Source organism: Scyliorhinus canicula, chromosome 2, assembly GCF_902713615.1.
Source record: "Scyliorhinus canicula chromosome 2, sScyCan1.1, whole genome shotgun sequence".
Lineage (NCBI taxonomy): Eukaryota > Metazoa > Chordata > Chondrichthyes > Carcharhiniformes > Scyliorhinidae > Scyliorhinus > Scyliorhinus canicula.
In genome coordinates, this window is record NC_052147.1 from 61,570,013 (window position 1) to 61,714,191 (window position 144,179).

The 144,179-nt window shown below is 43.3% G+C and overlaps 2 protein-coding genes and 1 non-coding gene across 3 annotated transcripts; 1 reads left to right on the forward strand and 2 right to left on the reverse strand.

The window, feature by feature from the left end:
• Positions 1-2,478: 2,478 nt before the first annotated feature.
• exoc5 (exocyst complex component 5) lies at positions 2,479-84,347 on the reverse strand. The gene is made up of 18 exons (XM_038779758.1): positions 84,148-84,347; positions 68,467-68,561; positions 52,631-52,778; positions 43,486-43,680; positions 41,239-41,303; positions 40,333-40,361; positions 39,862-39,971; positions 38,086-38,130; positions 37,776-37,916; positions 33,942-34,024; positions 30,563-30,772; positions 22,837-22,984; positions 22,525-22,633; positions 16,944-17,064; positions 15,274-15,360; positions 12,941-13,049; positions 8,548-8,763; positions 2,479-4,063 (listed from the first exon to the last, which is right to left on the reverse strand). The coding sequence occupies exons 1-18, from the start codon at positions 84,172-84,174 to the stop codon at positions 3,875-3,877; spliced, it is 2,127 nt and encodes a 708-aa protein (XP_038635686.1). The 5' UTR covers positions 84,175-84,347; the 3' UTR covers positions 2,479-3,874.
• A 68-nt stretch (positions 84,348-84,415) lies between these two features.
• On the forward strand, positions 84,416-119,195 carry ap5m1 (adaptor related protein complex 5 subunit mu 1). Its single transcript, XM_038779771.1, has 8 exons — positions 84,416-84,577; positions 89,315-89,978; positions 93,408-93,635; positions 98,187-98,326; positions 104,322-104,407; positions 106,286-106,401; positions 107,883-107,979; positions 118,884-119,195. Exons 1-8 carry the CDS (start codon positions 84,513-84,515, stop codon positions 118,964-118,966), a joined length of 1,479 nt encoding a protein of 492 aa, XP_038635699.1. The 5' UTR covers positions 84,416-84,512; the 3' UTR covers positions 118,967-119,195.
• Positions 119,196-134,329: 15,134 nt separating this feature from the next.
• Positions 134,330-134,400, reverse strand: trnag-gcc. Its single transcript has one exon. It is a non-coding gene; the product is annotated as a tRNA-Gly (tRNA).
• Between the last annotated feature and the right edge of the window lie 9,779 nt (positions 134,401-144,179).

A 144,179-nucleotide genomic window follows, 5' to 3' on the forward strand; every position in this document is an offset into this window, starting at 1 on the left:
AAAGGTTGGCCGGTTGGTAAAAATGGGTCATTGTAAAAAGTTTGAAAAACATTGCTCTATACCTCCATTCCCCAAGATGGACTGAGGGTATACTCTCCTGCCTCGAAGAGACCGGAACAATCCCCATCCAACACCACTCTCCTCCATCTGGCTGAACTTGCCATCTCACTGAACCATTGCTCCTTTAACTTGTCTCACTACCGCCAAATGAAAGGCATGGCTAGGAGTACCCACATGGGTTCCAGTTTTGCCTTTTTCTTTATAGGGCATGTGGAACATTGCCTGTTCCAGCCTCACCCTACAATTCCTTTATCAGCACATCACCAACTGTTTTGGTGCCATTTCATGTTCCTGTCTGGGCCTGGAAAATGTTATTAATTTGCTTCCAATTTCCATCCATCTATCACCTTCACATTGTCCATCTCTACACTTCCCTTCCAGGTGGCATGGTGGTCAGCACTGCTACCTCACAGTGCCAGAGACCCGGGTGCGATTCCGACCTCAGGCGACTGTGTGGAGTTTGCACATTCTTCCCGTGTCTACGTGAGTTTCCTTTGGGTTTCCTCCCACAGTCGAAAGATGTGCAGGTTATGTGGATTGGCGGTGCTAAACTGTCCCTAGTTGGGTTTGTGGGGATATGGTGGGGAATTGCGTCTAGGTTTGGTGCGCTTTCAGAGGGTTGGTGCAGACTCGATGGGCCGTATGGCCTCCTTCTGCACTTCAGTGATTCTATTCTATGACCGTACTATCTCAATTTATGGGGATACTCTGCCCACTAATATCCATTACAGACCCACCCATTCCCACAACTATCTAAACTACAGCTCCTCACACCCCGCATCCGGTAAGGACTTCATCCCATTCTCCCAATTCCTTCGCCTCAGGTGGCATCTGTCCCGATGATGCCACAGCATTCCCATGCATTCGCAGGTGTAACACCTGGCTCTTTATCTCCTTGCTGCTCGCCATCCAAACCCTAAATACTATTTTTAAGTGATGCAACACTTTAAGTGTACCTCCCTCAAACTGGTCTATTGCTGCTCCCAATGCGGTCTATTCTACATTCGAGAAGTAGACTGAATAACTGCTTTGCAGAACACCTTTAGTCCGTCCACAAGCAGGACCCAGACCTTCCTGTCGCTTGCCATTTCAACTCACCGTCCTGCTCTTATGTCCACATAGCCGCCCTTGGCCTGCTGCAATGTTCCAGTGAAGCTCAGCGCAAACTGGAGGAACAGCAGTTCATCTTCCAAATAGGCATGTTACAGCCTTCCAGACTTAACTCTCCTCCACCTTCACCCCATTTTTATTAAAATTTTCACTTGGACCACCTATTCCGTTCCTAGTTGCCCTTTAACACACTGTTTACCTTTGTTCCGCCATTAACACATTCTAATTTCCTTATGTGCCACTATCAGCCCTTTTATTAGCCTTAATCATCCCCATTCCTTCTGTCTTTCTGTCCACGACATCGTTGTTACTCTCCACCTATCGCTGGCCCTGTTCCCAGCCCCAGTATAAATCTGACCTTCTTTCCAAATCTCTCCAGCTTTGACAAAGAGTCATCCAGACTCAAAACATTAGCTCCCTTTTCTCTCCACAGATGCTGTCCGAGCCGCTGAGATTGTCCAGTATTTTCATTCCTAGTGCCTTACTGTACCACCTAAAGCACTAAAAGAAAATATATATTTTTACTGACAGAAACTGCTAGGTTGGTAAAAATTAAGTGAGGCAAAAGCCATTTGTTGCAAAATCTGAAAGCAACCACTTGAACTACTTACCAGTAATTCACACACTGGAACTAAATTAAAATGAGAATTGTAGAGGGGCGGGGGGGGGGGGGGGGGGGGGGGGGGGGGGGTCAGACCAAAATTTGAAATGATTTGTGGCTCTTACCATCTTCAGGGAAGGCAAGGAAATGCACATGAAGCATACTAGTATGATGAGAGACAGGACAGGAAAGGGACAGATGCTATTACAAATGCTGTCTTATATCTTTGTTATTTATTACTAAATTCATACTAGTATGCTTCATGTGTTTACAACCTTGTCTATACATTGAGGATCATATCATCAAGGTTTTATCGGATGCCGTCATACCTCATTGCCATAAGTTCTCTGACCTTTGGTGCACACAGCTTTAGATTGGAGTTATTTTCAGATTCAACTTGTATTCAAATTTTTAAACAGAAAGCTGCAATTCCATTGCCGGTCATTCCTGTTAATTCAAAGTCCTTTTGTTTGAAAACATTGAATTAGTTATTCTAATTCAACAATTTTAATAGAATGTATCATTTTAATTTAGATTCAACAATTTTGAATTAAGAGCATACTGTACTGCTAGAACTACTACGTGCCCAAAAAGTCAAGGATTGTAATGTGGATAAATTTTCAGCCTGCATTGCAAGGTACCTGTTGCTAAATGGCCTGGAAAGGAAGTCTAATATGGAGGAAATCAAACATACCAAACTCAATAAAGCAATTTCAAAAGTGTTTTATCTTCAGAAAACTCAAGACAGTAATGAACCTCACGTGGGTTTACATTTCCTTCTTCTCACTGAGTTTTCCTGGCCTTGAACAAGAATAATTTAAGTTGGATAACTTCTCTTTCACCATAAACAGATACAGCATTTGGGGTTATTCACAACAATAGAAATAAAGATAAATACTTCATTACTTTGTGTATGGGGGTATTTGCAGTTTAATGATGAGGAAGCAATGTTTACAATTTTGCCATCAGTGGAAGGATTCTGCAGTTTTCCACCACTAATCATTTTCAACCCTTTACTTTTTATATTGAAGAAATACTCCACAACATGCATGCATAGAAAAAAATTACAGCTAATACAACCTTTTGGAAATGATGCAAAATCAAATTCTAGAATGTCAAAAAGGAATGGTACAAAATGTAAAAAAAAATTGACCAATTCTTTATGGTACTTCCAGTCACGTTGATGAAGCAAGATTTGTTCAGAGAACATTTAAATGATCTACAAAATAAATGGAATTTTGTTGCAATTACTGATATTTATGGCAAAGGTGGTTAAAACACGCTTACTTTAAGAAACAGAAAAAGCATTCCCCCATAACTTATAACTTTCCCAATGCTCAATTCTTCTTTCTCCTTTAGTACTTTTATTACCACAGCAGGGAACAGTAACATCAACACCAGAGATGGCAAAGGTAATATGTATTTAATAGAGCACTACCTGCAGTAGCTCATTAATACTAAAGCTAAGTTAACTTACATAGGAATGGATACATTGCAACCTCCTCAACCCTCACCCATTTCCAGACCAATAAAATAACCCATGAAGCAGTAACTATGTTCGATATGCCGAGGCACCTTCTGCAGCTGTTTAATCAAGGACCTGTTTAAACAAATATACTCCTATTAATATAGTGTTACATCTGTGTACAGCAAGAGGAAGTCCATTATACCTGGATAAAACACTGTACGTTTTCTTCAAACAAGTGTTTATAGAACTGAGCTTTAAACTTATTATTCAGTGCTTCAACAACCTCCCTGATTGTATTGAATTATGAATGTAAATTTTGTAACATATGCAAAACTTGAGTTAAGTTAGTAGCTTCTGATAGGTTCGGCTCCAGATAATTTGTTAGAGCATACATTGTGCAAAAATATTACTGTGTTTAGCTTGGATTAACTCGGCCTCTGATTTAATGAAACACAGTTCAATAATGGCTGCCTTTTAATGAAGTCACAAATATTCCAAATATATTTGTAAATGGCTATGTAACAGGAGTTGGAATGTCCTGTACTTAAAGCTTCCAAAGTTCCAAACAGCCTAAGCTCGAAAAGTCCAGCACATCAAGCTCTGACACTATATTCTGATTTCAAAAATCAAGGATTTCAGCTGAAGTGACGACCAAGGCGCGCTGATCTGTAGTCAGACCGTAACTGCACAAAGGCATGAAGGATGTTCTTGTCAAGATTAGTCAGATGCTCTCCAGAACAGACCTGCTTAAGGTTGTCAGGTGCTACTACCAAGAGATTACAGAGTGCATGTAGCGTGTCAAAAAGTTGCAACACCAAGGGAATCTGTAACGAAAGAGAAAAAACATGCAATTAAATGAGGTGGAAGTCTAGAGAGAGCAAATCCCAACTTTTGGGGAGAAACTTTCATCATCTGAAGGACTCAGAAAACATATACCAAACAGAGGAACACTAGTTTGGGCAAAAAACTTTGTTCCCATCTCCCAAAGAAAATCCACTGCCTGGAATCATTTTCTGGGAAATATAAACTAGTCTAGATTTGGTGATGGTTAAGTATGACTGAGCAGTGCTGACAGAAGAGCGCAATATATGATGGGGCGCTCTACATGATTTAAGTACAAATCACTGTAGCAGTGAACCTCTTGCGGAGATGTCATAAGTTGGAGGATGGATTTGTTTAAGGGCAAAATGTTACAAGTAACATGCCATGTACAATTCTGCTAATGAACATGACATTCTTCAGATTATTGCTCGGATAGATATGGGTCAAACGGAGGAAACACTCATTTTTATGAAGCTAATAACATCAAAGTTCACTTCTTTGATCAGGAAATTTGGTGCAGAAAAGCCCTGGCTACCTATAATAATAATCTTTATTATTGTCACAAGCAGGCTTACATTAACACTGCAATGAAGTTACTGTGAAAAGCCCCTAGTCGCCACAGTCGGGTGCCTGTTCGGGTACACTGAGGGAGAATTCTTTTTAAAGAATGTTCAATTTGCAGAACAGCAAGTCTTTCGGGATTTGTGGGAAGGAACTGGAGCACGCGGAGGAAACCCATGCAGACAAGGGGAGAACGTGCAGACTCTGCACATATAGTGACCCAAGCCGGGAATCAAACCTGGGACCCTGATGCCGTGAAGCAACAGTGCTAGCCACTGTGCTACCATGCTGCAGAAATTGTGATGTCTGGTCTGTTAATGTACCCCATTTTGGAAGCTGATTTGTTAAAAACATGCAAATGAAAATGGTCACAAAAAAAAATTCAACAGTCAAAAGTTTTCAATATGCAATAAATAATAAAATAGAAACTGATATGAAATAAAATGCTCTTTTTAAAGGCAAAAACAAAGACTTCTACAAATTGGGTGTGGAGGAACAGACTAATCGGAGTGCTCAAAGATAGGTTTTTCAGCTTTACCGCCCATCATTATCTCTGGCAATGCTTCAATTTTTAAAATGTCATCCTGTTTTTAAATCCCTCCGTGGCCTTGTCGCTCTCCTTCCCTAATATTTTCCAGTCCTACAACACTCCAATGACTCCAATTCTGGCTTCTTGCGCATCCCCTATATTAACTGCTCCACCATTGGCAGTCATACTTAAGAGATGTTTAAGCCTCAAACTCTGGAATTCTCTCTCTAAACCTCTCCTCTTTTCAGATGCTCCATAAAACTTCATCTGTTTCAATATCTCCTTATAAGGCTCTGTGTCAAATTATGTTTGACCTTGTGAAGCACTGGGACGTTTTACTCAGTTTAAGGCACAATATAAATGCAAATTGCTGTTGGAAGTTCCATAAAAACGTTGTACCATAAATGTTAACTTGTTGATTCTCACCATAGATGTTGACTGACTTAGTGAAAATGGCCAACATTTTTTGCTTTATTTTTGTTTTATTTGAGCAAGAAAATTCAAGCTTGGAACAGGGAAAACATTTTCTTTTTGTTCTTATTCACGGATGCGAGCATTACTGGCTAGGCAAATATTTTTACTGCCCGTCCTCAATTGCCCTCGAGATGCTGAACCACCTTCTTGAACTGCTGCAGTCTATGTGATGTAGGTACAACCACACTGCTATTAGGGAGAGAGTTCCAGTATTTTGGTCCAGTCACAATGAAGGAACGGCGATATAGTTCCAAGTCAGGATGGAGTGTGGCTTGGAGGGGAACTTGTGGGTGGTGGTTGTCCCATGCATCTGCTGCCCTTACCCTTCTAGGTGGCAGAGGTCATGGGTTTGGAAAGTGCTGTTGGAAGGGGTCTTGCTGCATTGCATCACGTAGATAATACACACTGCTGCCACTGTACATAGATAGTGGAGGGAGTAGATTTTGAAAGTGGTAGATAGGATGCCAATCAAGCGGGTTGTTCTGCCCTGGTGAGTATTCCATCACACTCCTGACTAGTGCCTTGTAGATAGTACACAGGCTTTGGGGAGTCAGAATGTGAGTTACTCTCTGCAGAATACCCAACCTCTGACCTGCTCATGTAGCCACATGGTTGATCCAGTCAGTTTCTGGTCAATGGTAACTTCCAGGATGTTGATGGTGGGGGTTTCAGAAATGGCATTGAATTCCAAGAGAAGGTGTTCGGATTCTCTCTTGTTGGAAAATTGTCATTGCCCAGCACTTGTGTGGCACGAATGTTACTTGCCACTTATCAGCCCAAGTCTGAATGTTGTCTAGGTCTTGTTGCATTTGGGCACTGACTGCTTCAGTATTAGAGAATCATAAATGTTGCTGGACATTGTGCAATAATCTGAAAACACACACCTTTGATTTTATGTTGGAAGGAATATCATAATTGAAACAACTGAGGATGATTGGGCCTGGGACATTACCCTGAAGAACACCTGCAGCGATGACCCAGGACTGAGATGATGGATCTCCAAAAACCACAACCATCTTCCTTTGTGCTAGGTATGTCTCTAACCACTGAAGACATTTCCTAGTAATTTTCATTGGCTTAAGTTTTACTCAGGATCCTTGATGCCACATTTGGTCAAATGCTGCCTTGATGTCAAGGGCAGTCACTCTCACCTCACCACTTCAGTTCCGCTCTTATGACCAAGTTTGGACCACGGTCACAAGCCGAATGGCCCTGGCAGAACCCAAGCTGAGCATCAGTGAGTAGATTGGTGAGTAAGTGCCACTTTAAAGCACTATTGGCGCCACTTTTCATCACTTTGCTAAGACACTACATTCTATCCATTTTCTTATATGCTCAGAAACCCAGACAATAAATAAAGATCTGTGGAAGTAAATAGAGGCCTTTGAAATGTGAATGCCAAGACATTGCCTAAATTTCCCTATACAGACCATAAAACAAATGACCAGGTACTTGGAAAAAAAAATAACTTATAACGGTGACATCTAGAAACAAGGTCAGCATTTCTGCCATTTAATCAGCACTGAAACACTAAGCAATTTCTGACAAGAGTGGACGGGTCCACCTAGGTGTAGTTGAATGATGGCCATCACAGAGCTGTTGCATATGAGCTTCAGTGGATTTGGAAGGATGACACAAGGCAGATGTGCGTGACATACCACCACAGCAGTTCTCCTGGTAGGAGTAGCTACAAGCAGGACAGGACAGGTAAATTTGAATAAATTACATATCAGGCCAAAGTTTGTTCGGAAAATAAAAATCAGCCATTAGCTATTCAGCAAATGTATACTTCCATAGTTATATACAATGATTTACAATTACAAAAATATACTGTAATTATAAAATAAAGTATTTAAATTATTTTGATTCAATACTTCAAATGTCTATATATAATTATTTCTTGTTCTTAGTCCCTCGCATCAACCCGATATCCAAGACTATCTGGTGATACAAGCACAAAACTGCTTCATTAATTTACTGAAAACGGAGCAGCTCTTTCTGATCTTCAATTTTGAACGTGGATGTGCTGAAATGCCTGCATGCTTGCATTTAACTACTTTACATAAATGATTTCTGAAATGCAAACAAATAGGTGTTTGGATTAAAGGCTTTATCATAGAATTTACAGTGCAGAAGGAGGCCACTCGGCCCATCAAGTCTGCACCGGCCCCGGAAAGAGCACACCACTCAAGCCCACACCTCCACCCTATCCCCTTTATCCCCGTAACCAAGTAACCCCACCTAAATGTTTTGAACACGAAGAGCAATTTAGAATGGCCAATCAACCTAACCTGCACATCTTTGGACTGTGGGAGCAAACCGGAGCACCCGGAGGAAACCCATGCACACACGGGGAGAACGTGCAGACTCCGCACAGACAGACAGTGACCCAAGCCGGGAATTGAACCTGGGACCCCAGAGCTGTGAAGCAACTTTGCTAACCACTGTGCTACCGTGCTGCCAATGAAGAGCAACAAAAATCTTAGGTGCTAATGTATATACTCTTAATAACGTTGTGTTACTCCTGACAAAATTAAAAAGGACCCTTACAATTTAACACGATTCAGTAAAAGACAGCATCGACTGCCAAGTCACACAGTAATGGAAATTCCCCAAAAATGAATAGAACATATATCCATATAAATTAATATGGGGGGTATTCCAAAACTAAATAGTTAGTTCACCATTATTAGCAGCCACTTTTCGATTAAATTTGCATTTGTTGGAGGGCGGGAAGAGAAAATTGTCAAAGGTAAATAGGAAAAAATTAAGAGCTATTTTTAAAAACTTTGATATGTTACCTAATTATTTAATTTGAATTTGTATTCAAAGAGAAAAGAAATGATACGTAATTAGCAAAAAGATAGTGAGATGTACAAAGCCATTTCGAGACAATATGTTAATATTAAGTGTATACAACACCTTAAATTCTTTGGCACACTTCCGATATTCAGCTACATCACAGATAGCCAGCATGCCACCCATTGAACTGTAAGTATACTGCTGAAGGTGCTCATGAATTAGACGATGGAAGCGAACTCCAAATTCTGTTAGAACAGTATCCACATTCTTTCCATCCATCGAATTTCGATTTTTTTCGACTTGCTTTCCAACATAACCACAGACTTTGACACAGGCCTACCCAGAAAGAGGTCATAAAGTATAACATGAATGAAAATGGGACATAGCAATCTATGCTAAATGCAGTTGCTTCAAGATGTATGGCAATAAAACATTTAATGCTATTTTTTATCATTTTCAAGGTTGGTAAATATTAACAGATGAACTATTAACTTGTAATCTGTATTCCCATATTAAAAGCACTATTGAGCCAAACGAAGCTTTAATTTTTAAACCAAAATTTATGGACATCATACAGAATTTTTAATCATTCCACCTTCAGGGGATAAACACACCAATAATAGTGTACAAAACATTGATCCCAAATTAACAAAGACTCAGGGAGCTGTTTTACAATCAGACACCTGCTGGGATTTATTGCTTGATGTATTTCTAAAGCAGCTGCTCCTGTGTAAGCAACAAAATTATTGCAAACCCTGGCAAAACATTCTCACTTCTATCTTGGGATCACTGCATTAATAAAATACAGTCTTTGATATATATGCTGTTGTTATTTTACGTAGACCAAAACTATATATGTCAATCCATTACCCCCAGCTAGTTGCATCAGCCAATAATTTTACTTTATATGCATATAAAGTATGTATAATGGGTAATGTGTTTAACTAAGTCAATATAAGATTGTGCATTTTGCAAATTTCAAATATCCACAATTTGCAGATCAGACTGTGAACAAGTAATGACTCAAGATGAAGCCATTAAGTCTTTCCTCTCGGGGGAAAAAAGGAAGTAATGGCTCCATCAGCTTCGGGGAAGATAACATTTTGTGGCAACATGTGGTAAAAATCAAGTAGTTCAAATGAAGCATATTAGGGTGTGGCATTCAAAAATCTGGGGTTTTCTAGGCATGATTTGTCAATGTGACACATTCAGGAAAATCCCAAAAGAAATTAATGATATAGAAAATGCAGCTCTTCCCAACTTTTCACCCAGGAGATGTAATGCTATCTGCCTAGGTTGCATCCAGACTCCAATGGCAGAAATGAAAGCAATGTTGTACCCCTACAAGCCAACGACAGTTTGCAAAACGGAACTCCTCCAACCATCGGTTGCGTAGTGGTATTGTCACTGATCCAGAGACCCAGGACACTGCTCTGGGTTAGAATCCCACCACAGCAGTGGTGGAAATGGAATCCAGTAAATACCTGGAACTAAAAGTCTAATGATGATCATGAAACCATTGTCAATTGTTGTAAATATGCCACCTGGTTCATTAATGTCCTTTTGTGAAGGAACTCTGCAGTGCTCGTCTGCCCTACATGTAACTCCAGATCCACAGCAATGTCGTTGACTCTTAAATGCTCTCTGAAATGGCCTAGCAAGCCATTTAGTTGCTCAAATCACGACAAAGTCAATAAAAGAAGAAAGTGGACGGACCACCCGGCATCGACCTAGGCACTGGAAACAAAAATGGCAAACAAACCCCTGTCAACCCTGCTAATCCTTACTAACATATGGGGGCTTGTGCCAAAATTGGGAGAGTTGTCTGTCATGGCTTCAGATCAAACATGGGCAAGAAAACCTCCTGCTGACCGTCCATCCTCAGCTGATGAATCAGTACTCCTCCATATTGAACATCACTTGAAGGAAGCACTGAGATAGCAACGGCACAGAATATACTTTGGGTCGGGGACTTCAATATCCATATCGGTAGGAGCGACCATAGCAGTCCTTGTGGAGACAAAGCACATCTGTGCAAAAGACAAGGCTGAAGCATTCTCAATAATCTTCTGCCAAGAGGATGATCCATCTCGGTTCCAGCAGAGGTCGCCAGCAGATGCCAATCTTCAGTCAATTCGATTCACCCCATCAAGAAACAGATGAAAGCACCGGATACTGCAACGGCTATGGCCCCTGACAATATTCCAGCAATAGTACTGAAGATATGTGCTCCAGAACTTGCCGCGCCCTTAGTCAAGCTATTCCAGTACAGCTACAACATTGGCACCTACCCGGCAATGTGGAAAATGGCCCATGTATGTCCTGTCCATACAAAGCAGGACTAATTCAACCTTTCCAATTCCTACCCTATTAGTCTACTCTCAATCATCAGTAAAGTGGCAGAGGGGTCATCAACAGTGCTATAAATCACTATTTACTAGCAATAATCTGCTCACTGATGCTCAGTTTGGGTTCTGCCAGGGTCACTCCGTTCCTGACCTCATTACAGCCTTGGTTCAAACATGGCCAAAAGAGATGAATGCTGGAAGTGAGAAGAGAGTGACTGCACTTGACATCAAAGCAACATTTGATAGAGTATGGCATTAAAGGGCCCTAGTAAAACTGGAGTCAATGGGAATTGGGGGGAAAACTCTCCATTGGTTGGAGCCATACCGAGCACAAAGGAAAATATTTGTAGTGGTTGGACGGCCGTCATCTCAGTCCAGGGACATCAATGCAGGAGTCCCTCAGGGTAGTGTCCTAGGTCCAACAATCTTCAGCAGCTTCATCAATGACCTTCCTTCCAACATAAGGTCAGATAAGCGGATGTATATTAATGATTGCACAATGTTCAGCACCACTCATGACTCCTTAGACACTGAAATAGTCCACTTGCAAATGCAGCATGACCTGGAAATTATACAGGCTCGGGCTGACAAGTGGTAACATTTCCGCCACACAAGTTTGAGGCAATGACCATCTCCACTAACAGAGAATCAAATGACTGCCCATTGTTATTCACTGGTATTCTCATCAGTAAACCCCCACTATCAACATCCTGGGGATTACCATTGACCACAATGAACTGGACTAAATACTGTTTCTACAAGAGCAGATCAAAGGAATCCCGCATCGATTAACTCACCTCCTGACTCCTCAAAGCCTCGCCAACACCTACAAGGTACAAGTAAGGAGTGCAGCTCCAATAACACTCTAGAGGCTCAACACCTCCAGGACAAAGCAGTCTGCTTGATGTGCGCCCCTTCTACAAGCATTCACTCCACCATCGCGCACAGTAGCAGCAGTGTGTACCATCTACAAGATACACTGCAGGAACTCAGCAAAGTTCCTTAGGCAGCACCTTCCAAACCCACGGCCACTACCATCGGGAAGAACAAGGGCAGCAGATACATGGGAACACCACCAGCTGGAAGTTCCCCTCCAAGTCACTCAACATGCGGACTTGAAAATATATCGCAGTTCCTTCACTATCGCTGGATCAAATTCCTGGTGCTCCCTCCCTAATAGTACAGTAGGTGCACCTACACCACATAGACTGCAGCAGCTCAAGAAGGCAACTTACCACCACCTTCTCAAGGGAAATTAGGTATGGGCAACAAATGCTGGCCGCCAGCAAAGCCCACATCCAGTAAAAATTATTATTTTTCAAATCCTGTACTAGAGTCTGCAGTAGGCTTTTGAAAGCTCTGAAGAAAAAGTGAGCTAATTCTGCTATGTCCACTGCTCCAAGACATGAGCAGCAGAAATTGCGTAAATTATAGGAAAGCTCCACTCCTGAAATCTTGATATACATCAATAATCTTTCCAGACATTAATTATAGCATCATTAATATTGTCTCCTTAACACGACAATATTGATCCAACCTACTGAATGCCTTAATAAGACAATCAGGTTTTCAAACTCCACTGCAGAAATTGGGTACATAATTTAGATGTATTTCAGTTTAATACCATGGGAGAATTACACTGATCGTAGTTCCATCTTCTGGATGAGATACGAAAATGAAGCATGTTGACATAGCTGTTTCTGTGGTACACTTCAATGAGCAGATATTTTTTCAAGAGATGCAGCCATCATTCTGCCTCAATCATTAAAAAGCAGTTAACTTATTTGTTCTTTGTAGAATCTTCTACGAACTGACTGCCAAGCTTTCTTGCATAACAGTGATTGCACTTCAAAAAAAGTAATTTATTAGAAGCAAAATGTTTTGGAACATCTCAAGCCTTAGAAAGTCACTATATAATGCAAATTCTCTTTTTCACCATAAAACGCAAAGTCAAAAAAAGGGAGGTTAAAAAAAAATAACAGATTCAGACTGAAAGCAATAGCCATGGAGATAGTTGTTTGCAGATCAGTAATTCTTCACTCTAGGACTTCAGCACAAACATTTGGCACAAGAATGAAGAGTAACATACAACATTTATATGTACAATAACATTGAGATGATTTTCTGGGATATATTCTACACACTGTAGTGGTTTGTGTACATACGTTAGTATATTGAATTAGTACGTTGTTTTCATCCTCTGGTTTGAAGTCTGTCTTTTTCTGTTCAACACTCAGGATGTGCTTCATATGTCCAATCATGCAATTCAATGTCCTTCACAGAACAAAGTAGTTACTTTTATTGCGAAATACAGCAGTTACTTTATTCTAGGTCGGTACACGGCTAGGCAATTTTAAAAAGTGCAAAGAAGAAATACTATGACTAATGTTGTATAAATTTCAATATAAATTCTGTGTAAAAAGGGGTAACTTTTGAAATATGTATATCAATAGTATTTGCTAAACTTCAAAATGTTTACTTTTGACGTCAACAATAACAAAATATACAACCTTCGCAAAATTATTCCGGAGATCAGATGGATCCTGTGCTAGACTATCACAGTCTGGTCTTTACTGTTTTTATTAGTGATCTAGATGTAGGGAGGCTGCGCACAAGTTTTCTTTTTTTTTTTAAATTTAGATTACCCAATTATTTTTTCCAATTTAAGGGGCAATTTAGCGTGGCCAATCCACCTACTCTGCACATTTTTTGGGTTGTGGGGGCGAAACCCACGCAGACACGGGGAGAATGTGCAAACTCCACACGGACAGTGACCCAGAGCCGGGATTCGAACCTGGGACCTCAGCGCCGTGAGGCAGCTGTGCTAACCACTAGGCCACCGTGCTGCCCGCGCACAAGTTTTCTGATGAAACAAAGAATATGAATGTAGGGGTGGCTCAGTGGCGCATTGGTCAGCACCGCTGCCTTTGGCACTGAGGACCCGGGTTTGATCCCAGCCCCGGGTCACTGTCTGCATGGAGTTTGAACATTCTCTCCTTGTCTGCATGGATTTCACCGCCACAACCCAAAAAATGTGCAGATTAAGTGGATTGGCCACGCTAAATTGCCCCATAATTGGAAAGAAATAATTGGGTACTCTAAATTTTTAAAAAAGATTATGAAATGAATGTAGGAGTACGGATGATACCCAAGTGTTCAAGGTGGATATTGAGGGATTGGGCTTCTGACAGGCAAATTATGTTGGTCAAGTGCAGAAATTCTGTTGTCCTCACCTAGTCTGACCTACATGTGACTCCAGACCCAAAGCAATGTGATTGACTCAACTGCCTTCTGAAATGGCCCAGCAGGCCACTCAGTTCAAGGGCAATTAGAGATGAACAATAAATGCTGGCCTAGCCAAAGACGCCCACATCCCATGAACAAATAAAAATAGAACTAGTTGCATGAACTAGAGGGTATTTTTTCTATCCATCATACAAGAGAAACTTCACTTGCGAGGAAAGACAAGAGAAGCTAGGATTGTTCTAGGTGCAGGGAAAGTTAAGATTTAATAGGAATGCTCAATTTTAATGATGGGTTTTGATAAAATAAATGAGAAGTTGTTTACACTGGGAGGCGGATCAGTAAATAGAGGTCACAGATTTAAAATAACTGGAAAGGGCTCAGTGGGAAGAAAAAGTTTTTTTTTAAAAAAGGTCAGTAAAACTCGGTTAAAATCTGCAATGCACTGCCTGATAAGGTCACAAAAGCAGACTCAATATCAACTTGCAAAAGGAAATTGGATACATGCTTGCAGGGCCATCGAAAAAAAAAAAGCACAGGAATGGGACGAATTGGATAGCTGTTTCCACCACAGGCACAATGGGCTGAATGACGTTGGTGTCTTCAAAAGTTACGATTCTACAGCCCAAAATTTACAAAATAGAGCTCGTCACCGCATCTAATTTAGGTATTGCCAAGGATTCAAAAGTCCGACATCAAACCCCAACTGAAAAATATTTTGTTCCTATTCAAAAGGACATCTGCAAATACCAGCAAGAACCTGGTAAAAATAAAAGAAATGTTCAGTTCTCAGAATATGGCCCATAAATAGAACCAAATCCCTGGAACACATTTACTAGTTTACTGTTGTGTTTACCCCGTATAAATGTAAAATGCACTGTAATCAATCACATTAGTACTAGGGATTTTTCAGATAGTTAGATACTGTACAACCTTCAAAATCTTAAATTAAAACTAATTTAATTCTAAACAAAAAAGTACCCAAAATTTTCAATTACTGAAACTTTAGAATCTCCCATTTGGATAAAAGGCTTTCTCTGGTACAAACAAAAATGAATTTTTATGGGGAGAAAAATGTTTATTTTGTTTAAGGATTAAGCAGCTTAATGATGACACTATTTAGTGAAAGGCTCTATCTAACAGATGTCTGATGGATGATTAACCAAACGATAATGAGATGCTGTACAGACAGATGAAAAACTGTGGGGTTTAATGACATCCCTGATACGGCATGTTGCAATTAATTTATGTTTACCTGTCAATCCCTGTGTCCAGTTTAACTTCCATCTGTTCAATCACCTCCTTCTTCTTCTGCAGGCACTCAGTCAGTTTAGGAGAAGAGCTGCAGGTAAACCAAACATTAATGTATTTCACTGCCCAGATTTTGAATGAGGGCAACTCCTCAAATAGAGGAGATACAGTGAGAAGAGACTTTTGTTTTTGCAACTTCATGGAAAAAGATCTTTGTAGGATTTTGAAGCCAACCAAAATCCATCACTTCTGAAATGGAGAATGATCGTTTACTCTAAAAAGATTCGAAGATGATTCCACCAAATAGATATTTTCTGTGCAGGGTCAGAATCAAAGTTATTGGTTTGCAATTAATTAACATTGTAAATGGAATTTGGAATCAAGTTCCTGTTTCCCTGACTGAGGTGCAGAACAGAATTTGCTGGGAAGATACGCACCATATTATTATATTTCAGGCTACAAAATTTTTAAAAGTCCAACCACATTTGGCTTTCAAATTACATGTTCCAAATTGTTGGTAAAGTGATCTCCAATGTATGTTGTGATGTGGAGATAGGACAAAGAACAAAACAGCACAGGGACAAGACCTTCGTCCCTCCAAGCCTGTGCCGATATGTGGCCTATCTATACCAACCACCTGCATCCTTCTATACCCCGTCTGTTCATGTGCCTATCCAGATGAGTCTTAAAGGTCGCTAATGTATTTGCCTCAACCACTTCACTTGGCAGTGCATTCCAGGCCACACCACCCCCCTCTGTGTAAGAAACTTTCCTTGCACATCTCCACTGAGCCTTTTCCCCTCACCTTGAACTTGTGCCCCCTTGTAATTGTAATTTCCACCCTGGGAAAAAGCCTCCAACTGTTCACCCTATCTATACCCCTAATAATTTTATAAACGTCTATCAGGTCGCCCCTCAGCCTCCGTCTCTCTAGGAAGAACAATCCCAGTTTATTCAATCTCTCCTCATAGCTAATACCCATCATACCAGGCAACAATCTGGTAAACCTTTTCTGTACTCCCTCCAAAGACTCCACGTCTTTCTGGTAATGCGGTGAACAGATTTGAACACAGTATTCCAAATGTGGTCTAACCAACATTCAATATAACTGTAACATAACTTTCGAGCCTTTATACTCGATACCCCGTCCTATGAAGGCAAGCATGACATATGCTTTCTTTACCACCATTTCCACCTGTGCTGCCCCTTTTAAGGATCTGTGGACCGGCACGCCTAGTTCTCTGTGTCTCTATGCTCCTGGTGGTTCTGCCATTTATTTTATAGCTCCCACCTGAATGCCAGCGGTGGACTGGGGTGAGCACAGTAAGACGTCTTATCGCACCAGGTTAAAGTCCAACAGGTTTGTTTCAAATCACTAGATTTCAGAGCGTAGGACTCACCTGATGAACGAGCTATGCTCCGAAAACTAGTAATTCCAAATAAACCTGTTGGGCTTTAACCTGGCGTTGTAAGACTTCTTACTGTGTCCAATAGAACTTTGTTGTTTATAAGAATCGAGGGTGCAGCATATTCATGAGTGTCTAAATACTTCTTATGGGGAGGTACCCAGGAAAGATGTGTTGCATTTTTAATTCTCACTGAGCGACTTCCAATATTATTAGCATAATTCAGTGATATATTAAGTGTTCTAGTCAATTAACAAAATTCTCTCACCTTATCAGTGGCATGAGGTGGTCATTGAACTGTTTGTCAAATAAATGAAAAATGGTATTTGCCTGTTGTACAACATCTAAAAAGTAAAGAGGTGCATTCTTGGAATCTGTAGACGGGATTGCTGAGGGGAAAAAAGACAAACTGTTCTCAGCTTTCAAACATGTATAAAGGACCAATTATTATCAGAGCACTGTTAATTATCTATTTTATTAATCATCTGATTCATAGAAACAGACTAACGTAACCAAATTCATAAAAGATATAGACAACTACAGACTAAATAGTCTTAATTTCAAAATACTACAAAATAATGAAAATCAATTTACAGATGCCAACAAAAGCAAATGTCATCATGCTTTCAGTTCCTTTCGCGGCATGCTAGCCTTCCTAGCGAGAGGATTTGAGTATAGGAGTAGGGATGTCTTGCTGCAGGTGAGATCACACCTTGGGTACTGTGTGCAGTTTTAGTCCCCTCGGTTGAGGAAGGACATTCTTACTATTGAGGGTGTCCAGCTAACGTTCACCAGACTAACTGCCGGGATGGCAGGACCGACTTATGAAGAAAGATTGGATCGACTGGACTTGTACTCACTGGAGTTTAGAAGAATGAGATGGGATCTCATAGAAACATACAAAATCCTGATGGGATTGGACAGGCTAGATGCATGAAGAATGTTCCTGATGTTGGGGGCGTTCAGGACTAGGGGTCACAGCCCAAGAATAAGGGGTAAGCCATTCAGGACTGAGATGAGGAAGAACTTCTCTCAGAGAGTTACGAATTTGTGGAATTCTCTGCCACAGAAAGCTGTTGGGGCCAGGTTGTTAGATATATTCAAGAGGGAGCTGGACATGGCCTTTATGGCTAAAGGGATGAAGGGGTATGGAGAGAAAGTGGGAGAGGGATACTGAATTTGCATGATCAGCCATGATCATATTGAATGGTGGTGCAGGTTCGAAGGGAAGAATGGCCTACTCCTGCACCTATTTTCCATGTTTCTACCTCATGCATCTTGATTTCTCAGAGGAAAAGATAAGTTAAGTGGAATAGGAAAGCCGTATATAATATAGTTCACCATAACGTCCAACGGTTTGGGAAAGTTCCACCCTAAAGGTATTAGTTACACTCAAAGCTGTCGGAATTCAGGGTAAATCTTGGGAACAGCCAAGAAATTAGCTGCCGGGTAGAAAACTGTGAGTTTCTAACTGTAAAAAGAAAGTTACTTTGAATGAATAGGGGGAGTGGAAGGGTACCAAAAAACTAAAGTAGGCATTTAGTTGGTAAGAGTAGAGGTTAGATGATTGCATGAAGTCTGAAATAGTGATGAATGAGTGGATAGAAGAGACCTACAGTTTTCATCTTGGAAAGGATGTGATTTTAGACAGCATTCAAAATAGTCAGAGGACATGTGGAAATAAATCCAGAGTACTACCTTTGCTTTAGAGTCCTAGGTTCTAATCAGTAAAAAGAAAACTTTGGCCTCATCAATAAAAAGAAAACTTTGGACTCATCAGTAAAACAAAAAATTCTTTGGACTCATCAGCAAGTTCTTACAGATAGAATCTTGAAGTGCAAGTCTGGACATCATTTTGGAAATTGTCCTGCATTTGGCTGGATTGTAGAGAATTTCTAGATGGATGATCTTGCTAATCCATAACTACCTACTGATCTTGCAAATACAGATATAAACTCTATTGAATTAGATTTACGTTACACCAGTGCTACTTCAAACTATATACAATAACTTGCATTTTTATAGCACTTTTAATGTAGAGAAATGTCCTACGCCATTAAGAAAAATGGACTGTGGATCAAAGAAGAAATTAGAAGGGAGATCTCAAATGCCTACTCAGATTTTAATTTTAAAAGGAAAATACATTAAAAGGAGAATTAGATAAGTTTGTGAGGGGGAATTCCAGAGTGGGACATAGGAGTTCACAAGAGGCCAAAGTTGGAGAGAGACAGATTGTGGGAATGGACATGGGGACAAATAACATCCTATAAGACTATGACAGTCATAAACTATTATCAGTCTTCTCGACCAGTTTTCAGCCTCTGGCACAGTCCATCACACCAATCTCCTCCAATTCCTTGCAGTTATCCAGATGGATAGGGTTGCATTCCTAGTCCTATTCTTAAATATCCAGTCATCAGCAGAGAATCACTTGTAATGTTTTTTCTTCCTGCTCCGACATAATTAACTTTGCAGTCTACTATTTTTCACAACATGTTGACTCTCATAGAATCGTAGAATCCCTACAGCTCAGAAGGAGGGCTCAATGACATAAAACGTGTTGGTGGATCTTAAAAGATCAATTCAAGAGATTTTGGCCTCCATTTGTTTCGTTCTGGCAACTACTAGTAAGACCATAGAAGCTCGCGGAGCTACATTTAAGGCCATGGAGGCCGCATTGTTGGATCAGTGACAGGATCACCTCCATGGAGTCCGACCTTACTTCAGTGGTGGACATTAACAACGTTAACAGCTAAGTTGAATGATCTGGAGAACAGATTCGAGAGTCAGAATGTGTTAGGCTGTACCAGGACATTAGTGTGGACCTAGCTAAGAAAAGAACTGCATTTAATGGAAATGAAATCCAACCTGTGCAAGAGTAGGGTCAAGTTTGGGATTATCTATCCAGCTTGCCTTCAAGTAATGGTCCAAAAAATGATCACTTTTTTGATTCTCCAGGAGATTCTCCGGGGCAGCACGGTAGTTAGCATAAATGCTTCACAGCTCCAGGGTCCCAGGTTCGGTTCCCGGCTGGGTCACTGTCTGTGCGGAGTCTGCACGTCCTCCCCGTGTGTGCGTGGGTTTCCTCCGGGTGCTCCGGTTTCCTCCCACAGTCCAAAGATGTGCGGGTTAGGTGGATTGGCCATGCTAAATTGCCCGTAGTGTCCTAAAAAGTAAGGTTAAGGAGGGGTTGTTGGGTTACGGGTATAGGGTGGATATGTGGGTTTGAGTAGGGTGATCATTGCTCGGCACAACATCGAGGGCCGAAGGGCCTGTTCTGTGCTGTACTGTTCTATATATGCTGAATCTACCTCACCAGTACCCCGCTCCCCACCTCCACTGTCATGAAGGTATCACTGCTCGTCAAACATCAAATACTGGATCAATAGAAATTTCTTCAAAATGTAAATATTGGCAAGACCCAGGTCAATGTCTTCTGGCCGAATCAAGGCCTGTTCTCTAGTCAGTGGTTCTTTCTCTCGCTCCCTGGCACCTGTCGGAGGTTGTGCCTTGATGTCATATTTGACACAAAATGAGCTCCTGACCATATGCCCGCATCATCAACAAGCCATCAACCTACACCTCTGTAAATCCCCTAACTCCGCTCCACCTCAGTTCATCTATTGCTGAAATTCCCATCCATGCCTTTGTTACCTCTAGACTTGGTAATTCCAATGATGTTAACTGATGTTGCTGAGGGTTAGCATAGAAATGCAAAATAGGAGAGCTGCAAGGATAGATCCATAAATTTGTGGGTCATCCAAAAACTTTACTGCACGTGTTCTAACTCTCATCAACTCGTGTTCGTTGACCAGAATTGGTTCCCGATTAAACAACACTTCCAGTTTAAAATTCTCATCTTTGTTTTCATATCCCGTCAAGTCCTCGCCCCTCCCTTTTTCCGTAAGCTCTTACTGGTCACTTTCACATCCTTGGTTTTCATCACTCAACCACTGTCGTCTGTGCTTCCCGTCACCAAGGCCCTAACCGTCGGAATTTCTTCCCTAAACCTTCCTTTTCTCCTTCACGATGCTCTTTAAAACCTAGCTCTTTGACCAAGCGTTTGGTAATTAATATCTTAAATGATTTGGTATCTAATTTTATTTGTTAACACTCCTAAGGGACGTTTAACAGTCGTGCTTAAATGGAAATTTTTGTGGTTGGTTTTGGTTATAGGTTACAGAGATGAGGCCTTCAAAGGATTTGAATGCAAAGGTGAGAATTTTAGATTTAAAATTGACTTGGAATTTGTATTGGTCAGTGAGGATAGGTGTAATGCTAAGTTATTCATGAAGGCCTGCACTCTCAACCTTGCCCCTCGCCTGAGGTATGGTGATCCTCAGATTAAATCACCACCAGTCAGCTCTCCCCGTCAAAAGGGAAAGCAGCCTATGGTAATCTGGGATAATGGTGACTTTACCTTAATGTTAAGTGTAACAGGGGCAGCAGGGTAGCATGGTGGTTAGCATAAATGCTTCACAGCTCCAGCTCCAGGGTCCCAGGTTCGATTCCCGGCTGGGTCACTGTCTGTGTGGAGTCTGCACGTCCTCCCCCTGTGTGCGTGGGTTTCCTCCGGGTGCTCCGGTTTCCTCCCACAGTCCAAAGATGTGCGGGTTAGGTGGATTGGCCATGCTAAATTGCCCATAGTGTCCTAATAAATGTAAGGTTAAGGGGGGGTTGTTGGGTTACGGGTATAGGGTGGATATGTGGGTTTGAGTAGGGTGATCATGGCTCGGCACAACATTGAGGGCCGAAGGGCCTGTTCTGTGCTGTACTGTTCTATGTTCTATGTTCTATGTAACTCAGTACAAGATAGCAGACAAGATGACAGAATTTTGGAAGTGTTGATATTTAAGGTTTATGGAAGATGGGATATTGGCCAATGGAACACTGGAGCTTTTGAATCTGGAAGTAACAAAGGCATGGATGAGGGTTTTAGAATGAGATTGGTTGAAGGACGGAAGAGGCAGCTGATGCCATGGAGATGTCAGAGATTAGATATTGGTTCAAATAGAATGCTGAGGTTACAAATGGCCTAGTTCCATCTCATTGCGGCCAAGTAGGCAGATGGAGTCAATGGTAAGGGAGCCCAGACACCAAAGGCAATGGCTTTGTTTTACTCTGTGTTCAGCTACGGAAAAATATGTGATAGCATCTAAGACAAGCAGTTTGACAACACAGAGGTTATTTCAAGAAGTTGTGAGACAGTGAACATGTTCAGTATAATGTTATTAGCATACTTGTGGATGTTAATTGCCATTGATTCAGATGGCATTACCAAGAGAAAATGTGCAGGTAAGCAAAGGGGAATCATGGATAGTTCCACTTTGAAAGGGAGAGAGAAAGAAGACACAAGTCATTGTTTGAGGCGCTCTAAACAAGATCAGATAAGTTTAAGGCCAAGAACAGTCTCACCAAGCTCAGTATTCAAGAAAGGGCTTTGGAGAAAGAACATGTGACCAACAGTGCCAAAGGCTGCAGAGAGGTCAAGGGGAATGTGGAAGGCTCATTGCAGGATGCCAGTCATCACTTTGGTTAGGGCCATTTCAGTCTCAAGAATGGAAATCTAATTGGAGTGATTCAAATATGGAGGTACAGGAAGAGATGACAATATGCTCAAGGATTTTGGAGAAGAAAGTTGGAGATGTTACGGCAGTTAATGACAGCAGAGGGATCAAGGTTGTTTTTTTGATGATGCAGCAATGACAATAAATTTGACAGTGTCCAAGGTGATCAAATCACTTACAACTTCAGCTGAAATAGGGGTTGGGAACAGAAGTTGGGCGATGATAAATTTAACGAAAATAAAGAAATTAAACTCATGCATAAGAGAAACTTCCATTATTTACCTGCAAGTCCAATTTCGAGAGCATAGTCAATATGCTCAACACACAAATACTCCACGAGAATAGTAAATATTCGAAAAGCATTCTTTGGTAAATCAGAAGAGTCAGACAGCTACATATAAAAAAAAATTAGTAAAAGTGAGCATTGCTTAATTTAGTTATATTGAGCTGTCAAAGAAAAACTTCTCCAGAATAACCTCCTACAAGAATTTTTAAAATGGAAGGCAAGAAGCCATCAACAGTGATACTCTACTATTGTAATCCACTGTACAGTTCCAATCTGAAATGTAATGATTTTTAAAATAAAATTCTTACCTTATGACACCTTTCAAAGGCCTGTCTGGTCTCCTGCAAAAGATTGACAACTACTTCCTGTGACAGGAAAGTCTCACCATGTGTGTCAATACTTGGCCCCAGTGGTAAGTTGGTACGTTGGCGAATTCGCTCTTTTAGATCCTGAATCCTACAAAATGCACATTCATTATTTCACAAAATCATCCGTAATTTATGTGCACAATGCCTTGCAACTGTATTAATTCACAGAAGTCAAGCATGTATAAAAATATAGATAGCGAAAAAAAAGACTTGAGAATGTACAGTGTTAAGTAATTTATTACACTGATGCCAGATCTGCTTATAAGTGACATTTCGTAGCCATTTGAATCTGTGTAACATTATAGCCATAACAGAAGCTATCCTTTCCTTAAAAAATTGAGTTCAGTGCACAGAATTACTGATCCTCGGCCTGCATCCATTTCCTGCAGGTTGTTTAACCCCGTCTAACTCTCATGCGATCTCTGCTAGGGTGCAGCTCTCATGCTCTCTGTGTTAGTGTGAAGGGCTCCAAAGCTTTCATCGCTTGAATAAATTTTCATGACCACAAAATTACCCATTGAAATAGTTTGCTCCTAATTACGCCATCTTAACGTGGGGCTTCTGATCAGTGGAAGTTATTTGAGAGGTTCTAGCACAATATTTTGTCAACCATAGTGGCTGTCATTTTGATAATAATCGTGTCTCGCACTCAAGTAACAATTAGAAAATCAACAAGTAATAATGGGATTCTTGCTTTGAAATCGACTATATGTGGACATTTCAAGACATGAAACAGTTATTTCTCTAAACTTGAGGACATTCACAGGACTTCCTGACTGGTTCATGGCTCTATAAGTCTCCCCTGAATTTCAGAAATAAATTTTATTGGGGGAAAGAAAAAATCAGACTCAACAATCTTTCTAATCAACTGGCCTGGATCAAGAGATGAAAATGATCAGAGAAGTTAATAAAGTGAAATCTGAATTGAAATTGTTTTCCATCAACTGCCATCTGCGGGAGGAAACCGGAGGACCCGGAGGAAACCCAGGCAGACACAGGGAGAAAGTGCAGACCCCGCACAGACAGTGACCCAAGCCGGGAATCGAACCTGGAACCCTGGCACTGTGAAGCAACAGTGCTAACAACTGTGCTGTCTTTACAGAAAGCTTTCATAATGTGCAAGCCAATTCGGAGGTATGTCTAAAATTAGGTGAAGCACTTTGAAACACAAGTGACAAGTTCACATAATTTTGGATGAATCAATGTATAAACGGGGTAGGTTAATCAAAGAGTACTGGTGCCTCCAAATGCCTCACCATTTGTAGTGTGGCTTTGCAGCACTACAACTGTTCAACTATTGCAATGAGGCAAGTTCGTACTTGCGTGTACAGAATCAAAGCATTGACTTTTCATCTAAAAGGAATAACTCTTCCATTCAACAGAATGCAGAGGTTAATATGGGGAAAACAAACTTCGATGTATACAGATAGTATACACACACTTGGGCAAACTCAACAACTTTAAAAATCAGCTGCATTAAATTACAAATTAGTTTCTTCACACTTCACTGTACTGCATTTCCAAAAGCTTTTTCAAAGCACTGTCCCTTAAATTTAATTATGTAATTGTACAGACATACCAAGCATTACAAAAGGGGACATCGTGATGGCGTGCACCTGCTGTGCATTCAGGTCATGGTATTTAATTAGATAAATTCATAAACGCGCTTCATGTATAGACAAGCTAAGCTGGTTTCTAGACTCTTCTGTGAAATCCAAATTGGATGTCAGGCCTGAAGCAAACTCAGTCACCAAAATAATCATTAAATTGGCACTTTAAATGGCTGCCTATCAAAGATAAGAAACCTTTATTGTATTAATCTGATAAATTGTTTGATTGGGATATAAATGACTTGAGTAATAAGCATATTAACAAAGTGCAAAGAGAGGAATATACAGATCTTGGCAGATTTTTTCCAGAAAGTGTAATATGAACAATTTTTAAGGAAAAATTTGACTTGGCTGAACTGGCAGTCACCATTCAAGCTAAGAGGTCCATTAAAAATTATTTCTCAAAGGAGGAAAGTGATCATTGCTATGGCAATAAATAATTTTTTAGAATGGGTCATTTGGGAGAAAAATAGCCCAAGAGCAATGAAATGAAATCACCAAACCATTCTTTTGGATTGACCCATTGCATATCGCTTTCACTAGATGAGAATGGCCCAACTTAATCTTCATCTGAATTTATGTTTCACACATCTCTCAGTTTTTCGCTACAGGCTTCATAAACTGATTTACACTGAATTTGTCATTGAGGCAGCTTTGATGAGATCATGTACTACCACATCGTGCTTCATAAAAAACTAGATTACTTTGAATTCAATTATGTTGATCAGGCTAAAAAGATTATCTACTGCAACCAAAACCTTCAGTGTAAAACAATTTAAGAAATCTGTTCCAGTACAGCTATAACCCGGGCATTGACTTGGCAATATGAAAAATTGCCTAGGTATGTCCTGTACACAAATAGCAGGACAATCCAACCTGGCCAATTACTGCCCCATCAATCTACTGTCTATCATCAGTGAAGTGATGGATGGGGTCATCAATAATCAGTTTGGGTTCCGGCAGGGCCACTCAGCTCTTGCCCTCATTACAGCCTTGGTTCAAACATGGACAAAAGAGCTGAACTCAGTGAGGTGAGAGTGCCTGCCTTTGACATCAAGGCAGCATTTGACCTAGTGTAGCATCAAGGAGCCCAAACAAAACTGGAGTCAATGGAAATCATGGGGAAAAGCCTCCACTTGCCGGAGTCATACCTGGAACAAAGGAAGGTGGTTGTGGTGGATGCAGGCCAATCATTTTAGTTCCAGGACAGCACTGTAGGAGTTCCGCAAGGTAGTGTCATTATTCCAACCATCTTCAGCTGCTTCATTAATGACCTTCCTTCCGTCATAAGATCAAATTTGGGATGGCTGCTGATTATTGCACAACACTGAGCATAATTTGCAACTCCTCAGATACTGAAGCAGTGCATGCCCAAATGCAGCAATGCCTGGACAATGTCCAGGCTTGGATTCATAAGAGTCTAATAACACTCATGTCACACAAGTGCCAGGCAATGACCATCCCCATCAAGAAAGAATCTAACCATCACCCAAAGGCATTCAATTGCATTGCCATCGCTGAATCTTTACTAACAACATCCTGGGGGTTACCATTGACCAGAAACTGAACTGGACCAGCCATATATATATATATAGTGGCTACAAGAGCAGATCAGAGGCTCGGAATCCTACAGCATTTAACTAATCTCCTGACTCCCCAAAGCCTGTCCACGATCCACAATGTACAAGTCAAAAGTGTGATAGAATAATCTCCACTTGCCTGGATGAATGCAGTTCCAGCAACACTCAGGAAGCTCAACACAATCCCGGACAAAGCAGCTTGCTTAATTGGCACCCCATCCACAAACATTCACACCCTCCATCACTGACTCACAGTAGCAGCAATGTGTATCGGATACAAGATGCACGATAGGAACTCATCAAGTCTCACTAAGCAGCACCTTCCAAACGCAAAACAGCTACCATCTGGAAGGACAATGGCAGCAGACACATGGGAATGCCACCACCTGGAGGTTCCCCTCCAAGTCACTCACCATCCTGACATAAAATATATCGCTGTTCCTTCATTGACGCTTGTTCAAAATCCTGGAACTCCCTCCCTAACAGCACTGTGGATGTACCAATGCCACAGGGACTGCTGTGGTTCAAGAAGGCAGCTCACCACCACCTTCTCAAGAATATCATGTGAAGATGCTGGCGTTGGACTGGGTGGGCACAGTAAGAAGTCTTACAACACCAGGTTAAAGTCCAACTGGTTTGTTTGGAATCACTAGCTTTCGGAGTGCAGCTCCTTCATCAGGTGAGTCAACCTGATGAAGGAGCTGCGCTCCGAAAACTACTGATTCCAAATAAACCTGTTGGACTTTAAACTGGTGTTGCAAGACTTCTTACTGTTATCAAAAATAGTAAGGGATAGGCAATAAATACTTGCCTAGCCAACGATGCCCACATCCCATAAATGAATTTTTAAAATTTACAGTCTTGAAAGTTCAAAACATCAGAATTCTTTACAGGATGAGACTAAAATTTTGGAAAAACTAAGCTTTGGTTCCAGAATCAATTTGGTGACCGATTATGAATGTTGTCAGTAAACGTTAGTCACACCCAATGTTGCCTGTAAGGAACGCATTTGCACAGCAACTCTGAACGTAACAAGCAACAAAAACACAATTTACATATTCACATGGCACCTTTAATAAAATAAAATGCCCTATAACATTTCACAGAAGCACTATAAAATAAAGAAAGAGTCTCACAAGAATATATTAGTTCAAATGATAAAACGTGTGGTCAAGGAGGTAGGTATTAAGGAGTACTTCAAAAGGAGGAAACTGAGGCAGAGATATAGAGGGATGTATTCCAGGCCTTGGGCTTAGGCAAGTGAAGGAACAGTCACCAACGGTGGAACAATTAAAATTGGGGATAGACAACAGGCCAGAATTAGCGTGCAGATAGCTCATCCAAATTCTGGGAAAGGAGGTGATTACTGAGATATGGAGGTAGGAGACCATGAAGGATCTGACAACACGGATAAGAACTTGCTTAACCAGGAGCCAATGTAGGTCAGTGAGCATAGGAGTGCTAGGTAAATGGGATTTGGTACAAGTTAAGACATTGGCAAGTGTTTTTGTGTGACTTCAAGTTTACGGAAGGGAGATTGTGGGAGACCAGCAAGAAAAGAAACGTTTTGGAATAATCACATCTAAAGGACACAAAGGTATGAAGGAGAGTTTCTGCAGCAGCTGAGCTGAAGCAGGGGTGAAGTCGGGCGATGTTACAGAGGTGGAGAGAGGCCGTCTTAGTGATGGAACGAGTGAGATTGGCAGCTTATATCGGGATCAAATGTGACCACGGTTGTGCACAGACTGGTATAATCTTAGGGTGTTACCAGGGAGACAGAGCGAGTTGATAGTTTAGGAAGGGAGTTTGGATTGAGGACAGAAACCAATGGTCTCAGTCTTCCCAATATTTGATGGAAACAAATTTTGCTCATCCAGTACTGGATGTCAGACAAGCAGTCCAAAAATGTAACAACATTTGGAGGTGTCGGGAGAGGTGGTAGTGAAGTCGAGCTGGATGTAGTCAATGCACATGTGAAAACTAACACTGTACTTTTGTATTAGGAGGCAGCATGGTTTTGTGAAGGGGAGGTCATGTCTCACTAACTTGATAGAGTTTTTCGAGGAGGTCACAAAGATGATTAATGCAGGTGGGGCAGTGGATGTTGTCTATATGGACTTCAGTAAGGCCTTTCACAAGGTCCCTCATGGCAGACTGGTACAAAAGGTGAAGTCACATGGGATCAGAGGTGAGCTGGCAAGATGGATACAGAACTGGTTAGGTCATAGAGGCAGAGAGTAGCAAAGGATGAGTGCTTTTCTGATTGGAGGGCTGTGACTAGTGGTGTTCCGCAGGGATCAGTGCTGGGACCTTTGCTATTCGTAGTATATGTAAATGAGTTGGAGGAAAATGTAACCGGTCTGATTAGTAAGTTTGTGGACGACACAAAGCTTGGTGGAATTGCGGATAGCGATGAGGACTGTCAGATGATACAGCAGGATTTAGATCGTTTGGAGACTTGGGCGGAGAGATGGCAGATGGAGTTTAATCCGGACAAATGTGAAGGAATGCATTTTGTAAGGTGTAATACAGGTAAGGAATATACAATGAATGGTAGAACCCTCAAAAGTATTGACAGTCAGAGAGATCTAGGTGTACAGGTCCACAGGTCATTGAAAGGGGCAACACAGGTGGAGAAGGTAGTCAAGAAGGCATACAGCATGCTTGCCTTCATTGGCCGGGGCACTGAGTATAAGAAATGGCAAGTAATGTTGCAGCTGTATAGAACCTTAGTTAGGCCACACTTGGAGTAGTGTGTTCAATTCTGGTCGCCACACTATCAGAAGGGTGTGTAGGCCTCAGAGAGGGTGCAGAAGAGATTTACCAGGATGTTGCCTGGTATGGAGGGCATTAGCTACGAAAGGTTGAAGAAACTTGGTTTGTTCTCACTGGAATGACGGAGGTTGTGGGGTGACCTGACAGAGGTCTACAAAATTATGAGGGGCATAGACAGAGTGGATAGTCAGAGACTTTTTCCCAGGGTAAAGGGGTCAATTACTACGAAGCATAGGTTTAAGGTGCGAGGGGCAAGGTTTAGAGGAGATGTACGAGGTACTTTTTTTACACAGAGGGTAGTGAGTGCCTGGAACTCACTGCCGGAGGAGGTGGTGGAAGCAGAGATGATAGTGACGTTTAAGGGGCATTTTGACAAATAAATGAATAGGATGGGAAAAGAGGGATACGGACCCATGAAGTGTTGAAGAGTTTAGTTTTGACGGGCAGCATGGTCGGCGCAGGCTTGGAAGGGCCAAAGGGCCTGTTCCTGTGCTATACTTTTCTTTGTTCAGATTGTGTCTCCGAGAGAAGGCATGCAGATGAGAAACAGGAGGGGACCAAGGATAAAACATCTGGGGACACCAGAAATACCCACGTAGGAGTAGGGAAGAGAGACAATTTCAAATTATATTCTGGATATAATTAAATAAGAATGAAACCAGGAGAGAGCAGTCTCACTCAGCTGGACAAGAGTGGGGACGTTGAGGAGGAGGCTGGGATGGTCAGCTGTGCTAAAGGCTGCAGACAGGCCAAGAAGGATGAGGAAGTAAAGCTTACCTTTGTCAGTCACATACAATATAATTTGTGACTTTGATAAGTCTTGTCCTGTCCTGTGGCAGGGGCAGAAATCTGTTTGGTGGGATTCAAACATCTGGAAAAGAGGGGAATGAATTTGGGATGGTGGAGGGAGGTTGGATTTCTGAGGAGGCTGCTCACAAATTGTCCTGTTAGGTAATGTACAAGGCTGGTTGTTGAAAATGTAATAGTACCATATGTCGAAATGAACTGGCCGCAAACAAAACATTACAGGGAGTATTGGTCAAGTCTCATCAAGACGTGGTCAGTTACCAAGACTTTAATGAGTATTGTCTGGTTTACTTCATCTCTGAAGTACAAGTCACACTATCACCTCATACACTCGACACTTAATTTATGGTTTTGAGTTCAACAATTTCAGACCATAACCCCTGTCCTTTTCACTATGATAGCTGGTGGTGGTGATCCTGTCTTCCATTTACACCTTTCCTCTAAGCACATATTTTGTCCCATTACTATCTCTCTTTACTTTTCACCATCATCTCTTTTCTCTTTTAATTTTTCCAACTTTCCATTTTATCACAGACCTTCCTGTTTGCTCTTACACCACCCTTCCGTCCATTTCCCCTGCCTGGCTTTAAAAACCTCCATCTCCAAGCACTCCAGTTCTTTCCACTCTGCTCTTCCCTCCACAGGTGTTGCCAGACTTGTTGAGAATTTCTGGTACTTCCTGTTTTATTTTAGAACTCTAGCATCCGTACTTGACCCAATTTATGTCAATGTTTTAATTTCAGAGCTGAAGTCTCAAAATAGTTCATCTTGTACCCAATCTAAAAGTGAGGGTAGCTATAACCAAAAAAGTGATGTAAAAAGTGTTGAGGGTGTCAGAAAACACCAAAAACCATGATCAATTTCTTTAAAAATTGCTTCAAGTAAGCCACTTACCCTCCAGAGCCATAAGACCTTTTTTGATGATTTTTGGAATCGTAATAACGTTGTAACACCATACTATTCCTAGTTTTCAAGTACCCAGTCTCAATTTCTATATAATTTTCCAGGTATGAAATGAAAATGCCTTTGATCATCTTAGCCAGAAAGGTCTGTTTATCAGTGCCAAGGTCGAATTCTGCTAACTTGCTTGCTAAATTTGTGGTCCTGTAGGGCAGAAACACACGAGAAATATTACATTTTATTAGCTGCTCCCAAACCCCTACCAATAGTACTCTGCCAACTGCAACAGCGCATTTTTATTATATATTAGACCGAGCTGATTTGACGTTCAGGTTTCCCCTTCATTTGTGACTTTGACCCAGCTTGACATGTTCTCCAGAGAGTTGAGCTGAGATTTAAATGATACTGCCATGCTCGTTTTAATTTAAAACTATATTCCATCATACAAGGCACAGTATATTAGTGCATGCTGTGCCACTATGGGGCTCTGGGTAATCTGTTAAAAGTAAGTCTTGCAAGTATCAGGTGTTTGGGTTTTTTTCTCCAATATACGGATCACATACCAAGGAAAATTAAAAGAAATTCAGGCAAAATGTGCAAATACAAAAGCAGTTTACTAGCTTTCATGTTATGAAACAACAGCTTGAAGTGCAGTCATCAACCTGAATGAAGGGGATTAATACTCAAAGTTTATAACTGCAGTACAAGTGCTGATATTGAAATAATTCCCCAACAAGTAGCAATGGCCATTGTTACAAGACATCTGAATCAAGGAAGGCTGTTTCCTTTCAGTCAGCCCTCCACAAAGACCTGCATGTCCCTCATTGCAATATCCAATTGTTTCTCAAATAAGTATTATGTTTTTAGCTTCTCAATTCTATCGGGAAGTCCCATTCCATAAAATGGTCAATATGTATGGAGACAATCTTTGATTTCAGTTTTCTTTTCTCTGGTTGAACCACTTTCCCCATTTTCTTATGCCTGCAATTTAATTTGAATTAACTTTTCAGCTTCAGTTTTGCTGAAAAAGAGAGACATGCTGTCAAAGCTTTTCATCTTGCACTCAGGACAGACAGAAGAATGCCAAATTTCAAAGGGAGCAACAATTTATGCTCCATGAGAAAAGGCTATTGGTTGACTGGACGAGCTTACTCCAATTGATTGAGTGTTTGCCATTGAGAATGCACCAGGAATGTACCACCCTTCTCTTTAATTCAAAAAGCTCACAATGCCTGAACAGGTTCCTTTTGCATGCAGAGGAGCAGCTTCTATTAAGAATAATGGAGCTGCATTGCAAACCCAACTGATAATCTCAAATTGATTGTTAGTGTAATTCTTAGCACATTCAGATTGTTCAGCAAGTGCAGTCACGGAATTGCATCTAACATTAGACATTAATGGGCGGCACCGTGACACAGTGGTTAGCACTGCTGCCTCACAGCACCAGGGACCTGGGTTCGATTTCAATCTCAGGTGACTGTGTGGAGTTTGCATTTCTTCCCGTGTCTGCGCGGTGCTCCTGTCGAAAGATGTGCAGGCTAGGTGGATTTGCTATGTTATATTACCCTTAGGTGGGATTGCATGGATAGTGCAGGGGAGTGGGCCTGTGTAGGGTGCTCTTTCAGAGGGTCGAGCCAGATATCATGGGCCGAATGGCCTTCTTCTGCACTGTAGAGATTCTATGATTATATTTGGAGTTTAGTAAGTGTGAGCTGGTTGAGTACGGAGAGATGCACTGTTTGCTACAATCCACCTGCAGTTAAGTTGTTGGCATGCTTAAGTTCTTCAGGTTCAATTTTAGAATTTGAGCACAAAAAAACTGAAGCCTGCTTCAATACTGAGCGAGTGTGGTACTTTCAGAGGTGCTTCGGTCTTTTGGATGAAACATTAACCAAGGCACTCCTGGCCCTCTCAGGTGAAGGGCAAAGATCCCAGGGCATTATTTCAAAGAAGTGTCAAAGAAGTTCTCCCCAGTGCCCGAGATAACATTTAGTTCTCAATCAACATCACAAAAACAGATCATCTGGTAATTATCACACTGCTATTTGAGAGAGCTTGCTGTGTGCAAATTATCTGATGTGTTCCCTAAATTACAACACTGACTACGCTTCTGAACTAGTTTAATAACTGTAAATGGGATATCCTGTAGTAACAAAAGGCTAGATACATTTTGAAGTTGAGTTACATCCTACAATATAGCCGAGACAAGTGTACAAATACTATGCAATACTGTACTTTAGAAAACGAGAGAAAAGTATCTCTGCATTTAAAGAAAAATGTAATTGATCTCAACACATACAGCGCATCAATCATGCCACTGGTAAAACTTCACTTTAAGCCAAAACAACGATGGAAAATCTTTTGCAGACTGTTAATCTATGATCCCAAGAATAAAAAATCTCTTTACATTTGAGGATTATTAGTTCACCTCTTCCCCACCCCTATAAGAATTCCAATATGCATCATGGGAAGCAATACATTAAAGTCCAGCCTTTCGATACTTCCGTGTTCCCATTTTCACTTTCTGATGCTTTGTACTATGTACAGCACATCATCCCCATCACCTAAGCTATATTTGTTTATCTCTGTTCGAAATGTCCGAATCTCTGCACTGATTCTTTGATAATGTAAATTAACCGATCCCATATTCGAGCTGTGCTCAAAGGGTGTACCTAAGATATCAGCTTCATTATTAATTAATTTTGAAAAAGATCTTTTATTTTACAATAGCTGTTAATCAGATTTGTCTTAGTCGTGAGGCTTTGGAATATAACACAGGCTGGTATGGTAGGTGCCGATTCTCTGAATACTTTCAGAGGGAAGCAGACTAGTTACTGCCAAGGCCAGGAATCACACACTATTAAATGTAGGTATCTTTATAAATCTTTATAATTCTTGGTTCATGTGACTTGGGGTGGGAAATCAGAGAGGGATTTTTCAGGATATATTTTACCCTTGCTAGCCCTGGATTCTTCTAGTTTTCATTTGACCGGGATTTTTAAATGGGTAAAGAATAAATTTGCCAGTGCTGGAATTCGGAAACATAAAGCAAAGATGTGGAGTATACACGTTTAACAGCTTCAGCGAAGAGAAACACAGGTTGTTTTAGAGTACTCAAACTGCCCAAACCAATGCTGCCCTCGCATGGCTGGAACCTATCCAATTGAGTCCCATTCAAAGCGTGTTTCTCCATTGCAATTTTGCCATTTGTGAAGTTTCATGGGAATGTAATATCTTAATTAGTTGAGTCAATGACTGACACTTAAAAACATTTTTGAAAATGAGCCATGAATACTTTTTTAAGGCACAATACTGGAAACATAAGTATGAGCTTCTTCTAACTAAAAAGGTATATAATGTGGTAACATTTTACCTTGTATATAGGTCATACAGATTCTTTAAGTATTGTTCTGCATCAGACCTTTTGCTTTCTTCTAAACGATCTCGGATAAAACCCTGAACAGATATGCAAAAGACAATTATTTCCAAATCTAGAATTTTGGATATAAAATCTGCGACCAGCAAATGACAATAAACTGAGTCCAACATCAGTGAAAGTGCACAGCAAATAATCACCTCTGCAGATGACAAATTCAAGTGCAACCACAAACAGTAATAAAAATGCTCAATGTTGTAATTTACTTTTGAGAAACAAATTAGTTAAATGCCTTACTAAGTAACAGTGCTGATGCAAAAGGAACATTTCAGGTTAATTAAAGGCTGGCAATGTGTCACAAAAGATAATTGGTTTGAGTGTCAACAAGATTTCTAAACCGAATATCTAAATCGTCAAATGTTTACTATTCTTAAAATGTGGCACACGTGTGTTTTTGTTTGGAAATAGGAGACAAACATACTTATGTTACAGGCACTAAGCATAGCAAAGTCAAGACAATGCCACGAAATAGGAGCCACTCTTCGGACCACAACACAAACTCCATTCGTTGCTTCTGACTACATCTCCCTGCCTGCCCTCAAGGACAAAACAGATATTTTGCAACCCAGGCATCCCATTTGACTCTGACCCAATATTTGTTCCATTATCAGGAATATTGACGATCACCTCTGTGACAATGTTTATCTGTCTTCATTCCTCCCTCGGCTCATCAGCTGCCGTCATCCACTGAAACCCTCATCCATGCCTTTGCTATCTTTAAACATGAATTTTCCTACACATTCCTGGCCAGCCTCCCATCTTCCACCCTTTATAAACTTGGTCATCCAAACTTCTCCTTTTTCACATTTTCATCAAATTTACACCCATCAACAAATAATCAACAGTAACAAATACAATGGCAATCCCCCGGCCAACAATCCCTTTACCCCCCCACCCCAAACAGGCCCCGACATTTTAAATACAAACACCAAAGAAAAAGAATCAGGAATCCACCATCAACCCACAGATAATCACCAATAACGTATACATTCCAAATACCTCCCCCACCAATGTTTGATGACATCCAAATCTTGAAAATGCATGATCAACAAAGCCCATGAGTTGGAGAACCTTACCCTCAACTCAACTTCACTTTCTCGAGTGTCAAGAACTCCAGCAGGTCCCCTGCCACGCCGATGCACAGGGTGGAGAAGCTGACCGCCACCCCAACAGGACGCGCTTTCAGGCAATCGGCGAGGCGAAGGCGAACACATCTGCCTCCACACCCGCTTCCAACCCCAGACGATCCAACACCCTGAATATGGCTTCTAGGGGACCTGGTTCGTGTCTTATGTGCATCACCTGCAAGATTTCCCTGAAGACCTCCTCCAATACCCCTCCAGTTTTCGACAGGACCAAAACATATGAACATGATTTGCGGGCACCCCCCTCATCACAAACATTCTCTACCCTTTCAAAGAGTTAGATCATCCTCGTCCTTGTGAAGTGCGCCCTATGCACCACCTTCATCTGTATCAGCCACAATCTCGCGCACAAAGTTGAAGCATTCACCCTCCGGAGCACCACACACCATACACCACAACCCCTCTTCCATATGCTCCCCCAACTCTTCCTCCCACTTTGCCTTAACCCCCTCCAGCGATACCTTATCTTCTCCCAGAATTACTCCATAAATTGCCGATACCACCCTCTTCTCCATTCCCCCTGCCGTCAGTACTTCTTTCAACAATGTGGGGGCCGGCGCCACCTGAAAGCCCTGTACCTCCTTCCTAGCAAAATCTCGGACCTGCATATATCTAAACATCTCCCCCTGCCTCAACCCATAATTCTCCCCCAGCTCCTCCAGCCTCACAACCCGGCCCCACAGAAACAAATCCTTTAAATACCCTAACTCCCCGTAATCTCCCTTTTTACTGTCTTTTTTTTTTTGAAAATCACTCCCGTGATGTACATTGGACGGCAAAAACATGTAAACTAGTGTTGCAAAAGAAAGTTTAATATGACATGGAAGGTGAAATTATTTGGAGTGACAAAAATAGGACTAAAGTTCTCTCAGACAGTTAACAACAAAAATTAAATATTGAATATTTTATCTAAATTAAACAATATAAGTAACTTTTGTTGAGATGGTACCTTTTGTTTAATGAAGCATTTCAATGCACTTCACAGATGTATATTTAAACAAAATTTGACCCCGAGTTGTGTAAGGGCTGGGTCTCAAGTGTTTGTTCAAAGGGGTAACTTTTAATGAGTGTTATAAAGGGTTGGGGAGGGCAAGGAAATGTAGAGACATGAGACAGTTGCAGGGTTGAAAGAGCTTACAGCGAATGTAAGGAAGGAAGCAATGGATTTAAGAACAATGAAGAGAATTAAAATGGTGATGCTGGTAGTGTAGGTTGGTAACTGCAGGTGTGATGGATGAACAGGACTTGCCTCAAGTTAGAACATAGGCAGAAGCATTTTGAATGACATCAAGTTTATGTCGGGTGGAAAGTGGGATGAGAGCCAGGAGAACATTACAAGAGTCAAAAGCCAAGAGATAGCAAAGCCATGAATCAGGGTTTCAGTAACAAATGAGCTGAGACAGGGAAAGAACTGCAAGATGTTACAGGGATGGAAGTAGGTATTCTTGATGATGGCACAGATGTATAGTAGGAAACTCACCTCTTATAAAAATGAGATTCTCTACCAGGTTAATGCAACCAATGGGCTGGTGCCTTAAAATAATTATTTTCCTTGGTACAACAGTATCAAGGTCAAAGATTGGTTTATACATGTCAAAAAAGTAAACAACTGGTACGGTTCTAAAGGGACAGAGGGAACAATGGGTATATGTGCACAGATCTTTGAAGGTAACAGAGCAGGTTGAGAAAGTGATTAGTAAAGCATACAGGATCTTGGGGTTTATAAATAGGGACATTCAAGTATAAAAACAAGTAGGTTATGGTAACCCTATATGAAACACTGGTTCAGCCTCAACTGAAGTAGTGTCCAGTTCTGGGTAGCATACGATAAAGTATGTGAAGGCATTAGAGAAGGTGCAGAGAAGATAGCCGAAAATGATTCCAGGAATGAGGAACTTTAATAACATGAATAGATTGAAGAATCTGGGGCTAGTCTTGAAGAAGGGAAAAGTAAGATAAGATTTGATAGAGGCGTTCAAAATTATGAGGTGTCTGGACAGAAATAGAGAAAAATCTATTCCCATTGGTGAAGAATCAAGAAGCAGTGGAGACTGATTTAAGGTGACTGGCAAATGAAGCAATGGTGACATGAGTAAAACCAATTTTATGCATGGTGTGGATGCCGGCATTGGACTGGGGTGGGCACAGTAGGAAGTCTTACAACACCAGGTTAAAGTTTGTTTGGAGTCACTAGCTTTTGGTATGCAGCTCCTTCATCAGGTGAGTCCTTTATGCAATGAGTGGAGGCATATTTGACCAAAGCCTTCAGAAGAGAATTGGATGATTATTTGGAGAGGAAAGGAATTGCAGGGTTGTGGGGAAAATGTGGGAAAGTGGGACTTGGATGAATGGCTCTTGCATTGAACCCCCGGAATGAGCCCGCCCGCCGATTGGTTGCCCCCAAATGCGGACCTGGCCACCGTGGAGGCCCCCCCGGAGTCGGCTTCCCTTGCCCCCCTAACCAGGACGGCCCCCGCAGCGACCCGACAGCTACAATGGGTGAAATGGCATCAATCTTTGCTACAGCCATTCTTTACATCAGTTAGGGCATGAGTAGATGGTCACACGGCTGGGATTTTACTTCTTAAAATTATTTTAAATTGAATGTGCAATAGTAAAATTTTACCAGAAGTTTAATCTCAAAAATGTTTTGTATAAGTTTGGCCATCACATTCTCTGGACTGCTGAAGACTTCACGAACTTCTTTATTTACTCGTTGGCATAATGTAGCTGTATCTTCAAATAAATCATTCCTGAAATATGTGACCTACACAGAAAACATCTTAAATGTTACAAATCATGGAATCCAATTGATTAAGATATTACAGTAAATTACAGTTAGAGTTGAAAATATATTTTGCACAAAGAAAAAACTGTTGAACATTTAACAGAAGGAAATAAAACGACCGCGCAGAAGATGGATTACAACAGATTACCTCCTGGCACTGTTTTATATATACGTCCACACAGTGAGAATATCCCTAAAAGAGAGAAAGTAGATACTATATTTTAAAAGGGCTAAATGAAAGCAAATATTCTATAAAAACTGTAATTCTTAGTTCCTTGATTGCAATGGGTTCCCATAAGAGCAGTGAATGTCCCTCTGTTACTCATTTAAAAATCAATTGCAAACAATAAATTCATATTTCGTTAGTGAGATAATTAATTTATACACTAAACTGCATGCACGCACATTTGCGCGCACACACACACGCATACAGGCAAGGCTGGCATAGATAGATCAGCATAAAACAAGAAATGCTGAAAACTCAGGTCAGGCAATATTTGCATTTTTCTCTCTCCACAGATGCTGCCTGACCTGCAGAGTATTTCTAGTATTTTCTGTTAATATTTCAGACATGCAGCATCCACAGTATTTTGCCTTTTGAAAATATGAAGTCCATATTGAAGTAGGTAGATATGAGAAGTTGACAAGAATGAGATAGATGAGAGAGACTGACACAGATAGGAGATAGAGGAGATTGAAATTAATATGAAAGAGACTGAAGTAGAGATGGAAGTATTACGGGCATGAGATATTAGCAAATGAAGTAGATAAGAACATAGGAATCAGTCATAGGAGTAGGCCAGTCAGTCCCCTGAGCCTGTCCTGCCATTCAGTCAGATAATGGTTGATCTGTGGCCAAAGGTGACAAAACAAGCACCAGCAACTACAAACCAATTAGTCTTGCTTCTCTCCCTGTACAATAAGCTCCCTGTATAATAATGAAAAAAATCAAGAGCATACTCGAAGCCTACCTGGGCTATAATAAGTGAACAGCAGTCAACCTTCCCTTCAGAAGGGAAATTCCTGCCTGATCAATCTCTTTCAGAGACATCTAACAGAGATTGAAAGTCCCTTCAAACCTGTGGGGATTTGGGGAAACTTTGGGAATGTGTAAGAAATCATTTCAAGAGTTGAAAGCTTTTGGAACTGGTTGCAGAAGAGGAGAGACATGAAATTGATCTCCAGCATTGGAGGTCTGAATTGAGAAAAGATCAGAAGCACTTCAGTTTTCAGCCTTGAAAGAAAACATCTCAGAGATGATCTTAGAGGTATAATGGCCAGATGATGCACTAAAAGTAAATATGGAAATTACTTTCAAAATAAAACGCAAGAGTAGGATAGTGGTTAAGGATTAAACCAGAGGTAAATTTAAGTTATCAGGAACTGTTCAATACATGGCCTTAAATTTCTTGCAGCAAGCGAAAGAGCAAATAAAATTAACCACAGCTATGAGAGACCAGAAGGTTTTCTGATTGGTTTTCCAATCACTTTGTTTGTCCCTCTAACTGAATAATCCCAAGTATGAAGGGGAAAAATTAAAAGATTATGAACATCAAATTATCTTGATTAACTTTACCCACTAAATGGCCTTGTGTGCTTTTCAATGCCTTTTAACTTAATCTCAACTTCTTCTATGTGCCTAGGTGCGCGCGCGCGCGCACACACACACGTGTGTCATGGGTGCGTATAATATGTGAAGTCCTGAACTCTACCAATTGCAGACTCTAGCATTATTTACAGGTTTCAATTAAGTTATTTCAACAGCTATAAAGTATACTTTTGTTGGCCAACTAAAATTGAACTTTTGGATTGATTTTGTTTCCAATATACTGAGATTAGTCTAATAACTTCAATTTTCTGTTTCTACAGATCAATCCGCAGGATAGTATAGTTAGACAACAACAGTTAAACTTAAAATGAATACCTTAAAATGTAGTAAAACTGATGCAACTTCATGCATTCTGGAAATTTCACCTCTCTTCTGTGCACTTTTAAATTCCTGAATCAACTGGCATTCCAAGTCATGATATTTACCTAGAAAAGCCATAAATCATCTTTTACTTTATTTGGTGCTCAAAGTCTGAAAATAATTTTATTAAATCATTAAGGGGTAACATATTCTCAGACTTTTGATAGGAATATTGTATATACTTTTAAGATAGCATCATTACTACCTTTGTCAAAATGAAAATCTTTCAAACATAATATGGCACAAATATTTGAAAACAAATCTGTTTTATGATTACTGGACATCCTTCGACTTATCATCAATCTATTGTATTTTACCACAAAAACTTCTAGCCTCTACAAAATATCAAAGCACACTGGGACAACATTAGCTTCTGAGGTTTCTTTATGATAGTTACAGAACATAAATATAGTTACAAGAACTCACTTGCAATTTTTGACTTCACTTCTGCAAACCTAGAAGGAATGAAAAAAAAAAATACTCCATAAGATATCATTATCACTGGTCAATCAATTACTGCTGACTTCTAATTCGCAATCACAGGACACTCAGAGCAAATGGAGGGAGAGCTGGATCAACCGTCAGCTGATCCAAACTCTGCTATTTACAGAAAAATTACACATTTTTGTACCATGTTTCGCACGTATACAGACATTGTTTAAATTTCAATCTGACATTACACGTAGATTTTACCAAAATGGGTACATCTTGTATTAGTCATGCACTTACACCTCACCCTTTGCAGAGGCTTGTAGCTTATCTTGGTATGACTACCACTCCCAATATCTACCTGGTGCTAAGACAACTGTTCTTGCTATCTGACTCCAAGGTTTGGACATCGCTAATGTGGTCAGCTAATGCAATCGTTGCAGCTGGAGATTCTTCTGCTGACATGCCTTTAAGTTTTACGATGGTCAACTGCTGTTAGAATGTGTTCAATGCCGACTTAACAAAGCGATCTGTAACTCTTCCCTATTATTTTCCTATTGATTCTTAAACCTGTGCAAGACTGTGCACTCACAAGAAGATAAATTAACTTTTGGATCCATAGCAAATCTCCTTATCCTTAAATCAACACATTTGAAACATGAGAGTCGTGATCTCACTGGTTAAACATTTTATTCTCAATATATTGCTGCAGTGAATCCTGAACGTAATTTACATGAAACAGATGAGAGAAAACACCACTTGATTGCCATGTACGGTTACTTTGTTAACAAGGGTTATTCTTTAAAAATCCTGTTTTAATAAGCAATCACATGTAAATTTCATTCAAGTGCCTACCAACTTAGAAGTTATATAATGAAATTCTATTTTGAATGATTTGCTCACCTGTCAAAGGGCAGTTCTTGAGCAATGAGGTGCAACTTCTGAATTATGTCAGCTGCTTCCTTAATCTGAAGGAACAAATGGTAACATTTAACTATGAAATAATTTTTTAAAATAGAGTTCTAATTAGGTATAAAAAATATAAAATTTAAGGATCTTTCTGTACCTCAAACGGAACATGTTTAGTAAAGAATACAATCTCTCATCATATTGTCCAAAGAGCAATTTTGAGATTCAAAGTAAAACCAAAAGCTTAGAAACAGAGCTTTAAAAAAACAATCTGCGCACAAATAATGCAGGTGATTAATGGTCTTCCTTTGCAATCTCATTAGGTCTAACTGGTCTTTCGAGGGGCTCACAAGTTGTGCATCATGAAGATGTAGAGTTTAGAGAAGGGTTGCAGGTTACTAATGGCACTGAGTCAGCCATCAGAGCTGTGCACTACTCTTACACTTGCACAGAAAACAAGTACAACAGTATTTCAATTTATTTTGTGCATTCAAAATGCTAATATTTCAGTTTGAGAATCAAGAATATACAACACTGGTGGCTTCATTTCACCGTATCACATCTTCATGATGCTCAGCTTCCTTCTAACCAAAGATTTTCAGTTAATGTAAACAATGAATATTCCATGAAAGGAATAAGTAAAAACAATCCAGATGGTGATATTGATTGAGGATAATTTACAACACTAATTCATTATAGCAGTAGCTACACTTTAAAATTACTTTATTTGCCGCAAAGCACTATTGGGATATCCTGTGAAAGGTACGCCAGAAATGCAAGTCTTTCATTCTATAATCAACTTCTGCTCAAATCTCTGATGATGGTGGTAACAGAGAGGGGGTGGCATGATGTCTGCTTGAGTATGTATACAATGTTTGGTGGGGGTAATGGGAAGAAAGTGGGTGCAGTTCTTCAGTTGTGGGGTGGAGCTTCTTCATTGAAAGAAGGTGGACAATAATTTCCACTCTGTTTTGGGGGAGATCTTTGTAATGAGCAGGGTTGAACTCCAGTACAGTTTGAGGATGGGGGGTATTTGTATTTCTGATAGATATAGGCAAGAATAGTCTTGATATGATCTTCTCTTATTGAGCAATGCATCATTTCAGCAGACCCAGTGGGGCAACTATCACTTTTCAGTCGAGGGAGTGCAGATCGATAACTGTCTGATGGAAGGGAGGGGGGGGGTGCGATGCAAGAATTTCTGTGGCAGGTGCGGGGGGGATGAATCTCAAACATTTGCATTATTTATTTAATTGGGCTATTTAATGCTGCCGGACCACAGACGGGTAGGTGCAATTCTACATTCTGCTGCCCCTGATTTTTTTACATCATGTTCTTCTTTGCTTTGGTGGTCAGTCAGTGATTTCCCAAACAAAGTTATTAATCTTCCAACTGTTATTTCTGTTTCATCTATTGCCAAGTGCTTCCTTATCCTTCAGCCATCCTTAATGAATGCCATAGAGAACAGTTTGTGTGGCTTCATTGGGCTCTTTCTATAGATACGCTAAGTTGCCAGCAGCTGTTTTAGTTTGACTTTCATGACTCTATGAAAATAGATTGAGAAGCATGTTGGTGGGTGGGTGGGGAGGAGTGCTTTATACTTTGGGATACACACTCCTAAACTTTGTTAAGAGTGACAGCAAGTGGATGGAGCAAGCAGTGGACATGTTAGGTGCTTCTCCATTATGCTCATTTAGCCAGATAATGTATATACATATAAACAAACACAATGTGACTTTATTGCCAGTAGTTGTGAATTGAAGGTTAAAATAAAGTACCCTAAAAATGTAACCATTGCTGAAGCACATTATAGATTTTGCCTTCCAAAATGTAATTTTTTTTTCTTAATACCAATTTATTCCTCATTTATGCTGCTGATACATTTTTATTAAAATTCTTCAGCCACACAATAGAATTCAATTAAAAATAATGAAAAGTGGGGGGTAATGGAATCTCACTTCTTTATCCATGTGAATATGATTAAGCCAAGAGCCAAAATTCTTAACTTCATTAGCAAAATTGGAAAATAAAATGAAAAAAATACCAACAAATGCTTTATCAGCACTCTGCAGGTTACCACTTTTAATTTACATTTCTGAACAATGAAACTGTTAGAGTCTTTGAAAAGTTTAGACTCTCAGTGGTTTGAAGTCTGACCGTGCTAAGTCATGGTAGCAGCTTGTAATTAGAGAAGCACCGCTTACTGCTTTGAACCATTTTTATCCTGCTGACAGCACTTACCTTTTCTGGATTTGTAAAAACGTCAGACTTCAGCTCTCCATCCAGAAACTCATTAAAGTATTTCATCAGTTTCTGTGCTTCTACAGCCCGTTGCCTTGGTGTATTTACTCCCTCCAGTTGGTCTCCAAGGTGACAAACCTTCGTTGCTACGTAGCTGATATGTTCATCCAGCTCCTGGAAATGCTGGAAAGCAATCTATAGGCACAGAAGTGAAGCATCAAAATTAAGGTTACTACTGCAAACACACATTAACCAAATATCTTACTTTAATAAAAGAATTATTGATATTTACGGTTCAATGGTCATTAAGAATTAAATGACCTTTAAGAAAAAAAAAGAATAAACAGTACTTAGCTTTTCTCTTTAAAAAGATAAATCTATCAATCCTACTATCCTTTGACAGTTATATTGGCATACAGATTTCACCATAGCTTCAGTAGTATTCTATTGGTTGATAATTTCATATTTTAAAGGCTGAAATCAGACTTCATCCTAATTTTACCCATCTCACCTAAAATGTTACTCAAGAAGTTGATTTCAAATTGCTTGTTCTTGCCTACACATACAAACGTGGCCAAATGCTACTTGCATTTATCTATCGCTGCAACCTTCACAACTTCACCATCCGCTCACCCAACTCTGGTCTACAGTGTGGCAAACCACCCCATAATTTGCATAGCCTTCAGCTGTTGCACCTCTCAACTTCAGAATTATTGGTTCAGTTACTAGCACTCTTGTCTGCATTAGAAGGCCATGAACCTTTGCTCTCCTCTCGGAATTTGGTGTATTACCGAGACTAGTGTTCCCATGCAGGGAGTATGGCATTGTTAGAAGTGCCATCTTCACATGAGAGGTTTAATCAAGATCCCATTTTCCTGATCAGATCGACATTCAAGATTCTGTCCCACACTCAGCAGTGAGTTCCCACCTACGCTAACTCATCACTACTAAAAACAGATCAATGAGCTATCTACTTAATTTGCTCTTCATGAACCATTGTGCGTAAATTGGCTTGTGCACTCATTCATTCATACAATAACAGTTTAATAAATTATACTGATGTCAAGAACCAAGGGACATCCTGAAGACATGGCAAATGCCATTTCTCTCACTTTGCTCCATCTCTCCGCACCTACAAAAGCCTCAAAACCCTACTCTTCAACCAGACTGTCGCTTTCCTATAAACATCTGGATATATGAATTAGAAGCAGGCCATTCAGCCCCTCAAGCCTGCACCACCGTTCAAAAGATCATGGCTGATCTGATTGTAACCTGAACTCCACATTTCCATCTACCCTGGTAATGTTTCATCTCCTTTCTTAGAAGAATCTATCTGTTTTCAAAATTATCAAATAATCTGCTTCCACCGCCTTTCGAGGAAGAGTTCCAGAGACTCACCACCCTCAAGAGAATACATTTCTCCTCATCTCTGTCCTAAATGAGCAGCCCCTAGTTCTAGAATCTCCTACAGGGAAGAAAAGTCCTTTCCACATCCACCTTGTCAAGACCCTTCAAGATCTTATGCTACCATCCCAGTTGATGTTATAACTGGATGGGAAGATCCCAGAATGGAACGCTGGCTCAAAAGTCCATAACTTTTGTTTTTTAATAAAACAAGAAGGAACAGAGTCACAGGCCCACTAATTAATTCTAACAACAAGAAAAAGAACCTTACTTAAACATGAAAAGTTAGATTATTATACAAAACTCCTTTATTCCCCCTCATAGCGTAACAATTATACACAGGTTTTAGGATCAACACAGATTAAAAAGTACACTTTAATCTACAATGGGTCTCATTAACACAAATTCCCTTTTAAGCACCCAAGATGACTGTGGGCAAATACACTCTCCTCTCTGAATCCCAAGTGAATGTTTGTGAATGTCTTCTCAGAATCCCCCAAGAGGATTGTCACATGAGAGTTTCCAACTCCACTCCCAAAAATATGCTTCAAATTAAAATCTTTTTGCTTAATTATGCTTTCCCTTGGAGGTTTGCATTCTGAAATGCAGACCAGGTTTTCCAAATGACACATGGAAACAAAACTTACACTCCACTTTTGACAGTAAATCCAGTCCAGGGTTTTACACCACCTCCTTTTAGGTTTCCTTTGCCTTGACTACCTTTACATAAACTTGGAGATCCAGCCAACGACTTCCAGTTATTTCAACTCATGATCTACAGACTGTAGTAAAATCTCACAAACCTGAAAATCACTTCAGGCACCATTCTAGTGTCTCAGCTCAATCTGTCTTTTTAGAATTTACAGTGCAGAAGGAGGCCATTCGACCTATCGAGTCTGCACCGGCCCCCGGAAAGAGCACCCCACCCAAGGTCCACATCCCCATCCCTTCCCCACAACCCAGCAACCCCACCCAATACTAAGCGCAATTTTGGACACCAAGGACAATTTAGCATGGCCAATCCACCTAACCTGCACATCTTTGGACTGTGGGAGGAAACCAGAGCAGCCGGAGGAAACCCATGCACACAAGGGTAGAATGTGCAGACTCCGCACAGACAGTGACCCAAGCCGCAAATCGAACCTGGGACCCTGGAGATGTGAAGCAATTGTGCCAACCACAATGCTACCATGCTGCCCTAGTGAACAGTTCTCTGTTCTAGTACTCTTAATCTCAGACTAATTGGAAACCTCTCTTCATTTTCTCTAGCTTACTTAACTAGCTGCTTTTCAGGTCCCAGCACTAGTTTTCTTAACCATTACTTCATGGCATGGCTTTTTTCAAGCAAAGCTGAAAGAGATGACTTCTAAACAAACTGCTTCTAGCAGAGCTGTGAGAGCTGCCTTCTCTTTCACTATCTATCTTCAATTGCAACCAAATTAGCTGAACTAAAACTTAAAAGCGTCTCTATCCTACAAGGCCCCAGTTGCTAAGCAATGATTTATCCTTCTCTGGGCTTTTATTTAGTCTTTATGCTGCAGCCCTCTACAAGCACAATTGAAACACAGTTGAAATGGAACCAGCCCTCACGTATAAACACCTTTGTGCAGTATGAATCTAACTATAGGTTTTACCTTTCCAGGCACAGAAACATTGAATTAATTCCACTTAAAACTATACCTTATTTCCAATGCTTACCAATACAAATATAAATCCCATAGAACTACCTTGATTTTCCTAACACTGTTCACTTCCCAGATCCCTCGATTCCTTGAGAAATCAAAAATCTTTTCAACTCCATTATCTGTGGTCAGGGTGGAGCAACTGGAGTTTTATGAAGGATCCACACCCGAAATGTCAACTTATCTGTTCTCAACGATGCTGCCAGGCCTGCTGAATATTTCCAACATTTTGTATTTTTATTTTTGAATGTTGAACATTCATGTAAGCAGAGGTAGGACATACAATGCAAGTAGAGAAGAGCGGGGAGAAGGGGAATGTTTGTTATATTGGAGATACTTACAACTGGGGATTTGTAAATAGTATTCAGCACTGCAAATAAAACTAGAGCACATTAATAATTATTTTGGGGGGGGGCGGGAAACACTGACAATGTAGGCTACTGAGCTTTGGATGAGCCAAAGAAATGTTCCACAATTATCTATTTGCCCAATACGCTTCCAACCAAATTCTCAGCAGCAGAAAAGAGTTGTTTGATATCTCAAGATCATTTAGGCACAGCTTGGTCATTTGAAGGTCACTATTACACAATTGAAAGACTGGGCTTTCACCTTTAGAATCACTGTTGTTTTTCTTCAGGTGAAACTTCATGTAGCATTGAAATAATGACCTGAATTTTGCAGTTACAAGCAAAACAGTCAGCTTTCGCCATTTGGACATGGACTGCTTCAGTATCTGAGTCGTGAACATTGCTGAATATTGTGCAATCATCAGCGAACATCTCACTTCTGACCTTATGATGGAAAGAAGGGCATTGATGAAGCAGCTGAAGTTGATTTGCCTAGGACACTACCCTGAGGACCTCTTGCAGTGATGTCGTGGAGTTGAGATGATTGACCTCAAACAACCACAACCATCTTTCTTTGTGCTATGTATGATTCCAACCAGAGATTTCCCCCCACCCGAATCCCATTGACTCCAGTTTTGCCCAGGTTCCTTAGTGCCAGACATGTCAAATCCACCTTCCAGATCTTGGTCTGTAGCCCTGTAGGTAACAGTATGTCAAGCACAAATCTTGTGTTCTTGATTAATAAGGGGATTAGGGATAAGGGGAGAAGACAGGAGAATATCAGCCATGATCGAATGGCAGAGTAGACTCGATGGGCCAAATGGTCTAATTATGCTCCTATACCTGTCTTATGGTCTAGTGTCAAGGGCAGTCATTCTCACCTCACCTCTTCATCTAACTCTACCAACAATGTCTTTCACTTTTTCCCTTCCTAAAGTTGCACACATATCAGTTATAAAACAGATTCAATTGAAAGTCGTAAGAAAAGACAACTCAGACAACTGTTAATGGTAACATTTCTCAAATACAGAGAACTCAAGTATCAAGACACACAATTTTCACCATCACCTGTTTTGGAAACCTTAATATCAATCTAATTTAACAGCATTCTGTAAATCTGTACAGAAATAAGTGGATCTTGAATGCAATAGACATATTTGTATTAATTTAATGCTAAACAGCATACATCTGTGGTGGGAACCGCCATCAAAAGTTCTTGCTTGTACTTAAAATGAAGTTCATATTCTGTTGACATGACTCAATTCAATTGAAAGAGAGATTATGGTGGTCAAAACTGATCAGAAATAGCGGGCAGTACAGTGGTGCAGTGATTAGCACTGCTGCCGCATGGCGCCGAGGTTCCAGGTTCGATCCCGGCTCTGGGTCACTGTCCGTGTAGAGTTTGCACTTTCTCCGTGTTTGCGTGGGGTTTTGCCCCCACAACCCAAAGATATGCAGGGTAGGTGGATTGGCCAAGCTAAATTGCCCCTTAATTGGAAAAAAATGAATTGGGGACTCTAAATTTATTTTAGAAAAAGAAAAAAACTGATTAGAAATCAAAAATAAAAAAAGCTAATTAGAAGAACTATCCAGAAATAGCATTGAATACAATCAGTATGTTTTGGCTCACATTTCTTTAAATAACTGAAGAAATGAGAGTGTAGTATTGAAGGCTGTTTAGTCTGTTTACCATCACTGTACAGTTCTTGATCTTTATTTAGATGAATATGTTTGCACACTATTGGAACCATGCTACTGGCTACCTGATTCAAGTTGGTTTAGTCAACTGGATTTTTACTAGAGTACCCTGACCCAAGGCAACTTACCATCAATTACACCTGCACCTCTTATACTAAATCCGAGATATGCAAATAAGTTTGAATCCAGACCTGCCCATTCTCAACAATGCCTATCCTTTTTGGATTAGTGCACAAAATTTCCTTAAGTTTAACCAACTTGCATAAAAAAACAATTTCCTAAAAACCATAAGTCAAGCTTATGGAGCTATTTTAAGTTTATACATAGCGGTAACTTAACCACAGAAAGGTAATCGAATGCATTGCAAATGCATAATCTTTTATGCTTATGAAAATATCGAGATAATAGTCCAGCTTGACTTCAGACACCAACAGCAGCTATACATAATTATATACAAGCTCCTCGTGGTGATACCCCAACGATACCGATGATGTCACATATGCATGCTCACGCTTGTTAAAGGCACCCATACATATAATCAAATAGAAAGATGCTTGCTGTAACACACCACTACATATGCAAATTCATTGAAGGGTGTGGATGAACAGAGGTAAATAGGAGTTACTTTGATACTTTGAAATCACAGGTCGATAAAGCCATTATTGGGGAACACAGCAAAGAGACATGAATTTGCACAAGGTGATAGGTAGGGCACAGTTAGAGAACTCCATTATTACAGAAAGGGCAGAGCGCACAGATTTGCCAGAATGATATCCGGAAATTCACTGAGGAGGGACGAGATACTGTGACCGTTTCCACCCGTGTAAAGAAGTCTAAGAAGAGTTTTTTAAATTAGGAGTTTTGATAAAGCGAATAGGAAAAGATGATTTCCTCTGATTGAAGAGTCAGTGGGAAAGGATCAATTAAAAATGTAATTAAAAAACAAGGAGAGATTAGCAGAAATTCCTTGGCAGAGGAAAGTCACTGGAGCATAGATTGATTTGCTGCAGGGAGCAGTTGAAGCAGAGACCTTGTTGTTTATTAAGGGAAAAATACATAACAAAACAGAGGAATATACTGGGCTACAGAGAACAGGAATTTATTTGGATTGCTGAAAGAAGTGCTAACAGACCTGATGAGTCAAGTAGCTTTGCTCCATTAACTTTTACGGGAGGAGCAATATGGTTGAAGATAGAATACTCATGAGCACCAAACATTAATTACATAACATGCATGTCTCAATTCCGGAGATGTTTTCCTTGAATCAAAGTGTATTCAATTTCATTGGTAATGCTTCTAACCAAAAAAAACATTTTTTGGCTACTTTTTTTTGGTGTTTTCTAAGTTAAAGGTGATCTTTGGGTCACCAAAGATTCTAACATTCAAGATGCATAATGTATCTAATTTAGATTAGATACTGATCCGTTCAAGGGGCAGAGTGAACAGCAGACAGGCAAGAGAATAGGTTCCTTGAAGCTCAAACACTGCCTAATTAGTTCCAAACTGCTGAGGGAGCTGTGATTCAGAAGCCCGGGCAACAGTGATAGTTCCATAAAGCTGACAAATGGGGTAATGTGAGTCGTGGGGTTCAACTCAGAGTAGCTAGACAGAGGGCAGCACGGTGGCCTAGTGGTTAGCACAACCGCCTCACGGCGCTGAGGTCCCAGGTTCGATCCCGGCTCTGGGTCACTGTCCGTGTGGAGTTTACACGTTCTCCCCGTGTCTGCGTGGGTTTCGCCCCCACAACCCAAAAATGTGCAAAGTAGGTGGATTGGCCACGCTAAATTGCCCCTTAATTGGAAAAAAATAATTGGCTAATCTAAATTTATAAAAAAAAAGAGTAGCTAGACAGCTGGAATTATGCTGGGTACAGCCTTATGAATCCAGTGGGATGCAGTCTCCGGAGAAAAGATTGAACAACTGGGGGCAAGCAGTTGTTGGGGCAGTCTGAGCTGGAGCTGCTGTTAAAGGAAATCGAAGGCTGAATCGTCACAAGAGAGCAGCTTAAATCTCTCGTTAGGAAGACAGAATTTGGAGAACTTCGGTGACTCACTGATATCTGGGTGGGTTGCTGAGGAAACTAATGGAATCGGTCTTTGTTGCGTCTCTCTTTCAACATGCAGTTTATGGCGTGCCCGACCAGTTTGTTAATTCATATTCACCTCATTTTAATTCTGGATGCTGAGTACAAGGTGGATGGTGTTGATTGTGTGCTTTACTGATTTTTGTATTGTAAGTTTTTTTCTGTTTGTTTAAAACTGTAGAATCTTGTGGTTCCATTCTCTAATTAACTAGGATTTCAAATTTTGTCTATTTGGACAAAAAATGAAAGGTTCCTAACCTGATCATAGTGAAATTTGGGGTCCTTGTCCAGGGTCCAATCTCAATATTGGAGTCTGGTCTGGAAAATTGTCACAAAAGATGGCATCGTGGTAGATGACATTCATATTAATATACCAAAAAGTAGATGTGGCAATCCACAAGGTAAAAAGCCCAAAACTATGGTACAGGTTAATAGAAATGGAACACTGATTACAGCAATAATGCTCAATTTTACTTCCTCACCATTGTAATGTTGATAATGTCACCACCTGGCACAGGCCAAGTCTGGCAGCTATGTCCTTCAGGACTCTTGGTGATGGACACTGAAGTGCCCTATCCAGAGTGCATTGTGCCCATGCTACCCCTCTACGGTCCTTATAAATGTACACTGGCATCAAGCATTTATAAAAATGAACTACCAACCTATTGCAGCTACAACATGAATGCTAAACAGCAGAAGCAGCAGAGTTACAAACGTTAAGTAATCCGGCAACCAACAAATCTGTCCGCGCACGGAGGAATCTTCATGAACATCCTCAATGATGACATAACCAGCACCTCAGTACAAAAGACAAGGTTGAAGTGTTTGCAACCATCTCCAGCGAGAAGTGTCCAGTCGATAATTCATCTCAGTCTTGTCCCGAGATCCTCATCATCACAAGGGCCAGCCAATTTGATTAAATTCACTTGATACCAAGATACAGGTGAAGACTATGGGCCCCGAAAACATCCTATTTGCTGTATTCAAGGCCAATACCCCACAAATAGCCAGGCCCCTAGCCCGGTTGTTCCAGTCCAGCTAAAACATTCATCTACCCAAAAAAGTGGAAATCTGCCCAAGTATGCCCTGCCCACAAAAAGCGGTCACATATTTTATGATTATTGCTTCTTGCTGTGTTTTCCTTACAATCATCTGCATTGGCAGCAGTGTCAGAAAGAAGGCATCTCATATGCATTGAAGGTATGGACATTTATATGTAGAAATGAGCTGTGGTTATTACTTTGGGTACTTGGTAAAACAGCCCACTAAAACTAGAGTAAGTGACTAACAAGTAAAGGAGTTACAATGAAAACAATGCTTCTTTCAACTTCTTTACTATATAAATTCAATTAGCAATAAGAACTTAGAAGATTAATAAATAACTGGTCTACACCAACTTTAGTTGGTAGCAGGAATTGCAACATTCAACAAATAATTATAACATTTTGACTACATTAACATTACCCATTTTGTTACAGGCACACTTACAGCACACTTGCATGCAAAGTACAAGTAACAGTGACATAGTGGTTAACACTGCTGCCCCACAGCACCGGGGACCTGGGCTCAATTCCAGCTTTGGGTGACTATCTGTGGAGTTTGCACTTTCTCCCCATGTACGAGTGGGTTTCCTCAGGGTGCGTTTCCTCCCACAGTCCAAAGATGTGCAGGTTCAGTAGACTGGCCATACTAAATTGCCCCTTAGTGTCCAAAGATGTGAAGGTTAGGTGGGGTTACGGAGTTAGGGAGGGGCAAACGCTTCTAAATAGGGTGCTCTTTCAGAGGGTCGTGCAGACCCAATGGGCCGAATGGCTTCCTTCTGCACCGCAGGGATTCGATGATCTAAACCCAAGTCTGGTTGATTTAAATGTATTGTATCTGAAAATGCAGCATTCTAAATCCAGCACAATATTCAGAGATGCTCTACTGACCTGATTACTCTTCTGTAATTCTTGAACCTTTTTAGCAAACTCCTTCGCTTCTTTCTGGCACTGCTGTTCCAGTTTCTCCACCCTCCTTTGGATGCGTTCATCAAGCATCTTGAGTTCCTCAATATGATTCACAAATTCTTCCAAAAGCCTGTTACATAAAAGTATGTTCATTTACTATGTTTAAATACTAGTTTTACACCACCATATCAACAATCACTGTTACATGATCTTAATGTGGACAATTACATCATTGTCAATGTCATGACCTTGGTTGAAAGTTGGCTCAAGGGTGGCAAAACCATGTCCCTCAACACTATCCATGACCTGCTGCAATTAAACAACAGCAGTGGCAGGCAGTCAATGTTACCGAATAATGCCTGTCTCTCCCCTTCCTGCAGCCACATCATCACTGTCCTCTCCCCCCAATCCCTGCACTCACTCTCCTTTCAAATCCTAATTTTTTACTGCTCTCCAAACTGCATTCCAAATTCCCCTCCATATCCCCGAGACCATCTCACTTATTTTTTTCCTAGACTTCTGACACTGTCCACCTAACAATGGATTTTGAATCGTCCAGTGAAATCCGATTCCAAGGACAGGTAGGTAAAACCTAATTAATCTCACTTCGGGGAGGCGAGGGATTTATCATATAATTTACAGTGCAGAAGGAGGCCATTTGGCCCATCGAGTCTTCACCGACCCTTGGAAAGAGCACTCTATCAAGGCCCACACCTTCACCCTAACCCGTAACCCAGTAACCCCACCTAACCTTTTGAACGCTGCGCAACAGGACACAGAGAGAAAATTAGCAAAGCCAATCCACTAAACCTTCACATCTTTGGAATGTGGGAGGAATCCAGAGCACCCGGAGGAAACATAGGCATGATTATCCCCATCTCATTTGTTTGCCTTGGCCACAGAACCTCCGACAAGTGAATCAAAGCATCCATGATGCAGAGAACGAAGACAAGACATTCTGCATCCAGATGACATGCCATGTATAACAAGCCTAACTACCTCACCCCCTAATATCTTGTAAAATATTAAATAATTTGGACAATTCTCGGTTACACTCAACCACACTAAAATGGAAGATATGTCTTCCAACAGGATTTTTCGCACAAGTAAGGAAATCCTTACTCTGGTCAAGGACACCCTTTAGATCCTCAAAGTACATATATATAAAATATATACCGTGTTCAAAAGGAATTCTCTCCTTTACACCCCCACCTCTCCTCAGCATAAACGTTGATGAAACCTTGGTTTTCTTGCACTTTGTCAGGGAAACACAACGATAAGCATTCTCTCTTCTCTCCTTTACCTATTTTAGATACTGCTTGCCAATTCTGTGGCCTTTGGAAGGGCAAAACATCACTTTTATGCTTTCAAACAAATTTGTTCACCAATGTTGGATTGCCAATTCAATGAAGCTATATGTAACCTCCACAATGAATCTACCTAAAGTCTCCCAGAAAATTCTTTCAGCCAAATAACTTCCATAATTGAAAATAAGAAACTGGAAAATAATAATTTTTTGAATTAAAAAAAAATTTAGTGTACCCAATTATTTGTTTCCAATTATGGGGCAATTTAGCGTGGCCAATTCACCTACCCTGCACATCTTTGGGTTGTGGGGGTGAAACCCACGCAGATACAGGGAGAATGTGCAAACTCCACACAGACAGTGACCAGGGCCGGAATCGAACCCAAGTCCTCAGCACCGTAGGCAGCAGTGCTAACTACTGCACCACCGTGCCGCCCTCATGGAAATTATAATCTGTTTAGTCTGGAACAACAAAAGATAAATGTGTTATACTTAGTAAGTACTATGGAAAAGTGAGCTTACTCTATTAATGCATAAAATTGCTTGCCATATCAAGTTAAGATAAATTCTACTATCGTGTCATTTATTGCTATTCTGTAATCCAGAGGCACAAATTAATGGTCTGCAGACATTGGTGCAAATCCCACCATGGCTGCTGATGGAATTTAAATTCAATGAATAAATCTGGTATATAAAGCTGATCACAGTAATAGTGACCACAAAAGTATCTTTGAATGCCGTAAAAATCCACATGTTCACTAATGTCCTTCAGGGAGGGAAATCTGCCCCATATACATGGACTGCAGCAAGGCATTTGATAAGGTTCCCCATGGTAGGCTGATGGAGAAAGTGAAGTCTCATGGGGTCCAGGGTGTACTAGCTAGATGGATAAAGAACTGGCTGGGCAACAGGAGGCAGAGAGTAGTAGTGGAAGGGAGTTTCTCAAAATGGAGAACTGTGACCAGTGCTGGGACCACTGTTGTTTGTGCTATACATAAATGATCTGGAGGAAGATATAGGTAGTCTGATTAGCAAGTTTGCAGGTGACACTAAGATTGGTGGAATAGCAGACAGTGAAGGGGACTGTCAGAGAATACAGCAGAATATAGATAGATTGGAGAGTTGGGCGGAGAAATGGCAGATGGAGTTCAGTCCGGGCAAATGCGAGGTGATGCATTTTGGAAGATCCAATTCATGAGCGAACTATACGGTAAATGAAAAAGCCCTGGGGAAAATTGATGCACAGAGAGATCTGGGTGTTCAGGTCCATTGTACCCTGAAGGTGGCTGTGCAGGTCAATAGAGTGGTCAAGAAGGCATGTGGCATGCTTTCCTTCATCGGAAGGGGTATTGAGTACAAGAGTTGGCAGGTCATGTTACAGTTGTATAAGACTTCAATTTGGCCACATTTGGAACACTGTGTACAGTTCTGGTCGCCACATTACCAAAAGGATGTGGATGCTTTGGAGAAGGTGCAGAGGAGGTTCACCAGGATATGCCATGGTATGGAGGACGCTAGCTATGAAGGGAGGTTGAGTAGATTAGGATATTTTCATTAGAAAGATGGAAGTTGAGGGGGGACCTCATTGAGGTCTACAAATCATGAGATGATATAGACAGGGTGGATAGCAAGAAGCTTTTTCCCCCAGAGTGGGGATGTCCATTACTAGGGTTCACGAGTTCAAGGTGAGAGGGGGAAAAGTTTAAGGGAGGAGTATGTGTGGAAGTCTTTACGCAGAGGGTGGTGGGTGCCTGGAACACACTGCCGGCAGAGGTCGGTCGAGGCGGCTACCGATAGCGTCATTAAGCTGTACCTAGACCGATACATGAATGGGCAGGGAGCAGAGGATACAGATCCTTAGAAAATAGACGACAGTTTTAGCCAGAGGATCTGGATCGGCACAGGCTTGGAGGTCGAAGGGCCTGTTCCTGTGCTGTAATTTTTCTTTGTTCTTTATCCTCACCTGGTCTGGCCGACATGTGACTCCAGATCCACGACACTGTGGTTGACTCTTAACTGCCCTCTGAAATGGCATATCAAGATATGCAATACAAGGGAAATTGAGGATGGTCAACAGAATTTAAGGTAGTCTCACCGGGCACCACATGACATGCGGCTAGGTATGAGCAGGTTTTTCGGTGTGTTAGAGGATAGGTTGTGCGATGGTTGTGTGGAAGCCAGCAAATTCATGTCCACATGTTTTGGGCATGCCCGACGCAGAGGGTTTTGGCAGGGTTTTGCTAATGGCAATGTCGACGGTGCTAAAAAACACGGGTTGGTGCTGAGTCCAGATGTAGCGATCTTTGGGAGTATCGGAAGATCCGGGAGTTTCAGTGGCGAAAGAGAGCCGGCGTCCTGGCTTGCCTCCCTGGTAGCCAGGAGACGGATCTATTAACGTGGAGGGACTCGAAGCCCCCGACTGTAAAGACCTGGGTTAGTGACTTGGGTTTCTGTCTTGAGAAAATAAAGTTTGCCTTAAGAGGCTAATGTTAGGGTTCTCCCGGATGCGGTGACAACTGCTCGTCGACTTTCTCGGGGAAAATTAAAAATGTCAGCAGATGCAGTATTCCAAGGGTGGGTTTTCAAATACCTTAATAAAATATTATTTAAAAAAGACGAGTACAAGAAACCCCAAAATGTAACACAAGGTGCGAACATACAAATTAGGGTGATGTGAGCCACTCATCCGGCTCCAACCATTCAATAAGAAACATGGCTGATCTGATGTACCTTCAGCCCCACCTATTCCTGCCTACCCCCAATAACCTTTCACCCCCTTATTGATTGTTGATCAAGTGGGTCTGTGCAGACTCGATGAGCCGAATGGCCTTCTTCTGCACTGTACGTTCTATGTTCTATGTATATTTTCTATATAAAATTGTTGTCACTACTCAATAAGAGATTACACTTTTTAAAAACCACTGTCAAAGGAAATTGATAATCACTTCCATTAACGGCGGGCGGGAGGCAGCCGCACATTGGAGGGCTCCCGTTCGGGAATGGCATTTTCGGGGTTTAACGCCCGGTCCCAGGGGCAACGGAGGCAGCAAAAGCACAGAAGACACAGTGAAGGGAAATGTCAAAAACAAGTAAAGCAAAAGGCCGTGAAAAAAGCGACTGAAAGTCCTTCGGGGAGTGGAAAGGTCACCGCGGGGACGGCAAGAAAAGTGGAGGCTGGGGCACCAGGGGAGGCTCCATTTCCCATGGCTGAAGAAATTACTCAGGTGATGGCCGTGGAACTCGAAAGGCAGTTCACAAAACACATGGAGGCGATGAGGAAGGAGATGGAGACGGTGTTGAAAGAGCTGGTGGAGGAGGTGATTGACCAAGTAAGGGTGGCGGTATTGAGAGCAGTGGTGGAGAGCAAGGTGAGGCGCTGAAGGAAGTGGAAGAGACATTGTTGCAGCACAGTGAACAAACTCACCTTGATGGGGAAAGAGATGCGGAAGGTGAGAAAGACCAACAAGGGTCTGAGAGCCAAAATGGACGACGTGGAAAACAGATCCAGGTGACAGAATCTGAGGATTGTGGGTCTGCCCAAAGGAGTGGAAGGCCTGAGGCCGACTGAGTAATTTGCCACAAAGCTATTGGGGAAGGGGGATGATCCCTCCCAATATGAACTGGATTGCGCTCATTGGTCATGGAGGCCTGTACCAAAGGAGAGTGAGCCGCCAAGAGTAGTGACTCTGTGTTTTCGCAAGTACAGCGTGAAGGAGAAGGTCCTGTGCTGGGCAAAGCAGAAGCGGGTGGTGCAGTGGGCTGGAGCTAGTATACGCATATATCAGGACTTTACGGTGGTGCTGGCAAGGAAGCAAAGAACAAAGAAAATTACAGCACAGGAACAGGCCCTTCGGCCCTCCCAGCCTGCGTCGATCCAGATCCTTTATATAAACCTGTCGCCTATTTTCCAAGGATCTACTTCCCTCTGTTCCTCGCCCGTTCATATATCTGTCTAGATGCATCTTAAATGATGCTATCGTGCCCGCCTCTACCACCTCCACTGGCAAAGTGTTCCAGGCACTCACCACCCTCTGCGTAAAAAAATCTCCCCCTCTCACCTTGAAATTGTGACCCCTTGTAATTGACACCCCCACTCTTTGAAAAAAGCTTGTTGCTATCCACCCTGTCCATACCCTCTCATAATTTTGTAGACTGGGGGGCTGCCTTCAGGCCGGGTGAAGTCCATCAGTAAGGTGCAGTGCGGCATAGTTATACCCAGCTAAGTTGAGGGGTGACCTTCCAAATCCAAGGACTTTTATTTTGGGACGACGGAAGCAGCGGAGGATGTTTTGCGAAGGCGCGGGACTGTGGCTGGAATTGAGAAATGTCATGTACCCTAATGTAACTATTTTTTCACTGCGTGCTGGTGTATGTGCCTAAATGAGCCAACGTTGTATATATTTGGACAAGGGAAGAGATGGGACTTTCAATTGCAATGATGGTTCTTAGGGGCTTGGGTGTGTATGCGGGTTTTGCTGCTAAAGGGGATTTCTTGGTTTCCTGGCGACCGGGGCAAGGGGGGAAAGAGACACGGGCGGGGGCCCTCCACGTGGCCAGTTTAAGCCGGCCAGTGAACGGGGGTGAGGTGGGGGGAGGGGACTGCGGCCATCAGAGCCTGGCCAGAACAGGTCCCAATGAGTCTAGCCAGGGTGGAAAGTTGGGGGGAAGGAACAGAGGTTGGGAGGGAGTAGTTTTATAAGAGGGAAAGTGGAGGGGAGGACTCCGGGGGGGGGGGGGGGGGGTGGGTTTGGTTTTACAATTCATGGGTGTCATTTACGGTACTCTTTCGGGGATTGGATGGCATTGAATGTTAGGGGGAGGGGAGGCGTGGTGGACGCAATAGGTCAATGGTGACCATAGGCGATTCCTGATTCCTTTTTTTCTCGTTTGTTTTTTTCCCACCGTGAGGGTGTTGTTTTATTTGATGCTTATATTGTCAGGTGGACCGTTGTTTGGGGTGGTGGTGGGAGGATGGGATCGTAGTTGTTATAAGGGGATTGACTTTGTAGTTGTTACCGTTTACTGCTTGTTGGTGGGGTGTAAATTCTGAAGAAAATGGAGAATAAAAATATTTTACAAAAAAAAAGGAAATTGATAATAGCATCAATAAAAGGGGAAAGGCAATGAGACATGCAGTGTACTTTGTTGCCTATATGCACTGAACAGTAAGAAAACCATTGAATGTGAAGCCTATGCCTGATGATATATAATCATTAGTGTTGTTTAGCTCACTGGGCTAATCGCTGGCTTTGAAGGCCAGACCAAGGCAAGCTAGCAGCACGGTTCGATTCCCGTAACAGCCTCCCCGAACAGGCGCCGGAATGTGGCGACTAGGGACGTTTACAGTAACTTCATTTTGAGCCCTACTTGTGACAATAAGCGTATTTTCATTTCATTCCTACAGATCGTACAAAGCTGGGTCCCCTATCGAAACTGGCCTGAATAGAAGTCAATGTATGGAAGTCGGTGGTGCCCCTCGGAGGAGGCAGGTCGCAGGTCGGATCGCATCCCAGCCCGCGTAGTGGGCAAACGGACCTTTATCAACAGACTTTTTGGGACAACTGGCAACTGCAATCGGTGGAGGAGCACGATGGTGGAAGAGGCTTCCTCTCGGGGGTATGGGCCGCTGGACTAGAAGTGGTCGAGGGCGTGGCAAGGATCGAAACAGCGGTTAGCAGCGGGGACCCCAGACCGTGCGGCCAATGCATGGCGGGACAGCAGGGGCTCACTGGCCAAGGAGGCAACAGATGGAGGTTCGTTCAGGAACTGCGTCGCCGAACTGATGAGGGGCACACTGGACCCGATGTGAGCGGTGATGGACCGAATGGTCGAGACACAGGCGATCCAAGGGAGGCGCTCAGGGAGGTCGAGGTGAAGCTTCTCCAGCCAGGCGAGCACGGTAACCGGAGGTGGAGCACGAGGTGGGGGAGCTGAACGCCCGACAGAGGAGGATGCAGGAGCAGCTTGAAGAGCTGGGGAACAGAGCCAGGAGGCAGAATTTGAGGATCATTGGCCTCCCCGAAGGCTGCGAGGGGTCGGATGTGGGCGCATACGTGACGGGTATGCTTGAGGCGCTGATGGGACCGGAGGCCTTCCCTCAACCCCTGGAGTTGGATGGGGCACATAGAGCCCCCGCAAGGAAGCCCAGGACGGGCGACCGACCGAGGGCCTTGGTGGACCGCTTCACCGGCTTGCTGACAGGGAATGTGTGCTGCGATGGGCCAAGGCGGAGAGGAGCAGCAGATGGGAGAACTGCGAGGTGCGCATTTACCAGGACTTGGGAACGGAGCTGGCCAAGAAGCGTGCAGGATTCATCAAGGTAAAGGTAGCCCTCTACAAAAAGGTGAGGTTTGGAATGCTGTATCCTGCAAAGCTTTGGGTTACGTTTGAGGAATTCCACTACTACTTTGAGACACCAGAACAGGTTTGGACTTTTATTAAAGATAAGAAACTGGACTTGAACTAATGGGCACTTAGTTCTTTCAGTGCTGTACAGTGGCGGCGGTCTATTAGCCTAATTTGCTCTGATTAGGTGTGGACTTTTATTAAAAGAAGAAACTGGACTTGAACTAAAGGACTGTGGGCTCTCAGAGCTTTTGTGTGGCGGCGGTTTGTTAAATTATCCTGTACTGTAATGTTTTATCCAAGATTGTTTCCAGCCTGGACAGAGAGTGGGGGCTGGAGGGCGCACTGTTTAGGGTGTTTTGGGTGGATTGCAACCGGGGGTGGGGAGTCTGCACTTGGCACCTTTTGGCAGGAGATCGGAGCCTCTGATAGGGTGATGGGCTAGGGGCTGGTTAAGGGACTTGAAAGGGCACGGTGGGATACAATCAGGTTAATGGGTCCATGGTGTGTGGGGAGAGGGCCCGAGCGCTCGGACGGGAGACAGGCAGGCGCCAAGGGCAGGGGTCAGCGTAGCTAGCGTAGGTCAGGGGGCACCAGGGAGAGTAGGGGGCAGGGCGGGCTAGGGCCAAGTGCAGGGCTGACCTGGCAGGTCAGGCCTCGGGGGGCAGGGGAGGCCGGGTGGGAGAGGGTTAGGGTCATGTTAGTTTAGTTGAACACGCGTGGCATGGGCAAACAGAGCTGGCAGGGGAAGTGCCTTATTAACATGTTTATTCTTTCCCACTGCTCGTTTTCACTATGTTAAGGATCTTTGCATAGGGCATGTAAACGCATAGGGCCTGTAAAATTTCTCTCTGTAAACGTTACAACCTGTAGTGTAGGTCCTACTGTACATCCCCTAATACAGGTGCACACAGTTAACACAGTGGATCACCACATTCACCCCCTGTTAAAAATGAATCCAGCGGGGGTGGCGTGGAACTATATACAGAGTAATTTACAGAGGGGAGGGGAGAGAAAAAATGTGTCCATAATGTAGTCTGGTTAAGCCTATCCGGTGGTTTGACGGTTCGCTGGGAGCGACGTAGCGGTGGTGGCGAAGTCGGTACTGGCGGTGTCGGCGTCGGCGAAGTCGTTGCTGGCGGTGTTGGTGCTGGCCAGTAGCTGGATGACTCCGGGAGCGTGCTGAAGTCTTCCTCATCCTGTAGCGTGGGTAGGGGAAGGAGGGATGGACCTTGTGGGGCTAATGCTGAGAGCGCCGGAGGAGGGGAGGGTGGCGCATGGGTGGGGAAGTGTGCGAGTGGAATCTGAGGGAGCCAGGTCCCTGAGTGAGACCGTATCCTGGCGGCCGCCGGGGAACTCCACAAAGGCATACTGGGGGTTGGCGTGGAGTAGGCGTACCATGTCCACCAAGGGGTCCGCTTTGTGGAGTCGGACATGACTACGTAGAAGAACCGGTCCTGGAGCTGCCAGCCAAGTCGGGAGCGACACCCCGGATGTGGACTTCCTAGGGAAGGTAAAAACACGTTCATGGGGTGTGTTATTTGTGGCGGTGTACAGTAGAGACCGGATGGAGTGCAGTGCATCCGGGGGGACCTGCTGCCAGCGAATGGCTGGGAGGTTTCTGGACCGCAGGGCCAGCTGGACGGCCCTCCAAACCGTCCCGTTCTCCCTCTCTACCTGACCGTTTCCCCGGGGGTTGTAGCTGGTCGTCCTGCTGGAGGCGATACCCCTGCTGAGCAGGAACTGACGCAGCTCATCTCTCATGAGGATCCCCTGTCGCTGTGGATGTAATCGGGGAAACCGAACAGAGCGAAGATGGAGTTGAGGGCCTTGATGACGGTGGCAGGCGTCATATCGGGGCATGAGATGGCGAAGGGGAACCTGGAGAATTCATCAACCACACTGAGGATATATGTGTTGCGGTTGGTGGAGGGGAGGGGCCCTTTGAAATCCACGCTGAGACATTCAAAGGGGCGGGAAGCTTTCACCAGGCGGTAGAGGTGCGGTCCGGCCGGTAGAGGTGCGGGTTGCACTCCTCACAGACCTGGCTGTCTCTGGTGATTGTCCGTACTTCCTCGACGGAGTAGGACAGATTGCAGGCTTTGGCGAGGTGGTATAATCGAGTGACTCCCGGGTGACAAAGGCTGTCGTGCAGGGCCCGGAGTTGGTCTACTTGTGCGCTGGCACATGCACCTCGGGAGAGGGCATCTGGGGGCTCGTTAAGCTTGCCTGGTGGAGAGCTCGATTCTCCACCGCAAGATTTTAGCATTTTTGATCTTGCCCCGCTGCGTGTTGCTGAACATGAAAGCTACCGACCGTTGGTCAGTGAGGAGAGTGAATCTCCTGCCGGCCAGGTAATGCCTCCAATGCCGCACTGCTTCAACGATAGCCTGGGCCTCCTTTTCAATGGACGAATGTCGAATTTCTGAGGCATGAAGGGTGCGGGAAAAGAATACCATGCGTCTGCCCGCCTGGTTTAGAGTGGCGGCAAGGGCGACATCTGAAGCGTCGCTCTCTACTTGAAAGGGCAGTGTCTCGTCTACTGCGTGCATCCCGGCCGTGGCTATGTCCGGTCTAATGTTGTGCCTCGCCCGTGAGGGGAAATTGCGTGGACTGTATAAGTGGGCAGGCCTTGCCCGCATAGTTTGGGACCCACTGGGCATAGTAGGAGAAGAACCCAAGGCAGCGTTTGAGGGCCTTGGGGCAGTGGGGTAGGGGGAGCTCCATGAGGGGCCGCATGTGGTCGGGATCAGGCCCCAGGAGTCCGTTTTGGACTACGTAGCCGTGGATGGTTAAGCGGTTGGTACTGAACACGCACTTCTCTTTGTTGTAGGTGAGGTTGAGGAGAGTGGCGGTGTGGAGAAATTTGGCACGGTTGGTGTCGTGATCCTGCTGGTCATGGCCGCAGATGATGATGTTGTCCAGGTACGGAAACGTAGCCCGCAGTCCGTACCGGTCAACCATTCGGTCCATTTCTCTTTGGTAGCACTGCAGTCTCATGGCGCCGAGGTCTCAGGTTCGATCCCAGCTCTGGGTCACTGTCAGTGTGGAGTTTGCATGGGTTTCGCCCCCACAACCCAAAGATGTGCAAGGTAGGTGAATTGAATTGCTAAATTGCCCCTTAATTGGAAAAAATGAATTGGGTACTCTTAAATTTAAAACCACAGTTAGTGAAAATCCCCTCGTCGCCACACTCCGGCACTTGTTCGGGTACACTGAGGGAGAATTCAGATTGTCCTATTCACCTAGCAAGAACGTCTTTCCGGGCTTGTCGAAAAAAACCAGAGCATCCGGTAGAAACCCACGGGGGGCACGTGCAGACATGGGAAGAACGTACAGACTCCACACAGACAGTGACACAAGCCGTGTTGTAGCTGTACCGGAACAGCTTGGCTATGGGCGTGGCAAGTTCTGGGCCACAAGTCTTCAGGACTACTATTGGAATATAGAAATAATAATCTTTATTATTGTCACAATTAAGCTTATATTTACACTGCAATGAAGTTACTTGAAATCCCCCAAGTCGCCAGACTCCGGCACCTGTTTGGGTACACAAGAGGGCTAATTCAGAATCTCAGGTCAGGCAGTATCTGTGGAGAGAGAAACAGTTTGAGGGCCCATAGCTTTTGCGCACCTAATGCTTTGCTTTTCACAGTAGCTTCATTTGAAGCCTACTCGTGACAATAAGCGATTTTCATTTCATCATTTCATTTCAGCCGTTTCTTGCTGTGAGAGTGGATTGAATCGAATTCGCCGAAGACTGACAGCTGTGATGCAGGGGATCTATAGAGGAGGCAGAGATGGCTGATCCACTCACATTTCTGGCTAAAGAGTGCTGTGAACACTTCAGCCTTATCTTTTGCACAAATCTGCTGGGCTCCTCCATCATTAAGGTCATCGTTCACATAGGTATCAATGAAACAGGGAGGAAGAGGGATGACATCCTGAAAGCAGATTTTAGGGTGTTAGGAAATAAATGAATAAGCAGGACCTTAAGAGCAGTAATCTCAGGATTACTCCCACATGCTAGTGGGCACAGGACTGAGCTTGTGGCTGGAGAATTGATGTAGGATGAGGACACCAGATTTGAGGCTTGGGACTAGTTCTGGGGCAGATGGAACCAGCATAAGATGGATGGGTTGCACTGTAGCAGGCCCAGGACCAACATCCCACAGGGACATAGGCTACTGCTTTTGGGGAGGGTTTAAATTAGATTGGTAGGAATATGGGAACGAGAGAGGAAGTTCAGATTGGAGGGAAGCAAAACTAGTAACAGGAAGTGGAAAAGTAGTATGCAAAATTAAAAGACAAGCTGAAGCGAAGGCGAGCATCAAATACGATCAGAGTGCAGAATAATGTTAAAAAGACAAAGTTAAGGGCCCTCTATCCGAATGCACACAGCATTTGAACACATCATTTGCAATAAGGTAGATGATTTGAAGGCAGAAAAAGAGGTAAATGGGTATGATCTGATGGCCATTACAGAGTTGTGGTTATACGGTGACCCAAGATTGGGAACCGAATATTCAAGGATATTCGTAACTGAAGGAGCATAGGAAAACAAGGAAATGAGGTGGGGTAATTCTGTTAATAAGGGACAAGATCAGCACATTAGAGAGAGGATCGTAGATCAAAGGACCAAGATATAGAAATAGCTTGGAATGAGCTAAGAAACAGCAAGGGGCAGGAAGCATTGGTGGGCTTTGTTTGTAGGTCTTGAAACTGTAATAGTAACGTTGGGCACAATATTAACCAGGAAATTAAGCGACCTGGGCAAAATAAAGGAATAAAGGATGACTTCAGTTTACATATAGACTTGGTAAATCTAATGTGGAGGATTAATTTCTGGAGCATATACAAGATAGGGTTTTGGAGCAGTATGTTGAAGAACCAACTAGGGATCAGGTTATTTTAGATTTGGCATTAAGTAATGAGTAAGGGCTAACTAATAACCTTGCTGTTAAAGAACCTTTTTAGGAAATAGTGACATAGAAATAGTAAATATGGTATAATTTTACCTGAAGTTTGAAAGTGACACGGTTCATTCTGAAACATGGGTCTTAATTTGAAGAAAGGAAATTATGAATGGATGAAGGACAATTTGGCTATGGTGGATTGGGAAAGTACACAAATGTTTTACAGTAGACAGCAACGGCTAATATTTAAATAGTCTCCAACAAATATACTTTTCTCTAAGGCACAAAAACACAACAGGAAAGGTGAATGGGCCATCACTAACAGAAGTTAAAGACTGCACTAGATCAAAGGAAATGGCTTAAGGCTGCCAGATAAAGTGGTAAGCCCAAGGACTGGGAGAAATATAGAATCCAGCAAAGAAGGATGAAGAAACTGATAAAGAACAGGAGAAAAGAATATAAATGCAAGCTGGGGTGAAACATAATGGTGGACTGTAAAGCTTCTTTCATATGTGAGCACGGATCAGTGCTGAGGCCACAGGTGGGAATGTAAGGAGGATGCAAGGAGGCTTCAATCAGACTTGGACAGGTTGAAGAAAAACATGGCAGATTAAATACGTTGTGCATAAGTGTGAAGTTATCCATTTTGGTCAAAAAAGCAGAAAGGCAGAGCATCTATTAAATGGTGTGGGGATGAAATATTTGGGGGGAATATTGTGTTATTCGGTAAAGAAAGCAGTGTGTGTTTTAATTATTTAGTTAAGCTGAGCAAAGCATATTGAAGCCTGCTGAAGAATTGAGATATGAAAAGGAGAAGAGGTAATAAATGCATGCATTTGCAACGGAGCTGTGGTCAAGTAATTTTATAAATAAGTAAAGTTTAGAAGTTTGCATTGAGAGATAGTGAGGAATTTGTTTTTTTAAGCTGTTTAATTTCAATGGGGAGTAAAAGGCTTTTACAGCTTGCGACCATTTCATAAGTAAGCAAGGAAAGGTTACTAAATTTAACTAATCTAAAAGTGGCAGCAATATGAAAGATTTGTGTTTTTGAACAGTTAAGTTCAAAGAAGTGCTGAGAACAATGGAATCAAAGATGAAACAGGAAAAGGCTATTTAAGGAGAGATGTTGAGTTGAACTTGGGTTGGCCATGTGGGGACGACCTCCTGGAAACAACTCTGCGCTGGGAGGTGTGAAGTTTGAATTAGCTATCCAATCATGCTAGAAAGTCTTGGCCTACAGAAAGCAGTCTGGTTTCTGAAATTTCTTGAATTTTCAAAAAGAGTGGAAGATAATTTGAAAGGTCCTCTGGTACAGCAATTTGCCTTGACAATAGTACCGGATATTTAGGTGTTGCCTGGAAGGTATTTACTTGTGGGTCTGACCAAGTAGGGAGTCTTTTGGGAAATGTTTAACTGTGTATCTGTAATCTTGTGCGCTTATGTTTTCTTTTCAATTTAGTAAATTGTTTACATTTAATTTTTAAATTCCCAAAAGTGTTTTGCTGCTGAAATCAGTATGGTTTCTTCTCGCTTTCTGAATACAAAAAAAGGTTATGGTCCATAGGCCAAATTTCCCTCTGGGATTTGGTTTGTTTTGTTCAGTAATTTACATCTGCTGTGGTCATAACAATGGTGAGAGGTGCAGGATGTCCAAAGAGGCTTGAGAATTCTTGATCAAGAATCACAAAGCTTACATGTAGGTGCAAACAAGCAATTATGAAGGTAAATTGTATTCTGGCCTTCATTACAAGAGGATTTGAGTACAGGAGTAAAGATATCTTGCTGCAATACAGAGCATTGGTGAGATTGTACCTGGGGTGTTGTGTACCGTTTTGATCTCTTTATCCAAAGAAGGATATACATTCCACAGAGGGAGTGCAAGGAAGATTCATCTTACTAATTTCTGAGATAGAGGGATCACCCTACAAGGACAGATCATGGAAACTGGGCCTGTATTCTCCAGAGTTTTGAAGAATGACAGGAAACCGCATTGAAACTGACAAGACACTTGCATGATGTGACAGAGTAGAGGTAGAGCAGACGTGCCCCCTGGCTATTGAGTCTAGAACCTGATGGCACAGTCTCAGAATAAGAGACTGGCACGAGGAGGACTGATCGTACGTATTAACACCCAAAAGGGAAGTATTTTGTTTTAGCTGGAGTTTAGAAGAGCATGAAGCAACTTGATTAAAACTTTTTAGATCTTGAGGGATCTTGACAGGGTTGATGTGGAGAGGACATTTTCTCTTGTGGCAGAATCCAGAATTAGGTACGGGTCACTGACTAAAAATAAGGCATCACTCATTCACGACAGAGATGAGGAGAATATATTTTCTCTCAGAGATTTGTAACTCTCTTTCTCAAAAGGAGATGGCAGCAGAGTTTTTGAATGTTTTTTAGCAGAGTCTTTGAATATTTTTAAAAGCAGAGCTTGATAGATTCTTGATAAGTATGGGGTTGGGGGTGATAGCTTATCGGGGTAGCAGGAAAGTAGGTCGAGGTTAAAATCAGATCAGCCATAATCTTATTGAATGGCGGAGCAGGTTCGCAGGGCTGAGTAACCTCCTCCTGCTCCAAATATGTATGTTCATATGTTTCTTCTGAACCAATCATTTTAAAATTTTAAGTAAAATTGGAAATATATACATAGACTATTAATTAGCAATCATTAGGTGAGGAACACTGACAGTTGTCAAACAAGCTGGGGACCAACCATACAGAAATAATAATTTTTAATAATGACCCTTTAAAAGAATGCATCTTTTTTTTCTATAAATTTAGAGTATGCAATTTTTTTTTTCCAATTAAGGGGCAATTATCACAGCCAATCCACCTACCCTGCACATTTTTGGGTTGTGGGGGTGAGACCCACGCAGACACGGGAGAATGTGCAAACTCCAAACGGACAGTGACCCGGAGCGAGGACGAATCCGGGCCCTCGGCGCCGTGAGGCAGCAGTGCTAACCACTGTGACCAAGCATGCATCTTACACACACACAACTTTGACTATCGACGGCAACCAATGATATCAGAAACATTGGGGTATCAAATACTCCACTATACTCCAGTTTGTCATTGCATAAACTAAAGTTAGTTACTTCATGCCCCAGGAACAAAAATATCCACTGGACTGGAATGTTAATCATAACATACAGACTTATCTATTTTTCTAACTGTACACACTAAGAAAATACACCATTCCTGCAACAGCTTCAAAATTGGACTAAAAATGTCTCATTAAAATCCAGCACCTTTTTGGATCAAAGGCTTCTGCTCCACCTTTGGAACCTCCACCTGGTGTCCTCCATGCTAGACGTTCAATGTACTCATCAACATCGAATGGTTCCTAGAAACAAAACAAACATCAATCACTCAAAATGTACATTTGAAGTGACAGGCACATTTAGTATGCATTAATAAAAGAATTATGACACCACTAATTAAGACAAATTGAGAAGACACCCAATAATGTCTTGGGCAAAGCATTCAGATTTTTCAATATGCAAACATTGATAAATTATCCAGAACTTCTGTCACTGCAATATTATCATGCTAACAAGAAAGGTTACCTCAATATAGATCAGTGAATGAAGGTCCTTCTTACACAACATTAACTTGCAATTCTGTAGTACCTGTAATATAGTAAAACATCCCTCGGAGTTTCACATGAGTGTTATTGGTACAAACTTTAACCCCAAGCTACATAAAGATACATTGAGAGGTGGCCAAAAGCTTGGTCAAAGAGATTGGTTCTAAGGAGAATCTTAAAGGTGTAAAGATAGATAAAGAAGTAAACAGGTTTAGAGATGAAATTCCAGAGCTACATATGTATGTTACCTCAATTTTTGTAGGCAAGAGCAAGTTACTTTCTATTCAATACATCTTATGTGCAAGTGAAAATGTCTGCTCCCATGATCTTAGATAAATCATGTGGGTTATTTTCAAATAGATATTATACTAATTGAGCATAACAATAGATGCTGCAGAGACGTCCGGTGGCGACCATGGAGTGAGCGGTCGCACATTTGGTGGCTCCCACTCAAGGCGGAATTTTTCGGTCTTCTCCCTGCCCAAAAGGCAAATATTTGAGAGAAGGAGTGCTTGCGGAAGGTTTTACTCCTCTGGTGTGGCTGGTGGATGGATCTACGGACCAGGTGTGGTGCAAGAAGGAAAGAACTGCTGGAACAGATGATTCTTCGTGGTGCACTACAGAAAAAGATGGCGGGGGCAAGGGGCTGCTCTGCCTGCCCAGTGGTCGACGGAGCAGTTGATAGAGTTCCACAATGATGAGTTTCGGCAGCAGAGGAATAAGGGCCTGGAAGACCTAGCCATAGTGGTGGAACCGCTTTAGTCGGGATTGAGCAAACTGAGCAGAGGCTGGAATCCCAGGCAATCCAGAAAGTGGAGGAGGTGGTGGGGGATCGCGAGGGGCAGTTGGCCTCATTGGTGGCTGAGATTGGCGTGTTGTGGGAGAGGCAGAATAGGCTGAGGGAGAAGGTGGAGGATCTGGAAAATTGCTCCAGAAGGCAAAACCTTAGGATTGCCGGGATGCCTGAAGGCATTGATGGTGCGGAGGCTGGGACGTACGTGGCAAAGATGCTGAAAATATTGATGGGGGAGGGGACCTTTGATCGGCCTCTGGAGGTCGACCGAACGCACAGGGTGCTGATGAGGAGGCCGCAGGCAGGCGAGCCGCCGAGGGCTATAGTGGTGCGGATGTACCGCTTTCTGGACAAGGAGACGATCCTTCGGTAAGCGAGGCAATCCAGGATATGAACCTGGGAACGGAACGAGCGCAGGTGTACCAGGACCTGGGAGCAGAGCTGGCCAAGCGGAGGGTCAGGTTTAATCAGGTTCAAGCTGCCCTCTCCAAAGAGGGGGTGACGTTTGAAGTATTTTACCCGGCCTTGTTGGTGACTATGCAGAAGCAAGAGTATCCTTTCGGTTCTTTGCTTAAAGGTGGGGTGGAGGGGTTTGCTGACAAGGGTGTGGTTGGTGTAGAGCAGTTGGAAAGGGATTGATGACAGTGGACATGAGGGCGGGCCTGGAGGGCCACGTGATGTGGGCTGGCAAAAGGGCTGATCGGCAAGGGAAGGGGGCTGGGAGCTCCCTGACCAGGCTGGTCACGTGGAATGTGGAAGGGCTGAATTGGCCGGTTAAACAGTTGCGTGTGTTCGCACACCCGAAGAGTCTGAAGGCGGACGTGGCCTTTTTGCAGGAGACGAACCTAAAGAAGGGGACTACACAAGGTTGAGGAAGTGATGGGTGGGGCAGGTGTTTCACACAGGGTTGGATATGAAGACGAGGGATGGTGGTGTTAGTCAATAAGCGGATCACGTTCGTGGTGGGGAGCATGTGGCCAATCCGGGGGGGGGGGGGGATGATATGTTATGGTCAGTGGAAAGCTGGAGGGGATGCCGGCGGTTCTGGTAAACGCCTATCCCCAAAATTGGGATAATGTAGATTTCATGAGGTGGGTGTTAGGGGTTATAGAACCGAGCTTAGACGGTCCGAGAACCAAGTCGGTAGGGTGTCAGCAGTGGCTAAGGTGCTGTTGGGGTTTATGGAACACATTGCAAAGGTGGGGGGGGTGGATCCATGGCGGTTTGGGAGGCCGAGGTTCAAGGAGTTATCATACTTTTCACATGTGCACCGGGTACATACTCCTGGATTGATTTCTTTATGCTAGATAAGACGTTGTTGGCGGTGGTGGTCGGCTCGGAGTGTTCGGAGATTGTGGTTTCTGACCACATGCCGCACTTGGTGGATTTGCGCCAACAGTGGAGGCTTTGCGTGGGATTGGTGGAGGATGAGGAAGCTTGTGAACGGGTAGGTTCAGCTATTCGGGGCCATGTAGAGCTAAACAATACGCGATGTCACGGCCGCCACGCTATGGAAGCGCTCAAGGCGGTGGTTAGGGGGAGTCTATTTTAATTTGGACGCACAGAGAGAAAGCACAGCGGGCGGAGATGACAAGACTGGTGGATGAGATTTTGAGGTGGATAGGAGATACTCGGAGGAGCCGGAGGCAGGGATGTTGAAGGACAGGCAGAGGCTCCAGATGAAGTTTGGGCTTGTGTCTACGGGGAAGGAGGAGGCAGCTATGGTACGCCAGAGGGGCAGTATCAGAGTACAGGGAGAAGGCGAGCAGGATGTTGGCCCATCAGTTGAGGAAGCAAGAGGCGGCAAGGGAGATTGGCAGAGTGAGGGATGATGCGGCATGGTCGCACAGTGGTTAACATTTTTGCTTCACAGCACCAGGGACCCTGGTTCAATTCACGGCTTGGGTCACGGTCTGTGCGGTGTCTCCCCATATCTTCCTCCGGGTGCTCCGGTTTCCTCCCACAAGTCCCGAAAGACGTGCTTGTTAGGTGAATTGGACCTTCGGAATTCTGCCTCAAATGTACCCGAACTGGCGCCGGAGTATGGCGACTAGGGGAAATGTACCCGAACTGGCGCCGGAGTATGGCGACTAGGGGATTTTCACAGTAACTCCATTGCAGTGGTAATGTAAGCTTACTTGTGGTACTAATAAAGAATATTATACGGCAAGGTGGTGATGGACCCGGAGGGGCTGAATGGCATGTTTGAGGCGTTTTATAGAAGGCTATCTGAGTCTGAGCCCCCCGTGGGCAATGAGAGAGAGCGAGAGCGAGAGAGAGAGCTTCCCCCTACATTGTTGCAGGCTTCCACTTCCCTGATATTAAAGGATAAGAATCCAGAGCAGTTGGGTCATACCAACATACTGAATGTCGAGGCCAAGCTGTTGGCGAAGGTGATGGCCACACAAATCGAGGACTGCGTCCCGGGGGTGACAGCAAAGATTAATTGGGTTTTGTAAAGGGGAGGCAGTTGACAGGGAATGCAAGGAAGCTGCTTAATGTAATCATGCCGCCTTCGGAGGGACAGGAGGTGGAGGTAGTGATGGTGATGGATGTGGAGAAGGCGTTCAATAATAATCTTTATTAGTGTCACAAGTAGGCCTCCATTAAAACTGCAATTAAGTTACTGTGAAAATCCCCTAGTTGCCACACTCTGGCGCTGGTTCGGGAATACTGAGGGAGAATTCAGCTTGTCCAATTCACCTAACAAGCACATCTTTCAGCCATGCTGCCCTCGGGTGGAGTGGGAGTATCTGCTGGGGGCGTTGGGGCGGTTCGGGCAGGGATTTGTAGATGGGGTCCAGTTGCTGCATAAGGCACCGGATGAGAGTGTGCAGACGAGCCGAGTGAGTTTGGGATACTTAGGGCTGCATCGGGGGACATGGGAAGTGTGCCCACTCTTCCCGTTGCTTTTCGATTTGGCGATAGAACCGCTAGCAATGGGGTTTAGGGCATTGAGAGACTGGAGAGGGATTGAACAGTGTGCCGTCGAGCACAGGGTCTCATTGGAAAAAAACTATAGATGTTGCACATCTCATTTCACATAAATATATGCGTAATTATCTTGGATGTGCAGGTTATTATGTACTTTCATTAAAATTTAACCTACAAAAATGAAATAGAAAAAAAGTCAAATGCCAAAGCATTTTCACATCAAGTCTTTATGGGAACATTGCTGAATCTTAACACACGTCACTGCATGACATACATAAAATAAGCGGTTACAATTTTATTGAAGGTTGACAGTTTAAAACTCTGGCCCAAATTTTGTGGATCACGTGTGCAGAAATTACATCAAATCTTACTGTAGTTTCAAGGCCAATGTGAATGAATTTCAGCTGCAATTTTCTGCAGGGCTACCCGGGGCTATAAAAACCACTGTAAAACACATATAGAATTTACATAGAATTTAAAGTGCAGAAGGAGGCCATTCGGCCCATCGAGTCTGCACCAGCTCCTGGAAAGAGCACCCTACCCAAGGTTAACACCTCCACCCTCTCCCCATAACCCAGTAACCCCACCAACACTAAGGGCAATTTTGGACACTAAGGGCAATTTATCATGGCCAATCCACCTAACCTGCACATCTTTGGACTGTGGGAGGAAACCGGAGCATCCGGACGAAACCCACGCACACACGGGAAGGATGTGCAGACTCCGCACAGACAGTGACCCAAGCCGGAATCGAACCTGGGACCCTGGAGCTGTGAAGCGATTGTGCTATCCACAATGCTACCATGCTGCCCAATGTATTCCAATGCAGCCAACAGCTCTTGCCCCATCTTCCCTATAAATGTTAATTATGTTCTTCTCTCCACAGATGCAGCCCCATCTTCCCCATAAATGTTAATTCTGTTTCGCTCTCCAGAGTCTGAACTATGAATATTTCCAGGATTTTGTTTTTGTCTGTGCAGTGCGAGCTAAAACCAGGCATTTGATTGATTTTTTACATTTGCACACAACTAATAATTGTCTTACTATTAAATAGAACTGCTAAATAACAAGCCCAGTATATGAAGCATAATTTCACAGCACCAGTTCCTTCCCCAAAGCTGCAATTAAATTCAGATAGCAACGCATTGCAAAAGATTTCACAACAATTAAAAATTAGCCTCTTTACCTTTAGGTGTCAGTGTAGCTTACCCAAGTAAGGTTTAGACAATGCTACTTACTTGACCTTGAGCATATAACTTAGATTTATATGTCAATGTCGTACTTAGGAGAAGTTAGAGTGGCAGCTTTTAGATAAAACTGTAAATGGAGGTCTAATTTTTCCTCTTAAGATCACTTTATGCTACACCCTGGTATCAGTTTGTGAGGGGCTGTTGTGCAATCACTGCCTAAACGTGTTCACACTCAATTTTTGAAAACTTAAACTCAAATTCTCATATCAACCCACCATCTTGATATAAGAGAGCTTACAGAGTAGAATAAGGCAGAAAATGAAAACTTTTGCCAGATGCTATGGGGAGTATTGATCCAAAGACATGCTGCATGATTCTGAAGAATCAGTATGGGAATACACCAGTGTTACATCCTTGATCAAAGATTTAGAATAGGAATCATGACACAAAGGAAGGAAAAAAAGTAAGCTCAACATGTTTTAAAATATATGGAATGGATGAGTGGGAATTCACAGAACCAAGTGTCCTGTGGCAATAACAAAACATGAGGTAGCTGTCCACACAAGTACATAGATAATGTGTTTCCAAGACAATTATTCAACAATCTTTCTTTGCAAGGACAATCGCACAATGCAACAAGTTGCCAAAGGAAACAACCAGTGCCCCATCACATGAAATCTTCAAGATCCATCTCTATATTATTTACATTTATAAGTTTTTCAAGGAGAGATTGTGATGTGATGGTAATGTCCCTGGATGAGTAAGCCAGAGGCCAAGGCTTAATGCTCTGGGTCACTGGCTTGTTGCAGAAAGTAGAATTTAAATTCAATTAATAAAATATGGAACTGAATACTAGTCTCAGTAACCATTAAAATCTTATTGATTGTGGTAAGAAAGACAATCTGGGTTCACTAATGTCCTTTAGGGAAGGAAATCTGCCATTCTTACCTATTCTGGCCTACATGTGACTCCAGACTCACAGCAATGTGGTTGACTTTTAACGGCCCTCTGAAATGGCCTTGCAAGCCAGTCAGTTCAAGGGCAATGGGCAACAAATGCTGGCCAAGCCACTAATGCCCTCATTCTATGAAATAAAATAAAAAATCAACACTACCAGAATTAGTGGGTCCTGCCTGGCTAATTAACGCCATGATGTTGGGTATTAGTCTGTAATGCTGATACAACTAAAGCAGAAGAAGTAGAAGCAGAAAGTGCAGGGGTGAGATTAAAAAGGAAATGAGGAAACAAAGAGCATGAAAACAGATTTACAAGCAAAATCAAAGGAAACACAAAGACATTTATAAATATATGAAGATGAAGGCCAATTTAAAAATTTTTTTTAGAGTACCCAATTATTTTTTTCCAATTAAGGGGCAATTTAGCATGGCCAATCTACATACCTTGCACATCTTTTTGGGTTGTGGGGGCGAAACCCACGCAGACACGGGGAGAATGTGCAAACTCCACACGGACAGTGACCCAGAGCCGGGATCGCACCTGGGACCTCGGCGCTGTGAGGCTGCAGGGCTAACCCACTGCGCCACCATGCTGCACAGATTAAGGCCAATTTAAAACCAAATAGATAACTTGACTGGAGATGCATGACATGGGACTGGTTCTTAATGAATACTTTGTGTCTTTTTTCACTAAAGAGGATAACAATGGATATATTGTAGACAAGGCAGAGTGCAAATTATTGGATGGGGTAAACACAGCGAGGGAGAAAATATTAAGCAGTTCAGGATCCAGGAAAGAGAACAAACCAACTGGCCTTGATGAAATGTATCCCAGACCAAGAGAAACAAGGGAAGAAATAGGCACTAACCATCATTTTCCAATCCCCTTTGCTACAGCTATGATGTCAGATAACTGGAAAACAGCTAACCATAGAATATCTACAGTGCAGAAGGAGGCTATTCAGCCCATCAAGTCTGCACCAACTCTCTGAAAGAGCACCCTACCCAGGACCACTCCTCCGTCCCATCCCTGTAACCCCACCCAGCCTTTGGACACTAGGGGGCAATTTAGCATGGCCAATCCACCGAACCTGCACATCTTTGGATTGTGGGAGAAAACTGAAGCCCATGGAGGAAACCCACGCAGACACAGGGTAAATGTGCAAACTCCACACATCACCAAAGGTCAGAATTGAACCTGTATCTCTGACACTGTGAGGCTGCAGTGCTAACAACTGTGCCACCATGCCACCAATGTTGTATCACTGTTTAAAAAGAGAGGAACAAATAGCTCAAGCAATCACAGGCGAGTCAGTTTAACTTTGGTAGTAAAAACATATTTTAGAAAAGTATAGATTATCAAGGAAAAGAGCATGGATTTGGCAAGAGGTTTTGGTTGATTAACGTAATCAAAATTTTTGAGGTTGATGAGGATAGCGCATTTAATGTCATCTACTTGAATTTTTAAAAGACTTTTAAGCAGATCCCACATGGCAGACTAGTTAGAAAAATAAAAGTTCATAGAATCCAAGGGAAAGTGACAAGTTATATCCAAAAGTCGGCTCAGTGACAGGAAAGAAAGGATAAATGTCATTGGGTGTTATTGTGACTGGAAGGCTGTTTCCAAGGTGGTTCCACAGGGTTCAGAGAGTTTCCTGCTGTTCACAGTGTATAGTAATGATTTAGATTTGCGTGTAGGGGACATGATTCAGAGGTTGGCAGTCAAAATGAAAATTGACCTTGTGGTTGATAGAAAGGCAGAAAGCTGGAGACTGCAAGAAGATACCACTGGACTGATTTGGTGGGCAGAGAAGTGCCAAGTGGAATTCAATCCACAGAAGTGTGAGGTAATGCATTTAGAAACAGCAAGCAAGGCAAAGCAATACATGACAAGTGGAAGGATACTGAGAAGTGCAGAAAAACAAAGGAACCTTGATTCACGTCTACATGTTGAAGAAAGCAGGGCAGGTAGATAAGGTGGTTCAGAAAGCAGAGATAGGATGTAATCGCAGTAGAAACGATACAGAGATTTATGAGGACATTGCTAGACGTGGAGGTGTTCAGCTATGAGCAAAGATTGGATATGCTATGGGGAGAAACGGAGGAGAGATTTAACCGAGGTGTATAAAATTCTGAGGGATCTATTTCTGTTAGCAGAGGGGACAAAAACCAGGCGATATAGATTTAAAGTAATTGTTAGGATTACAGGGAAGCTGAGTACTTATTTCACCCAGGTAATGGTAGTTATCTGAAACCAAGATAAAAGCAAATTATTGTGGATGCTGGAATCTGGAACAAAAACAGAAAATGCTGGACAATCTCAGCAGGTCTGACAGCAAATCTGACAGAGCTAACTTTTCGAGTCATCAAAGCTAGAAACTGGTTCTGGAACTCTGCCTCATAGCAGAAATCCACATAACATTTAAAAGAACTTGGAAATGTACTTGAAGTGCTATAACTTAAAGGGCTACAGGCCACGAACTGAATAGTGGAATTAGGCTGGATGTCTTTTGTTGGCCAGCATTAATACAATAGGCCAAATGGCCTTCTTCTGCGGAGTAAATGTTTCTGCGTTTCACAGAATGGATCCTCTGCAGGAAATCATTTCATCATGCATATGGCAGTTCTTCAAAATAAATAACTAATTAATCCCACTCCCTTGCACTTTCCCCACAGTCTGCACTTTTTTTCCCCCAATAAGATTTTGCTCAGGAAATGGCAGAGAACATCTGTCCATTATTAATTTTAACCTTGTTTTATGCAACCATATTCACACAACATTTCCCATCTGAGATCATGCACAGTAAGTCATGTCATGCTCCCAAGCCTCCTTTGGCAGCACCGCAAACCCCTACCACCTAGAAAGAGAAGGGCAGCACATACACGGAAACATCACCACCTTCAAGTTCCCCTGCAGGCCACTCACCATCCTGACAGGGAACTATAGTGCTCTTTCCCCACTTTCACTTGGTTAAAATCCTGGAACTCCCTACCTAACAGTACTGTGGGTGTTGCTGCATCAGATGGACTGCAGCAGTCCAAGAAAGCAGGTCACCACCACTATCTCAAGGACAACTGGGGACAGGCAACAAATGCGAGCTCCACCAGCAAAACACATAGCCTATGAAAGAATAAAAGAAACGCTACACACAGCAAAATAGCAAAAGGAATAAAAGCCCCTCAATCAATAATAATAATCTTTACTGTCACAAAGAGCATTACATTAACACTGCAATGAAATGACTGTGAAAATCCCCTAGTTGGCACATTCCGGTACCTGTTCGGATACACACAAGGAGAATTCAGAATGTTCAATTCACCTAACAGCACGTCTTTCGGGACGTGTGGGAGGAAACCGGAGCACCTGGAGGAAACCCATGCAGACACGGGGAGAACGCGAGTGTGATTTGCATGGCAACTACCAATCTGAGTAGTTACAACTACATGCAGATCTCCACTCCAGGTGATCAAAATTCAAATGTTTTGATTACAGACCATAATGTTCATACACATTGAATGTCTAATTCAATGATGGCCATTTTTGAAGATCCATCTGAACCTCCTGGGCAGGCATGTTTGACAAAGCACTCGAGTTCTATAGGTATTAAAAAAGTATGCTGGCTATGATTGCAATTATTTAACAGGACATTTATTTAAAAATGTGTACGTGGGCCATTTATGTTTATCAAGACTGCGTATAAAAAGTTGCATGTACTTCGTATTAGAATAATAGGATTGGCTTGAGTTGGTATTTACCTGGGTTCTTTGGGGGAAGACTGTTACAAAACAATACAAAGCAAAATGCTGGAAATCTGAAACAGAAAATGCCAGAAATACTCAACGGGTTTGGCAGCAACTGTGGAAAGAGAGCTGAAGTTTCAAGTCGACGATCTCTCATCAGAACTGGGAAAATTCAGATGTGCCATGTTTTCAAAACAAGCATAGAGGCACGGAAAGTGAGGAAGGGCGGTTAGAACAAATGAAATATCTGTAGTAGGGTGGAAGACAGGAGAGATTAAATGACAAACGGGACGATGGTACAAGGCACAAGGCAAAAGGGAGTGAGAGAAATAAAGAAACAAAAGAAGCTTCAAGAGGAGGTGTAAATGGAAGAATTTTTCCACCAGCTGCCGTCCAAAGAACAAAATTAAATAAAACGGGAGCAGTGATTATATATGATCTGTACAGCGACTGTAGGGTGCATAATTGAAAGACGCTGTACCTCAAACTTATATTCAGCTTCATTGACGTTGGAGGCCGAGGACTGAAGTTAGACTCAGAATGATGCTGAGAATTAAAATGACAGAACACAAAGATCTCAAGGTCAGGCCTGTAAGCTGAATGGAGGTGTTCTCATCCCGAGACCACCTCATGAGCAGCAAATACAGTATATGAAATTGAAAGTACAAGTAAATGGCTGATTCATTTCGAAGGAGTTTATGGGCTTTGGACAATGAGAAGGTAAAAGGGCAAGGTGTTGCATTGTATCAATTGAAGTTAAGTATCTAAAGTTGGAGAGCATTGGGCGGATGGCTACTGGAGCACATACAAAGAGACACTTACTAACCCAAGAACTGATCGGGAGTCTGGAGATCCATAACTGTAATATTTCATTCTACAACTAAATCTACTCTCAAGTAAAAACAGGTTTTGGTCAGGAATGTAACACTGCATCTCCTGCACTTGTACGAGAAGGGAAGAGGGTATTGAGGGTGATGGAGGAGTGAACCAGGGTGCTAGAGGCAACAGTCCCTTCAGAATACTGAAATGGGAGAGATGGCTGATGGCAGCATCATGCTGAAGGTGGCAGAAATCACATAGAATGATGCGTTGAATGTAGAGGCTGGAGAGATAGAAGAAGAGGATAAGGAGAACCCTGTGGGGAAGGGCAAAGAAGGTTGAAAGCAAGAATGCGGGGGGGGGGGGGGGGGGGGGGGGTGAAAGCAAGTGCGTAGGAATTGTGATCAATGTTAATCTCATCGGCGGTAATGTTTCAAAGACCTTCTGGTCTTGTTTTTGCAGTTTTGGTGAATAGGAAAATAATGAGGGCAAACGTATTGCGCTGGTGTGAAAATAAAACCTGGGAATATGTATTGATATAAAGTAAAGTCACCATAGTCTCAGATGACCATAGGCTGACTTTCCCCCTTGAGGGGCAGAGATGACTGGTGGTGATTTAACCCGAGGATCACCACACCTCAGCCAAGGAGTAAGGTTGAGGGGCGAGGCCTTAATGAATGATCTCAGCCGGTACAGGAATTGAATCCACACTGTTGGCCTCGCTCTGCATCACGAACCAGCCGTCCAGCCAACTAGCTTAATAAACTAGCTCATTCCAGGATTGGTCTAGTTAACTTCTCTGAACTGCTTCCAATGCATTTACATATTTCATTAAATAAGGAGACCATTACTGTACACAGTTCTCTAGATATGATCGCACCAATGCCGTGTATAACTAAAGCAAAGACCCCATACTTTTGTATTAAATTCCCCTAGCAATAAATGATAACATTCAATTAGCTTTCCTAATTACTTGCTGCATCTGTATACCAACCTTTTGCAATTCATGCACTAGGACACCCGTATCCCTCTGCACCGCGGAGTTCTGCAATCACTCACTATTTAGATAAAATGCTTCCTTTTTAATTCTTCCTGCCAAAATGGACAATTTCAAATTTTTCCACATTGTACTCTATCGCCAGTACTTTGCTCACCCACTTAATGTGTCTGAAACCTAGCCTCATGTTCTCTTCGCAACTTACTTTCCTACCTATCTTTATACCATCAGTAAATTTAGCAATCCTATTTCCAGTCCCTTCATCGAAATCACTTATATAAATTGCAGTAAGTTTATCGCAATAAGTTGAGGTCCGAACACTGGTTCCTGCAGCACACTATTCGTTACATCGTGCCAACCAGAAAATGACTCATTTTTGCCTACTGTTTCCCGTTTGTTCGCCAAACTTCTGTGCCAATATGTTACCCCTTACACCATGAGCTTTGATTTTCCACAATAACCTTTGATGTGATTTTGAGTTCTCCTCTATTAGATTGGCAAGATGGAATTTAAGATTGTTACCCTCTATTCTGGTGCTCCTGGCAATTCAACACATTAATCATTGCATGGTTGCACATGAAGAAATCTAATCCATCAGCCATCTCTACAATGTTGCATATTCAATATAAATGCAACTACATTTAAGATTTACAATTCACCTTCTTAATCAATATGAAAGCTAATACATACAAGTTGCATTTTCACGAATCAGTCAATAGTCATACATTAGACTTTTGTTTTGAACAGGTTAACATAATTCCGATTTCATCTGAAGATAATTACTAATTAAGATAATTAGGAAAATAGAGCTGCAAAAACCCATTCTAGAAAGAAATGACAATTAGCCTTTGTCATGAATAGACGCATTCCTGATTTACCCAACCATCTGTATCAATAAAAGCAAAATACGGTCAATGCTAGAATCGGAAACAAAAACAGAAAATGCTGGGAAATCTCAGTAGGTCTGGGAGCATCTGTGGAGAGAGAAAATAGAGTTAACATTGAGTCCGCATGACTCTTCTTCAGAGCTAGAGAGAGAGAAAAAAGTAATGGATAATACTGTATAAGAGAGGATTGGAAAACTGGAGCAGAGTAGGTCAGTGATTGGTGGGAGCTAGGGGAAATTGCCACAAAGATGCAGGTCATGAGACAGAGGAAGCATTAACGGTAGGAGAAGGTGCTCTTAGTTGTACAACATAAGAATGTGTTAATGGGTGAATAATGGTCAGTGCTCAGTGAAAACAAAATTTAAATACAAGTGACAGATGGCCCAGTGGGAGAGGGGCAGCATTGGGACAAAATATGTTTTGGATATAAAGAAAGGGGGTTAAGATGGAGGAGAAAGGACACCATCTAAAGTTGTTGAACTCATTGTGGAGTCCTGAGGGCTGTTACGTGCCTAATAAGAAGATGAGGTGCTGCTCCAGTTTGTTGAGCTTCGCTGAAGCATTGCAGCAGGTCAAGAATGGACATGTGGGTATGAGAGCAAGAAGCTGAGTTTAAATGGCAAGCGACCGAATGTCATCATGCTTGCAGACTGAATGAAGGTGTTCTCCAAAGCGGTCACCCAGTCTGTGATTAGTCTCCCCAGTGTAGAGGAAACCACATTAGGGAGCAGCGAATACAGTAGATAAAATGGGAGGCTTAAGCCAAATATTGCTTCAGCTGAAAGAAGTGTTTGAGGCTTTGAACAGTGAGAAGTAGGAGGTAAAGGGGCAGTTTTTGCGCTTTCTGCGATTGCAAGGGAAGGTGCTATGGCAAGGGGATGAGGAGTTGGGGATGATGGAGGAAAGAACCAGGATGTCACAGATAAAGCGGTTCCTGCGGACTGCTGACAGGGAGGGGCGAGTAAAATGTGTTTTGTGGTGGCATCATGTTGGGGTCGGCAGAAACTGCAGGAGATGATACTTTGAATGTGAATTTTGTGGCGTGGAAAGTGAAGACAAACAGGACTTTATTTTGGTTCTGGGAGGAGAAGAGGTGAGAGCAGAGGGAAATGGATCAAACCCAATTGAGTACCCATCAACCACCGGGGGGGGGGGGGGGGGGGGGGGGGGGGGAGGAGTTAAGGAAGAAGGCAGACATGTCAGAAGCGCCATTTTCATCAGAACAAATGCCGCAGAGATGGAGAAACTGGGAGAATGGGAAACAGGGTGCGAGAAGCTGTAGTCGAGGTAGCTGTGGGAGTCGGTGGGCTTGTAATTAATATTGGTGGAGAGTCCATCACCGGAAATGGAGACAGAGAAGTCAAGAAAGGGAAGGGAGGTGTTCATATATTGACATGTGAAGCTGAGAGAGATGTGGAAATTGATAACATTTTCCAGGTCCGAGAACACAAAGCGGCACCAATATAATTATTGATATAACGGAAAAAGAGTTGAGAAAACGTGCCAGAGTAGGACTGGAACGAGTGTTCTACATAACCCACAAAATGGCAGGCATAACTGGGGCACATGCAGGTCCCCACAGCCACACATTTTATTTACAAAAAAGTCTGGATCAATGTTGTGTTGAAAAATTACAAAAACATATTTTAAAAGGTACTTTTAGTGAAAAATCTAGTATTGTGCTGTCAGTTGAGTAGTTATTTTTGTCAAGCAACATTGAAGTAATGATGAAGTAGCAGCTGTAAATACAGAACAGCATCAAAATGCAACTCTAAGATAATTGGTATGGTACCCAGGACAATGAATCACGGTGACAGCATAAATTAAATGGCAAAAGTGTCAACAGCAGGGAACTAGAATCTGAAAGAATACTACATGAGATTCAAACATAAGCCTGAAGTATGAACTGGGAGTAGTTTAACTGACTTGAGAAATTCTCAGGTCATGCAGTATCTGTGGAGAGATAAATAGATTTAACATTTCAGTTCTGTTCACTTTCATCAGAACTTGAAAACGTTAAGAAATGCAATGTTTTTTAAATTAAGGCAGAGAACTGGAAAAGAAGAAAAGGGAAGGTCTGTGAGAAGGTGGAAGACAGAAGATATGAACCCTGTGAGAGGGTTGGTGGTGCAAGGCCAAAGGAAATGGTAAAGTCAGGAAACAAAAGATGTGTCCAGAGGTGTGAATGGCAGAAGGATGACCAGTGGCTGCCCAAAAGCAAAGAATGAGAATAAAAACAAGAATAAAAACAGTAAGTCAAGCCAATGAATCAAAAACTTACAAAGTAAAAGAAAGCAAAATAGGGGCAGCTGTTAATTTTGTCATTAAAACTGTGGAACCATATTGATTAAAAGTACTGACTACAATTCTAGGAACCCTTAAGGGAGGATATTAAAACTGTAGAAAAGGCTTTGTTAAAACTCACAAATGTTATACTCTAAATGAGACGTTACTGTTTTAAGAAAATAAGGATAAGTCTATATTTCACTGGAATAGGTTTTCAAAATTGGAAGTTTGAGGTGAAACGGCATAATACTGCTTTCATTACATGGTAGATCACTAAAAGAGGACACAGATTCAGGATCTTCTAGATGTAAAAAGTACTTTGAGACCGTTTCTAGAAGTGATGTTCAAATTATGAATAACTGTTTAGACATTTAAAATAAATTGAACACAAAAAGCGAAGCAGGATTGGAACAGATATTCTCAGCTGAGTTAATATAAGCACGAAAGCCAAATGACATCCTGTGAATCAGTTGTAGAAACCGATGTTGTTGAATTAACCACAGGGCAGTGAGTACCATTGTTTATCATCTCATTGAATACACTACAACAAACAGCTAAAACATTAGATCCTTACAATGACAGTTAACAATTCAAGCCTATTCCCGTGCCTAACAAACCCAACTGGATAGTCAGCCATTTTTCCTAACGGAGGCCCATGATGAACCAGACTGGAAGCCAGCATTGACAATGGGGCTGGGGCAGCAAACACAGAGCCGCAGCATCCTGAGACAGGGACCAACCTCGAAAAGTTCCGCTGTCGCAGCCATTCCACCCGAGCACAGAAGCCGCTCCTTAACTGCCGTGCCAGCCACCTACATAATGAGCAGGCGAGCGAGGGCGATGCCGCTGAATTTTGATGGGGATCCAGGGGCGTTGGACTCTGCTACCTGCCGCTCCCTACCCGCTCGGCGCTTCCGCCATCTTCCCACCACCGGAAGCTGCGCAGTCAAACCCCAAACCCCGCAGCTTCTGCGCAGCCGGGCGCCGCCCTCTGACCCCGGCGGGCTGGCTCTGCGCAGGCGCCGTTTGCTCAGGCCGGTTGGAGGCTTGTTGGTTATTAGGGCTCCCTCCGAGCAGCGTTTTCTGTAACGTGGGCCTGGCAAAAATGAGCGTCCGGGCGGTCTGGTTGCTGGGGCTCGAGAAGGGCGAAACGTCAGTGAAGCTGTCGAGGTAAAAAGGATGTTAAGCTGCGAATAAGCACTAGAATCGGTTCCTCAACTTGAAGCTGTCCCCTTAACAGCAAAGGAGACCCTTCAAAGGACAATGCACTTTTAGCGAACTATGTCATGCAAATAAAAACACGTATGATGTACAAACCTGTTAGGAGAAAAGTTCATTTTGGTTCAATTTTCGTAACGACTGATATTTCATTTCAAGGGGTGCCAAGAAAGCTGAGTGACTTCCTGGCAACTTTTTCACCTAGAGGGTGGCGAGAGGTCAAAGTGAATGATAAAAGGACAAGTCAGGAAACAAAAGATGTGAATGACAGAAGGATGACCAGTGGCTGCCCAAAAGCATAGAATGAGAATAAAAATAGTAAGATGAGACAATGAAACCAAAACTTGCAAAATAAAAGGAAGCAAAATAGAGGCAGATGTTAAGTTTTGACGTTAAAACTGGGACCGTATTGATTAAAAGTAGTGCCTAACATTCTAGGTGCTCTTTGAGGGAGGATGTCTTTGTTTATGAATCGCAGAAATTCTGTATGCAGGTACAAAATGTAACACGAAAGGCAAATGGGCTGTTATCATCTATTGCCAAAAGGCTGGAGTGAAAAGTAGAGAAGGGGCAGCACGGTAGCACAGTGGTTAGCACTGTTGCTTCACAGCGCCAGGGACCCGGGTTCGATTACCGGCTCAGGTGACTGTCTGTGTGGAGTCTGCACATTCTCCCCGCATCTGCGTGGGTTTCCACCAGGTGCTCCAGTTTCCTACCACAGTCCAAAGATGTGCGGGTTAGGTGGATTGGTCACACTAAATTGCACCATAGTGTCCAAAAACGTTAGTTTGAAGGGGATTAAGATGCTAAAAGATTTGTTTCTTACGGGTCAGTTTGCAGGACTGAAGGAGCTGGAAGCGAAGTATGGGCTGGAGCAGGGGGAAGTGTTTAGATACATGCAAATTAAAAATTTTGCCAGAAAGGAGATGCAGAGCTTCCCGGTGGAACCGGCCTCCACATTGTTGGAGGAGGTGCTGACGACAGGGGGACTGGAGAAGGGGGTAGCGTCAGCGGTTTACGGAGCTATTTTGGAAGAGGAGAAGGCAGCAGTGGAAGGGATCAAAGCAAAGTGGGAGGAAGAGTTGGGAGAGGTTATGGAGGAGGGGTTCTGGTGTGAGGTGCTCCGGAGAGTGAATGCCTCCACCTCGTGCGCGAGGTAGGGGCGGATGTAGCTGAAGGTGGTATACAGAGCACACCTCGCGAGGATGAGCCGATTCTTTGAAGGAGTAGAAGATGTGTGTGAGCGTTGCGGGGGGGGGGCGGGGTTGCTAATCACATTCATATGTTTTGGTCTTGTCCAAAGCTAGAGGATAACTGAAGAAGGTTTTTAGGTTAATTTCCAAGGTGGTGCACAGGAAACTGGACCCGGGTCCCTGGGAGGCCATATTCAGGGTGTCGGACCAGCCAGGGTTGGAAACGGCTGCGGAGGCAGATATCGTAGCCTTCGCCTCGTTGGTCGCCCGAAGGCAGATCGTGTTAGGATGGAGAGCAGCCTCTCCACCCAGTGTCCTGGCATAGCGGGGGGACCTGTTGGAATTCTTGACTCCTGAGAAGGTTAAGTTTGAACTGAGGGGAAGGATGGAGGGGTTCTACAATTCATGGGCATTATTCATTATGCACTTTCAAGAACTGGATAACATTGAACATTAGTTGGGGGGGGGGGAATGGGTGGGTGGGTTGGGGGGCGGTGTGTGTTAATGGTGACTATGGGTGATTCCTGATTCCTTTTAACATTTGTTTATGTAAACATGCGGGCTAATGTTTGGGCATTGGTGGGAGAATGGGATCGTTGTTATTGATATGGGGATTGACATATTTGTTACTGATTATTGTTTATTGGTGGTGGGTGTAAATTTAGGAGAAAATGTGAAAAAGGAGAATAAAAAATATTTTTAAAAAACGTTAGTTTGGGTTACGGGGTAGGGTGGAGGTGTGGGCTTAGGTAGGGTGCTCTTTCAGGGGCTGATGTAGATTTGATGGGCCGAATGGCCACTTTCTGCACTGTAAATTCTATGATAAGTATTGTTCCAATTGTATTGGGCGTTGGTGAGACCCCATCTGGAGAATCGTGTCCAGTTTTGGTCTCCTTATTTGAGGAAGGATGCGGTGCCACTGGAAGCGGTTCAGAGGTGGTTCACCAGATTGATTCTGGGGATGAAGGGGTTGACGTTTGTGGAGAGATTAACAGTTTGGTTTATACTCACTGGAGTTTAGAAGGATGAGAGGGGATCTGATCGAGGTATATAAAATACTGCAAGGGATTGATAAAGTAAATTGAGACCAAATGTTCCCCCTTGTGGGCTAATCTAGAACAAGAGGTTACAGATGCAGGTTGAGAGGCAGTAGATTTAAAACTGAGATGAGGAGGCACTACCTCTCGCAGAGGGTGGTGAATTTGTGGAACTCTCTACCCCATTGTGCAGTGGAGTCCGAATCATTAAATGGTTTCGGGACAAAGATACATCTATTTCTGATTTTTAAAAATGGTTTAAAAGGATGTGGGGAACAGGTAGGGAGGTGGCTTTGAGACCAGGAAGAGATCGGCCACGATCTGATTGAATGGCAGAGCAGGCTTGAATGGCTGAATTGCCTACACCTCCTAATTCCTATGTAACAAAAACTTGCATTTGTACAATGTGTTTAAAAGCAAAGTGGCCCAAGTTGATTGAAGACACAAATTGGGCCAAACAAGCATTGGATAGATGATTGAAAGCTTGGTCTTAGGGCGAGATTTTAAGCAAGGTCTTGAAGAATTATAGAACCCTGCAATGCAGAAGGAGGCCATTTTGCCCATCGAGTCTGCACCCGACCCTCCGAAAGAGCATTCCACCCATGCCCATTCCCCGCCTGATCTCAATAACCTCTTAACCTAACCAACACATCTTTTGGAACTATGGGGCAATTAAGCATGGCCTCCATGTAACTTCACATCTTTGGACTGTGTTGGGGGGGGGGACTGGAGCACCCTGTAGAAACCCACACAGACACAGGGAGAATGTGCAAACCCCATACAGACAGTCACCCAAGGTTGGAATTGAACCTGGGTCCCTGCTGCTGTGATGCAGCAGTGCTAACCACTGTGCCACCTGGCCAAGAGACAGGAATTCCACAGGTTAGAAGGTTAGAGCCAAGACAACTACCATTAATGGAGTGAAGTGGCAGATGCAGGGTGCACAAGAGGCCAGAAATGAAGGAACACAAAATTCTTGGAGGAAAATGAAATGTATTTTTCTTTGATATTGATTTTCTTAGTAATATGTATGAATTACTCAATGCAAGTATTGAAATTTCCATGAGGGACAGCTCATGAAATCGCATGCTTTACAGCAGAGGTAAACTTGGATGATGAATGAGAGCCTTTCCTCCAGTGTGTGTGAATATATATAATATATATACAAAGTAACTAGTAACAAGACTATATTTAATTACATATGCAACTATAACTTTCTATTTCAAGTATAAATAAGTTAGAGACAATACCATTAATATCAAATTACAAATCTACTGGATTAGACTTTGACACGACTGATACTTTTTAATATTGAACCATTCCTGATGAAAGTATATTTCATTAACTCTGAAATGTATGCTATTCTATTTGTTTATGAGACTTAAGATATAGGCATTGGCTGTATAATATACTGCGCAGTGCAATTGAGGTTTTGTGCACAGACTTTCAGGCGATGTTTGTCAGCAATTTTGATGCCCATGTGATTCAAAAAAGAGAAGTAGAAGCATGGATAAAAGAAGTCTAATAAGTAGAAAAAGTTGTGGTAAGTGGCTGGTTTTTCAATTGAGAACAAGGCACACAGTGGACTTCCACAGGATTTGTACTAGGATCACCACTTATTTTGATATAAATTACCGGCTTGGACTTGGGGTTACAGAGCATAATTTTGAAAGTTGGTAACAAAGGGGCACAGATTTAAAGTAATTGTCGAAAGAATCAAAGGCAGAATGAGGAAAAAGCTTTTTCATGGAATGGGTGGTCAGGATTTGGAAGGGACTACCTGATGATCTGTCAATATAGATTCAATAACAGCCTTCAAAAAGTAATTGATTCAATATTTGAAGGAGAAAGAATTGCAGAGATATGGGAAAAGAGTGGATGAGTGGAACTTCTGCAAAAGCCAGACTCACAAGGCCAAATTACTTCCTGCAGATGTCTTTTTCTATGTATTCAGTTGGCTCAGGAGAAAATAATTTTCATTAATACAGCGCCTTTCATGAGCTCAGTCCCAAAGCACTTGATGAGCTCTGAAGAGTCATATGGACTCAAAGCGTTAACTCTGTTTCTCACTCCATAGATGCTGCCAGACCTACTGAATTTTTCCAGCATTTTCTGTTTTTATTTAGTAAGTTTGCCACCTAGATTTGGCCAATACTGCTGATTCCAAGCCAGTAAAAGACAAGTGCAATGGTGTATTGACATTAAAGCAAATAAAGTCACTGTGATATGGATGGGAGGCAGGAAATGCAAATTCAATTTGATTTTAATATTTCTGTATACAAGTTTAGTTATTGTGCATATAAAAGAAAAAAAATTCACTTTTGCATGAATATTACACCTATTATTTGCATTTTGTACAATTTCATCAGGGACATAAAGTATTGCTTTAAACAAACTGCTCACAATTAAATCAACCTTTACTGACTGTTATTAAAGAAAACACATGCTTTTTTTCCTAGACGATATCCAACAGTTGAAAAAAGAGCCCGTATTTTCAATGGCGAAAGCTATACAAAGGTCCCAGAAGATAAGGTCTTCCAAAATGCACTGTTAGCTGAACTCGGTATGACTGATTTGGACAAGAACTTTGTGGAACACAGAGATAGCTGTTGCAGAATAAATAAGACATCTGTTTATGAGATTGCAATTGGAGATGGTGTTCTTTGGCCTGTTCTTGTATTGACACAAAATGCAATCCTCTATGCTTGTCTTCCTTTAGTTGAACAGTCTTTGACTCCCCACCCACCGTTAATGTCTCTACGTGGAATTTCTTCTGCATTTGCCCTGCTAACAGGATTAATGACCTTTTTAAACATGGCACAAAGAAATGAATCAGAAATTGCTACCAAAGTGGCGCAGCTGCCTGCCATGTTGATGCATGCGTGTCCATTGGGGACTCCAACAGATACTGACTTTGGATTAATGCAGACCCTCTCTGGCAGCCTTGTTCCTCAGAATGCAATCTCTTCAGCACAGGCACAAAAACAACCAGCCTGGAAGCCTGGTGTATACAAAGGGAAACCACAGGTTAATGTATGTGTTACTGAACAGATTACATCCATGCAGTATGACAAGAAGGATTTCATTGACATGTGGCAGGAGTATGGAACTGTATCATGTAAGGTGAGGTTCATGTACAGTAAACTGTTTATAGAATTCACATTTCCAACTCAAATAAAGAAGGCTGTATTGTATTTTAAAAACAGTTGCTTTTTAACATAGAAACATTAATGTTCATTCATTTAGTGAGATCACTTTTGTTATAACAGTAAACTTCAATAAATTTCTCCCGATTTTCTGAATTCTAACTTCTAAATAAATAACAATAATAATCTTTATTGTCACAAATAGGCTTACATTAACACTGCAATGAAGTTACTGCAAAAAGCCCCGAGTCGCCACATTCTAGCGCCTTTTCGGGTACATGGAGGGAGAATTCAGAACGTCCAAATTACCTAACAGCACGTCTTTCAGGACTTGTGGGAGGAAACCGGAGCACCCGGAGGAAACCCACGCAGACACAGGGAGAACGTGCATACTACGCACAAACAGTGACCCAAGCCGGGAATCAAACCTGGGACCCTAGTGCTGTGAAGCAACAGTGCTAGCCACTGTGCTACCATGCTGCCCTCATATAAGGATGTGTATTGAGTTACAGCTTTATGCTTAGTTTAATGAATTAAAATTCCTTTACTTATTGGTATTTTTTTTATAATAACTAGGACAGTAAAAATGGGATGGATCTGGCTGGTAGCATCTCTTTCATGTAGCCTGTGGCATGAGAGAATTATTTTCACTTTAGAGTGCGAACATGATTGATTCAAGTCCGCCCCCCGGCCAGGACATACAGGACATAATCAGTTAACGTGGGTACCAATGAAGTGCTGCACTGCAGGAGATGGTTTCTTTCCAAAGAGATATTAACCCACAGTTTGCCCCGCCTGTACAAGTATGTATAAGATTCCATAATATTATATGATAATCACCAGGTTGTGGCAAGGGAGTGACCGTGATGTCTGAAGCAACATTTATCTCTTAGCATAGTGATTAGCACTGTTGCTTCATAGCGCCAGGGACCCTGATTTGATTCTTGGCTTGGGTCACTGTCTGTGCGAAGTCTGCACATTCACCCCATGTCTGTGTGGGGATTCTCCGGGTGCTCCGGTTTCCTCCACAAGTCCCGAAAGACGTACTTGTTAGACAAATTGGACATTCTGAATTCTCCCTCAGTGTACCCGAACAGGCGCGGGTGTGTGGCAATTAGGGGAATTTCACAGTAACTTCATAGCAGTGTTAATGTAAGCCTACTTTAACACTAATAAAAGATTATTAGATAAACCAAATGTTTACGTAAGAAGTCTTACAACACCAGGTTAAAGTCCAACAGGTTTGATTCAAACACGAGCTTTCGGAGCGCAGCTCCTTCCTCAGGTGAATGGCGAGGTATGTTCCAGAAACATTTATATAGACAAAGTCAGAGATGCTGGACAATGCTTGGAATGCAGGCATTTGCAGGTAATCAAATCATTGCAGATCCAGGGAGAGGGATAATCACAGGTTAAAGAGGTGTAAATTGTCTCAAGCCCGAACAGTTGGTAGGGTTTTGCAAATCCAGGCCTGATGGTGGGGGCTGGATGTAATGCGACATGAATCCAAGATCCCTGTTGAGGCCGCACTCATGCGTGCGGAATTTAGCTATAAGTTTTTGCTCGGCAATTCTGCGTTGTCGCGTGTCCTGAAGACCGCCTTGGAGAACGCTTACCCGGAGATCAGAGGCTGAATGCCCTTGACTGCTGAAGTGTTCCCCGACTGGAAGGGAACGTTCCTGCCTGGTGACTGTTGCACGATGCCCGTTTATTCGTTGTCGCAGTGTCTGCATGGTCTCGCCAATGTACCATGCTTCGGGACATCCTTTCCTGCAGCATAAGAGGTAGACTACATTGGTTGAGTCGCACGAGTATGTGCCACGTACCTGGTGGGTGGTGTTACCACGTGTAATGGTGGTATCCGAGTCGATGATCTGGCATGTCTTGCAGAGATTGCCCTGGCAGGGTTGTGTGGTGTCGTGGTCGCTGTTCTGAATGCTGGGTAATTTGCTGCAAACAATCGTTTGTTTGAGGTTGCGCGGTTGTTTGAAGGCCAGTAGTGGGGGTGTGGGGATGACCTTGGCAAGATGTTCATCTTCATTGATGATGTGTTGAAGGCTGCGAAGAAGATGTCGTAGTTTCTCCACCCCAGGAAAGTACTGGACGACGAAGGGGCCTTTAAACAACCGCGCAACCTCAAACAAACCATTGTTTGCAGCAAATTACCCAGCCTTCAGAACAGCGACCACGACACCACACAACCCTGCCAGGGCAATCTCTGCAAGACATGCCAGATCATCGACTCGGATACCACCATTACACGTGGTAACACCACCCACCAGGTACGCGGCACATACTCGTGCGACTCAACCAATGTAGTCTACCTCTTGCACTGCAGGAAAGGATGTCCTGAAGCGTGGTACATTGGTAAGACTATGCAGACACTGCGACAACGAATGAATGGGCATCGTGCAACAATCACCAGGCAGGAACGTTCCCTTCCAGTCGGGGAACACTTCAGCAGTCAAGGGCATTCAGCCTCTGATCTCCGGGTAAGCGTTCTCCAAGGCGGTCTTCAGGACACGCGACAACGCAGAATTGCCGAGCAAAAACTTATAGCTAAATTCCGCACGCATGAGTGCGGCCTCAACAGGGATCTTGGATTCATGTCGCATTACATCCAGCCCCCACCATCAGGCCTGGATTTGCAAAACCCTACCAACTGTTCGGGCTTGAGACAATTTACACCTCTTTAACCTGTGATTATCCCTCTCCCTGGATCTGCAATGATTTGATTACCTGCAAATGCCTGCATTCCAAGCATTGTCCAGCATCTCTGACTTTGTCTATATAAATGTTTCTGGAACATACCTCGCCATTCACCTGAGGAAGGAGCTGCGCTCCGAAAGCTCGTGTTTGAATCAAACCTGTTGGACTTTAACCTGGTGTTGTAAGACTTCTTACTGTGCTCACCCCAGTCCAACGCCGGCATCTCCACAAAATGTTTACGTGATTGCGATTTACAGGTTGCACATTGGCTGTTGTGCTTTTAACAGCTGTAGCAACACTTGAAAAGTAATTCATAGGCTGCAAACACAATGTAAATGCTCTTTTCTTTCTATCTGTATGTTGTCTTTGTGAGTGGTTAGCACTGCTGCCTCTCAGCACCGAGGACACGGGTTTGATACTGGCTCCTGGTCACTGTCCGTGTGGAGTTTGCACATTCTCTCCGTGTCTGCGTAGGTCTCACCCCCATAACCAAAAGATGTGCAGGGTTGGTGGACTGGCCACGCTAAATTGCCCCTTAATTGGGAAAAAAAGAATTGGGTACTCTAAATTTATTTTAATTAGGTCTTGGAAGTATTTGCTGCAAATACTCTTTGCTGTCTTTTATTTAAAAAAATGCTTGATTCTAATTTTCTTCATATTCTTTTGTTTCTGACCAACTGTATTTGTTCCAATTTAGTGTGATCTAGAAGGAATAATGCCAACTGTTACAGTAAGTCTGAATCTACCTATCAACGGGTCTCCTCTCCAGGATATCCTTGTGCATCCGTGTGTCAGTGCAGTTGACTCCACTATCCTGACTTTTAACAGTGTTGATGATATGGATGATTCACTGTTCAATGGACCATATAAATTTCCTTTCACACCACCATTAGATGTATTTAAACTTTGTTACTACACCTCCCAGGTAAGAAAATGTTGTATTTTTTGAACTGAACACAAAATGCCTGCAGTGAATTTTGTGAAATTCCTTTATAAGCCATTTCTTTAAATAAAGTGATATTTTCATCAAAGTTGAATTGAATTTAGCTTGCTTTGGATTGTCAGTTTTTAGCTTGTTCTCAGATGTCAACCTTGCCTCAGGGTAGTCGTCTCCCCAGTACGTCAGAGTGCCATACGTTTAGTTACTTTATAACAGAGATTATACTTCAAACTCCCCAGGGCCCAAAATGCCGTGAAATGCTTTCGGACATCTTAAGGACAAAGAGGATGCCATATAAATTTACGTCTTTTCTTTATTCCCTTCAATTTTCTCCTTCAATTAATTATGGTAAATATGCAGACACCCTTAGTGGGGTACATTTTGGTGTCAGTTATTTATCTTTGAATTTTTTTTGTTCATTTGATTGTGCTGCCATTTCTTAAATGAACCTTGTTACAGAGTATGTGTAGAATTATTGAATTGGACCAAAATGTTTCCCAGAAGCTGTCAGCTGACATTGGCAAACCTTGCCTCCCATGTGGGCAGCACAATAGCATCATGGTTAGCACAGTTGCTTCACAGCTACCAGGGTCCCAGGTTAGATTCCCGGCCTGGGTCACTGTCTGTGTGGAGTCTGCACGTTCTCCCCGTGTCTGTGTGGGTTTCCTACGGGTGCTCCAGTTTCCTCCCACAGTCCAAAGATGTGCAGGTTAGGTGGATTGGCCATGCTAAATTGCCCTTAGTGTCCAAAAAGGTTAAGTGGGGGTTACGGGGTTAGGGTAGAGACGTGGGCTTGAGTAGGGTGCTCTTTGTAAGGGCCGGTTCAGACTCGATGGGCCGAATGGCCTCCTTCTGCACTGTAAATTCTATGATCCATTGACACTATCTACATCTCCGCTGCCTTGGGAAAGCGGGCCGCATAATCAAAGACTCCTCCCACCCGGCTTACTCACTCTTCCAACGGGTAGGAAATACAAAAGCCTGATAACACGCACGGACAGATTCAAAAACAGCTTCTTCCCCGCTGTTACCAGACTCCTAAAGGCCCTCTTATGGACTGACCTGATTAATACTACACTCCTGTATGTTTCACCCGATGCCGGTGTCTATGTATTTACATTGTATACTTTGTGTTGCCCTATTATGCATTTTCTTTTATTTTGTTTTCATGCTCTAAATGATCTGTTTGAGCTCTCGCAGAAAATTACTTTTCACTGTACCTCGGTACACATGGCAATAAACAAATCCAATCCAATCCAATCCAATGCAGCCAAAGACTGTTTATTAAATATGTGACCATAACATGATAGAATTCTTCATTAGGATGGAAAATTAAGTGACCAAATCTGAAAGTAGGGTCCTCAATCTATACAAAGGAAACCACAAAGGTATGATGGGTGCTTTGGCTATAATAAATTGGGGAACTTCATTAAAAGGCATGACAGTGGTTAGACAATGGCAAATATTTAAGGAATGAATGCATTTAACTATTAAAACAGTTATATGTTCCTTTCTAGCACAAAAACACAAAAGGAAAAGCAATCCAACCATGGCTAACAAAAGAGGAGTCATATAAAGTTGCCAGATAAAGTAGCAAGCCTGAAGATTAGCAGCAGTTTAGAATTCAGCAAAGAAGGACCAAGACATTGATTAAGAGGGGAAAATAGAGGATGAGGATAAACTTGCAAGGAACATAAAAGCAGGCTGTAAAAGAGTCTATAAGTATGTAAAACCAAAATGATTAATGAAGACAAGTGTAGTCCCTTACAGTCTGAAATGGGAGAATTTGTAATGCAGAACAAGGAAATGGAAGAGCAATTAAACAACTACTTTAGTTCTGTCTTCACAGAAGAAGACACAAATGATTTCCCAGAAATTCGGGGGTCTACTGAGAAGGAGACATTGAAGGAAATGAGTATTAGTAAAAAAAAAGATGCAGAAAAAAAATAATGGGATTGAAAGCTGATAAATCCCAAAGGCCTGATAATCTACATGCCAGGGCACTAAAGGAGGTAGCCATGGAAATAGTGCAGGTGTTGCTTATAAATCCCAAAGGCCTGATAATCTACATACCAGGGTACTAAAGGAGGTAGCCATGGAAATAGTGCAGGTGTTGCTTGTCATCTTCCAAAACAGTCCTGGCAGATTGGAGGGTGACAGATGTAACCCCGCTGTGTAAAAAAGGAGGGAAAATAAAGGGAATTACAGACCGGTTAGCCTAACGTCAGTAGGAAGGAAAATGCTGGAGTCAAAGGATGTGATAACAGGATACTTGATTGGACAAAGTCAACATGGACTTATGAAAGGGAAATCACATTTGACAAGCCTACTGGGGTTTTTTGAGGACATAGCTAATAAAATAGATAAGGGAGAAGAACCAATGGATGTGGTGTATTTGAATTTTCAGAAAGCTTTTGATGAAGTCCCATATAAGAGGTTAGTGTGCAAGATTAAAGCACATGGGATTCGGGGTAATATATTGACATGGTTTGAAAATTGGTCAACAGACAGGAAACACAGAGTAGGAATAAATGGATCTTTTTCAGAGTGGCAGGCGGTGAATACTGGAGTACAGCGGAAATCAATGCTTAAGCCCCAGCTATTCACAATATATATCAATGGTTTAGCTGAAGGAAGCAAATGTAACACAGGTTTGCTGACGAGACAAACTAGATGGGAATGTAAGTGGTGATGAAGATGAAAAGAGGCTTCAAGGTGATTTAGACAAGTTGTGTAAGTGGGCAAATACATGGCAGATGCAGTATGACATAGATAAATGTGAAGCTGTCCACTTCAGTCGGAGAAACAGAATGGCAGAGACTTAATTAAATTGTGATAGATTGGGAAATATTGAGGTACAAAGGGACCTGGGAGTCCTGATACACAAGTCATTGAAAACAAGCATGCAGGTGCAGCAAGCAATTAGGAAAGCAAACAGAATATTGGCCTCCATTGCAGAAGGATTTGAGTACAGGAATGAGGTGTACAGAGCCTTGAGAGGCTACACCTGGAATATTGTGTGCAGTTTTGGTCTCCTTACCTAAGAAAGGATACTTGTCATGGAGAGAGTGCAGCGAAGGTTCACCAAACTGATTCCTGGGTTGGCAGGACTGTCGTATGAGGAGAGATTGAGTCCACTAGGCCTGTGTTCATTGGAGTTTAGAAGAATGAGAGCAGATCTAATTGAAACATACAAAATTCTGAAAGGGTTAAACAGACTGGATGGATGCAGGGATGATATTTCCTCTGACTGGGGGTCCAGAATGAGAAGTCACAGTCTCAGGATATGCAGTCGGCCATGGAGGACTGAGATGAGGAAACATTTCTTCACTCAAGGTGGTGGACCTGTAGAATTCTCTACCACGGGAGGCTGTAGAGGCCAAGCCACTGAATACATTTAGGAAGGAAATAGATTTCTAGACACTAAAGGTGTTGAGGGATATGGGGAGAGAGCTGGAATATGGCATTGAGATGTAGGATCAGCCATTATCATATTGAATGGCAGAGCAGGCTCGAGGGGTCAAATGGTGTTTCTATGAATCCTCCCCATGGTCCATTTGGGCAGCACGGTAGCATTGTGGATAGCACAATTGCTTCACAGCTCCAGGGTCCCAGGTTCAATTCCCGGCTTGGGTCACTGTCTGTGCGGAGTCTGCACATTCTCCCCGTGTGTGCGTGGGTTTCCTCCGGGTGCTTCGGTTTCCTCCCACAGTCCAAAGATGTGCAGGTTAGGTGGATTGGCCATGCTAAATTGCCCTTAGTGTCCAAAATTGCCCTTAGTGTTGGGTGGGGTTACTGGGTTATGGGGATGGGGTGGAGGTGTGGACCATGGGTAGGGTGCTCTTTCCAAGAGCCGATGCAGACTCGATGGGCCGAATGGCCTCTTCTGCACTGTAAATTCTATGATTTCCTTCTACCGCACCACCGATACTACCCCCTAACTCCTCTCATCCTAAATTTTAAGCTACCAATCTGTCTAGAGGAAAAGAAGATCTTATGTATTTGATATTTTTTGTTGCTTGCTTCCTAATTGTCTCATAAAAATAGCTTCACACCTGAGGCGAAAAGCTCCAATGTTCTGTTTTCATGTTATGTCCATGTGCCATGTCACAATAAATTGGATATTTCCAAATCTTTAAATTTGATTTTACATTATTGTTGGAATCAGGTTGTGGTTGAAATACAATTTTCCTCCAGACCAGACATGATACTTTCTTAATGCTTTCTGAGAGTTGTCAGTTATCTACTTTAGTCTTCACTGATCTTACCTTTACTGAAGATAGGAACGCTGTGAAATAAACCAGAAGTACTTTTGATGTTAAAATCTAGTAATCAAGTTCAGATACAGCATTCAAGTTGGCTTGTTTTGAATTTTCTCCATCTTTCAAGTTGACATAATATTCCAACTTGATTTTGGCAGAAACAATAAATTGTCGTTCCTTGTCAAGCTAAATAGTAATCTTAATTAACGTAGTCAACTTTAATTTGGGGTTTGGGGAACAGTTCCGTAACATTGACCCTTCGGTTTGTTTGCAGGTACCTATCCCTCCGATTCTTGGTTCCTATCAAATGAAGGAAGAAGAGCAAATTTTAAAGATTGCAGTCAATCTGAAACTACATGAAAGTGTCAAGAATGGATTTGAATATTGTGAAGCTCACATTCCCTTCTTCAACAGGTAAAGCAGGTGACCGCTTCAGAAATGATTTATGCTGTGCCAATGTTTCCAATATATTCCGGGGAACAGATCGGGTGGATAGAGAAAATACTTTTTTCACTGGTTGGGAGGTCTAGGAAACATGGCATAAAAATTAAAGCTAGACATTTCAGGAATAAAATGAGGCAACACTTGTAGAAGTTTAAACCATGATCAACCATGGTCATATTGAATGGCGGAGCAGGCTCGATGGGCTGTGTAGTCGACTCCTCTCCTATTGATTATGTTAAATTCGGGGGGTTCCCAAACTGGGGTCTGTGGAACCCAGTTGGTCCATGGGAGCATCCCTGGGTGTCTGTGGTAAGACTTCTGAAGAAGCTATTCTCTGATTCTTCGAGCGTGTACACGCATGCGCCAGTGCATGTGGGATGCGTCAAGGTGGGGGAGGGGGGGAGTGGTCGGGGGCCTCAGAGCATGGGTCATGGCGGGGGAGGAGGACGGGAAAGAATGCTCAGGGGGGCCTTGGAATGGGGACCCATAATGGGCCTTGGAACATGGGAGAGGGAAAACATGTGTGTGGGAGAGGGGGAGTCGTTTGGGTGTGGGAGAGGGAAGGGCAAGTAGGAGAGGGGGAGCAAGTGAGCGTGGGATGTGTGTGTGGGAGAGGGAGAGCGTGTGCGTGGGAGAGGGTGTGCCTGGGAGAGGGGGTGCATGGGAGAGGGGGGACCGAGTGCATGGGTGACGGGGAGCGAGTGTGTGGGTGACGGGGAGTGAGTGTGCGTGGGAGAGAGGGAGCATGTGTGCATGGAGAGGGGGGGACGGGTGTGCGTGGGAGAGGGCGAGCGACTGGGAGGTCACCAGGGTTCCCCAGCTCAAAGTTTGGGAAAACCTGATTTAAGATTATGTGTGACTGGGAGGGGAAACAGCTGCTAATGTTCTCATGTATCTTCTGCCCATGTTGTGCTGTGTGTTAGAAGTTGTGGTTTGGAAGGTGTTGTCAAAGGGGGCTTGGCAGTTGACTGAGGTGCATCTTGTATATGGAACACATTGCTGCTACTGTGATGGAGGGGGTGAATATTTAGATTGGTTAATGAGATTTTGGAGTGATTTTGGAGCAGCATGCATTCAGGCAAGTAGAGAATACATGGAGTTAAGTCATAAATCTTATGGGGCTGGTTTAGCACACTGGGCTAAATAGCTGGCTTTTAAAGCAGACCAAGGCAGGCCAGCAGCGCGGTTCAATTCCCGTACCAGCCTCCCCGAACAGGTGCCGGAATGTGGCGACTCGGGGATTTTCACAGTGACTTCATTCCCTACTTGTGACAATAAGCGATTTTCATTTCATTTCATTTTCAAATCAGTAATTACATCATTGAATGGTGGAATAGACTCAAGGAGCTTATCATTTTCCTATTGAGAGATTTATGTTAAAATGAGTGCAAACCCGGGCCCTCGCCACGGCAGCACTCCCATCCCCACCCAAAAAACACTCCAGCAGCCCAGTGGTGACAGCCACCCTCCAATCCTGGAACCAACTGCGGCAGCAATTTGGCCTGAACAAAATGTCGGACAAGGCTCCCATCTGCAACAACCATAGGTTCAAACCAGCACTGACTGACGCCACCTTCAAAAGGTGGAGGCAGGACGGGGGGACACTGATAGTCAGGGACCTATACACGGACGACAGGATCGCAACACTGGACGAACTGACAGAGAAATTTCGGCTAGCTGGGGGGAACGAGCTACGGTACCTGCAGCTCAAAAACTTCCTACGAAAGGAGACAAGGACGTACCCACAACTGCCACGACAGACACTACTGGAAGACCTACTGGACGCAAGTATCCGAGAGAAAGGGAACTGTAGCGACATGTATGACCGACTGGTAGAAAGGGACGACACCGTACTGGACGCAACAAGAAGGAAATGGGAGGACGACTTGGGGATGGAGATAGGGTGGGGACTCTGGAGCGAGGCACTGCATAGGGTCAACTCCACCTCCACGTGCGCAAGGCTCAGCCTGACGCAACTAAAAGTGGTACATAGAGCCCACTTAACGAGAAACCGTATGAGTAGGTTCTTCCCGGAGGTGGAGGACAGATGTGAACGGTGCCAAAGAGGCCCGGCCAACCACGCCCACACGTTCTGGTCTTGCCCCAGACTTGTGGAGTACTGGACAGCCTTCTTCGAGGCTATGTCCAAAGTGGTGGGGGTGAGGGTGGAGCCATGTCCGATAGTGGCGGTCTTCGGGGTTTCAGAACAGCCAGATCTATTCCTGGGGAGGAGGGCGGACGCCCTTGCCTTTGCCTCCCTGATCGCCCGCCGTAGAATCCTGTTTGGCTGGAGGTCAGCAGCACCGCCCAGAGCTGCAGACTGGCTGTCCGACCTCTCGGATTCTCTCCAAATGGAGAAAATCAAATTCGCCATCCGAGGGTCGGACGACGGCTTCCACAGAACGTAGGAGCCATTCATTCAATTGTTCCGGGACCTGTTTGTGGCCAACGTACAAGAGGAAGAATAGTCGGGGGAAGGTAGCCGTCGGGGCGGGGGGAGGGGAGGGGGGGGGGGGGGGGGGGCTACGGGCTCGTTACGGGAGTTTGATGGCTAGCTAAGGCCCAAAACCAAACTAAATAAATGCCAATAAACATGTTGGGGAATGTAAAATATGTATGCCGGCGAAAAGGGGGAGGCCACAGTTATTACTACGAAGATGCTCACCTGTAAATATATATGTTAATTTTTGCGTGTTCTTTTTTTTTTCTCTCTCTAACAATTTGTAATTTGTTCAATATAAAACATGAAAACTGAATAAAAAACATTTATAAAAAAAAAGAATGAGTGCAAATAACCAGATTACTTGTGGAGTGGCAGACAATTGTAAGCATATGGTGAACTGCCCAGTTGTTTGCTTTTTGCCACTTTGTTCTGATTTCTGGTAAAGCTGGCAAACATGTGAAGGTTATGGCTGAGATGGGGATAGGATTTGGGCAGTGGGATTCAGAATGAGTTGGATTTTGTGAAAGAGAGAGTTTAAGAGCACGATTCACCCAAAAAGTGTCATTTTGGGTGAGTTTGGCAATGTATTTCCCGCCGGATTTCTGGAGAGATGCAGACCGGAATTGACCCACACTTAAGTCATTTTTTGGGGCCTTGAGGTGTTTTCCCCAGTCAAGCCCACACTTGGAAATGTTTTCAGTAGAGCAGAGCTGAACTCGTGAATGAGATCAGCTTCTCCGAGATCGGGCCGCGATTTTGAAAGAGTGCCCCGATCTCTAAGTGAGCTTGAGGGCACCCCACAACCCCTACCCAAGGGCAATGTCATCCCCCGCAACATGGGTATTACCTGCCCCCTCCAAGTGAGGACACCTCGCTATGGGGTCACTGAGGGCCCCCATTCATCCGCCCAACCTTTATGAGGTACCCTCATACCCCAGTTTTACCCCCACCCTTCATGCCCCCATCATTCTCCCTTTCATGGGCATGGTGCCCCTCAGGCCCCAACCCTTGGCAGTGCCAACCTGGCACCTGGGAACCCTGACACTAACTAGGCGTAGCACTGCCAAGGTGGCGGGGGACTACCAGGGTACCACCCTGACCTCTCCCCGACCCCCCGCGTGGCCGTCACAGAAGCAGAGACCAGTATTAATCGGTGCCCGGTAGAGGCCTTGCCGGTGCGGCCTGTCAGTTTCGGGCACCGGGTTTATGCATGCCCAGTGAGAGTGGACCCAGACCCCGCCGGGCACTGCGAGTCGGATCAGTGGAGTGGGGTTTCCCGCCCGGTGCGAAGCCCGATTTGGGCGCCTCCTGCGATTCGCCCGGTATGCTAGACTCTCCGTCAGGCGCGATGCAGTAGTGGAATCACGCCCTTGGTATGGATGATTTGGTAAAGGTGGAGTCACTTCTCAAGTGGGTGGCATTGTAGCACAGTGGTTAACACTGTTGCTTCACAGCGAAAGGGTCCCAGGTTCGATTCCCACTTGGGTCACTGTCTGTGTGGAGTCTGCACGTTCTCCCCATGTCTGCGAGGGTTTCCTCCGGGACCTCCGGTTTCCTCCCACATTCCTGAAAGATGTGCTTGTTAGGTGAATCGGACATTTTGAATTTTCCTTCTGTGTACCCGAACAGGCGCCGGAGTTGGCGATGAGGAGATTTTCACAGTAACTTCATTGCAATGTTAATGTAAGCCTACTTGTGACACTAATAAAGATTATTATTATTAAATGGGAATGGTGGAGATGTAAAAATATAAATATGAACTACCAGTAATCTGCACTTAAATATTATCGTAAGAAATCTTACAACACCATGTTAAAGTCCAACATGTTTGTTTCAAACACTAGCTTTCGGAGCACTGCTGCTTCCTCAGGTGAATCCTTCCTTCACCTGAGGAAGGAGCAGTGCTCTGAAAGCTAGTGTTTGAAACAAACATGTTGGACTTTAACCTGTTGTTGCAAGTCTTCTTACTGTGCTCACCCCAGTCCAACGCCGGCATTTCCACATCTTAAATATTATTGCATTAGTATATTCAATTGCAAGGGTAGAGATCTTAGTTGCTCTGGAGTCATGTTCTGAAATTACAACTGATAGAAATCTCAATTTATTAGAATTTCATCTGCTGCACATTGCCTGGACCTCTGAATCTGTTTCCTTGGTGAACATTGTGAATTTTCCTTTCCATACATAAAAGGGCAGGCTTCACAGACTGTTCTTGTGGACTGTTTATCCAAGGGATTTTCTTTGGTTAATTTAAATAGGTAGTTAGAACCGCTACAAAGAAGTCTGACATTTAGAGATACCAGTTACATTGGCAAGATTGATTAACTTCCAAACTGTTAAATAGTTTTAATAACTATTTTTACACTTTAAATAAATATTAGTTCAATGACTGCAAAATTATTTGGAGCTATTTTTCAAGAGTACCCATTATTGAATTCTATTACTATCCTATCGTCCTTTACGCAGAGAATCATATGTTTTCGTTTTATTTCACATGATGCAAAAAAAAAATGATCAGGTTCCCATTTCCAATAATATTTGATTTAATAATAAAATTCCATTGCCCAATAAAGCATTTTTTAGCGTGGCCAATCCACCTACCCATATTTGGGTTGTGGGTGAGACTGAATCATTTTCAACAGTTATTGCAATTTCTTTCCGGTTCTTTTCAGTAGTTAAGTTAATCTTTCTAATGTCTTTGGCCAGTTATAGTCCGTCTTCCAGTTGTGTGCATTGATCCTGTGCTTGAAATTTAATTGTCCTTTTAGACAGCCTGTAGAATGTTTAGCATCTTTCATGTAAATTCCAATTCATTAAAGACAAAATTAAGCCAGTGGAACATTTGCCCACATGATATATAGTACATGGTTTCTGTTTGTAACTCTAGAATTTTGCTATGTGCTACGGAATAGTTACAGAAGTGGAAGGATCAGAAATTGCAGTTCCACTTGCACATGCATTAGAAGTCAAATAGGAGCTCAGTCTGTCGAAAATCTTCCCAAGGTGGCTGCTACTATTCATATGCATACTGAAATGTTCTGTCGATAAAATTGCAAAATTCCACTTTATGAAGGGAAATCAAGATTTTGAGGTTTTCTAATTCAATAATCTGCTCAATACATCATTATGATCTTTATATAACAATATTGTGCAAAGTATGTAATGTTATTTATATTATTTGGAATTGATATTATTATGTGAAAAGGAACTAAATAAGTTGTCATCATGCCTAATCAGCTCTTGTGTACAATGATTCAAAGATCAACAGGGCTCAAGTAAATTCAGAGCAGTGCGTTATTGAGTGTGAACATACTGGGCTTTTATTTTGTTTAGTTCTTTTAATTTTGTTGTGTTGGCTTATTTCTTTTTGATTTACTTAGTGCCATATTTGTTACTAAGTTTAAACATATTACTCCTAAAGAAGACAAAAGGAAAATTTTAATTCTTTGAAATAAAGTAACAAATATGAATTCCATGTGCTTCAAAATGTACCTCATTATGCTAATCTCTTTTTCTTCTCAGGGGTCCAATAGTACATGCTGAATGTAAAGTGAGCCATGGGCAGCTGGAGGTGTCACGGGAAAAATCCTTACTGGTTTGGCTCATCGGTTAGTTTAACTGTTCTATTTCACTTAACCACAGAATTCCTATAATGCAAAAGGAGGCCATTTGGCCCCATCAGGTCTGCACCGACCCTCTGAAAGAACACTGTACCTTGTCCCACTCCTCCGCCCTATCCCCGTAACCCCACCTAACCTGCACATCTTTGGACACGAAGGAGCAATTCTTTAGCATGGCCAATCCACCTAACCTGCACATCTTTGGACTGTGGGAGGAAACCGGGGCACCCAGAGGAAACCCACACAGATACCGGTAGAACATGCAAACTCCACACAGACAGTCACCCAAAGCCAAAATTGAACCCAGTTTCTTGGTGCTGTGAGGCAGCAGTGCTAACCACAGTCACCGTGTTACCCATTTGATTTGATCCAAGTTTAATCCAAGAAACTAGAAATATTTTGCAAAGTAACAAACTGTAGTCAATAATGAAATTCTTTTTAAAAAGTTGAGTCTTCACTATTAAAAAAAGTAACGTTGCATTTAATCTCACAGATCAGTGAACATATTGTTAAAATGTCCAGCATTAAAGCTACTTGCTGATATTTATAAAGAGCAATATGATCAATGGCACTACTTTTAATAACTTGTGTGACACAGGGAAACTTAATTCCTCCTGATTTTCTATGTTTGCAACAATTCCAACTTTAATAATAAATAAAAAGTTTTTTGTACAATCCTATAATCCATATACCACACATCAATACCCAAATCTATAAAGCATTTAATTGTGTGCCATTCACTCAATATGGTTTAGTGGTCCAGTAATGGAGGAGAAATTGTTAAAATGCAGGGGTTGCCTTCCTGTTCATTTCTAGCATGCTGGTGACTTCAAATTGGCCTGTGCTTTATATCTATAGTACGTGGAGCTATTTGCTCAGCAGTGTCATCAGTGTCACTATTAAATTACACATTTATTATTCACAAGATGTCTGCTTGTTGACACAGAGAAGAGATTATTTGTGACGGTGGAATGAGATAAATTGTCCAAACATAAATGGAGTTGTATACTCCGAATGACTGAGCATTTCATGTGATCTTAGCAATATTTTATTTTATAGTAGGAGGAGGAGAATTATATCTTTGGATCTTCCCATTACATGACACAAGCCGCAAATTAATTCACAAAAACATCAAAAAATGCTTTAAGTCCATCTGTTTGTTCACTTCAACAATTAGAGGAATTATATTCCCCATGTTAGTCTATCTTCCACTATACAAGTAATTAAATATTAATAATTCTTTAATCACAGAACTGTTGCGGTGAAGAAGGCAAGGCCATTTGGCCCATCGTGTCTGCACCAGCTCTCCAAACAAGCTTCATGGCTTAGTGCCATTGCCCTGCCTTTTCCCTGTACCCCGCACATAATAAAGCCAATTTAATTTGCTTTCTTTTTTTAAATTTCTCAATTTTTTGTCTGATTTCAGAGAATTATAATTTGACTGGTTTCTAGCATATTTATAATGTTTGGTTAATAAAGATTACAGCGATAGTATATAGGTTAACCTACATATTCACATATACACCGCCCAGTGATTTTTGTTTTAACCACTCAACTACTTATTTTAAATGGCTGATTATTTTTCCCCTATTCAGCCAGTTTCCTATTATGGAAACTGAAGCTTCTGTGCTTTTTATTGACCTGTAAAGTTGTTAGAAAGCCTTAAAATGTAATTGTTTTGGCACTTTATACAGAAATTTACACACTAAGTAGATGACATGACAATGGAAATTAGTTTTGCGAATCAACTATTTTGATATAATAAGAATATTTTCTCTAATAGCAATACATTGAATATTGGAAAGAATTTTAATGCATTTAGTATTATGAACATATTGCAAATACTGTTTTCTTTACTTGTTTTAGGTCAAAAATTCCCTAAATCTTTGGAAGTCTCTTTAACTGGTATGGTAATATTCCCTGCAAACCATTCAGCTCAGCCCACTGATCCATTTTGCACTGGACTTACTGCATATGTTAAGGTATGTAGATTGATTACTTTTAAAGTTGATTTTCTCAATTTGTGTTTGAAAAAAATAAGATTTAAAATGTATATATTTAAACTAATTCAGATTGTTCAAAGAAATCTTGCAATTTGGATAGTATTTCTGTGTTCTCTTTTTAGTTGAAACAATATGTTTTACTGCTAATTGTATAATTGCTGCAGCACTTTGCAATGGGTGTCTGAAAAGATTCATTGTAGGGAACATTTTTCATAACTAGTAGATACATTGCTCACCCATTAATGGTCTGTTCAGTTAGTTCAGGTGGTGACTGCAGCTATGTTTTAAACCACACTGTGCTATAAAAAATGAATCAAATTATTAAAATCATTTTTAAACGGTGATCAAAATTCCAACATTGCTTTAATTTTCATGTAAATATTAGTTGCTGTAAGTTCTGACTAGATGTAGCTAATTCCTGAAACACACAGTGTACTTGTTCACATTTATTAAGACTGATGTAAGCGGATTAGTGGTATCTGACCTTTTAGAATAGGGAGATGTATGTGATAGAGATGGATACTTGGACGCAATTATTTAATTATATCTGGTTTTGAAAATTTTATTTATGAAATGTTTATTCCCTGTTTTTACATAATCTTGGACATCATAACTTGGTCTATTGTAAGTATGTCTAAATAGGAATTAATGTATTTATAAGGCTTGAAATGTTTAGTGGCATATGCACTAACTTTCAAAAAGTTGATCAAATGATACAATAAGCACTTCAAACATTCTGAGTTCAAGTTAAGTATAACTACACAAGCTTGGGTAGAACTTTGAACACACTAATAAGTTCATGTATGTTATCTGTTCCAAGAAAATACAGATTTTTTTTCTCTGTAATACATTTTTTGTATAGATTTTGTAGTCAAATTCAATACCTGTTCAGTACAGCACACAAGGCATAACTTTATGAAAAAAAGTTGGTTAGAAGTATCATTCCCCTCAAGTTCCTGGATATGCAGGGGTTGGGGAAGAATGGTACAGTGGGGTGTGATTATGGTGGTGAACTTTCAATTGGCTTAGTATTAGGAAACAAGGTACAATCTTATTAACTGAATCTGATCATTTGTTTCAGAAAACCTTCTTGAAATGAAGGTTCAAGAAGTAATTCATGTCTTTTTGACAGAGGTAGTAACTTAAATCCTTCATGTTTAACAACTAAAAATAGAAAAGGCATGTAACTTGGACAAGAGATAATTCTCTTATCCTACTATTTGCTGGGCACTCTGAACCTGTTGAACAGCTGATTTGTTAATATCACAGTTACAAAGGTATTTAGACTTCAGTTCACTGGAGAAGAAATTCACTGTGGCAATTGAGAGTAGGTAGAAAACAAGCTGAACAGTAGAAAGTTTTCAAAGAGATTGTCAGGGTAATAAAACCTGGGTGAACTAATTTTGTCCTGAAGCTACGAGTTAATCTTTTACTTTCTTGCTTCTATTTTATCATCCCAGCTTTACTTTCGAATCCCAGATTATACACTGACCGGTTGCTATGTGGACCAACATTCTGTGCAAGTATACTCGTCAGCAAAACCAAGAATCATCACATGTAAGGTTCAATTATTTTCTTGTATTTGAGCCATGAACATTTTTAATTGTCTTCTAGCCAGAATAGGTTTTACCTGCAGGGGTCAGTCTTGCCTGCTTTTATGCAGCCAAAAGCAGTGTACTCTGGCACAGTGAGGAGAATATTGGCATGCCCATTCATTTTATCATGTTGCATTTATGGCACATGACTTGCAATTGCCTGATAAAATAAGTCCTATTCAGCTCAAAATTGCTGCAAGATTTGATCATTACCTAATTATCATGGTAGGTAGAATTATTAATCCTTATACCCCCCCCACCCCCCGTCCCAATTTGTAAACCTTTTAGCTTCTTTACCGTCTCTGTATCATATACCGCCATCATTGACCACTGTCCCTTAATTTGTTGATGACGTCTACTCAGGATTGGGAGCTTCTGCCATGGGTCTTCATGTGACTGAACAGGTCAATTCTCAACCGACAGGTTTTTGGGCACATGGAGCAGGACATCCCATTAGTGAATGGGATCCGGAGTGCAGGATCTGCTTCCTATTCTCCCTTTTCTGTCACCACTCATGCCTCATCATTGAGATGTTGTGACTCAAATCGTGAAGGGCATTTTGTCTCCACCTTGATCGATTGCTAGCAATCTTCTCCAGTCATTAATGCCTAATCTGCTATGCTGAAAGGAGAGCTCGAGAGTGCCTTTGAAATGGTTATTTTTCCCTCCCCTAGAATGTTGGCCATTTGAGAAAACAGGACGGGGGGGGGGCTATTTGGCCACCCAGACACAGTTGTTTTTGCAGAAGTTTTGCCTGAAAACTTGTGGAGCTGGCATCAAGAAGGATGGTAGCATTTGTTTGACAGTCTTCCCATTGAATATAAAAGCTGTTGCTGATTTCTGATGGAATATCTCTTGGCACGAGTGGCATAATGGTATTGTCACTTAATTAGTAATCCTGAAATCCAGGATAATACGCTGGAGACCTGGGTCTCAACCCCACCATGGTAGATGGTGAAATTTGAATTCAGTTAAAAAATCTGAATTTAAAGTCTATTGATGCTCATAATTGTCATTAAAACCCCATTTGATTCACTAATGTCCTTTAAGGAAGCTAACCTGCTGTCCTTTGGCCTACGAGTGAATCCAGACCTACAGCAAATCTACTAGCTGCCCTCTGAAATGTATCCAACCGTTACGAAGTATAAAAAAGGGAAACCGGAAAGACCACCTGTATCGACCAAGGCACTGGAAACAACAATGGAAAACTCAGCCCTACAGACCCTGCAAAGTCCTCCTTATGAACATCTGGGTGCCTGTGCCAAAATTGGGAGAGCTGTCTCACAGACCAGTCAAGCAACAGCCTGAATTAGTCATACTGACAGAATTATACCTTACAAATAATGTCCCAGGCACCACCAATGGCATCGCTGAGTACGTCCTGTCACACCAGCAGGACAAACCCAGAGAGGTGGTAGCACAGTGGTATACAGTCGGGAGGGAGTTAACTTAGGAGTTCCCAACATCGGCTCTGGATCCCATGAAGTCTCATGGCATTAGGTCACACATGGGCAAGGAAACCTCCTGCTGATTACCACATACCCCCGGTTGATGTACCAGTATTCCTCCATGTTGAACATCCCTGAGGGTGGTGCTGATCTTGGCATGCCCTCCTGCACTCTTCATTGAACCGGCTTTATCCCTTGTCATGGTTGACATGGTAGAGTGAGGGTATGGCAGGCCAAGAAGTTACAGATTGTGGTGGAGTACAATTCTGCTGTTCTTTTTTTTTTAAAATAATTTTTATTGGAATTTTTTACAGAAAATATAAAAATATAACAACAAGTAATAATATACAACTAACTGCCCCATAACACCCGCAAATCCCCCCAAATCGTAACATCACATGTATCCCACTCCCCCTCCCCCAACCAGAAAACTTAACCATAAATTAAAATTAAATAAATCAAATTGAAATAAAATAAACAAACATACATAGTCATCGTCGTCCCCCACCCCCCCCGGGTTGCTGCTGCTACTGTCCCATTACCCTATCGTTGAGCCAGAAAGTCGAGGAAAGGTTGCCACCACTTAAAGAACCCTTGCACCGAACCTCTCAGGGCAAATTTGACCTTCTCTAGCTTAATAAAGCCCGCCATGTCATTGATCCAGGTCTCCACACTTGGGGCCTCGCATCCTTCCATTGTAGCAGAATCCTTCGCCGGGCTACTAGGGACGCAAAGACCAGCACGCCGGCCTCTTTTGCACTCCCGGCTCTACCCCAACCCCAAAGATCGCGAGTCCCCATCCTGGCTTGACCCTGGATCCCACCACCCTTGACACCGTCCTCGCCACCCCCTTCCAGAACACCTCCAGTGCCGGGCATGCCCAGAACATATGAGCATGGTTCGCTGGACTCCCCGAGCACCTGACACACCTATCTTCACCCCCAAAGAACCTACCCATCCTCGTCCCAGTCATGTGGGCCCTATGCAGCACCTTAAATTGAATGAAGCTAAGCCGCGCACACGAGGAGGAAGAATTGACCCTCTCCAGGGCATCAGCCCATGTCCCGTCTTCGATCCAGTTCCCCCTCCCACTTCGTTTTCAGCTCCTCTACTGACGCCTCTTCCACCTCCTGCATAAGCTTGTAGATATCAGATATCTTCCCCTCCCCGACCCAGACCCCCGAAAGCATCCTGTCACTCACCCCCCTCGCGGGGAGCGCAGGGAATCCCTCCACCTGCCGTCTAGCAAATGCCTTTACCTGCAGATACCTGAACATGTTTCCCGGGGGAAGCCCAAATTTCTCCTCCAACTCCCCCAGGCTCGCAAACCTCCTGTCGATAAACAGGTCCCTTAGCTGTCTAATGCCCGCTCTGTACCATCCCTGAAATCCCCCATCCATGTTCCCCGGGACGAACCTATGGTTCCCCCTTAACGGAGCCTCCATCGAGCCCCCCACTTCTCCCCGATGTCGCCTCCACTGCCCCCAAATCTTGAGGGTAGCCGCCACCACCGGACTCGTATACCTCGTGGGAGAGAGCGGCCACGGCACCGTTACCAAGGCCCCTAGGCTCGTATCCCCACAGGACGCTCTCTCCATCCATTTCCATGCTGCCCCCTCCATCACCCACTTGCGCACCATCGACACGTTGGCCGCCCAGTAGTACCCCGAGAGGTTGGGCAACGCCAGCCCCCCCCCCCATCTCTACTCCGCTCCAAGAAGACCCTCTTCACCCTCGGGGTGCCATGTGCCCAAACAAATCCCATGATGTTGCTGGTCACCCTTTTAAAAAAGGCCCTAGGGATAAAGATGGGCAAGCACTGGAAGAGGAACAAGAACCTCGGGAGAACCGTCATTTTGACGGATTGCACTCTGCCCGCCAGCGATAGCGGCACCATGTCCCACCTTTTAAATTCCTCCTCCATCTGTTCCACTAGTCTGGTGAAGTTAAGCTTATGGAGAGTCCCCCAACTCCTGGCCACCTGCACCCCCAGGTACCTGAAACTCTTCACTGCCCTCCTGAAAGGGAGCCTCCCAATTCCCTCCTCTTGATCTCCCGGGTGCACTACAAATACCTCGCTCTTTCCTAAATTTAGCTTATAGCCCGAAAAGCCCCCAAATTCCGCTAACAGCTCCATCACCCCCGGCATTCCCCCCTCTGGGTCCGCCACATATAACAGCAGGTCGTCCGCATACAACGATACCCGGTGCTCCTCCCCACCCCGCACCAGACCCCTCCATCTCCCTGACCCCCTCAACGCCATAGCCAGCGGTTCAATCGCCAGTGCAAAGAGCAGGGGGGACAGGGGGCACCCCTGCCTGGTCCCACGATAGAGCCTAAAGTACTCTGATCTCCTTCCATTTGTCACTACACTCGCCATCGGAGCCGCGTAAAGCAGCCTCACCCATTTAATGAATCCCTCCCCAAATCCAAACCTCTCCAGCACCTCCCACAGATACCCCCACTCAACTCTTATCAAACGCTTTCTCTGCGTCCAGCGCCACCACTATCTCCGCCTCCCCCTCCACTGCCGGCATCATGATAACATTGAGCAGCCTCCGTACAGCCACCCCTTTACAAATCCTGTCTGATCTTCGTGAATCACCTCTGGCACACAATCCTCTATCCTGGTAGCCAGGATCTTCGCCAGCAACTTAGCGTCTACGTTAAGGAGCGAGATAGGCCTATATGATCCACACTGCAAGGGGTCCTTATCCCGCTTTAGGATCAAAGAGATCAGTGCCCGCGACATCGTCGGGGGCAAAGCCCCCCCCCTCCCATGCCTCATTGAAGGTTCGCACCAGCAGGGGGACCCACCAGGTCCGCATACTTTTTGTAAAACTCCGCCGGGAACCTGTCCGTCCCCGGGGCCTTATCTGACTGCATTTGTCCGATCCCCCTGACTAGCTCCTCCAACTCTATCGGCACCCCCAACCCCTCTACCAGCCTCTCTTGAACCCTTGGGAAACAGCCTGTCCATGAAGTTCTCCATCCCCTCTCTCCCCCTCGGAGGTTCCGACCGGTACAGTTCCTCATAAAAGTCCCTAAAGACCCTGTTTACTTCCGTCCCCTTCTGCACTACATTTCCACCCCCATCCTTCACTCCACCAATTTCCCTAGCCGCATCTCGCCTACGGAGCTGATGCGCCAACATCCTGCTCACCTTCTCTCCATACTCATATACCGCGCCCTGCGCCCTCCTCCACTGTGTCTCCGCCTTTCTGGTGGTCAACAAGTCAAATTTGGCCTGCAAACTGCGCCGTTCCCCCAGTAACCCTTCCTCCGGTGCCTCCGCATATCTCCTGTCCACATCCAGGAGCTCTCCCACCAGTCTCTCCCTCTCCTTCCTCTCCCACCTTTCCCTGTGGGCCCGGATGGAGATCAGCACACCCCGGATCACTGCTTTTAGAGCCTCCCAGACCATCGCCACCCGGACCTCCCCCGTATCATTGGTATCCAGATACCCCTCAATGCTTCTCTGAACCCTCTTACACACCTCCTCCGCCAGCATCCCCACATCCAGGCGCCAGAGCGGGCGCTGGTCCCGCGCCTCACCCATCTCCAGATCAACCCAGTGCGGGGCATGGTCCGAAATCGCTATTGCCGAGTATTCGGCATCCTGCACCCTCGGAATCAATCCCCTGCTCAGGACAAAAAAGTCTATCCGGGAATAAACCCTATGGACATGAGAGAAAAAGGAATACTCCCGCGCTCTCGGTCTCCCAAACCTCCAGGGATCCACCCCTCCCATCTGGTTCATAAATCCCTTCAGCACCTTGGCCGCCGCCGGTCTCCTACCCGTCCTTGAATTGGACCGGTCCAGTGTGGGATCCAGCACTGTGTTAAAATCTCCCCCCATGATCAGGCCCCCTGCCTCCAGGTCCGGGATGCAGCCCAACAATCGCCTCATGAAGCCAGCATCATCCCAATTCGGGGCTTATACGTTCACCAGCACCACCTTCTCTCCCTGCAGCCTACCCTTCACCATGATATATCTGCCCTCCTTGTCCGACACCACCTCAGCCGCCTCAAACGCCACCCTCTTCCCCACCAGAATCGCCACCCCCCGGTTCTTCGCGTCCAATCCTGAATGATAAACCTGCCCCACCCACCCCTTCCTCAGACAAACCTGGTCCGCCACCTTCAGGTGGGTCTCCTGGAGCATAGCCACGTCCGCCTTCAACCCCTTTAAATGGGAAAATACCCTGGTTCTCTTAACCGGCCCGTTCAGCCCCCTTACATTCCAGGTCATCAGCCGGATCAGAGGGCAACCCACCCCCCTCCCCCGCCGACTAGCCATAGCTTATCAGATGTTCGCCCCAGGCCAGCACACCCCGCCCGACCCGTTCCCCATGGCGATAACGCCTCTCCTCTTCCCCCCTGTCCCCCATCGACTCCTTCCTAGTCATTCCAGCAACAACCCGGTATCTCTCTTCTCCCCCCCCCCCCCCCCCCCCCCCCCTAGGCTAGGACCCCTCCAAGCCGCGACGCACCCTCCATGGTACTTCCGTGAGTCAGCTGACTTCTGCTGACCCCGGCAGCTCCCGCCAAAACCTATCCCCTCCCGGCATGGGGTCATCCCCCTCTTGCCACACCTCCTTGGCATTGCTGCAGCGTGGGAAAAAAGACCCGTAGAGGCCCCGCCCCCACCACCAGCTCCACCCCCCCCGTCCCGCAGCGCGGGAAACCAGAGGAAAGCCCGTGCTTTCACAATGCCACACCCCACCCTTCTGACGCAGTTCCCCAAAATCCAGTTTCAGCTCAATCCCCAGCCCCGTACAGAGGAGAACATATAAAACACAAACCCCCAACACTCCCCACCTAACTCACAACCATACCCAACAAACAAACCCACCCGTAAACAGAGCAAACAGAAAACCAGCATACATAACACACATGTCGAAGTTAAAAAAGTTGAAACAAAACAGCAACAGCGGAAACAACGACGGCCAAAGTATGTCCCCAGACCCTAGTTCAAGTCCAGCTTCTCCGCTTGTACAAAGGCCCACGCCTCCTCCGGGGACTCGAAGTAGTGGTGCCGGTCCTTGTATGTCACCCACAGGCGCGCAGGCTGCAGCATTCCAAACCTGACTTGCTTTGCATGAAGCACCGCCTTTGTCCGGTTGAACCCGGCCCGCCGCTTAGCCACCTCCGCACTCCAGTCCTGGTAGATCCTCACTACCGAATTCTCCCATTTACTGCTCCTCTCTTTCTTGGCCCAGCGCAGCACACACTCCCGGTCACTGAATCGATGGAACCGCACTAGCACCGCCCTCGGGGGCTCACCTGCCTTGGGCCTCCTGGCCATCACTCTGTGAGCTCCCTCAAGCTCCAGGGGCAAATGGAAGGACCCCGCTCCCATCAACGAGCTCAGCATCGTGGTCACATACGCCGGGAGATCCAACCCCTCCAGCCCCTCCGCCAGGCCCAGGATCAGCAGGTTCTTTCGCCTCGTGCGAACGTCCAGCTCCTCCAAGCGGTCCTGCCATTTTTTATGAAGTGCCTCGTGCAACTCCACTTTCCCCACGAGGACCACAGCCTCCTCCTCCCTTTCAACGGCCTGCTGCTGCAACTCCCGAATCGACACCTCCTGGGCCGCCTGGGTCCCAAGCAGCTTGTTCGTAGTTGCATTCATGGAGTCCAGCAGCTCAGCCTTCAGCTCCACAAAACAACACAGGAGAGAGGCCTGCTGCTCCTGCGCCCACTTCCACCAGTCCTCGGGTGTTGCGCTGGCCGCCATTTTGTTTTCCTTCCCCCATTTTTGTTGGGGAGCTGCTGCAGTTTCTTTCTTCGTCCCACTCCGGGTGAGCACCATATAGTGTGGGGCAAGTTCCTCCAGGCACCTTCCCCCACCGGGATGCATTAAAACAGCGCCGTTTGGGGCCCTCGAAACGGCCCAAAAGCCCCTAAATAGCGGGAGCTGCCGAACGTGCGGCTTAGCTCCGCTTAGCCGCAACTGGAAGTCCCAATTCTGCTCTTCTTGATGGCCTACAGCACTTCATGGATGCCCAATCTTGAGTGTTAGATCTGTTTAAAGTCTATACCAATTAGCATGGAGGTAATCTGTCAATGACAGTATTGGTAGGAGTCACCCCTCAAAGTCCTTATGGAGACAAATTTCCATCTTCACATTGAAGATACCCTCCATTACGTTGTGTGGCACTACCTCCATCTTTAATGTTCTTCATCAAGAGTGGCTTGGTTGCACCACCACAGACTGAGTTGGTCAAGTCCTGAAGGACATAGCTGCTAGTCTGGGTCTTCAGCAGGTAGTGAGGGAACCAACACAAGGGAAATACATACCTGACTTCATCCTTACCAACCTGCCTGCCACAGATGCATTTGTCAATGACAGTATTGGTAGGAGTCACCCCTCAAAGTCCTTATGGAGACAAATTCCCATCTTCACATTGAAGATACCCTCCATTGCGTTGTGTGGTATAGACTTTAAACAGATCTAACACTCAAGATTGGGCATCCATGAAGTGCTGTAGGCCATCAAGAACAGCAGAATTGTATTCCACCACAATCTGTAACTTCATGGCCTGGCATACCCTCACTCTACCATAACCACCATGACAAGGGATCAGGCCGGTTCAATGAAGAGTGCAGGAGGGCATGCCAAGAGCAGCACCAGGCATACCTAAAAATGGGATGCTAACCCGGGGAAGCTACAACACAGGACTACTCGCATGCCAAACAGCATAAGCAGCAAATGATACAACTAAGCGATCCCACAATTAATGGAGAAGATCTAAACTCTGCAGTCTTGCCACATCCAGCTATGAATGGTGATTGACAATTAAATAACTCACTGGAGGAGGAGGCTCCGCAAATATTCCTGTTCTCAATTATACGGTGCCCAGCAAATCAATGTAACAGTTAAGGCTGAAGCATTGGTAACAATTTTCAGCCAGAGGTACCAAGTGGATGATCCATCTCGACCTCCTCCGTAGGTCCACAACATCACAAGTGCCAGTCTTCAGTCAATTCAATTCACTTCTAGCGATATCAAGAAACAGCTGAAGGCACTGGATACTGTAAAGACCCTGACAATAATCTGGCAATAGTACTGTAAACTTGTGCTCCAGAACTTGTCATGCCCTTAGGAAACTGTTCCAGTACGGCGACAACATTGGCATCTAACTGGCAATGTGAAAAATTGCCCAGGTATGTCCTGTGCATAAAAAGCAGGTGAAATCGAACCTGGCCAATTACCGCTCGATTAATTTACTCTTGATCATCAGTAAAGTGATGGAAGGGATCATCAACAGTGCAATGAAGCGACACTTGCCTAGCTATAACTTGCTCACTGACGCTCAGTTTCGGTTCTGCCAGGGCCATTCAGCTCATGACCACATTCCAGCCTTGGTTCAAATGTGGACAAAAGAACTGAAAGCCAGAGGTGAGATGAGAATGTCTGCCCTTGACATCAAGGTAGTATTTGACTGAAGCCAACAAAACTGGAGTCAGTGGAAATTGGGGAAGACTCTTCGCTGCTTGGACTCATACCTAGCACAAAGGAGGAAGGTTGTGGTGGTTGAATGTCAGTCATCTCAGCTCTGGGACATCACAGCAGGAGTTCCTCGGGGTGTTTCCTCGAGCCAACTGTCTTAAGCTGTTTCATCAGTGGCCTTCCTTCCATCGTAAAGTCAGAAGTGGGATGTTCGCTGATGATTGCGCAGTCTTCTGCACCAGATACTGAGCAATCCATGTCCAAATGTATAATATCCAGATTTGTGCTGACAAGTGCCAAGCAATGACCATCTCCAACAAGAGAGGATTTAACCATCGCTCCTTGACATTCATTGGCTTTGCCATCACTGAATTCCCACTATCAGTATCCTGGGGGCTACCATTGACAAGAAACTCAACTAGACTAGAAATATAACTACTGTGGCTACAAGAATAGGCGAGGCGTTAGGAATCCGGCAGCGAACAATTCGCCTCCTGACTGCAAAGCCTGTCCGCAATCTACAAGGCACAAGTCAGGGGTATAATGGAATACTCTCCACTTGCCTGGATTAGTGCAGTTCCAAAAGCATTCATGAAGCTTGGTACCATCCAGGACAAAGCAGCACACTTGATTGGCATCCCTTTCACAAATATTGACTCTCTCCACCACCGGCGCACAGTAGCAGCAGTGCGTTCTATCTATAAGATCTGCTCGAAGAACTCAAGATTCTTCAGATAGCACCTTCCAAACCCATGACTAATACCAGCCAGAAGGATAAGGGCAGCAGACTAAAGGGAACGCCACCACCTGGATGTTCCTCTTCATTCACCATCGTGTCTTGGAAATATATCGTTGTTCCTTCACTGTCGCTGGGTCAAAATCCTGGAACTCCCTCCCGAATAGCACTTTGGGTGTACCTACACCACATGGACTTCAGTTCAAGGCGGCAGCTCACCACCACCTTCTCGAGAACAATTTGGGGTGGGCAGTGAATGCTGGCCTAGCCAGTGAAGCCCACATATCTTGAATGAATTTCTTAAAACTGTGTATCGCTGATGCATAGTTCCAGTCTCACTCCAGTACAGGAAAACGGTGATGACAGCTACCCTGTACACAAGAACTTTTGTTGCCTTGCAGAGCTCTTTGTTGTAAAACACTTACTGCCTTAGTTTTAGAAGGCTGAACTGGCACAGCTGATCTGGTATTGGATCCCCTCATCAATGGTGGCCTTTTGAGTGAGGTGATTGCCAAGGTATAGAAAGTACTCAACATATTCGAGTCCCTCCTTCCCCGTGTATGGGAGGTGGAATATTTGGCTGACCAAGTGTTAGTTGATATGAGTTTTGTTCTGGCATCATTGAAGGACCGGACAAGTTTCTTGAATGCACAATTTAAAAGATCAAAAAGATTTTGACATGGAGACGACTGAGGTTAAAGATTTTTCCATCTAGGCAATATTTGATACACCAGAGGGCATTTATCTTTACTGAGGTGAATACTCACGATCGGGTAGATTGTAAACAGAAGGAGGGCTATTGCACCGCCTTGCTTGACCCTGCTCCAGATTTCGATACTGTCTGTCTCAAATCTCCCACTCAAGGCAGTTGCAGCTCAAAAGCAGCAATTGGCAGATGACTGGAAGCTAGCTGCCTAATTGTCCCTTTGGTATCATTTATCATTTCTTGGCCAAAGGAACAGTTAAGACAGCTGACTTCCAGTTATTTTCCAATGGTGCTTTCGAACTAGTCACTGAAGGGGCTCTTCATATCCAAGTGGAATATAAACTGACACTTGTGTAAGCTGCCAATTTATTGTAATATCATAAATATCATAAATCATTAGCTTTTTAAACATGGCAAATTGTATTTGCTTTGCTCAGTGTGTGTTAGCCCGGAGTTCCACATTCCATTGAAATATGACCAACATTTTTCTGTTAACTAAGTACATTTTTTGTTTTTCCAGCCAAGGAACTACTTTCCTCAGAGTATTACATCTGGAACTCCAAAGGTGATGCACCTATGGCCAGCAGGCCATTACATTCTTAATTCAATTGAGAGTAAACATATGGACCAAATGTTTCAAAACAAAGATCGCTGGTTTGATATTGCAATTCTTTAAAATAATTGCACTAACTAAATATTCAGCTGTGAACCAAAAGGTACTATTTTAAATTGTATAAAATTAACGTTTTACGGTAAAGTTTGATCATGTGATGTGCCAATGATAGAAATTGTAAATATGATTAATAAAACATGATGCAAATCTTGACTGAAACAGTAGTATTTATTCCAAACGTAATCAACTATAAAATTCAGACCTTTTTCTCTCCTACATTGCTCTCTCAAATGCATGAGAGTCCTTACTGAGACACTGTTCCACCGGTGCCCTCCAGCAGGTTGTTCAAGTGACCATTATTAATGTCAGTGTCAGAAGCTTATTCATCGGGTCCTCAACGTCTCACACTCATTTTGCCAACAAGTTGGTTGAAAGATGGTCAGGTCCAGAAACTTTGGATTTTGTATTATTCTTCTCACCCCCCTCCCTGCTAATTGTTGTGTCATTATCCTCATCTCAGTGGTGATCAGCTAACACAGACAGACCATGGCATGAACCCAGAACTTTCCTGGTCACTATGTCTCAGCCAATCAATGGATAAAGTGAGACTTTTCTGGTCTATTTGATGCAGCTAATCACTGATAATGTCACTAAGCCATTGGGAAAGCTGGACTGCTGCATGATTCTTTCCAATCACTATTCACATCCTTTGGTTCAGCTACAAATCACAAGAAGTCCAAGTAGAATTTACATATAATACACTAAATTTCCAGTACCCTTTTTTTTAAAGAACAACTGAAGTTTTGTATTTCCACTGCCAAAGTAAGCCATTAAAAACGTTTGCGATTCATGGGTGCTTGGCAGCATGGATTAGAAGTTGGCTTTGAGAAATGAAACAGAGGGTAGGTATAGATGGGCATTCTCAGACTGGAGACGAGTTGAAAGTGGTGTTCCCCAGGGCTCAGTGCTGAGACCCTTGCCTTTTCTGATTTATATAAATGATTTAGAAGTGGGTGCTGAGGGCAAATTCTCTAAATTTGCAGATGATACTAAGCTAGGGAGAATAGTGAATTGTGAGGATGATGTTGAGCGACTTCAGAGGGACAATGACAAGTTGGTCAAATGAGCAGACACCTGGCAGACGAACGTCAATGCAGTGAAATGGGAGGAAATGCATTTTGGTTGAAGAAACATGGGGAGACAATATAGGCTCAATGGTACAACTTTGAGGGGAGTACAGGAGCAGAGGAACCTCGGGGTTCAAGTGCATAATTCTCTAAAGGTGGCCAGACAAGTTGAAACAGTTGATAAGGCTTATAGCATCCTTATGTTTATCAATAGAGGCAGAGTATAAAAGCAAGGAAGTGATGCTACACCTCTACAAATCATTGGTCAGACCACATTTGGAGTATTGTGTTCAATTCTGGGCACCATATTTAAGGAAGGATGTTAAAGCCCTGGAGAGAGTGCCGAGGAGATTAACTAGAATGATTCCAGGAATGAGGAACTTTAGATACAAGGAAAGATTGGAGAAATTGGGCTTGTTCTCCTTAGAGCAAAGAAGATTAAGAGGTGACCTTATTGAGGTGTTCAAAATTCTGAACAATTTTGACAGGGTAAAGAAGTTGGTTTGACTGTGACTAGGGGGGTCACCATTTCAAGATGGTCGGCAAGAGAGCTTGGAGTGAGATGAGGAGAAACCTCTTTACTCAGAGAGTTGTTGGGGTTTGGAATGCACTGCCTGGGAGCGTGGTAGAGGTGGATTCCATAGGAGGTTTCAAAAGAGAGCTGGATATATATTTGAAAGTGATTAATTTAGAGGCCTACGGAGATGGGGTTCGGGAATGGGACTAGCTAGGTTGCTCTTTGGGGAGCTGGTGCAGTCAGGATAGGCTGAGTGGTCTCCTGTGCTGTAAATAACAAACAATTAGAATGTTACAATTTATAAATCATATATAATTCACTTTAATAAAAATGTGTAGGGGCAGCACGGTGGCTCAGTAGGTTAGCACTGCAGTCTCACGGCGCTGAGGTCCCAGGTTCGATCCCGGCTCTGGGTCACTGTCCGTGTGGAGTTTGCACATTCTCCCCTTGTTTGCGTGGGTTTCGCCCCCACAACCCAAAGATGTGCAAGGTAGGTGGATTGAACACGCTAAATTGCCCCTTAATTGGAAAAAATTAATTGGGTACTCTAAATTTTTTTTAAAAATAAATAAATAAAAATGTGTAACTTGTATTCATTTTTAAAGTGGATATTTGGGTGCCACATTGTATGAAAGTAGTATGCAATCAAGCATTTTCACCAAGAAGCAGAAGATTGCTCAAACTGCAGCTTCACATACCAAATGGTAGATTAATAAATAAAATAAATAAATCATTTTTATTGTCACAAGTAGGCTTACGTTAACACTGCAATGAAGTTACTGTGAAAAGCCCCTCGTCGCTGGTTGCTTAATGTTTGAACAGTCCAGCCATTTCAAGAACAACATCACCCTGCACCAGAATTGCAAATCCTAAGGAAAGTAGTATAAAAACTGTCACCTTGTGTTATTTTGCACCTGTCTTATTTTTTCTAAACTCTTCTCCCAATGCACTAATTTCAAACGCAGGCTTATTTCAGAACACTACAAAGGTGATTCCATAGCAAACTTCCAAGAGTAATGCAAGAACATGTAGAAACACGGGCAGGATTCTGCCGTAATCAGCGCGGCGGGCAACTCCAGCGGGAAGAAGTGGCGTGAACCACTCCGGCGTCGGGCCGCCCCACAGGTGCGGAATCCTCCGAACCTTCAGGGGCCAGGACGACCAGTGCGGCACGATTCCCACCCCCGCCAAATCTCCGGCGCCGGAGAATTCGGCGGGGGGGGGGGGGGGGGGGGGATTCAAGCCGCCCCCTGGCGATTCTCCGACCCACATGTCTAACCACTTTTTCTCCTTGTCCGTAGCAAAGCTCCAGGTTTCCACTCACTAGCTACTTGATGGCACAGATGAGAATGGAAACTAATCTTGTGAAGAATTGTGGGTATGGACCCATATCCCATCATTGACATAGCAGGAAAGTTATTTCTGCAATTATACATCACAACTGAACAACACTGAACACATCTCAAGCGATTCATTCATACTTTAATGGCTTGCAGTTCGTGTCATCCACATAATCTAATACCAAAATACGCAAGAAACACACTATTCCAGGGGGGCTTGTTGCGCAGTGGTCAGCACTGGGATTGCGGCGTTGAGGACCCGGGTTCAAATCCCGGCCCTGGGTCACTGTCCGTGTGGAGTTTGCACGTTCTCCGCATGTCTGCGTGGGTTTCATCCCCACAACCCAAAGATGTGCAGGTTAGGTGGATTGGCCATGCTAAATTGCCCCTTAATTGGAAAAAAAATAATTGAGTACTCTAAATTTATAAAAAAAGAAACACACTATTTGTAATGACCTTTAAAATCATGCCCAACCAAGAATTTGAGAGCCAAGTTCCAACAATTATTCTGTTGTTACATCCTTATGCAATTGAAAGGAAAGGGCCACTTGGGATTTTAAAAAATCCTACCGAGTTCAGCTCTACTTTGTCAGTGATATATTAACCAACATTTCCAAAATGGCCAACAAATATCCCCCTTTCTCCACCATGGCTAAGTGATCGTTGGACAGTTTGGTTCTGAGTTGGCTTCTTAAGAACAGTTACCTGGGCAGTATATTGTAAATGCAGAGAACAACCATTGACAAATGAACATTAGTGAGTCAGGCAATTTCTGCCAGTCTCAGCAATACTTACCAGCTGTCAATGACTTGGCCATATTCTTGTGATGAAGGGTGAAGTGAATGCATTACTTAAATATTTTTCTACCAACTATTGTACTGATATCATGATATCCTCTCAAGTTTAAAAATATGTTTTCATCAAATAGTTTCTATTGTCTGCAAGTTAATATACTTAGCTACAAATGATACGCAGTTTACACAACATATTCAGGGCTGACATTTCAGTATTCCAATATCATTCCCCCATGTGAGCAATACAATTTTAAAGCATTCTATAACTACATACAAATACTAAATTCTGTGCACCACTTGAAAGGGAATTCTTTTTTCTACTTCAAATTTCAGTATGATTATGTTCTGTACCACAGGCCTAATGTAAATTAAATACAATATTATTTTAAACTGGCAGTGTTTAGTGTTTTTTGTGTAGGTTTAGAAATGACAAACTAATTGACATCCTGGTAACATAGGTACCTGAGTAACAAATTCCAGCCTTTTATTAAGGGATGGATTAAGAATGAGATTTGAAAGCCAGATAAATTCTGTGCTGATATATTTTTTGAAACAGTCCCTCCACAATTGCCACATCTCCAGTTTGGGGGGGGAAAAAGTGAACAAATGGGCAGGCCGATGCCATCTGCAGGTTTAGTTTCCCCTCCATCAGGCCTCTTAAGGAAACAAAGGAGGCATGAGTGAAGCCCCATACTTTTTACCTTTTGTGGTCAGCTGATCCCACTGAGTTGCTTTTGGTCATGTCTGGAAATCTACTACTTCAGAAAGATTTTTTTGAAGGCAGACTCTGTTTCCAGTTTGGTAGGTGACCTGTTTTGTGTTTTCAGTGTGTCTGGGAACTCCTTAGTGTAATTAGTGACCTTTGAACTCCGAAGCTAATCCTGAGCTGTTTTGTATTCCTTACTCATCTTTAAGGCTGGTCTTCTCTCTTTTTCAGTATCCGTTGCCACAATTAAAGAAGAAACAGCTGCATTTCAAAGGGATTCCGATTCTAGAAGCTTAATCGTGATTGACAAGGCCTTCTTATTCTGGGCAATAAGAAAACTCTGGGAGTCCTTTCTTCTGCTGAAACTTCAATCATTTTCAAAAATTATCTCATTTGGATTTCATTCTATTCCTTTTATAACTATTCTGCTATACAATTTTACAAAGTTGAAAGATGCTTAGTATTTGCAGTATATATGAAATGCATTCATCCCAAGATTGGTGCCAGACCTATATTGTTGATGGGGAGGAAGCTAAAATCCATTTAGCTTCACAACACGGTTATAAAACATTGTGCAAATCCTGCAGACGGTCTTCTGTCACAACACTTTTATCTGTGTACATAAAAGTAGCTTGCAGCATGGTATTCTATAAGCTAAAATGTCCAGGAAGTGTGCACATTAAAGCTACTGTTTTAAGTATTTTCATGGCCTTCTTGTACAGGAGACGGCATTTTAAAAGATACTTTGTTATGTTGAGAAGTTGTAAGTAGATTAGTAAATGAAGTCTGGAGCATAACCTTGTTTTTCTCAACTGTACCTATTCAGTAATTATATTTGAAGGGATCAGGTTTGGGGTGTGCAGTCGCCTTCAATTGTTTTGTCATAATGTCTGTCCCATGTTAGTATCTGAAGACAAAATAAGATCCAACAATCTTAAAGTAGCTTTTATCATTAGTAAGATAGCTTTTCTTTTTCTCCTCCACCCCATCCCTACCTGCCACTCTCACTCACTCTTCACCTCTCTGCCCCCCCCCCCCCCCCCCCCCCCCCCCCAACCCCCTCAAAAAAACCAAAATAAAAGAACTGAGTCTTTCTGTCATGGTCTGATCTTTGGTACTTAACTAAAGTGATCATTCTTCATGTGTGAACCAAGACAGTGAAAAACTAACTACTCTAATCCTGCTTTTGCATGAGGTTCAGGTGTATTCTTCAGCAGGGGTCACTTATTGGTCTCTGGGGCAGAAATTATAGTAGATGTTTTCCCTTCTCCAGCCAAATAGAGTCTAATTGGAGAACCCTTATCACTGCACCAACTAACTCAATGCTGGACTAGCATGGCGCTACTTTTGCAGTGAATGTATGTAGGTTTTGATAGAGTATATTGTCTGTGAACTAACAAAAATAGATTCAACAAGAGAGCAAAGATGATTCATGATGACTGTAAACATTAGTAGAGAAATAATTCATTTCATATGTGGTGGAATGTGTATGATCACCACACCACCAAAACCCTGACAGAACAGTATTTTGTGCATCTCTGATTCAAATGATTACCTTAGTAAGAAAATGATTTAAATATAAGCTTATTAATTCCCTTTTGTATAACAATAATAATCCTTATTAGTGTCACAAGTAGGCAGTCTTTTTTGTGCTGTATTAAAACTTCTAACCAAGATCTTACATTCGCCATTAATGTAGTTCTGAACTTGAAGCTTCAACCGACATGCATAAAATTGTGGTAATATATATTCTTAATTGTGATAAAACCATGAGACATTCTAAAATCTCTTCAAACTGTCCGTCTACTTTCAAAGTTCATTTTAAAATAAAACAACTTTACATTCTGAATGAGACTGAAAAGTATTTCTCAAAATGATGCGAAACCTTGTATCAGTATTTCAAACCAATCGAAATGTCAATATAATTAAATTATTTCAGTGACAAACTCCACCACTTCTACATTCCACCCCCCCCTCCCAAAAACCCCCAACCCCATATTTAAGAGCAATTCTTACGCATCTGGTTGGTCCCACCTACAATTCCTTTTGCGGAGTACAAGGAGACGATTTGTTCCCAGACCGCTTCTAAGACTCCTCTTTAATTGTTTATTACTAGTTGTCTTGATTCCTTTGTCTTTCAATCATCTTCCACTCTTCTCTTTCTCCATTTGATGATGCCTCTCCTAATGGCTGACCTGAGATAAATTAATCTCATAGCATGAACCTTCATCTTTTGTGCCTTGATGTTTAGTCACCAGAACTCATTGACACGTATAATTTCCAATATACTGCATCTAGTGCTGTTTTCCATGATAACTGCTAAAATACCAAATTTCCAGACCACATTTTATCGTTGTAAATATTTAATTATTTGTACCTTTTTGAAGCCGCCAGTCTGCTGCTGTTCTCTTCGGAAAGCACTTACATGTATAGTATTTTCTAACCAAGCTTGTTCAACACTTTTGGGACTGCAGCATGTATTTGTTTGGTTCAACCCATATTAGAAAAACAATATTGTGCATATGCAGGAACTTGAGGAAATAATGAAGAGCACTGGTGGGAAATAGAGCTTTCGAATACTATCCGAGAACACACTCTTAAAATATCAGTCGAATGGTATACCTCTTGACATACTTTCAAAGTTGAACTTTTTAATATGAAAAAGCTGAATCCCATCTGATCGTAAACGTGTTATCCAAATAAAGTGTCGCAGTGAATTTCAATGGCCCAACAACGTAAAATAAGATGTATTTGGAAAAGGGAGACAGTTAACAAAGATGTTGAAAAACAATTAACATTGTTCAGATTTCAGGGACTTTTTGGGATTACATGCTAAATGCCAGCAAATCAGATTTGCAGCAACTGAAAGTGAAACCGATACTTCCTTTGCTAAAGTTTGCCGTGCTATCCAATTCCAGTCACCGTCCAAGCCGGGTAGCCGCATTTTCAGGCAAAGAATACATTGCAGGGATTGTTATCTGTTTTTACAATGAGGACTGCAACCTCCCAAAATAAGTTAAATGTTAGCTGAATTCTGAACCTTTTAACCTGGCTCAAGCCTGTTGCTCCCTGTTATGCAAATACCTTAAAATCCCCCTGTTTCGTTCAGTGGAAATAATTTTTTGAATGACAGGTTTACTTTGTGCGGATTCAATTGGTGATTAATCCCCCTTTGATCTAGGGTATTTTACTAAACTACCAGTTACCTCTTGTGACAGTGCAACCGAGATTAGGGAGATCATTGGAATGCTATCAGGGTGTAGGTTTATTTTCCATAACCTCTAAGAGCAAGGGCGAGGAAAGCAATCTATTTGTAGGATTTGATGCTGTGCCGCGCTGTCAATGGAGGCAGGAAGCTGATTGTATTTATTTTAACACTGCAACTGTTTTTTTTTACGCAAACAAGGCGGGTTCTTTTTTGTTAACGTTACACATCCTTGTTGGGACAAGTTATGTCAACACTCAAACCACCAATTTGGTGAAGAGACTAATGTTCTGTGTTCATCACACAACATGGAACTTGTCAATTTATCCCTTTTACCCTCGTCAAGAAGTAACCAGATTTTCCCTCTAAATAGCCTAGGTGAAAAAAAGTAGCACGGTGCAGATAAAGGTTTGAATAATCAAAGTTTAGGTTGTGAAAAATGCCCTCCGTCACTTTCACTTGCTGTTTACAGATAACTTTTGATTGATTTGATTTATTATTGTCATATGTATTAGTATATAGTGAAAAATATTGTTTCTTGCATGCTGTGCAAACATGCATACTGTACATAGGAAGCACAACGGCACAAGTGACACCACCCTTTAGACACCTTCAATAAGGTTTAGACACTGTCTTGCAAACGAATTATTGAAGAAATCTCAATTTCCAGATTTCAATTTTAATGCCATTTCTATATTAGAACAAGCTGCAAATTCCTGGCTGTGATTGGTGTCATAGAACAGCGTTTGCTTCTCTGAGTATTTATATCTGAACACCTGTCAAAGAAGATATTTTTAATTTCAAATTAGAACAGTTTTAAATATATGTACGTAGCTAAAATGTTTTTGCGTGAATTTGTTTGAAAAAAGCACAGCTGCAGTGTTAAAACATCTTTGGGCAAACATGTATAGCATTTCTTGGTTGTGATAAATTTGAGAATTCAATTAAATTGTAATTTGGCGTAAGCAGTAGAGCAAAGCTCAATTTCCTGTGGTTCAAATTTATATAGATTTTTAAACAAAGTATGTTCAGATAAAATGTTTTGTTGCACATATGAATGATTGACTTCCACGAGACTCCTGTGAGAAGCCTTGAGCATTGGGATACAGATCAGATACATTGACCTGGATTACTCTTGTACAACTTTGTTGTTATGGGAAGGCATTGCGAAAAGGCCATTTCTTGTTCCTGTGCAGTGGACTAATGGGGGAATATTATATGGGGGTGCGGGGTGGGGGAGGGAGAAGAGGACTACCCCGAATAAGGAAAATGATGTCCATGCAAACCACTTAATGGACGACTCTGAGTAGCATTAGACAAGACCAGTGCTCAGCATTTATTAAATATATGACTGGTGGAAATCTTTGATGCTATTATTTCTGCTGTTGAGATGCAAGTGCATAGAATTAGCATGAGAATTATTTTAATCACATAAAAACCTTTGGATTGTATTCAATTCCCTTAATAATATTTCAAGGGTAGTTGGGAAAGTTCTTGAATGCATCATGTTAATGGAAAGAAAATCTTTAAGGTAATTTAAAAGAAAATCAAAATCTGCCTTTATATAGCACCTTTCACATTCTCAGAACTTCCCAAAATACATCAAAGCCAATGAATTACTCTTGAAGTGCAATCACTTCTGTTTCATAACTTGACGCAGGTTTTTGAGACAGAAATGTCCCACAAATATCAATGCGATCAATGGCCAACTGATCTATTTTGCTGATTATGATGGAAAGACAAATGTTAGCCAGAGCACTAGGAACACTTGTCTTTAAATAGTGCCTTTGATCTTTTGCATCACTTGAGCTGGACCTTAGCTGAACATAGCAGCTAAAAGACAGCACCTGCAATTGTGCACCATTCCCTCAATACAGTGCTGACAGCCGAGATTTATGTGCTCAAGTTTGGAGTGGGGGTTAAATCCACAATTTTCTGACTTAAATGTGACAGTGCTATCACAGAGTCTAGCTAGTCTATTCAAGCCAACATTTCACAGAAATAAAATAATTCTGCAGCTTCTTTCAAGATAGCAGTTTCTCAAGTCATTTGTCCATTCCTGTGATAACACAAGAGCACTGAAGATTGGCAAGCTGCTATTTGGTTCCCATAATCACCCATAAAGGGGGGTGCTGAGTTGCAGGAACTTGCACATCTCACATTTCTATAAATATAATGCTTAGTTTGCAATTAAAACTTAGTACTTTTCCAAGGAAGCAAACTTTGCAATTCAGGCAGCATTCTAGCTAGATTCTGGAAAACTTCTATTTCAGTCAATTTTAGCATTGGGTCAAGAGCTTTCCATTGAACATAAAGAGTCATTAAATAAGTCAAAACAAACTATCGGGATTGGAAGATCAGTTAATTAGATTTTTAATTTGTCACATTAGCAATTTTAAATCAAAGTTTTCAACCTTCTGGTAACTTTTAGACAAATGAGACAATGCAAGAATTCTGAATAAGATTTCATACATGAAAACGTAAAGATAGAAATAGAACTGAATTAATCACTTAGCATTTATTCCAGTGCCACCTTTTGCCAAGGATAAAATGCCAAACAAAGTGATTAATGAAGCAACAGAAGGGGCGGAATTCTCCACAAGGCCCAACGCCGTCGTGAAACATGGAGAGGTTCACAACAGCGTCGGAAACCTCTCCTGGCCCCCTAGTCTCCCCTACCCGGGGGGATAAGCGGGCCGTACCTGGAAAGTTGGCGGCTGGACCTTGTCACTGGCTTCAAGGCCCGGCGCGCCAAGAATGACACCGTGGCGGCACCTAATGACGTCAGCCGCGCATGCACGGGTTGGACAGCTCAAACCCGTGCATGCGCGGTTGCCGTCTTTCCCCTCAGCCACCCCGCAAGACATGGCGGCTTGATCTTGCGTGGCGGCGGAGGGGAAAGAGTGCGTCCCCTTGAGATGCCGGCCCGACGATCGGTGGGCACCGATCGCGGGCCAGTCCCCTCCCGAGCACAGTCGTGGTGCTCGATCCCCGATCCGCCCCCCCAGGCCCCAAACTTACCTGGCGCGCCATGTTCACGACGCCAGCGACCAGGTGTGGTTGCCGCCGTCGGGAACGGCAGGCCGCTCGGCCCATCCGGGTCGGAGGATTGTGTGCCGCCGTGAAAAACGGCGGCCCGCGTTTCTCCGAGCGGTGTGTTGGAAAACCGGACACGCCATTTTGGGGGGGGTGGGAGAATAGCGGGAGGTGCGGGAGCGGACCTCCCGCTATTCTCCCACCCATCGTGGTTGTGGAGAATCGCAAGTTTGATGTGGGCTGTAACAAGAGATATCACAATGGCATTGAATCGGTTAAACATTAGGATTGAAAACAACCTTCAGTTCTGTTCAAGAGCTGAATTAAGAAGGTTGGTGCTTGGTCCCAAAGGAGACAATAATGTTTGTGGCATATTATCATATGAGCAGCACGGTGGCACAGTGGTTAGCACCGCGCCAGCTACCTGGGTTAAATTCCGGCCCTGGGTAACTGTGTGGAGTTTCATCCCACAGTCCAAAGATGTGCAAGTAAGGTGGATTGGCCATGCTAAATTGCCCCTTAATGCCCAAAGGGTTAGGTGTGGTTACTGGGTTATGGGGCTTGGGCCTAGGTACGTTGCTCTTTCCAAGGGTCGGTGCAGACTCGATCGGCTGACTGGTCTCCTTCTGCACAGTAGGGATTCTATGATTTACATCCTGTAATGCTACAATGTTTTAGATTCTGCAATGAAAAGAAAAGAACAGATGAAAGAATGGAAATAATAATATTGCTTGTCTAGTTATTTATTCCTGCATTCGCCTGTTATGAGTTCCAACAAATTAACAATAGCTATTGAGAAAAGCCATGCACTGAACCCCACAGAAATTCAAAGCCCATTTCTGAAGATTTATCGCAAATGTATCAAACTGGAACTATGAGCTATAAATAGTGTATATAATCTTGGTGCCCCTTTTGTTTTATTCGTTAAGGCATGTGGGTTTTACTGTCTAGATCAGCGTCTATTGCCCATCCCTAACTGCCCTTGAGTAGGTAGCCCCTGCAGTCCATACAGTGTATGTACACCCACTGTGCTGTTAGAGGAGCGAGTTCCAGGATTTTGACCCAGCGACAATGAAGGAACGGCGATACATTTCCAAGTCAGGATGGTGAATGACTTGGAGGGGAAATTGCAGGTGGTGGTGTTCCCATATTTCTTCTGCCCTTGTCCTTCTGGATGGTATTGGTCGTGGGTTTGGACGGTGCTGTCTAAGGAGCCATGAAGTGAGTTCCTGCAGTGCATCTTGTGGATGCTACACACTGCTGCTACCATATGTTTGGGCATGGAGTGCCAATCAAGATGACTGCTTTGTCCTGGATGGCACCAAGCTTTGTGAGTTTTTGAAGCTGCACTCACCTAGGCAAGTGGAGAGTATTCCATCACATTCTTGATTTGTGCCTTATAGATTGTGGACAGGCTTTGGTGATTTAGTAGATGAGTTACACACCGCAGGATTCCGCACCTTTGACCTGCCCTTGTTGCCACAGTGTCAATATGGTTAGTTCAGTTAAGTTTCTGGTCAATGGTAATCCCAGGATATTGATTGTAGGGCATTCAGCTGTCACATTAGTAAAGGCTAGATTAATATTCACATCTTAATATTTGTGAATGCGCCCAAAATCATCTATTTTTTCCTCTCCTGTACGAGGATCAGCATTATACAGCTCAATTTGAGGAATTTATTTCAGAAATGATGAAACCACATGTTTTAGAAAACAATTTTGTAAATAGCATTCCCATCAGTTTAATCCAAGCAGCTTTATTAAAATAATGTTTCCTAAGGAACATACACCAGTCCTTTCTCTCGCTAAATATAAAGGTTTCGGTTAAACAAAAGCTCCAAAACTCCACCTAGATTGTGTACACTATTCACACCAAATATTTCCAATTTGATACAATATTTGCTGTATTTAGACATGGCTTTAGAATTTCTGTGGTTCAGTAATTATGTTTTTTTTTCTCAATAGCTTCATTCAAACTTTTTGAATATCTCCACTCCCATTTTGGGGTTTTACAAAAACAACCCCACAGAATATGCTTCATTCTCGGACTGTCAGATATTGTGAGCCAGGCCGCTCAGCAAATAAAGTCATCAGAATGACAGCAGGGAGAAATGAGAGCTGAGCACTGTGTAAAATTCCAAAGTTAGTTACTGTTGCTGATGGCATTACTAACTTTTGCACTGACTTCTCGGAAATGTCTCACGGGGAGCAATGTTTAAAAATAATAGTTATTCAGGATAACAAATATATAAAGAAGAACATGGCCATCGATCCCACCACAATCGATTATTTTTACTGCACACAAAAAACCTTGATAATCACTTGTGAATTTGTGTTGGAATCACTAGTACCTGACATATCCTGCCATTGCTATGCCAACAATGCTTTCTTAACATTGTATTTATTTTCAACTAGATTTCACAAGATTACTTTCCTGTAGGTATGATTACTTTGGACCTTATCAGCTTCAATTGTATAAACAAGGACATGGAGGCACAGTAGCAGGGAGTTTACACATCTCGAGTGGATTCTGTGATCCTGAGGCTAAGTGTTGACGCCGTCGGAAACGCCATTGTGTTTCTCAACGGCATCAACATGGCCTCAGAATCAGCGATTCTGGCCCCTACAGGGGGCCAGCACGGCACTGGAGCGGTTCACGTCCGGCGTCAAATGGGCGTCGCGGGATCCGCGCATGCGCAGTGGCACCGGCACCAACGTGGGCATGCGCAGTGGCTTCCTTCAACGCGCCGGCCCTGACGCAACATGGCACAGGACAACTGGGGCCGGCGTGGAAGAAACAAGGCCCCCAGCTAGGGAGGCCGGCCCGCTGATCGGTGGGCCCCAATAGTGGGCCTGGCCACATCAGAGGCCCGCCCCGGGGTCGGACCCCCCTCACCAACCCACCCCCACAGGCTGCCCCCCAACCCTTGAACGGCGAGTTCCCGCCGGCTGAGAGAATGTGGTGATGGCGCCGGCAGGACTCGGCGTTTTTATGGCAGCCGCTCGACCCATCCCGGGCCGGGAATCGGCGCACCAGCCGTGCAGAGGGGCCCCCGACCAGCGCCGCGCCAAGCTTGCCGGCGCCAATGCCGTCTATTCTCCGCACGTGCCGGCGTCGGGGCTGCGTTGCGCGATTCGTGCCAATCGCGGGGATTCTCCGGCCCGGCCCTGGGCTGAGAGAATCCCACCCCTCCTTTGAGAGACTGGGTTTGATCATTTTTAACAGAAGGTTTGCTGGTTTTTTGCATGATTTAAATCTTTATGTTTTTGTTTCGTTAATAATTACCATCTATAATTAGAGTCAGATAATTGAAAACATGTCAACACATCTTAAAGCGGCATTATCATTTAAACATTCTGGCTTGTAAGCCTGAAATTTCTGCCCTACTTTGCTGACAGTTATAGAAGGTACTAAAAATAGCGTGAACGCATCGGTAACCTTCGCATGTATTAAATTGGTAAAGAGTTTCAAAGATCCAATTTGTATTATATCATAGAAACTGTAGACAGTTTCCTCATAGACAAGTATCCTCATTGGATGATTTATATGGTTCCTCGTTTAATATAATGCCTCTTTAAATACAGTTGCCAAAACCACTTATTTCACATATTAGAATCATAGAATCCCTACAGAGCAGAAGGGAGGCCATTCAGCCCATCAAGTGTGCACTGATCCTCTGAAAGAACACCCTATCTGGGCCCAATCCCACAGACTATCCCTGTAACCCCACCGAGGGACAATTTAGCATATCCAATCCACCTAACCTGCACATCTTTAGACTGTGGGAGGTAACCGGAGCACCTGGAGGAAACCCACGAGGACACGGGAAGAATGTGCAAAATCCGCACAGTCGCCCGAGCTCGGAATCGAACTCGGGTCCCTGGCGCCGTAAGGCAGCAGTGCTAACCACTGTGCCACCATGTTGCCCTTGAAGAAGCAAAAAGAAAACTCCATTCAGTTTAATGTGACAAGTACTGTTGAACTCTGCAAAGTTGGCAATCTGCCTGTCACTGGTGGCAGAATACTCCACTAGTCTAGTCTGCCCTCTAATGGCTGATTTATTTTACTGCAGTATGTAAATCTCAACCAAGTTACAAGAAAAGCCTGCCCATCACCATCCTTTACTAAAATTAAATCAGATACTTTATTTGCAGTCATATCATTGCAAATAAAAGCCAGGATTTCTATATTTCAAACCAAACATTTTGGATGGCGTAGGGTATTTCAACAAAAGATTAGTGATTGAAATAACAGCTACAGCTACATCCACCACCTTACATAGAACAGTACAGCACAGAACAGGCCCTTCGGCCCTCGATGTTGTGCCAAGCAATGATCACCCTACTCAAACCCACGTATCCACCCTATACCCGTAACCCAACAACCCCCCCCTTAACCTTACTTTTTTAGGACACTACGGGCAATTTAACATGGCCAATCCACCTAACCCTCACATCTTTGGACTGTGGGAGGAAACCGGAGCACCCGGAGGAAACCCACGCACACACGGGGAGGACGTGCAGACTCCGCACAGACAGTGACCCAGCCGGGAATCGAACCTGGGACCCTGGAGCTGTGAAGCATTTATGCTAACCACCATGCTACCGTACTGCCCAAAATAATCTGCTGCATTGGCCGGGAATCAAACCCGGGCCTCCCGCGTGGCAGGCGAGAATTCTACCACTGAACCACCAATGCTAATGATAACCTAATAATTAAAAATTGATGTACATTAAACCGTAACTTTCATTTGTTAATAATATATTTTAAAATATCTAGATCACCGCCATATTATTTGAAGGACCATATTGTCATGATTATTAGAAATATAGGGGATCAATGTTTTCATTCTTTTCACTGTCAGACGCATTCTCTGACAAGGTGGATAGATTACTTTTTTTCCAGGTTTCGATCACAGTCGATCCAGCTGTTATAACACTTGGTTTGTACTTGCTTGTCAAATGGAAATGACTTCTGGTACCTCTGCACATAATTGCTGAGGGAGTCATCAGGGCTAAGAAGCAGCCTAACAATTCTTTTCTTTTCCCTCCGATGTTCCGGCCTTTCTTATGGAGGTTACTGACTTAGGTTTTGGTTCCAGGAGCCTTCCTCTATCTCATCCAAAAGTGTTGAGGCAGCTCTCAGCCATTATTACTCAGTAATTGGCAAAGCTACCATTGTCAGATGCGTCAGTGCACCCACAGGGGTGCATGATATCTACCTGGAGAGGGGAGTGGGGAGACTTTGCAGGCGAATCCCATCTTGTCTTCATGTATGCACATTCCAGGGTGGAATTGGAGGAATCTCAGTCATTGAATGGTTTCAAGAAGGATATATATATTTCTGATTTTTTTTAAATGGGTTAAAGGGATATGCCCAACATGTGGGGAAGTGGATTTGAAACCAGGAAGAGATCAGCCATGATCTGATTGAATGGTGGACCAGGCTCGAAGGGCTGAATTGCCGACTTCTGCTCCTCGTTCTATGTTATTCTCTAAGTCTGAATGAAGACTTACAGTTAACACAAACACTTTATTTAAAGGGTTCGCTCTGCTTCCAGAGCTCAACTAGATGTAAAACAGTCAAGAGGTAGGACCAGTGAAACTAAGGTAAACTGCCTGTGCTGAGCTGTCTCTGTGTGCTGCTGCTCACTAGCTCTGTGCTTCTCAAAGAGGCAGATTCTACCTTGGGCTCAATCCTTTATACCCATCTCTGATGCTGCCCTCTAGTGGTGCTGTGGCTGTTACATCTGAGCTGCAGTCCCTGGTGTCTGTGCAGATGTGCGTACAGATGTACAGATCACTACATCCCCCCCCTTTTGAGTTGATATGTTTCCTAAACTGACTGCAAGAAAACTATACAGAACAAGTGGTGAGAATAAGCAAACCTGCACACTGCGAGAATGATAAAGTAATACAGAAACAATTAACAGTGTTATGAGTCCATCGTTAGAAATGTTCATATTCGCCTTGTGGGTGTGTTGAAGTGTCGTTACAAATCCAGCCGGTTGGGTGCCTTACGGCTTCTGCTGGAGCGTCGTAACGGTGGAGATGACGGTTTGATGTCATCAAGAGTACTGTCTGGCGTTGTCTGGCGAGGAACGTCCTATGGACTAATGGACTTGGTCAAGTCCAGTGTGGGAAACACCGGCATTGTAGGCCGAAGCATTAACAGATCACGGCAGTTACGGTGAAAGAGTACTCCCGCCGACGACTTGACAATGTAGGACCGCGCTGAGCACCGTGGCTGGCTCAGACCATCCGCCTTCTGGGTCCCTGATCCTCACAATGTCGTCCATGGTCAGTGGCTTGAGTGGGATCGCATGTTGATCGTAGTATTGCTTTTGTTTGGACCGTAGTACCTGCATTTTGTCGAGTACCAGAGCATTATCGGAGTCTCGGAGTTGAATCGCCGGTAGGGTTGTCCGGATGTTCCTGCCAAAGAGCATCTGCGCTGGCGACAGTCCTGAGCTCAATGGGGTTGCTCTGTAGGATAACAGCGCTTGGTTGATGTCTGAGCGTGAATCTGTTGCCTTGCTATTAAGCCGTTTAACGATGTGGACACCCTTTTCCACTTTCCCATTTGACTGTGGGTAGCACGGACTGGACGTTACATTCCAAAAGCTGGATCGGTCTGAGAACTCTTTCCACTCCCAGCTCACAAAGCAGGGACCATTATCTGACATTACCTCACGCGGGATTCCATGTCGCACGAATGTCTCCTGGCATGCCTTGATGACAGATGAAGACGTGAGATCATGGAGTTTCATTACCTCCGGATGGTTTGAGTAATAGTCCATGATCAAGATGTAATCACGCCCTGTGGCATGAAATAGGTCAATGCCCACTTTTGTCCATGGCGCCATTGTGAGTTCATGTTGCTGCAGTGGTTCTTTACACTGTGCGGGTTGATGTCTTTGACAGGTGTCACATGTCATGACCATGTCCGTTAAGTCTTGATTCATGCCAGGCCAGTACACAGCCCGTCGTGCTCGCCTTTTGCATTTCTCGATGCCTAGGTGGCCTTCATGAATCTTACGTAGCATCTAGGCACGGAGTGTGGCCAGAATCACAATCTGCGCATTGCGTGGCAGCAGGCCGTCAACTTCAATCAGTTCTGACTTGACATTCTGAAATTGTGGACATTGTCCCCTCGTCCAACCGTGCTGGAGTAGGTGCAGCACCCTCAGTAAGTTGCATCTTTCTGCATCTCCTGTCAGATTAGGCAAAGCTTCTCATCCGAAGCAGGCAAATTCTCCATGCATAACTGTGTTTGGGCCTCGATTTCTCTGATAGGGGCTGATGGTGCGTTGTCAGTGCCAATGGATCGGGACAGTGCGTCGGCAATGGCAAGGTCTTGTCCCGGGGTGTATACTAGGGTGAAATCATACCTTCGCAGCTTCATCATGATGCGCTGCAGACGAGGTGTCATGTCATTTAGATCCTTGTCTATGATATGGACCAACGATCTGTGGTCGGTTTCCACTATGAACGTGGGCAGGCCGTACACATAGTCATGGAACTTCAGAATCCCAGTGAAGAGTCCGAGACATTCTTTTTCGATCTGTGCATATCTGCACTCAGTTGGGGTCATGGCCCTGGACGCATATCCCGTGGGACCGAGTCAGACTGGTCGTCCTGTTGGAGGGAACGGCGCCAATCCCATCCTGGCTGGCGTCAGTGGAGATCTTGGTGGGTCTGATTGCGTCAAAGAAAGCAAGGGTCGGTGCCTCGTTAGTTGCTGTTTGAGATCCACCCATTCATTTTGGTGATGTTGTGTCCACTCAAACGCAGTGGTCTTTCGTCGGAGATTGCGTAAAGCTGCCATCCGTGCAGACAGGTTTGGGATGAACCTGCCAAGGAAGTTGACGAAGCCCAGAAATCGTAGCACCGCCTTCTTGTCATGTGGCGTCTTCATGGTCCAGATTGCAGCGACTTTCGTCTCATCAGGGCTGACACCCTGAGATGATATGGTGTCACCCAAAAAGGTTACAGACTCCTTTGCAAATGTGCATTTTGCCTGGTTCAGTTTCAAACCGTATTTATGAATCCTCTGAAACACCTTCTTCAGACGATAGAGGTGTTCTTCTTCAGTGGTGGGCCATACGATGATGTCATCCACATAGACTCTGACACCCTCGATGCCCTCGGTCATTTGCTCCATTATCCTGTGGGAAATCTCTGACACAGAGATAATGCCAAAGGGCATGCGATTGAAGCAGAAACACCCAAATGGCGTGTTGAACGTACACAGTAATCTGCTTGAATCATCGAGCTGTATCTGCCAAAACCCCTGCAAGGCGTCGAGCTTGGTGAAGATACGAGCATTCGCCATCTCAGACGTGATCTCTTCACGCTTGGGGATGGGGTAGTGTTCCCGGCAAATGTTCCGGTTCAGGTCCTTTGGGTCTATGCATATGCGAAGATCTCCAGAAGGTTTCTTAACACAGACAATGGAGCTAACCCAGTCAGTCGGCTGTGTGACTCGTGATATTACATCTTGTGACTGCAGTCTGTTGAGTTCCGCTTTCAACTTCTCCCGTAGTGGAGTTGGAACCCTCCTGGGCGGCTGAATGACGGGTTTGGCATCTGTCTTCAGCATGATTTGTATTGGCAGGGTAAGGTGCCCATGCCTTTGAATACGTTGGGTTATTCTTGTAGCATGCTGTGGATTTTAGCTTCCAGGCTTGATGGATCCTGGGTGTGCATGTAAATGCGTTGCACCAGCCGCAGGTCTTTGCAGGCCTGAGCGCCTAACAGTGATGATTTGTTGTCGTCTACAATCTTGAATCGTAGCTGCTTGCGTATCGTCTTGCTGTCCACAACAGGCGATCTGATTGCCGTTGCAGTCCTTCGGCCGACATGCAGCAGGTATTATTTCATGGTCTCCTGGAATCGAATGGAGATCCTTGCTAGTGAGGAGATTAGCTGAGGCCCCAGTGTCAAGCTTGAAGAATAATGGAAAGTCATTGACTTGCACAGTCGCAGCCCACTCACTGCTGGAATCAATGCTGTTGATCGGGTGAGGTGTGAAAATTGTTGCGTCATGTTCCTTGATTGTCTCGATTGTGTCCACAACAAGCGAGTTGTCGCAAGCGAGGTTGTCCTCATCCGAGGAAAACTCATCATTGGGTTTTTTGTGCTTCGTTTAATCTATGCTTTTTACATTGAAGTTCATGTGTTTCTGTCTAGTTGTCTTCATTAGCAGTGCAGCTCTACACTGTGAGGCAAAGTGGTTGTATTTGCCACACTTTAAACATTGTTTTCCAGAAGCTGGACATTGCCCTTTTAAGTGGGCATGTCCGCAGCAGGGACACGCCATGACGCTGTCCCTCCATGCTCATGCATGCGCAATAGGCCTTTTTTCCGTGTCAAATCTTCGGGAGAACTGCGCATGCGTGTGGCCTGCATCCAGGTTTGCGTGCGCGGGATTGCCGCTAGAGGAGCACTTTCTGGAAGCCTGGGCCACCATTTTGACGGGCTCGACATCGTGGTGAAGGCCTTGGTCCCGGTGAGTAAACTCCTCATATTCTTCTTTACTTTTTTCATAAGTAGAGCATCTTTGCATGGCTGTTTCTAGGTTTAGGTCTTTCCGTTTTAATAAGGATTTTCTAAGTCCCTCATCAGATATACCATTAACTATCTGGTATCTGATGAGGGAGTCACAGAGGTTTTCAAAGTTACAGGATTGAGCTAGTAATTTTAAATCAGTAACAAAACTGCTGAAAGTTTCTCCCGGTTTTTGCAAGCGCATGGTGAACTTGAATCTTTCAAATATCTCATTGACTTCAGATTGACAGTGGGTTTCAATGATTATTTCCAGCTTGCCCTTGTCCTCCCCTGCCAGGTAGGTAAAGGAATTATATATTTCTAGTGCCTGCGGCCCAGCCAGGGATAAGAGCAAGGCTATCTTCCTGCCATTAGACGTGAGGTTAGATCCTTAGCTTTTAGATATATTTTGAACTGTTGTATAAAAAGTTTCCAATTGGAATGTATATTACCAGTGGTCTTGAGCAGGCGTGGAGGTTGGATTGGGTCCATCGTGCCAATTGGTATCTGAAGGGTCCGAATGCTGCGAGGCCTTCCATTGTCGAATGTCTGGTTTAAGTCCTCTTCTCTTGCTGGTGTCTAGCTAGCTTGCTGAAATCACTCCTGGTACCATATGTTATTCTCTAAGTCTGAATGAAGACTGTTAACTTACAGTTAACACAACCACTTTATTTAAAGGGTTCGTTCTGCTTCCAGAGCTAAACTAGATGTAAAACAGTCAAGAGGTATGACCAGTTAAACTAAGGTAAACTGCCTGTGCTGAGCTGTCTCTGTGTGCTGCTGCGACCTAGCTCTGTGCTTCTCAAAGAGGTGGCTCCTACCTTGGGCTCTATCTTTTATACCCATCTCTGATGCTGCCCTCTAGTGGTGCTATGGCTGTTACATCTGTGCTGCAGTCCCTGGTGTAGGTGCAGATGTATGTACAGATGTACAGATCACTACAAGTTCCAATGTTCCTATGTTCTTAATTCTTCTTTTTTTGGATGGCCTGCCTGTTTTCTGAAGACTGCCCAGGTTGACTCTTTTATTCTGTCTAAAGTTAGTATTGCACCCACATAATATTCATGAATTTGCCTTAACTCTTGTTCCTTTTTAAACCCAGAGAAGCACTGAGGTTGTAATCCAAAACAGTTGATGAGCATCAATCCTACTGTGGCACTTGTGGTAAAATGGACAGCGGCTTGTATTTTGGGCCCGATATAAAATTGGACACTCTAAATTAAGAATTGGGCATTTTAAATCAAATCACAGTCAGCTCCAAGACATGCTTGAGTTCAAATACACTGAACACAGAGAAACTGGCAGGACATGTCTGAAGCTGCTCTGTCAATCACCCATTAGGAGATAATCGGTCATATTCATATGGATCGATTGTTTTGAGTTGCCCAGATAAAGCTAGACATTCCGGCACCCAGTTTTCCCACTGTTGCCGTATGTGGAGAGACGTTACATGCACAAAATACACGTAGGATTGGACCCCTGGAGTTGGGTTCCTGATGTCCTGCAGAGTTGCAATCGGCAACACCATTGGGTATTATGACCCCAGCCCTGAGACTTCATTGACTGAGGGCCAGAGAAATTTCTGGCAAGGTGAGAAGACGGGTATAAAGATGGACATCCAGGATCCTCCCCAGCGAAGACTCGGCATATAGGTATTCGAGAAGATTCGCCGGCCGACCAGAGACAGAAAGCAACAGCTTGCGGGTCACACCTTCACAGATGAAGGCACCTGGGTAAAATGTTTGAGTAATAAACTTGTCAAAGAGTCTGAGGTTTTACAGACTTATGTCTGTAACTTGCGGTTTACTTTGTAAGAAAGATAACAGTGTAGAAGTTTGCATGCTTTTTGGATGTATAAAGGGCACAACATGCCAATTTAACCATGAGACATGCTGCACCGATTTAGCAGGTGCCAGGCCTCCCCTGCTTGGGTAGGCTGGTTTCATCTGAGTACACTGCTGTAAAATGTCTTCAGACACTTATCTGTCAAAGGTGTGTTATAAGTACAAGATACTTCTGCTGCTGAGAATTCTTCAGCATACACTGTGGCTGCCAACTAAGTAAATAGCCCCACATGTGGCTCACATAGAAATCTACCCAAAAGGTGTCCTCTGTGAATGCATAGTCCCACAGCACTGTCATCATTTAACCTGTTATCATGGCAGATAGACGCCTACCATCCATGAATGACGCATTTTTTCAGTAAGGGTGCCATTTCTTTAAATTTACAAAATAAACGAATAGTTTGTGTTGATATTTGATTTCCAAAGTTCCAGTTGGTCACTTTTTTTTCTCATGAGTAATACTCCGTTTAAATCTGTTTTCTTTTCTCAACTTTGTAATTCTGTACTTATGCTCCATTCAGATTGATGAGACCTGAAGCCAGGTCCATGTTCTTTACTTGTTTGGAGACGCTGGCATATTTATGCATTCTGTCTCTATCTATCAGTTTAGGCAGGATAAGAATGTAATTCTTTTCAGGTCATTTTGACTATCTGGCTGGCCCAGAAATAGGTTTATACCTGACCACTGACGATCTCAAGTGGCTCATGCAGTGGCCTGGATTACCAGCATTGAGCTAGAACTTCGTGATTACTCAAGATTTCCAGACATTGGAAGCAAAAGTTAAAAGCTAAAAAGATCTGAGCATCTGCCCCGTTAAAAAATAGGTGAGGCCTAACTCATAGGCAAATTTTAGTAGCAATGTGACGTCATGTCAGTTTGGTTCACAATGGGTTTAGAAAAACTTGAAGCGCTGATGACGCAAAGGTGGCAGAGTGGCATTGCCAGGGCATGCCTTCTGGAGATCTCCATTGGGGGGAGTTGCCCTTATGTAGGGTGAGGGGGGGGGGGTCGCACCTGATGCATTGGGTCACCCCGATTCTTGTGGGAGGGAAATCGCTCTGTTGCTTATTGCGGGGTTTGGCCCGATGCTTGTTGGGGATGTGGCCTCGACACTTGGAGGGGTTGCCCTGTGTCTGTGTGGTTTGGGGGGAGTTGTCGACCCAATCATTGTGGGGGTGGTGTATTTTTATCACATAACGCCCTGCACAATGGTGCCGGATCTCTGAGGAGCTGGCGTTTCCTGCTGTATCAAGCCCTGTCCCGCCAGACTGATGGTGAAAGCCACATCCCCAGATATTTTTTGCACAGAGTTCCAGAGAATGTGGAGAGAAAACACAGCTGGGCACTGGAGAGCTGAATGTCAGTTTTCCCACCTCTGCCAGCACTGTGCACTGAGGGTAAAGATTCTACCCCTTGAGTGCTATTGAATCCAATCCTAAACCACTGTTTTGAAGCAATGTATAGTTGAGGTTTCCTTGGCCAGTGTTTCAGACACAAACACACACTTACTACACAATAGAGGGGGGTCATTGTGAATAATGTGTATGTCTGGGTGTATGGAAATATTAGTTCATAATTAATTTTTTTTTGGAAATAATTTTAATTGAAAAATTTTGAATTTATACAACAATAACGCACCATAGTAAAATACCAAAAATAACAATAATATTAGCAATCATAAACATTCGCCCCACCTCCATGAACAACACAGCATTTTAACAACAACGCAAATTAACACAATATAAAGTCACAGAATAGAAACTACAATAAGGAACACCCCCCCCCCCCCCCCCCCCCCCCCCGGGGTTGCTGCTGCTATTGACCAAGATACCTATCTTTGAGCCAGGAAGTCCAGAAAAGGCTGCCATCGTTTATAGAACCCTTGTATTGATCCTCTCAGGGCAAATTTGACCCTTTCCAATTTTATAAATCCCGCCATGTCACTGATCCAGGTCTCCACACTTGGGGTTAGTTCATAGTTAATGATGTTTAACCATTTGTATCAGCCATGATTCAGCTGGTAGCATTCGCACTTCTCAGAAGTGCTATGGGTTCAAGTCCCACTTCATGACTTGAGGACAAAAACCAAAATGGACACTCTATGCAATGAGGGAGTGCTGCTTTGTCAGAGGTGCCGTCTTTGAGATGAGTCGTTAATTGAAAAAATGAAATGAAAATTGCTTATTGTTATTTGTAGGCTTCAATGAAGTTACTGTGAAAAGCCCCTAGTCACCACATTCCGGCACCTGTCGGTACGGGAATCGAACCATGCTGCTGGCCTGCTTGGTCTGCTTTAAAAGCCAGTGATTTAGCCCAGTGAGCTAAACCAGCCCCTGGTTTAATTGAGGTCCTGTTTTCCCTCTCAGGTGGACTTAAAAGATTCCACAGCGGTATTTCAAAGAAGAACCGGAGTGTTACCTTGCCAATATTTATCCCTCGATCAACATTAAAAATACAGATTATCTGGTCATGTAGTGCTCCTGTTAAAGTAAATTTTCCAACTAGAAAACCTATGAACTAATACTGTCAAGAAGGTGACTGAACCCTGGCCACCAGCTTCCAGGTCTAACAGTAAAATAATAACTAGAAAATCAATTCTCTCAGGGGTAACAAAGCAGAGAAACAGGACTGAGAACAAGAATGTACTTAATCAATGTTGAATGCCTATTCTGGGCAAAAAATGAGCAACTCTCAAAGGATCTCTCTGACAGGAATGTGGACATAGTCTCCCTGCAAGGAATCCACCTCAAGGACCACGCCAGCCATTGAGCTCACATTCCCAGCTACCAGCTCATTGCAAGCAGGGATAAGAAGACATACAGCCCAGTGACCTCCTTCAGGAAAATCTCACCAAGGATACTGAAGATTCAAGATCAAATGACTCCATCTCCATCCAAGTAGGTACGGTGACTATCACAAATGTCTGCCAGATATCAAATAACTTGAAATCCTACATCATAATACAGCCTGTAACACACCCATTGATCTACATTGACAACCTCGAGTCAGCATTACATGTGGGGATATGTCAACAGCAACAGGAGAACATCTATCAGACTGGGCCTCCATATATGAGCTAAAACT

Excerpts from the sequence above, each read along its gene's own strand:
- exoc5 (XM_038779758.1), bottom strand. The coding sequence starts at position 84,174 with ATGGCTGCGACAGCGGAACTTTTCGAG. Across the intron at positions 68,562-84,147 it reads CGACAGCGGAACTTTTCGAG|GAACCATTCGATGTTGATGA; the intron begins GTTGGTCCCTGT and ends TTTTGTTTCTAG. Across the intron at positions 38,131-39,861 it reads CAGTTTTACTACATTTTAAG|GGATATTCTCACTGTGTGGA; the intron begins GTATTCATTTTA and ends TCTCTCTTTTAG.
- ap5m1 (XM_038779771.1), top strand. The coding sequence starts at position 84,513 with ATGAGCGTCCGGGCGGTCTGGTTGCTGGGGCTCGAGAAGGGCGAAACG. Across the intron at positions 84,578-89,314 it reads ACGTCAGTGAAGCTGTCGAG|ACGATATCCAACAGTTGAAA; the intron begins GTAAAAAGGATG and ends TTTTTTTCCTAG. Across the intron at positions 93,636-98,186 it reads TTTGTTACTACACCTCCCAG|GTACCTATCCCTCCGATTCT; the intron begins GTAAGAAAATGT and ends GTTTGTTTGCAG.